General features: G+C 51.9%; 4 protein-coding genes across 6 annotated transcripts; 2 read left to right on the plus strand and 2 right to left on the minus strand.

Moving 5' to 3' along the window:
• The first annotated feature begins 4,388 nt into the window (after window positions 1–4,388).
• Window positions 4,389–9,214, plus strand: GM2A (GM2 ganglioside activator). Its single transcript, XM_030957634.1, has 4 exons — window positions 4,389–4,683; window positions 6,464–6,616; window positions 7,452–7,634; window positions 7,748–9,214. The coding sequence occupies exons 1-4, from the start codon at window positions 4,567–4,569 to the stop codon at window positions 7,901–7,903; spliced, it is 609 nt and encodes a 202-aa protein (XP_030813494.1). The 5' UTR covers window positions 4,389–4,566; the 3' UTR covers window positions 7,904–9,214.
• Window positions 9,215–10,148: 934 nt separating this feature from the next.
• LOC115908839 (proton-coupled amino acid transporter 1-like) lies at window positions 10,149–30,926 on the plus strand. Of its 2 annotated transcripts, none has more exons than XM_030957698.1 (11): window positions 10,149–10,210; window positions 13,526–13,673; window positions 14,365–14,455; window positions 15,052–15,140; window positions 15,371–15,466; window positions 16,177–16,261; window positions 18,316–18,534; window positions 18,774–18,872; window positions 20,285–20,451; window positions 25,361–25,530; window positions 28,228–30,926. In XM_030957698.1, exons 2-11 carry the CDS (start codon window positions 13,531–13,533, stop codon window positions 28,494–28,496), a joined length of 1,428 nt encoding a protein of 475 aa, XP_030813558.1. In that variant the 5' UTR covers window positions 10,149–10,210; window positions 13,526–13,530; the 3' UTR covers window positions 28,497–30,926. The 2 variants fall into 2 exon arrangements, with proteins under 2 accessions (XP_030813558.1, XP_030813559.1); XM_030957699.1 differs by having other exon boundaries at window positions 10,168–10,268.
• Window positions 30,927–32,438: 1,512 nt separating this feature from the next.
• On the minus strand, window positions 32,439–89,517 carry FAT2 (FAT atypical cadherin 2). 2 transcript variants are annotated; one of them, XM_030957424.1, is made up of 24 exons: window positions 89,068–89,517; window positions 74,369–77,654; window positions 73,648–73,962; window positions 67,164–67,225; window positions 66,027–66,338; window positions 65,147–65,357; window positions 62,273–62,412; window positions 60,307–60,582; window positions 59,662–59,872; window positions 54,640–58,692; window positions 52,109–52,305; window positions 51,328–51,481; window positions 50,434–50,667; window positions 49,251–49,640; window positions 48,249–48,463; window positions 47,509–47,646; window positions 46,532–46,675; window positions 46,095–46,292; window positions 44,184–44,991; window positions 43,297–43,442; window positions 39,793–40,234; window positions 37,234–37,387; window positions 35,004–35,596; window positions 33,417–33,949 (listed from the first exon to the last, which is right to left on the minus strand). In XM_030957424.1, exons 2-24 carry the CDS (start codon window positions 77,631–77,633, stop codon window positions 33,417–33,419), a joined length of 13,191 nt encoding a protein of 4,396 aa, XP_030813284.1. In that variant the 5' UTR covers window positions 77,634–77,654; window positions 89,068–89,517. The 2 variants fall into 2 exon arrangements, with proteins under 2 accessions (XP_030813285.1, XP_030813284.1); XM_030957425.1 differs by lacking the exon at window positions 89,068–89,517 and having other exon boundaries at window positions 32,439–33,949; window positions 74,369–77,633.
• Window positions 89,518–119,617: 30,100 nt separating this feature from the next.
• Window positions 119,618–129,629, minus strand: SPARC (secreted protein acidic and cysteine rich). Its single transcript, XM_030957344.1, has 10 exons — window positions 129,494–129,629; window positions 123,688–123,755; window positions 123,461–123,511; window positions 123,228–123,312; window positions 122,689–122,810; window positions 122,363–122,483; window positions 122,054–122,187; window positions 121,775–121,923; window positions 121,069–121,217; window positions 119,618–120,882 (listed from the first exon to the last, which is right to left on the minus strand). The coding sequence occupies exons 2-10, from the start codon at window positions 123,742–123,744 to the stop codon at window positions 120,854–120,856; spliced, it is 897 nt and encodes a 298-aa protein (XP_030813204.1). The 5' UTR covers window positions 123,745–123,755; window positions 129,494–129,629; the 3' UTR covers window positions 119,618–120,853.
• Between the last annotated feature and the right edge of the window lie 8,190 nt (window positions 129,630–137,819).

Raw genomic sequence — 137,819 nt, forward strand, 5'->3', positions numbered from 1 at the left:
CGAACCCCTGCATTGGGGGTGTCCTCCTCTGGGCAAGGAGAAAGGGGAACAGGAGCCCTGCACCAGGGCTAGGGTGGGAGCAGGACCAGCTGCTCAGGGGCTTCCTCTGCTGAACCCACCCCAGCCCCCTTAGGAGTCGGGATGAGAGTGAGAAAGCAGAATCCATCTGGCTTTTGCCCTTACCCCCATCAAGTTTCAGCTTGTGTGGGGCTACTTGTGGAAAAGTGGTGGGTTTGGGGTGTTACTCCTGGCAGGAGCTCTGCTCTGAGGGTCGTTGTGCTGCCTGGAGGGGGCTTTTGGTGTGATCCATATTGCCTGAGGGACTGCATCCTGTCAATTCTTCTCTTGAGCATCCCAAACACCCCAAATGCTGGGCCTGGAGCCAGGGTGTCCTTTTCCAGGAGGAAATCCTACACTTTAGAAATGGGTCCTGAACACATAGGGAAAAATACAAGAATTTGAAAGTGTCCCATCTAAAAAATAATGTGACGAAAGGTAGGTTTTTCCAAATGTTTTGATTTTGATTATATTTTTTAAATGTTTTTTTTTTTAATTATATTTTTATACATTCCTGAATGACCACACATTTTGACCTGAAAACGCGTTGGTGCTAACCAGGACTACTGAAATTGGAGTGTTTGAACCTGGTCACGAGGCCGTGCCTGTATGGAAACATTGCAAGTTTTTTGTCAACAAGTTTCTATTCTGACATTTTCCAAATATCCCCTGGGAGAAGTCCAAGCAGCCTGTGGCTCTGGGGATGCCAACACCTTGGCATTTCGCCTGGGCGGCGAGGGAGTGGAGGTGCCTGGTCGTCCTGTCACGTTCGACTTGGAGGTGTTTTTCTTGCCCTGGTAACCCTGGCACGGGGGAAATTGTGAAACATCACTTGGATGGGAGGGTGAGGAAGGCAAGGGGCAGGCCCATGCTGCCCCACGTCTCCAGGGGACTGGTGGGACCAGTTGCCTGCGTCCTCTTGGGTGGGTGCTGCCAAACCTGAGTGAAATTTTGTGAGTCACAGAAGCTTCTGGCATCTGCTCCCACTGCTCAGAAACCACCGAGAGCGTCTCAGTTCTTATCTCTCCCAGCACTTCAGAGTGGGGCAAGTCTCCTTCCCTGCATGAGAGTACTTATTTGGGCTGAGTAGATCGTTTGTGGGATAAAAGCGCAAGGTGCTGGTCTCCACCTCTCCAGGGTTAATTAAAAATCCCGGTCCAGACTTCAGAGACTGAAGGCCTACAGAGGCAAGCACAAAGCACATGCCGATTTCCAGGCTGAATTTGCATCACTGGGTGGCTGCAAAGAGAAGCAACTGTGTGGGCAGCTGATGAGAAGCCTGTCCAGCTGCCATCACGTCTTGCTGGTGCACAAAGGTCCAGTAGTTTGCACATGTGCTTGTGGAAATTTCAGCTTTTAACTGTGGGGTGCCGAGGGGGTGCTTGGGGATGCCCCTGTGCCACAAAGTGGGGCTCCTGGTAGGATTTCTCTTGACAGTGGTGGAAAAAACCAGTTTAGTCACATCAGGCTAAGGTATCGAGCCAGCGGGACAGAGCTGGGGCTTGGGGATGGGCCTGTGGAGCAAGGCCAGCTCCAGCACCCCCATCCCCATCCTCTGCTGCAGGCTCTGCTGTGACAGCCCTGTGCTTCTAGAGATTGCTGCTTTTTGGCTGCCCAGACCATGTTACATCTTTCCTTCAGCCTGTGAGCCACTTGTGAGGCTTCCTGCCAAAAGCTCTGGCTGTGCTACCCCAAACCTCTCTTATTCTAGCTTGATTTTAGCAATTCCTCAATTTATCCGGTCTTTCCTGTGGAAACTGCCTGGGATATGTGCCTGCCAGACTGGTCTTTCACCTCAGCCCTGCTTTGTCCTCCTCTGCCCCAATACACTGAACACTCGCTCCCTTTTCAGGGCAGCACTTTAACAGCCAGAAACTGCTCTGTTCAGCTGCTTTTGAGCAAAGCAGGGGCTTTCCATGGCATCGTAGGGGTAACCAGAGCACCCCAGGGATCTGGGGAGCACAAGGGCTTGGAGGCTGCACTAGGTAGCCTGAAGAAAAAGGGGACTGTGGGAGTGAGGGAATTTCTAGCCATGCAAAGACAGGAAAGCAGAGGTGGTGTGGTGCCCCCACCTGAGGCAGCTTCAGCTCATTCTGAAGTTTGCTCTAATGTCTTTTTTTGGTGTTATCTTGATCTCGTCCCGGGAATGACAGCAGCTGGAGACATCTCCAGGGCTTTGTCTAGAAAAGTGAGACGAGGAGGCTTTATCACATGCTTGGCTGAATTGCCGTAAATGGGATAACAGCTGGAAAGTCGAGTTAATTTGTACCAATGGTCACTTAAAGTGTTTGCCAAAGCTTTTGGATAAGAAAAGCATTTGTGCAAACTGCTTAAGTGTCTCTTGTGGCTCTCTCTCTGGTTCTAGCTGGTAAGGACTGGGCACAACAGGATAGGTACAAGGCAGTGTCAGTGCCAGCCTGGCATGGTCTGTTTGCAGAGTGGTTCTGTGAGTGCAGATGGGGTCAATTTTTTTTTTTTTCTTGTTTGTACATCTTATTTTCAGAAACCTAGTCTGGAAAAATAAAAAAAAGAGAGGTGGAGGATATTTTGCTGGAAGGTTTTTGGGTGATGAGCTGGCATGTGGTGATGCCTGATGGGTCTTGGTAGAGCTGCAGCCCAAGCAGTGGACAGAGAGTGGTCGTGTTACACCCTGCTCATCAATTCCCATCTGTTGGCTTTTGTAAATGAGAGGTAATGAAATTCTGGCTGCTTTTCTTCAATGCAAATCTGAGGTGTTTAGCCAGGTCTGCTGAGTGACTTGCACTCAATTTTGCATGGGTGAGATAGCTGAAAAAACTGTTTGAATTGGAGAAGTTCTCACATGTGTTGGAGCCCCAAAAAAGTCACAGGCTCTTTTAGTGGGGATTTAGGTCACACATGATTCTGCCTTGAGGTAGTGAAACGATTTCAAGTCATTCCTGTCCCTGCCTGTGCTTTTCCAAGCAAAAAGATGTGGGTTAACCTGTTCTCGCAGTCCTTTATTCTCTTTTTTTCCCCATGGCAAAATGAAGTGGAAAAGGATGGGAATAGGGAAGTGAAACCTTCACTCACAATGGCTGTGAGAAGCAGAAAAGCATGCGATACCAGGGGCTCGAGGTGAGGGGCTCTGCTCCCCTCCCAGCCCCAAACACAATGGTCCTTCTGTGCCCGTGCCTCTCCCCATGCATCCCTATCCTTATCCCTGTCCTCCGGCTGCTCCAGGGCCTCAAAGTGAAAGCTAATCCCAGGGGATAACTTTCCGCTCCGTTCCCGGCTGGGAGGTGCGGGCTATTTATTCCTCACCCTTGAGCCTCGGCAGTGGATCAGCGGCGCAGTTGTCGCTGCCGGCTCGGGGTGGGCAGCAGCACCCACCGCGTCCCCTGCCTGCTCCCACGCCCTGCCTGCACGCTGCCGCCCGGCCTCGCTGCTAAATAAGGACGAAAGGCTAAAAATAGAGCTGAGACGGGGGTTTGGACAAGCCAGGCAACCCTTCCCAGGGCTGGGAGCAATATGGGGAGGCCAAGCAGTGTCCGTGTGCGAGGGAGAGCAGAGCTGAATGTGGGGAAGGGTCTCATAAGTGGCTCCTGACTGTGCTGCGGCGGGGGGCAAGGTGTGAGACCGGCCACACTTGTGTCCTGTGTGCTCAGCTGGCTCAGTCCCCTCTGCAGGATAACAGCATCTGTACACCAAAATATATGGGAAAATCCATTCTACTGTGCCACTTGTGATGGAGGGGTATCCATGTGAGCATTCCAGCATGATGACGGTGCCTGGGGCAGCTCTATCTGGAAAATGATCCGCAAACAGGGGGTAGGAATGGAAGAGGGGATGATAAAGCCAGCATTTTACATAGATGGGTGGTAGGGGTACTGTGGCAAACTGCCCAGTCAGGGGCTACTCGATGCCAGCGTCTCCTCCCCCCTGCTCATACACATCGGGCTCGAGGGTCTCAAATATCTGAAATATCTCAAATATCTCTGCTCTTCAGCTGCCGCCTGCCCTGTGCCGAGCGCGGGGGGAGCGTGGGGGTCCCGGGTACTGACCAGAGGGTACCGACCCTCGCACAGCCGAATGCGATGTGCGGGGAGCCGCAGCCCTGGGTGGAGGGTGGATGGTGGGGAGATGGTCGTGCTTCCCCATCGCAGCGGGGTGATGTGTGTGCCCCGGGGTGATGGGTGCAGCTCCCGCCCCCCGCTCCAGTGCCGGCTCTGGGAGCTTGGGAAAGCGGCGCTTCCCGTCCCAGCATCCCTGCGAGTCCAGTCCTGCGCTTGGCAGCGAAACCGTGGAAGGGAGGGGAAAAAAAAAAAGCAAGCAAAAGGGGAAGGGAAAATGTGAGCGTCCTCGGGGGAGGGAGTGGCATCGGGCGGTGGGCCGGGCTCCGAGAGAGGGCTCGTCCCCTCTGCTCGGGGCTTCATAGACCGGCCGCTGCCAGCCCGGTTCCGCCGAGGTGCCTGCCCTCCTCTCGCCTCCCCTCCGCTCGGAGCAGCTCCCCGGACGCATCCCGGCCCGTTCCCGGCGCATTCCCGGAGGATGCTGTGCGCGGGGCTGGCGCTGGCGCTGTGCGCGCTGCAGCTCGTCCCGGCCGCGCTGGCCGGGCCGCAGCCGCCGCTGCTGGTGGAGCGCAGCGGGGCCCGGCGGCTCGGCAAGGTGAGCAGGGACCCCGCAGACCCCGGGCTGCCGAGAGGGGCCTCGGCGGGGCGGAGAGGGGGAAGACTCCGTCATCCCGCTGGGATTGCAGGAGACCAGGAGCTTTTCCCATCCAGTCAGGGTGGAAGATCGCTGGTGGGTGCGTGTTTGTGGCTGGGCAGGGGAGTGGGGTCCATGGACCCCCGGAGCCCCGCAGCTGGGAGCAGTGCTGGAGGTTGGGGGCAGCTCGGAGCAGGAGGGATCCAGTGTTTACAAACACTTCCCAACGCTGAAACCCAGCGGCCTCGTCATTCGGCTGATCGTATCCCGGCTCTCATTTTGCTGCTCCATGAGTCTTTCCAGCCCAGCTTCTTCTTCCTTTTTCCCACGGATTTCTGGGTCTGGCTCATTAACACGCGCTGATTAAGACACAGCCAGCTACCACGTGTAACTCTCACGCGGTGTGAAGGGAAATATCGCAATTTATTTTCCAGGATTCCTGCGCTTGCCCGAGGGAAGGGGGAACCAGTTGGAAAGGCTGCAGGGGGCTCGGCAGGCAGCATTCTGCAGCCACACGCTGATGCTCAGCTCGCTGGAACCTCTTTGCCTGCAGACTCTCGGGCTGGGGGCTCCCAGCTCTTGCTCAGTGTCGGGGTGCAGCCTACCCTTGTCCCGGCTTGTCCTGAGCCCTGTGGCCTACCCTGGGCTGCTCCCGGCGGACGAGCGGGATGTGGGATGGGCTGCTCGGCTGCGTGGGCTGCACTCTGCCCGCTGGGGCTGCCGTGTGGCACCAGGCAATACAGCCTCCACCGGTTCTGTGGCTGCGAGCAGGCAGGGAGAGCCCCGCGTCATGCCGTGGGGACACGGGATGCTCCGGCCAAACCTGCTCGGGGAGGGAGCTGGGGCTGGTCTCTTCCATTTGCCTCTGGCAGGCTCAGAAGTGGCTGTTGCAGACAAGTGCTGCTAGCCCTCCACCTTTGAATCGAAGTGTCTTTACTGGCGGTTGCTGGAGAAATTGGTGGGACTTGTAGGGAACAGGGGAGATGTCCCAGCATGACTCTTAACTCAGACCAGACACATAAGTGATGTCCCTCATTCGGGTGACATCTCCTTACCTGTGGATTTTCATTATCCCATAGGGCAGTGCTGCTTCCCTGGCTCATTTGTACTCTGGATCAGGATTTGTACTCATTTGTAGCTCAGGACTAGGCCCCTGGGGCGTATCAGGCAGAGGATGAGCCCAGACACTCATCTGGTCCCCCAGTGTGATTCCTGCTCCTATGTGGAACTAGGTGGCTGGAGCTGGTGGATGAGGGCTCACAAAGCAGGGCTGGTCCTGGATGAGGTGGGAGGCTCTGCTAACCCCACAGCCCCTCCAAGGTTCACCCCACACCCCTGCCCAGCATCCCACTGGACACTGCAGACACCACCTGGTCCCAGCTTGCTCTGACCTGTCCTCACACACCTTGCTTGGTGCTGTTGGCATGAAGGATGCATCTTGCCTTGGTCACACGTCAAGTGTTTGGAGGCAGAGCTGAGGCAAGTTTGGAAATTGCAGCCTGGTAATCCTCTCTGGTGTAAAGTACATGCAGAGGCACACGGACAGAGGGTTCTGCAATGTCCTCAGTCTCAGAGAGCTGGGAGTTCAAGAACTGGCATTTGAAAGGGCTGAAGGTCATTTTCTGACTCTTTGTGACCAGGTGTTTGGCAGGGGTCAGAGGTGCAGCTCTGGATAAACCTCCTGCAAACACAAGGCTGGGGCTGTCCTGCCTCTAACTCCTCCTGTCCGTCGGTGCTGCAGGTTGGTGGCTTTGCCTGGGAGAACTGTGGTGACAAGACGGACCCCGTGGTGCTGCAGAGCCTCTCTGTGGCACCCGACCCCATCAGCATCCCGGGGAGCCTGCGTGTCAGCGCGGCTGTCAAGAGTGGCAAGACCATGGACTCCCCTCTGAAGGCAAGTGCCAGATGTCCCTCTGTGGTGAGGGAGGGCAGAGCTTCCCCAAACCACTGGCAGCTGGGAAATGAGTACAGGAATGAGCAGCCCTTGGGGAGTGAGGTGCAGAGAGGTGCAGGGCTGAGCACACTGAGCTCTGTAAGCCAGAATAGGGCAGTGGGCATGGAGAGACCTGTGGTGGGAGCAGACAGTTCAGTAGGAGCCTCCCAACCTTGTTCCTAGGGCAGAAAGCACCCGAGTCGTTTCATGTCCTGGGGATCTATTGGCTCCAGGAGGGAAGTGAAACCCAAGTGCTGTGGGTGCTTCTGGATGTCACTGCAGCACTTGTTTTTCAGCAACCAACCCAGCTGCTCCCTCCAAGGACATGTCACAGCACTGCTCTGGGAGCCTTGGGCCATGCCAGCTCCCCTGCAACACTTTTTGGGAAGTTTTTTGGAATGAGACAGAACATGTCTCTTGTCCAGTGTGCATGGGCTGTCTTGAGCAATGCTATGGTGTCTGTTAGGGCCTGGAGCTGTGGGGTGAGTGCTGGGGGAGAGAGGAGCCAGGGCTGCAGGATGGGAGCACCCTGGGAGTTTTGGGACAGACAGAGGAGAGGGGAAGCAGGTGGGGATGTGAGGTGTTGGGTGGTGTTAGCTTAAGAGGTCAAACTGAGGTTGGAGGAACAGAAGCTGCAGGTTGAGAGGAACTGAAAGCCAGGAAGGGGAGGCAGGAGGGGGTTTGGCGACCTCATGGACATCCCAAAGATGGCATGATCAGGAGCTGAGGGAGTTGGCTGGTGAGGAGCTGTGGGTGCCCCTGCTGGTTGTGCTGGTGCTGAACACCTTCCCTCCAGGCAGCGCTGGTGGTAGAGAAGGCACTGGGTGACCTCTGGATCCAGCTGCCCTGCATCGACCAGCTGGGCAGCTGCACCTACAACGACGTCTGCAGCATTCTGGATGAGCTCATCCCACCTGGCACGCCCTGCCCGGAGCCCCTGCTGACCTACGGCATCCCCTGCCACTGCCCCTTCAAAGCGGTACGGCCGCGCCCCGCGGTGACACTGGCACTGCCACTGGGTGTCACTGTGCCCTCTGGTGCTGGGCTGGCCTTTTGGCTGACCTCTTGCCTGTCTGTCCCTTCTCTCCACAGGGCTCCTACTCCCTGCCAGCTAGCGATTTTGATGTGCCTGATGTGGAGCTCCCTTCCTGGATGACCAACGGCAACTACCGCGTGCGGGTGGTGGTCAGCAATGGCGGGGAGGAGCTCAGCTGTGTCAAACTGGCCTTCTCCCTGCACTCCCACTGAGGGGTGGGACACCGGCCCTCATATCCCCTCCAGCTTGGTCCCCTGTCCCATCCCAACCTGTGCCAACCCATCTCTGTAAGGTCCATCCCTCCTGCTGTCAGGAGGAGGCACCTCCTGTCCCCCCCAGCGCCTCCTCCCCTGCTACACCCAGAGAGGCCCCTTTGGCTGTTCTGCTGTCCCCAAACCCATCACCAGGGTTCTCCTGCCTGGACAGGGTGGCCTTGGAGCCTAACTCCAGCATGACCTGGGGTTATTTTTTATCCAGTTCTTTTTTTTTTTTCTTATTCCTATCAGGGCTATTTTAGAAAAAAACATTCCAGAGAAAAGCAGTATTTCTTGGAGCAGTCTGTGGGGATGAGGGAGTGTTTGGGAGTGCTGGGGCAGGCTAGAGGGATGCAGCACTAGTTGCAGAGGGTGTCCCTGCTTCCCACCATCTCTGGCCAGAGCATGGGGCTGTTTTGCAGAAGTGTCCCCACCCCACACAGCAGCTTTGAACCTGCTGTTGCTGCATCCCTGTGCTGCATGGGGAACCAGCTTGGTGGCACGAGGCACCTGTGAAGGCACCTCCCCATGCTCCTCCTGTGGCAAAACAGGAACACCTGAGGATGGAAACCACCCGAGCCCCACATGGACATTCCCACTTAGGGGGAACCAAGAGGCTGGTGACACTCCCAGAAGAGGTTGCTGGTTGATGGCTGTGCTCGCTCCAGAGGGGGACACAAGGCTGTGATGAGCTGCTGGGGCACAGCCTGGATGAGGACCAGTCCCACTCATCTCATTTTTCCTCTGGGAATGAGCCAAGGCAGGTTGCTGCACTGGGACTATCCTTCCCCTGTGCTGGCAGAGGCACCCAAACACAGCAGCATCCTGAACATGGGATAACTGGGAGATGACCATGAAGACCACCAGCCTAGATCCTATTTGGGGGTGTCCTGGCTGTGGCTGGGGACTGTCATGTGGGCAGGCAGAGTCCTTCTTACTGCAGCTTTGGGCAGGGTGTGAGCCTGTCATCACTCCCCTGTGCCAGGTGCCACCAGCCACCCACATCCCTTGCTGTCCCTGCCCGCTTGTGTTTTGTAGCCCCTCGATAGGGCTGGTCTTCTACAAGCACTTTATACGCCTTAACTGCTGCGGGTGTTCCTCCACCACGCTGATGTGCTCCGACTGCCTTTCTGTGCCCTCCACTCTCTTTCACCCTCTGGCTCTGCCTGGAGAAGCACTAACCCTCTGCCCCTGCTCCCCTTCAGTGCCACGGCAGCAACCTCCTTTTGGGCAGGTTCTGCAGGTTCTTAATAAATCTTTTTACCAGGACGTGGAGCTGGTGCCTCTTGTTGCTGGGGGTGACCTGGAGGTGACATTTATTTCACTGGGAGTAGTGTGGATGTGGGTGTGAGCTGGGGGAAGTGGAGGTGGTGTGATGGGGGCAGCGGTGGAGGATGCTGTGGCCAGTGGAGCTGAGCAGCCCCGGGGCCAGTTTCTGTGTGAGGAGCAGGGATCTGCAAAGGCTGCTTTGTGATGTGGGGACACTGGGACACAGCCGTGGCCCAGGGAGTCACGGCCCATGCTGGGGGGCTTTGAGGGTGTCGCTCATCTGGGTGACCTTCTATAACCCTGACACCTGCATGGGTCTGCAGGCCTTGCCCCAAGGCAAGGGGATCACAGAGGCACAGAATCAATGAGCTTGAGGAAGATCTCTGTTATCACTTCCTCACTCTGTGAGTCCAACCTGTCACTGAGCACCACCATGTCCCCTTCACCATGGTGCTGAGTGCCATGTCCAGTCTTTCCTTAAACACCTGCAGGGGTGGTGACTCCACCATCTCCTGGGCATTCTCATCACTCTCTCTGTGAAGAAAGCCTTCCTAGCGTCCAACCTAAACATTCCCTGGCACAGCTCAGCACCTTGTCCTCTTGTCATGGCGCTGGTTGCCTGGGAGCAGAGCCCGACACCACACGGCTTCACCCTCCCTTCAGGGAGTTGTAGAGCGTGATAAATCCATCCCCGAGCCTCCTCCAGGCCGAACAAGCTCAGTTCCCTCACGGTACGGTGCTCCAGACCGCTGCCCAGCTCTGTTCCCGTCCCCGGCCGCCCCTCGGGGCTCGGCCCTCCCGCCTTTCCCCACAGCGGCCTCGGGGCCCGCCCGCCGCCAGGGGGCGCCATCGCGCCGCGCCCGGCCCCGCCCGGCCCCGCCCCTCGCCCTCAGCGCTGCCCGCGCGCACGCGCCGCGCTCAGCTGAGCCGCGGTCACGTGACGGCGCGGCCGAGCGAGCGGGCCCGGCAGGGCCGGGCGGTGCGGGCGGCGGAGAGGTGCGGAACCGGGACAGGGACAGGCACCGGCACCGGGACAGGCACCGGGGGGCTGCGGGTGGGTGCGTGGGGGGCTGTCAGCCGCCTGTCAGCCCGCCGTGTGCCCGGAGAGCCGGGGTCGCGGTGGATGCGCGGGGTGCCGGCAGTGCCGCCGTCCCGCGTGGGTGCTCGGGGCAGCCGAGGCGCGCTGAGGGACTCGGGGCTCGTTGGCAGCCCCTGTGCAGGGGCGGGTGCTCAGGACCTGGGGGTGCTGGCAGCTGACATGGGTGCTGGGGGTCCTGGCAGCTGACATGGGTGCTGGGTGTGCTGGAGGCTGACATGGGTGTGCTGGGGGTCCCTAGGTGTGCTGGAGGGTGACATGGGTGTGCTGGAGGGTGACATGGGTGTGCTGGGCGTGCTGGCGATGCCCTGCAGGAAAGCTGGCACCCCATGGGGTTCCTCCGGGCGTGCCGTGCAGTGTAGGGGGCACAGCCCCCGATGTGAGGTGCTGGGAAGGGTGTGGGATGCTCTGTGGCACTGGGAGGGTGCAGGGAGCCCCACACTCTGCAGGCTTCAGCGGTGGAGGGGCAAGGGGAGCTGGGCAGCACAGCCTGGCTGGGGTGGGAGCTCTGGGGACTGGTGAGTTTGTGCCCAGCAGCCTTTCTAGGCACTGGGCCATGCTGTGAAACGTTGGAAAGGTGAATCTGGGGGTTTTCTGGAACTGTGAGAGCACTGGGTAGCACAGGGACAAGAGGACTGATGCTGTCAGGCTGGCATGGACGTGGTAGCCTGGGGAAGGGGCTTGTTGGCTCTTCTTTGTGTCATGCTCTCCTTTGTGTCAGGAGGTGGGTTACTACAAGTAGTGCTTTGGAAATGAAGGGTTCAACACGCGTAGTGGGAAGCAGCAGTGAGTTTTCCTGTGAAGCTCACTTTTCTGGAAGATTTCCTGATCTACACACAGCCCCAGCTCTGCTGGGGACAGCTGTCATGGTCAGCAGCAAGTAACAGCTTGCTTTTGACTTCTGGCATGGGGCTGTTGCTGTAAGGGACAAATTGCTGTCACTACCCCCCCCCAGCTTTCCTAATAGGATGAAATTGCTTCTGTGTGTGGGTGGCAAAAAAAGCACATGAGAGTGGCTGAGGAGTTGGGTTTGAAGTGGGAACCGAATGTTCCTGCCTTTGCTGTTTCCAATGACAAGGAAATGGTGTAGTGGGGTTTTGCTTTGGTTTTAAATGTTTTTCTTGTGGATGAGACAAGTTTTGCAGCTTTTCCTTGTTGGTTGCGGGAGAGCAGAGTGCTCGCTCCCTGCTGCTACGCAACCTTTAATCCAGACACACGGCAGGCAGGTCACGATGAATGCATTTCCCTGCCTCTTCAAAGCAGAAGGCAGACGGGCCTGCTTGAAAGGGAAAAAATAATCCACAGGGAGCAATCAGGCAGAGTGATGTCAGCACGTTGTGTTTATCTCAAAGTCACTGCTCTTGGGTACTTTGGATGCTGTGCGGGCCATCCCTGGGAAGGGTACCATGCCTGACCCAGTCCTGCACCCCCTCTGCCCACTCTCCTTGCCCTCTGCCAGCCCATGGTGTTTGGCAGAGCTTCCCAGGTTTCTCTGCTGCCCCTTGGGCCTGTCACTGATGACAAACAGCTTCTAACGCTTTCCTTGTGTAAACTCCTGCTGCCGCTCTTCCCGGTCCCTGCCCCGCCGGATCCCTGCCTGCGGCAGAGCCGGTTCAGGGCACCATTACGTGTCCCAGCTGTGAGGGAGGAGGCTGGGCAGGAGTGATGCATGTGCTGCCTTTGGCTCTGGAGTGCCTCCCAGCCAGCCAGCCAGCCAGTCTCACTGCTGCTCCAGAGCCTGGTACTCCATGGGACACACTGCTGCTTCCTGCTGCTGGTGCTGCAGGAAATACAGCACTGCCGTTGTGGCCTGGATAACTGCTCCAGAGCAGCTGGGATCTGGAGCATCCAGACCTGAGGGAAAACCCTTGCTCCCTGCTGCTCTTCTGATCACCAGGCTGGACCCTCCCAGTGGTTGCAGCCCTTGGCTTGTTTTCCATGTAGCAGCCAGGTTTGCAGAGCAGTGCTCTGGGGAATGCCTGGTGCTCTGTGGGTGAAGCAGCCCCCAGGTGGCCCAGGCTGGGCATTCCTGGCACAGCCAGATGTGTTGGTCTGTGCTGAGGTTGCATCTGGCAGGCGCTTGCATGACTTGGTGGGCTCATGAAGAGCTCTGGCAGGAAACAAGACAGTTTTTTGCAGTAGTAACATTTCTCTGCTGCTTCCTCTTGCTCCCAGTTCTTTACCAGTGCTGGGGAGTGGGATGGGGGAGCACCAGGACTGCTGGGGCAGGTGTGAAGCCTGAGGCATGACGGCCCAGAGGAGCCGTGGGGCAGGGACTGGATCACCAGTCTGTGGTGCAAGAGCCTTACACATAATTTCCCTGCCTCTGGTGCTCCTTCCCAGTGGGTGTTCGGGATACTGGGTGTGGCATGTGTGGGAATTGAACCAGCTGATTGTTTTCCAGACAAAGGCATGAGGTGTGTGTCCTTGGTGAGGCTTGTGCTGGTGCTTCTGGCTTGCTGGACACTGTTGGAGTTTCTGTTGGAGCAAGAGCTCCAGGCTGTGCAGGTGCCTCATGCTGGGAAGTCCCTTTTCCCCATAGGCACCTCCTTGGCTGTGAAACCTTTGGGGCAGGTGTTTTGCTGTCAGCACATGATCTGTGCTCCTCACTAATAGGAGTATAATAAATTTTTGTAAAAAAATCTCCTTAATAAAAATTCTTCAATAAGGAAAAAAAAAGGAAAGAAAAAAAAGAGAAGTTAGGAAACTTTCCCTTCCCTGGCAAGAGCAAGCTGTTCTCTTGCAGCACACTGTGTGCGAGTAAAAAGCAGTTACACTTTCCTGGCCCGTCCACTTGACAGCTCTAGTCCCAAGTGCCAGAGCAGGGGACACCGTGCCAGCATGTCCCCTCCTACCTCACTGCCTGTGGTGTCACACTCACCACCCTTAGAGCAGGGGTACACAGCTCCCGTGCCTGACATGAATTGGGTCACATCCAGGCTCTGCCTGCAGGATCCTGACCCCATTCTGTCTGGGTGTGCCCAAACCATGGGCATGAGCCTGCAGGAAGAGCCAGTGGGAATGTGCCGTGCACCTTTGACCTTAGGACATGCCAACTCTGTGATTGCTGGGGCGGGAGCATGTGGCTGTATAAAAGCCCTGGAGGAGACCTTGCTCTGGCAGTGCGAGCCGGTCTCTCTGCACAATGGCTGACCCCAAGAAGCCTGAGGATGGGGCTGTTGAGCTGGGCACCCCTAATGCCACTGCCCCCACAGGGACCATGTCCACGCGGCGCCTCCGCAGCGAGGACTACAATGACTACAGTTCCACAGATGTCACACCCGAGGGGAGCCCTCCCGATGGCATGAATGGCTTTGCCCACCCCGAGTCCTACCAGCGCTTCGGGGAGACCAACGGGACAACGTGAGTGATGCTTCCCTCCTTCCTGGGCTGGCCTGGCACTGGGGAGGGGGAGGAGGTCATGCTGGCTCCCTGCTGACTTTGCTAGAGGATGGTGGAACTGTGGTTTTATGGGGAGTTCTCATGAGGGTGATGAGGACAGAGCTGTGGTCCTGCATCTGTGGGGTGCTGGCACCAAGCGGCAGCTGCCCCAGTGTAGCTCTTAGCTCTCTGGTGAAGCTGGGCTTGCTGGCAGTGGGCAGTGATTGATGCTTTTCCCAATATTTTCCCATTCCACTTTCATTCAGTGAGGAACTCTGGCAAGCAAACAGCATGCCCAGATTCAGAGCCAGCCGTGTTCTGGGGGCTTCCTTGTGCCAGGTGTGCAGAGGATGCTGTCTTTGCCTGACAGAGACTGATCCCTTCACCTCAGAGACTTCCTTATTCAGGTCCATGGTGCTGGGCTGTGCTTATGCTGGGTTTTGCCATGAAGTTGGTTTTGCAAATGCCCATCCGAAATCTGTTTGTTCAGTCTTTGCTTTCACACCTAGCTGAGTCCCAGCTGGTTGAACTGGGTTCAGAGGACAGGATCATGACCTCCATGTGCACTCCCTGCAGCAGTTCAGAGCTGCTGTAGACCTTTAACAGGATAAGCTGTATATGGTCTGGGTGTGGGCACCTGCTGACAGTGATCTCTGCATCTGCTCTCCCTCAGGTGGTACCAGACCCTGATCCATCTGCTGAAGGGGAATATTGGGACGGGGCTGCTGGGGCTGCCTCTGGCTGTGAAGAATGCTGGCATCCTGGTAAGGCAGCTCAGCCCTCTGTGCTGGAGCTTGTGGGGCAGAGTGACCGTGAGGCACTGGGCAGCTCACTTAGCCAGTGTTGGGGGTGTTGGGGCTTGAGTCCATGCCCAGACACCTCTCATTGTTTGGTGACTTGCACATGTTTGCACCTGAAGCTCTGTGGCTTTGTTTCACTGCTGAGACTGTTCCTGCTGCTCCTGCATTGTCGCTGCCTGGTGTGGGGGAGTTTAATGTGTGAGCTGGGCCTGTGGTTTCCTCTGCTGGGGTCAGGCAGGACACTGTGTCCAGGTCATGACCTCTTCATCACCTGCAAAGTAGAGATATGCAAAATAGTTTGGAAAACAATCCTAGAAGTGCTTTGCTACACCCAAACAGCCCCAACTTGCTTATTTTGCGTCATTCCTGCCAAGCTTGTGGCTCTGTCAGGTTACTTGGTCCTGGAGGGCTGGTTCCTGGGAGCTGCACCAGAGCTCTGGTTCAGCCTCCAGCGGTGTTTGCACTCACCCAGCCCATGGAGTTTTGTCTGGAAGCAGAAGGCGCAGTGCAGCTCTGCCTCTGGCCATCAGAGTGCAGCCTTCCCCCTCTCTTCCCTGCAGCTGGGTCCTCTGAGCCTGCTGGTGATGGGAGTCGTGGCTGTGCACTGCATGGGCATCCTGGTGAAATGTGCCCATCACTTCTGCAACAGGTAAGGAGCAAGTCCCCTTCTCAGCCCTGCAACTCCTACAGTTCTTCCCTCTTGCCCAAAAAGCCCTGGGGTTTTTCTGAAGACCCTCAGCAGCAAGTTGCCCATGCCAAATCCTCAGTTGGGAACTTCTCTTCTTTTTCACTGGAGCTGTTTTCCTTTTAACGTCACTATTTGCCTTGGGAACTAGCAGACAGGGCTGATGTGATGATCCTTCTCCCTTCTCTGGACAGGTTCCAGAAGCAGTTCCTGGACTATGGAGGTGCTGTGATGTACGGGCTGGAGGCAACTCCCAGTGCCTGCCTGAGGACACATGCCATCTGGGGAAGGTACTGTTCCCCTGCCCCAGGCAGGGACTCATCTTTGAGCCTAGCATGTGCTGCAGCTGGGACAGAAGAGCCTCTGGTCACTGAGCTGTGTCAGCAGATAAGCACAAGTGCCATAAAATGCTGTTTGGCTCACCTGCCCTGAGTGCTCAGTGTCCCCCAGAGGGTAATGCTGAGGTCTTTGATCCAGTACTGTCCCCAGCCAGATGTGACTTACACTAAATGTGTGGGATAACTAAGTCTCCACAGCATAACAAAGGGGTGAGTAGGGTCTTGCAGATGCTGGCCCATCTTGCTAGACATAGAACGTGTCCAGTGGCTGCTCCCTGCCCTGTGGGTGTCCCACATTGCATCACACAGATCATTGCCCATCAGGGGGTGGGAGCATCCCATGTGTCCAGGGAATGTTGCTTCCAGCTCTGACAATTCAGCAGCAGACTGGATATGCTGAATCCAAAAAGGAGACTTTTCTCCTGAGGCTGGTCCTGACCTTATGAAAGGGATGGGAGGGGGAGACTGGAGAGCCTGAGATCTGTGAGGTTGGGTGGAGAGAAGTTCCTCTCTCCTGATCACAGAGAAGTGAGCTGGGTGTGCTCTGACCTGTACACCCCACCCTTGGGGAGACCAGCATAGCTGTGATCTGCAAGTGCAACCCAAGTGGGCTCTTATTTCCTTAAGATCTGGCTGACAAATGCTCTTCTTTTGCTTTCCAGGCGTATAGTGGGACTTTTCCTGATCATCACTCAGCTGGGTTTCTGCTGTGTGTACTTTGTCTTTCTGGCGGACAATCTGAAACAGGTACACCTCCTTCATGAGCTGGGGGGAGGTGAGAGGGTGTGAGGGTGCTTGGGTTTTTCTTAGCTCCTGTGCCCTGTTTTCCTCCAAAGGTCTGGTTTCTGTAGGATATGTTGCTCTGAAAAGTCCACTCCTCTGCCTAGATACTTTGGAGGATTGGTTTTCCTGTTCAAACAGAGCAGGTTTTCCTGAGAATCTCTGTGGTTTTGCAGAGGTGCTGGAGGTGTCTGTGTGAGGAAAAGTGAGGCCATCCTTAGTGAGGGAACAACAGGAAAGGGATGAAAGCAGAGGAACTGTGTATTTTCTATCCTGTCCCACTCAGTCAATTAGTTTATTGGTGTCGATGGTAACGTGTAAGTCCCAGGACCTGCTGTGAACCTCTCTTCTCCCTTCCTTGGATCTGTTTGCATTCCAGTTTCTTTCCTCATCCTGTGGCTCTGAAGCTTAATTACATCTTTAGAGAAAGAGTTTCTTCCTGCCAGGCCTCAGGAGGAAATAAACAGAAACCCTGAGCCACTTGGCTGGCTCCTGTTCTGTAAGAAACTGGGGATAATGAGTCCCCATTCCCAGCCTCCACCAGCTCAGTGCCTTGCAGGCACTGCTCAGCTTTTTTCCCCATGTGCTCCTGCTGTGCTCTTGCAGCAATGCTCTGGTCACTGCCACCATGGCTGTGCCCTTTGTCAGCTCTTCAGTGGTGGCCATCAGCTTCAGAGGGGAGCAAGGGGGGGTCCCTCCTGTGTGAGACTCTTCTTCTGCTCTTGGAGCAGCAATGAGGAGATTCCCATTGTTGGGTGGCAGGAAGAATAAACAGGTCAACACTGGTGATCCACCAGCCCTGAGAGCAGGAGGGACCAGGGTGTGTGCAGGGGCCTGGCTGCTGCTGGCCCCCACCCCTGGGAGCAACCCCCTGCCCCACTTCAAGGTGGGCTTCTTTCTCCTCAGCCCCTCACAGCAAAGACTGAAGGCTGTCTCAAGCCTCAGGGGAAATTTTCAAAAACCTGCAAATCCACACTAGTGTTTTAGGCCACAGGTGGGAAACCCCTTGGCTTTGGTTTTGGAATTTTTTTGGGTGGGGAGAGGGGAGTGTTACTTGTTTCTTTTTGTGGTGAGGAATAGCGTGTTAGACAGAGAGTCATGGTGCAGGTGGTACCTTGGGCGAGGTGCCACTCTGTTGGGCAGGGCTTTGGTTTGGAAAATGGCTTTGGAGCAAGCCATGAAGAGGCAGGGCAGGCTGGGGCTTGAGCAGCACTGTCCCATGGGTGCATGGCCCTGCACTGCCCTCTCCCACAGAGGATGCTGGTTTACACAGAGTTCTTCAGCCTCTCCTCTGGGGCAGGACTTGCTTTGGAGCAGGTTAAATCAGTTTGCAGACTGCTCTTTGCTGCAGTGACTGGACAGGACCTGGTACCTGAACCTGCTTGGTCATGGTTGTTTTGGTGATTCAGGGAGCCCATGCTCTTGGGAGGGATGGCTCAGCCACCCAGTTCCTGGGCCTGAGCTGCCTCTAGAAGTGAGCACATGGCCTGGAGTGCCTTTGGAATGAAAGACCCCAAGGAAAGAATGGTTTGTCATGAGAAAGTGAACTTGGGGACCAGCAGTAGTTTCCAGATGTCCTTGCATGTGAATGGGGCACTGGGGAACTAAAGGACTGTGTGACTTAGATAACAACTTGGTGAAGCAAGAGGGAAAGGATACCTTTGGGTATAGCACTTAGTGCCTCTTTCTTCTCAACTGACCTCGTGGGCAGTGCAAAGATGCAGCCTGTGCTTTCTGCCCTCTGTGTACCCGGCTGCTGAGTCCCACTCAGTGTATCTGGGCTTGGGCAGGATTTGCTGTCCTGGCTCAGGTGCCATAGCCAGTCCCACCTCTGCCCCCTGCAAGATAACAGGGATTTGCTTCAGAACTATCTGAAAACATGTGTTGGTTTGATTTAAATCAGCTAGCTGAGCTTGAAGTGACCTCTTGGGGTACTGTGACCCACCTGGGATGGGCTGCTAAGATCTGTGGCTTTTAAACCTGTGTGATGGAGTTCACCAGGGCTTCCTGTGCTTCCCCAGGTTGTGTCTGCTGCAAATGGGACCACCAATGACTGCAGCCCAAACAGGACAGTGGTGATGACCCCCACCATGGACTCCCGCCTGTACATGCTTTCCATCCTGCCTTTCGTGGTGCTGCTCACGTTCATCCAGAACCTCAAGGTCCTGTCCATCTTCTCCATGCTGGCCAATGTAGCCATGCTTGTCAGCCTTGTAGTGATCTACCAGTACATCGTCAGGGTACGTGTGTATGGCTCCCCTCTCTCATTCCTGTGCTCTCCCATGTTTTGGCAGGTGGAGAGAGCTTGGCAATGGGGTATTTGGATGCTGGGGGGTAGTGCTTGTTCCTGTGGGCATGATGGTTCCCTCTGCTCTGCAGGGCTTTCCCTGCAGCGTGGGGCTGTGACAGGGAGTGATGGGAACAGGCCAGGTCTTCCCCGTCCTCCCTGTGTCTGAACTCTGCATGGGCTTTTTTCCAGGATATTCCTGATCCCAGAAACCTGCCTCTAGCAGCAGCCTGGAAGACCTACCCTCTGTTCTTTGGCACTGCAATCTTTGCTTTTGAAGGCATTGGCGTGGTAAGTCTGGGCATATGGCTGTGGGGCTGCTGCACAAGAGGCTCAGCCCTGCTTGGACTTGCTGCAGCACCTGCTCTGCTTTGCAGCTGCAATTGCAGCTGAACTTTTCTGACATTAGCCCAAATTCTGGATGATGCTGTTAGCTTTAGCTCCAGGCTATCTCCTGGGTCAAACTCTGGTGCTTCCATCTGAGGCTGGAGGAGCACATGCTCCAAACCTCAAGAGGTTGGTTGCTGTTTAAAGCTGGCTTTATCTGGCAGCAGATTGGGAATCACACCAGCCTCTGCCTTGGGCTGTGCTGGCTGACCTGCAGATGAGGAATTGTCCTGAGTCTTGTAACCAGGCTGGATCCTAAAGTTGCCTAAATGGGAGGCCAAAAAGTGTGGCATGAAAAGATGTGATCCTTTCCTTCCCACCCTGCTGTGGGGGCACAGAGGTCTCCCTTTAGCAGCTACATGGCCCCAGCCTGCCCATGCAAATGGGCCTCTCATGCAAGATGCTGTAAATAGACCAACTGTGTCTGTGAAAAAAGCTGGGTGGGTGGGTGGAGAGCTTAATTACTCCCTAAGATGTTGTGAGTTATTTCCGGGAGCTCCCTTCAAAGGAGGAAAAAATGTTTTCATCTCTTAATATAAGCTGGCTGTGTAAACACAGGGCTGGAGAGGGCCAAATCCGTTACAGGGGGAGTGCTCACTGAATGCTATGCCCTGGGCAGAGGGTTCTTGCCAGCACTGAGGCACAAATGCTCTCTTCCTCGCATGACTTGGAGGTGAAGAAGCAAATAAAAGTTTTTCTTGTCCTGCCTCCTCACCAGATCTGCCATTGTCTCTCTTCTTGAAATCAACACCACCCAAGGACAGCTATAAAATTGTTTGCTGAAGGCCTATATTTAGTGTCAGTAGTATAGAGGTGGGAGAATTACCTCTCCTTGCTATTTTTATTGTTCTGCCCTTGTTGTAATCTGTCCAGATAAACTTGCTAGCAGAGGAGAGTGTGTCTTGGTCTTTCCAGAATTTACTGGGGAAAATACAATGGTGTAAAATAGTGGGCATGGCTGTGCTGTTTTGGGGTGCAGAGCATAATGCACCCAAGATGTGGGATGGTTGGCATTGCCCCAAGACCCAGCACTGGGCACAGCTCCTGCCAAGGGCAGGGGGCAGGTCCCATCTTTAAGACAAGGATGTGGGTGATCTGTTGGAGACTTGTTATGCTCCAATGGGAGCACAGAAATCAGATCTCCAGTACAGTTTTTTTTTCAGCTGGGTTCTCCAGGCTCCATGTGGGACTATCCCATCCTGGCATGGTGGGCTGTGCTTGACCATGGGGCTGCCCCTCCTTCTTTTTGGGGCTGAGGGGGTATAGAGGAACGGGCAACCTGCTGCTCTGTCATCTTCCTCCTCCTCTTCTCCCAGGTGCTGCCTCTGGAGAACAAGATGAAGAAGCCCCGTCAGTTCCCAGTGATCCTGTACGTGGGGATGAGCATTGTCACCATCTTGTACATCAGCCTGGGGGTCCTGGGCTACCTGCGCTTTGGGACAGACATTCAGGCCAGCATAACACTCAACCTGCCCAACTGCTGGTGAGTCCCTGTGGGCAGTGGAGGGACTGGGGGGTGTGGAATGAGGGGCCCAGATAGGCACGTGGGAGAGGGGGACCTCACTAATCTGGGTGAGCTTGAGGAAGCTTGAGGAACTGTGCCATAGGCAAACTTCACAGAGTTTGACAAGGATTGTCAGATGCATGTGGTGGAAGAGGCTTGTTGCTGTAGTGTCTGATTCTGGTTTTGGAGCTCAGGCTGCTTCATCAGGGTCCCTGAAGGTCCCTGCCTGGGTAGGTGCAGCTCTTGTTTTTTTCTTGGAGCCTTGTGGCATTTTTTTGGGGCTCAGCAGTGCACTGGCTAGCAGATGTTGAACACAACCCCCATGCAGCCAGAACATCACTGAATTGTGCAAAACTTCTCTTCCTCAAATGTAGCACGTGATAAACCAACCCAAAGCTGGGAGCTCCCAGAGGGAGTGAGATGGAACATCTTCATACGTGGGTTGTGTTCCTTGTTTGCAGCCCTGCAGCTGGAACTCCCACTTCTGGGCTCCACATTGTGCCTGGATGTGGCTTATCTTGAGCCAATGCTTTGCCTATGAGCTCTGGTGCCATGAGGATACCCCTTCCTTTGCTGGGGGGTGAGCTCTGCTGCAGCGTCCCAAACCTGTCTGTCCTCTGGGATCTGGTGAAGCCTCTTGAGATGCTCCAGTTTCTGTCTGGAGCCCTGTGGCCTGACCCCATGCCTGCCTGCCTGGAGAGGTTGTTTCTCCTCTTGCCAGGCTGGTGGCTGCTGCAGCAGCTGCCCAAGCTGTGTGCTGCTCTGTCCCTGAGGATAGGTGGCTGCTCAGTGTCATAGCTCCGTATTCTCCTACAGGAGAAATTCAAGCAGTCCTCTTTGATGGTCTCTGTTGGCTTGAAATCCTGCAAGAAGCCAGAGTGAGACCTGGAGCTGGGGGTGCCTGTCCTCCACTTCAGCCCATCCTCTCTGCTCCTAGTAGCACCCAGCACCTTGCAGTGGGACTCACTGTCTCAGTGTTGGAGTAAATTTGGGCAGGACTCAAGTTTTGAGTCACTGGTGCTCCCACATGCTGTCCTGGTAGAGCTGCACAGCTGGGGCTCTGGAGACAGCAAAGATTTGCCAAAAATAGAGCCTGGTTTTGCTTTAATTACTGCTGTGTGGGTTTCTTTTCAGTTTGAGTGCATGGATGTTCATTCATGCTGGGTCTGTGTAGTGACTGCACTGCTGGATGTTGGTGTTGGTGTGGTAGGAGATCCTGCTCCTGCCAAGAGCCTTGTCCTGTTCCTTGCAGGCATTGGGAGCTCTGCCAGGTCCCTGCTCTCAGCGAGGAGGGATGGGGCTGGTGGAAGGATGTGCCTGTGTTGCAGGGCGGTCTGAATCCCACCATGCCAAGCACAGGAGGTGTGAATCCCTTCTGCTCAGTAAACTGAAGTACAGTGTGGAGGGGATGAGATGCTGCTATTCCTCCTGAAGGTGGAAAGCAGGTCATTTCCAGGTTTGGGCTCTGCATGCCACAGCCTGCAATGACATCTACTGACCTGAATGCTGTAAAGAGGCTTCTGCAAGGAATCTCAGCTCTGTGTGCCCTGAGGAATGGCATTCCCTTAGAACAGGTCCTTAGAATGGGATTACTTTGACCTGCTAGGCTGCAGTGAGAAAAGTGCAAATCCATGTCTCTAGGAGTACCCACGCTTTCTGCCTTTTCTTAAACCACTTTGCTCAAAGTGAAGTATTCTAAAGTTACTTTTCTAAAAGTAGCCATAGGGTTTTTGGTTAGTGAGAAGAGAAAAGCCCTTTGGAAGCAGTGTCTGGGGAAGCCTGGGCACGTGACAGCCAGCTGCAGGGAAGGTGTGCTGTGGTCCTTGTCACTTGGCACGCAGCACACCTTGATGTTTGTGCATGCTGCCTCTTGGCAGTGGATGTTGGACCTGGAAATGGGTTCTCTCAAGTAAGGGCTGTGACAGTTGAGATAAAGTCTTCACTTCCACTCCTGTAGATTAAGCCACAGGTGTTGGGTGAAGACTTGCTCTTGAAATGAAAGTCTTGCCCATTCTGCCTCGCCCATGGGTTTTCGTGCTGACAGTAAAAGGCTGGGCTGTAGGAGCTGGTCATAAGGGCTGTGTGTGAGAAGTCACGGGGTTTGCCTGCAGCCTGGGAGAGAAGGCAAGGATTGTGGTGGACGTTCTGCAGCCTTCCTTAGCTGTAGCCGTTGCCTGGAGGTCTCTGGAGCAGATTTGGTGGGTATTGCAGGAATCGTTGAGTTGCAGGGTGACTAAGGACTTTTCCAGTCTCGTTTCTCTGAAACCACAGCTTCCTCAAATGAGGAGTGTGTCAGTTCCCAGTGCCCAGGTCAAACCACAGTGTCCAAAATACGGTGCTGCTATGCAGAAATCCCTCCTTGCCTCCTAGGAAGGGTTGCCTCACTGCACTATGTGAAGGGTGAAGAAATGCTGAAATGAGGGGGAAGCTGTTGGGTTGCCGTGGCCAGTTGAAGGTAATAACAGAGCTTATGGTCCCAGGAGAGTATTTCACTTCTTGCAGCCTTTTGGGATGGCCTGGCATGGCAATCTAGTTGAAGCAGACATTGCTGTGGTTGGCAGAGTGCCTCTCCAAGGCCCTGCATGGGCCTTTGTTTTCTGTGGATCAAGGGTAATGCTTGAATTCTTCCTCTTGGTATTTAAAATGCCCTTTGATCTCATTGTCATGGTCCATGACCTGTGCAGGACAGGTACACAGCCTTCTTCTGTACTTTTTTTAATAACAACTATTAATCTTGGATTGCCCTGGAGCGCTTTATGGCTTTTATAGAATCCCTTTCTTGGGAGTGCAGTGATAAGATATGCCAGCCATGGGTCGGTGGCTCAAGGCTCCTGTGCACATGTATGGCTGCACGGGTGCACTCTGGACTCTGGAGATAACTTTGTGTTCAGCTTGCCTCTGGAACCTCAGGGTAATTCAGGCTGTAGAGGACACCGTGGGATCCCTGGGTCCTCTCACCAGCTGAAGTGTTGAGTATCAGTAAGGACAGTGATTCCCTACCGATCCAGGCCCTTAACCATCCTTTGAAGATGCAGCTCTGTCTAATTGCACCTGGTTCTTCTGCTGTGCAACTCCAAGAAGAGTCTGTTACTCTCTTCTCCATGCCCTCCTATTAGGCAGCTGAAGACATTAATAATAGCCCCTTTTAACCTTCTTGTCATGCTGAACAAGCCCAGGGCTTGCAGCCTCTTTTTGGACATCATGCTCCAGCCCCAGCCATTTTAGTAGCCTGCACTCAACTTGCTCTGCAGAGTAAGTCAGTGTCCTGTGCTGGAGTATCAGGGCTGGACACAATACTCAAGATGCACAAGCCTCAAACAAGAAAATAATCTCTTGGTCCCTGTCCTTCACCTCCTGGCTGTGCTTTTGCTAGCACAGCCTGCTTTGTGATTGACCTTCATCACTGCAGGGTCCTGCTACTGGCTTGTGTTCAGTCTGCTGCCCACCAAGACCCCCAAGTCCTGTTCTCCTGGCCCCAGCCCTTCACATGTGTGGGAATTTGTGTTTGCAAATTTGTGTTTGTGTTTGAGCTTTGCTTGTGACATTATGTTATTGCTCCAAGCTGTGTCAGCCATTTCCTCCAATTTGATCTTGTTTGGAATTTGATGAGAATGTGCTCTGGGTCACTGAAAGCTCATCCAGGTCACTGATGAGGATATTTCCATAATTACCCCTTGGCAAATCCCTGCTGGCTGTTTACTGTCCAGTCTATGCCTGGAAACAGATACCAGGAGGACTTAACACATATTCTTCTGGGGATTGAGGTGTGGCTGATTAGCCTGTACCTTCCCTCATCCTTCTTGAAGGTGGATATTATTCCTTTCCCAAGGCAATAGGTCCTCTCCCTGAGCACCCTGCTCTTTTGAAGATGATAAGGTGGCTTCAGGCTCCTTTTGGCTGCAACCCTGAATACATCTGGACTGGTCCCATAGACTTGTGTAACATTCCATTCACTTAGGTGATCCCTAACTCTGTCTGTGGGAAATGTTTGACTCTGCCAGACTCTGCCACTAGTGTTCAAAGCTGTCTTGCATGGGAATACTTGGATTTCTCTGATTTAATGCTGTTGTAGAAGGTGGTGCTGAGACCCAGGGCGCAGGCCCAAAGAAGGTAGAGGGAAGGCAGGAGCCAGATACATTCCTCAGCTTGGATCTACCCCCTATTTACCCAAGTGGTATGGCCAGGACCCATGTTTCCTGCTTGGTTAATGGGTCTTGAGTTGGGGAAGGGTTAGGACCATATGTGAGGTAACCAGATGTTACTTCTCTTTTGGAGAGGCTTTTCCTGCTGCTGGGAAGCTGAAGATAGAGATGGGGCTGGGAGGTGCCTTTTGATCACTTGTGATGGGCTCTCTCCTGCAGCCACACTGTATCACTGCAGGATCTGGGACACCCTGTGATTTGACTTGGGGTGAGCCCAAGGTGCTGTTTGCAACCTGTCTGCATTCTGCCTTCCTTCTGCTCAGCCCAAACTGCTCTTTTAACTCTCTTCCCCCAAACGTACCATGCAGCATTCCAAAAATAGCTGCTATTTTTTGTTTGGTGGAGGAGGCTGAGCTGCCTGTTCACATCACTTTGCTTTTGGAACATTGTGATATTCACTCTGCATGGAAGCCCAGACTTATCCCAGCAGTGCTATCCTTTTCCCCCTCCTCAGAAGCCAAGCAGCAGCTGGAATGTGTAATCATGGCTGCAGCTGATACATCTTTGCTGTCTCTTGCTCAGTGAAGTCCTTGTGAATTAAATGCATCACCCCTAATTTTCTAAGGGTGTTCAGGAGTTGAGACCCCTAGCTCACAAAAATCCTTGCAGAACATTCCTTTTCTGCTGTTGATGTTGCAGGGGCTGGAGCAAGAGCCAAAGTCTCACTGTGTCCTTGTTCTTTGCAGGCTGTACCAAGCTGTCAAGCTGCTCTTCTCCTTTGGGATTTTCTTCACCTACGCCGTGCAGTTCTACGTGCCTGCCGAGATCATCATCCCTCCCCTCGTGGCCCGGGTGTCGGAGCGCTGGGGCTGGCTGGTCAACCTGCTCCTCAGGTTTGCCCTGGTCTGTGTGACCTGTGAGTACAAACCTCCTTGTGTGACCTTCCCTGTGACGCTGTGGCACCTCCTTCCCACTGAGCCTTCACCCCTGGCCCCAGCACCTTTAGCCCTCACAGCTGGTAGTCCCTGGGCCTGGCTAATACAAACCAGTGGCCTCCAAGGAGCAGCAGCAGTGGTCCTTTGCCCCCTCTGTATGGGACCAGCCTTCTCAGTGGAGGAGTAGGAAACTGCATTGTTTAGAAGTGGCAGATCCCAATGGAGCCTCAGGGCTGGGGATGGCAGTTTTGCAGGACGTTGAGTCCCACCTGGGTTTGCATGGAACACCCAGCACAGGGTTCAGTGCCAGGGCAGCCCAGCCTAGAGGCTGTTTCTGTAGGCAGTGTGCAGCCAGGCTCCTTTTGCCTGTGTGATGGGGACATGGCTGCAAAGAAGTCACTGACTGTGAGGGATGGGCTGTTCTTGTGCCCACACACTCATTGCAGTGCAGAGCACAGCAGGACACAGCACACCATAACCAGAGCTCTGGTGTGCTGCTCCACAAGGAGCCCCACAAGGTCCCTTCCTTTCATGATGTGTGGTGCCTGTAGTGAGGTTTTGCTGGAACAGGCTCCTGGCTCAAGCCTAGTGGACCTTTGGGAAGGGTGTGGAGTGAATCAGGTGGTATCTGATTTTGGCTGGCTTTGATTCCTGAAGACCAAAAGCTTGCTGTTGTCAGCACAGCTGAGATGCTTGACTGAGCTCCCCGGTGTCCCCTGCTGAAATGGAGCTTTGCTCCATGGCTTGATGCTGCTGATGCAGCAGAGCTGAGCATCAGGGACCTGGCCCTGTGTCCCAGCTGGCTTTGGTTTGGGTTTGAGAGGAGTGGAGTGCTAACTCAGGGGTGGTGGAGCTGGCTGAGAGCAGGGTGCTGCTGTTTCTGGCTCTCACTAATGAAAGGCCAGAAGTGCTGCATTAACAGAGGCGGGGAAGGCCTGTCTCTGTGCTGAGTTCCTGAAGTTCCTGAGTTCCTGATGTCCTCACAGGGTATAGGAATGAAATCCTGCCATGCTGGGTGATATGCTCTGGCCACCCTCATGCTGTGGGTGAACTTGGAAGTTGCTTGTGGGGTTGGAGCCTCTCCTGGAGGGTGTTGGGCTGTGCCAAGCCATGGAAGTGAAGGCTTGGAGAGTTGGGATGGCTTTAGGCATCAGCAATACCCTCCTATTTGGGGGTAGGGAGGCAGCAGAGGTGTTGGTGGAAGGATGCAAGGTTCCTTTGTACCTCCTCCCCTCGCCCTTCCATGTAAGGGATCTCTGTGGCTCCTGCTGAGGATAAAAGCCATTAGGGGGTTTGCATGAATATTCATTGGAGGATTGTGTGGCTGCACAACAAGCCCCCACCAGGGCTTTGGCTCCTAAAGAGAGGATGCAATCTGGTGTATGGGTCTCTTTCAAGCTTAAACTTCAAAACCAGCATGCTTAAAACCTCTTTGAATTAATACCTGCAGAAATCAGACCGTTTCCCCGGAGGCTGAGGACTGCAGCTGGTGCTTCAAATCTGCTTGTTTTAGAGGGGAGTTAATAATTTTGTTTACTTTTGAGTCCAAAGAGCAGTGTGGGGTGGGCTGAGTATGCTGTTGGAGGGGAGCTGCTCTGCTGTCCTCAGAGGCTGCTGGGGCAGGGATGCTGCTTGCAGTAGTCACCTGGCAGAGCACTCCTTTGGCTCTGTTCAGGGCTGAGCACCAGAATAAACTAGCTCAGGACCTTTGTTGCTGTTTCCCTTGGTGAAGGGATGGTTTATCTCTAGGCTTATCCAGATAAACAGCAGTGTTGCAGTGGTGGCACAGTCAGTCTCCCAAACTTTCCTTCTTCTGCAGTTCCATGGATGATCTTTGGCTCAGGGAAGCTCTAACAGCCTCTCTTGCCCGTAGCTGATTGTCAGGGAGAGAACAAATCCCTCCAGTAAGGAGCCCTGAGATGTCCTTTCTCCTCAGGGCCTGCTCCACCTAGGCCCTTCTAGGTGTCTCCTGTTTCTAAGCAGAAAAACTTTCAAAGCAATAAACCAATTTATTTCTCTTGGTCACTGGTTAAGCACTGAACTCTGCTTTGCTTGCAGGGGGTTCTCTTGTGTCGTGACATCCCTCTGTCCCCTCCTGGTGCCATGCAGGAGGAGGAGCAGGAATATCCCAAAGCTGAAGCTCACATTGCTAAACTCAAGCTGTCAGGAGTCTCCCAGGGGGATTTTCCTTGGCTGCAGTTTTCACCTAACAAATGTTCTCCCCCAGGGCTGTGCCGTGGGCGTGCTGCTGCTGGAGCAGCTCTAAACACACGCAAACCACACGGATTGATTTGGGGTGGGGGGAGATGCCTTTTTCTTCCCTTCTCCTGCTTTTATGGGGTTTCTGAGGCTTTATGGCTCCCCAGGTGCGGGGAGCAGGAGTGCTGGCTCGCACAGGGGGGTCGGGAATGCTGGCAGCCAGCAGCACCCATCCTGCTCAGCCCTGCAGCTCGCTCTGGTGGCGCCCAGGGCGACAAAAAGCCTTGTTAATTTAACAGCTTAATTGCTTCTTGGGGAGGACTTACCAGAAAAATATGCAGCCTTGTCTTCTGTCAGGGAGAAGGGCAGAGGTGACACTCAGCCAGTGGCATGCCTGGGTGGGGTTTTGCTAGCTTTGACACGGGGAGGAGCCTCTCTGGGAGGTGGCAGCACTGATGTCGTGTTCGTTCTGTCTGCAGGCGTGCTGGCCATCCTCATCCCGCGCCTGGACCTTGTCATCTCCCTGGTGGGCTCCATCAGCAGCAGCGCCCTGGCTCTCATCTTCCCCCCGCTGCTGGAGATTGCCACCTACTACTCGGAGGGCATGCACCCCCTTGTCATTGCCAAGGACATCGCCATCAGCCTCTTTGGCTTCGTGGGCTTCGTGGTGGGCACCTATGAGGCGCTGGTGGAGCTGGTGGCACCCACGGCCACCGTGGTGAATGCCACCACTGTCCTGGTGCAGTGACCATCCCCTCACCCTGCTGGCCCCTCTGGGTGCTGAGGTGGGGGTTCATGGACACTGGGCACTGCTCTCCTGGGAACGGCCTCCCCTCTCCTCTTGGGAATCGTGGTGGGTTTGGTCTGTGAGGAGACGGGGCTGCCCAGCACCATGGCCCAGCTGCAGCAGGATCCTGCCCTGGGCTCTGTCTGGGATCTCTGGGTGGGATCCAGGCTGGGGCAGTGCCTTCCCTGGGGGCTCTTAGGGCAGGTGGTAGAGCAAAACAGTTCCTCTGTAAATAGGCACTTTGAGAGGTGAGGAATCCCAGGGATGTAGATTTTATTTTATTATTTTTTAAAATCCCAACCTTTCCATATTTCCCCTGTCCCTTCAGTCAGGGCTGGGGAACAGGGACTACTCTTTTTTTGTGCCAGTTTGATTTTCTTTTTTTTTTTCCCTGAGCACTTTATTTTTACAGCAACAGACAAACCTCAGCTCAGGTTAGAGAGCGTGGAGCTCCCTCCTCACCTCAGCCTTGTGGGGAGGGTGGGCAGAGCCTGAGGTGCAGAGCATGCTGGGGCCCACAGCTCTCTCAGTGGGATCCCCATCTGTGGGCACTGGCTCCTGCAGTGCTTCAGCTCTGCTTCCAGCTGCCTTGAGCAGGAAGTCTGAGCAGGCCCTGGAGCTGGCCACTGGGAGGGTTTGCTCACTCTTGGTCCATGCTTTCAGTAGTGACACTTCTTTATCCCCATCCAGCGCACAACCCAGTGCTTGGCTTTCAGAAGCTTTACAGAACTGAGGTGTGTGGGGAGCAAACAGGCTCTGCCATAATGAGGGGCTGAGCAGGTCCCCTTTGGGTGGGATGGGGTTTCCCCAGGGGTCACCACATGCTACCCACACACCACAAGGATACATCACCTTGTTTACAGTGCCTGAGCTGGCCCTGGCACGCTCCGCCTGCCTCTGCAGGCTGATTCTGAATGTCAAATCGCACACAAAAACTCCACAATATTTCTGGTTTTAACCCTTCCTCTCCTGGTTGCACTCCCTCTGCATCCTCTGCTTCTGCCCAGCTCCTCTCCTCCTGTAGGATGCAGCTCCCTGGCACCTCTCCCTGTGCTCCTGTTGCTTCTTTTGTCGTGGCTGGTGCATGCCTGGTGGGGATGGTCCTGTGGCACTGCTGCTTTCCTTTCTCTGAGAGCCCAGCTTCCTCCCTAGAGAGTTTCGTCTCCTTTCTACTGGATTTCTACTTTTTTAAGACAAGGGAGCAAATGCATCCTCCACAGGACAGGTTGAACGCCTGCCTGCTAACACAGCATCTCCCAAATGCCAGCTCTCTCTGGAGAGCCTTCATCCCTCATCCCACTGCAGCCATGTCTCCCTGGCGGTGGGCAGAGGCTGCTGGTGGTGGGAAAGGAGGCCGAGTACAGGAGGGCTGTGTTCCCATCTTTGCTGGAGGGTGAGGTTTGCAGTTATTTTCGGTGTTTGGCCGGGTTCTGTGAGGGAAGGCTGTGTGGAGCAGTGTCCCTGCAGCCTGCCTCTCCCTGGGTGCTGCTTGTGTCTGCACTGTGCCCCTTTGCTGGCAGCTCTGGGTGCCACATGCCACTATGTGCACCCATGGCCGGGTGTGGGGTGGGTCTGTGCCACGTCTCTGCCCCTTCCCAGCCCCTCTTCTGCTCCCTGCATATCCCTCATCTTGTCCAAGGCTGTGCTGGGGAAGGTTTTGGCTTGGTCAGGAGCAGAGCAAAGCTTTAACTCAAATCCTCCCTCTGGAGGACACCATGGGGATAGAGAGGGAGCACCCAGGGCTGGGAAGGGGCTCCAGGGCATGACACAAGCGGGACAAGTGCAATATTCATGTCCATCTCTGTGTACTGAACCCAGCGTGGCTCTTGGGGTTGGGTTTGAGTCAGGATTGTCAAGCAGAGGAGGGAGTGCTGTGAGGAGCAGGGGATGTGTGACGCTTCCCCTTGCCCTGTTAGTAGTACACTCAGAGAAGGCTGGCCACATTTTAGGGACAGCTGTGTGCCAAGGCATGTCCCCAGCCTGGCACTGGGCATCCAAACTCACTTTGCAAGCAGCAGTGAAGACCTCATTCCCAAAGGGGCTGGGATATCACAGAAGCATTAAATGGGTTTTGCAGCTCTTCCCTTTTATTAGGGTGAGCAGGGGTGTTTGAAGATGGGGCAGCTTGTGCTGGTGACACTTGTGGTGTGAGTGGCTCTGCTGAGCCAGGGGTCAATGATGGACAGGAAAACTTGACACTTGTGTATTGTAGGCTGCTCAGTAACCAAGAAACTTGTCTGTGTAAATATAGCAATGGTCACGTCCATGTCTCGTGCCTATGGATATTGTCAGTGTACAGCACAGGTGCCTGCCCAGCGGGAGAGCTGGTGCTGCACCTGAATCATGTATCTTACTTTAATCAATAAATATGATCTATTTTTTATGTGTAAAGGCTTTGCAGGTGTGAAGTGTGGGTTTTTCTTCCAAAAGAAGTGAGCAGGAGATGTGGAGCCCAGCAGACACTCAGGATCCCATCCTATGCTGCTCCCACCCCCACACAGCACTCACAATTTCCCCTCCCAGTAAGTGTTTCAAATAAAAGTGCTCCAGCTTTGCTGCTTGGAAAATTTAATTTTTCTTTTGACCTCATTTGTGCAAGTAGGTTGTGGGCAGAGCTTCTGGGCTTGTAGGGCTGAGCTTTTCTCTGCCTCACCAAAGCTGGGCCTTGGTTTTTCATCTCCATATTTATGCCAAAAGTGGGCCTGCAGCTGAAAAAAAGAGCTTGGCATGTGAAAAAAGATGGGGGATGCTGAGCTGCTGCAGATCCGCCCTAGAGATCAAAGGAGCAAAAGTCAGCCCACACTGGGAGACTGCCAGCACTGCTGCAGCTCAGCTTATCCTCACTGCTGAATAATTCATGGCATTGCAGTGTGTCATTACAGGGCTGTTGGGAAATCAGTGCTATAAAAAGTTCATCTTTAGAAATCTAGCAGATTTTTTTCCTTAACCTAGGAGGCTTTTGCAGGCTGATGGGGACTGTGGATCTGAGGTCACCTGAATGACAGGGCAGGAGGGATGGCTGAGCACAGGCACTCCTGGTGCTTCAGGGTATTTCTGACTCTGGAGAATCACCGTGGTGGGATCCACAGCCATCCTTTCTTAGGGTTGAGCATTGCAGGACTGTCCCCATCCCATAAAATGGCTTTACTGAGGCTGCTCCTTCCCAGGTGTTACTGAGAGGAGCTTCATCTCAAGCTGCCTTTGCCCTTCCCTGTGTTGTGATCACTGGCCAAAGCAACCCTGTGGAGTTAAGAAATCTAAAGGAAAATATCACTGTTATTTGTGCTGCTTCTGCTGCTGGAAAGAACAATTTGTGTTTTCCCTATGGGTAAAAGTGGTGCCTGTTGCTGAGACACCTCAAAATTAAATGTCCTCAAAGTACAGAAATGCATTATTTTAGGATCAGAGCAATTTACCAAACAGAATAAAACCAACTAGATAAAAGAGGTCTAATCTAGGCAGGGACTGCTTTCTGCTGAGCAGAGCTGGTGAAAAAGTTTTATGGAAGGTGCATGAGAGCTTTGAGAGGTAAAACAAGTGGTGTTTGTTTGAGATGAAAATCAAAGGCTTCAATTTGGGTCCTTTCAAGCCCTTTACTCCTGAGCTAAGAGATACATGAGGCTCATGGTTTCCCAAAGCAAGACAGGGTATTGTGGGTCTGTCTGCCTCATCCCTCTGGCACTTACAAGATCCTCAAAAATGTGTTTAACTTGCTGTCTTGGTACTTTTCTGAAAGCTTTTCGTGCCCAAACTAAGCTGTTGTTCTCTTGGCTGAAGCTAGGCAAGGATGTCCTATTTATTTACAAGAGAATCCCTGAGATACTGAATAAAATCATAATAGTAAAAAAATCCAAACTCTTTTAATACTTTCCAAAAATTCAACAACAAAAAAAGTTACATCAAACAACCAACCAAAGCAAACCTCTCACGAAGGAACGATACATGTCCAAGCACAAGGACAAACAGGCAAACCCATGCTCAGCAGCCTCAGTGCCCCTCTCTGGTCAGAGATTCCAGGCAGTGCTGGCCAGTCTTTCTGGGATACAGCACGGGGTGTGCAGCTGCATCAGTGCAGGACTGTGACAGCCACGGGGACAAGGCTGTGCACACAATCCTCGGGGCAGGGTTCCCCTTACTCGTGTGCACACAGCCCAACTGGGCAGCCTGCTTTGAGTCTGTGGGTGGTTCCTGCGGTAACAAACCTCGTTGCTTGGTTTTTCTACACAAATTTACTTTTTTTCTTTTTTTTTTTTCCCCTTGGACTTCTGTTAGCCAGTCAGGGATGTGCTGGTGGGACCAGCTGCATTCCCACTTCTCTCTCCCAGTGTCAGGGAGCAGACATGAAGAGGGTTTGCACCAGCTGATCTATTCCACGAACAAACTGTTGGCTTGATGCAAGCCCTTGGAGCCAGAGCTGGGAGCAGGGAGCCTCTGTACCCCACAAGGGGCACTGCCAGGCTGTGCATTGCCAATCCTTCCACACCTTTCTCCTCCATGACTGCTGCCATACCTGCAGTGCTTGCCCTCCTCCTCCTCATCCTCCCCGTGGCCAGGAAGCCTGGCGTGGGAGGAGGTAGCATGCTGTGGTCCTGCATGGTGCTGGAGGCAGTCCCCTCGGTGAGGAGGCAGGTTAGTCACTGGCATCCCAGGAGCATCCCCCATGTCCCAGCAGTGCCTGGAGCATTTCCCCTCCATGTGCAGCACGAGCACCGTGGAGGGCAGCGAGGGGAAAGATCCAGCCAAAATTACAACCCAGCCATGCAGGGGGGGACGCTGCAAGCTGAGAGGGACACACACAAGCCTCCCTTCAGCAGCGTGTGCCAGCCCCCTGCCCTCTGTTCTGCATGGAAACTTCTCTCCTCATGCCAGGAGCAAGCCCTGCTAGAACATCACCTCCTCGCAGCTCCCATAGTCACTCTCCACCATGTCAGAGCCCTCATAGTTGGGGGGTGCCAGGGGCTGGGCTCGGATGCTGGGCTGGTGGCCCAGCTCGCAGTCGGCGTAGGAGGGCTGGGCCACGCTCAGGCGCATGCTGACCCTCTTGTAGCCCGGCTCGGGCTGGAACGGGACCCCCTCGCCCTGCACCAGCTGCGCTGGGTAGTAGCTGATGGCCGTGTACTCGTTCTGGCACTGGGATGCTCCCACGTCCACGGGGCCCAGCGGCAGGAAGTCCTCCAGGTTCTGGTTGCTGTAGCGGGGTGGGATGGGGGCTCTCTTGTTGCTCTGGTCCAGCGGGAAGGGGAAGCCCCCGTAGAGAGTGACCGGCTCCGCGTCTGCCGGGGGAAGGGGCGGCGGCGGGAGAGGAGGGTGAGAGGAGGAGGCAGGGGGCCCTTGGATGATCTCGTAGTGGGAATACTCCTGGACATCTGATGACAAGTACCGGGGCGGCCAGTAGGTGGTTTCTGCTGGGTAGACTGGAACAAAAGAAAGTCGTGTTAGATGCAGCTCTAGCAGTTGGTGCCTCTCTCTTGCCCTCCTGCCAATTCCCTCTGTAGGCTCTGAGCCTGTAGGAGATGTGGCAGACTAGGGAAGAGAGGTGTAGCTGCTAACTTGGGAATCGAGATCATCCCTGGCTCTGCTGAGGCAGTGTCTGCACCAGCCTACAGATATCCACTACTCCAGCACCCAAAAGATACACTTCATCATTATGTTTGGATGCAAGAAACTCATGTAATGAAGGGACTGGGGCAGTGATGCCCTGGATCTCTCCCTTTCCCTGCAGTTACTCTTGTGAGGAACTCCTGCATGAGGTAACCTTGCTGTCCAGAGCCATTCAAGGTGTTTCCCTGAGAATGTCATCCCTCTGCCCAGAAGCACTGATGCAAATGTCTTCACTAAAACTCCTACTGACTTTTAGGATCTTAATTTTTTTTCCCAGTTTTTCTCTTTTACAGGCTTTTTTGACCCAGGATCACAGCTTGCTGTGCATTAATGGCTTCCCTGCTGATTGTGTACAAAACCAAGCAGGTTAAAGCAGAAAACTGGGATGTAGTGGTGAACCAGGAGCAAAGAGCCAATGAAGGCCTTATAGCAGGGTTGGGGCAGAATTTGCCCCTACTTTGTGGGGGGATAGAATGTAAGAAAATAAAGATAGTGCAGAAGGTAATCTCACCCCTGAGGAGTTGCAGCTGTACTGATTAACAAAGATTAGGAACAGGCCTGCCCTTAACAGGCCACAGCTGTGTCCAATAAGGATGAGTGCTATAAAGGGGGGTTAGCTGGTTAAGAAGGAAGCTAGACTTTGTTAGCTGTGCTGTGAAGAAGAAGGAGTCACTGAAGAAGAAGGAACCAGTGAGGAGCTGCCCATAAGAAATCACCAAGAAGATATGGAACTTTTGAGCTGAGATGACAACACTACTTTGCTTTGCTTTAGCCAACACCATTTTTCCTCCATGTTTGCAAACCTTAGATCCACTTCCCAAGGGAAAGAGGGATATGTAAGAACAAGAAGAGGCTGTGGCTACTGACCCATCTCCTCCCTGGCCCAGGTGCACTTGATGAAGGACTCGTTGTCGGAGTTGGACGGGGGTGCAGCGGGGGGCAGGTTGGGGGCCACGCTGCACACGATGGTGCCGCGGTGCTTGGGGGCGTTGGCTGAGTTGAAGGTGATGAACTCGGGGGTGCCGGTGCCTTTGCGCTGCTCGGGCGCGGCCCGGTCCAGGTTGTTGTGCGCCGCGTCGCCCAGGATGTTGAGCTCGATGGGGGGCACGGGCTGGGTGCCCACGCCCACGCTCTTGGAGAACTCGCTCTTGGAGAGCAGGTCGGGGTCCTCGCGGGCCACCGGCTTGTGCTCCTTGGCGCGGTGGTGGCAGCGCTTGCGCACCAGCACGAAGACCACGGCCAGGATGGCCGCCCCCAGCACGCCTGCCGCGATCTCCGCGATCTCCTCGGGGCCCAGCGCCCAGTGCGTGGGCACGATGGCGGGTGTGATGATGGGCTGGGTGCAGTAGTCCCCCTGGTAATCCGATGGGCAGATGCAGTACATGGAGCCCTGACTGCTCACGCAGCGCCCGGCGTTGCGGCACGGGTTGTCTGGGCATTCCTCTGCCACCTTCTCACACCTGTGCGGAGAAAGGGATGGAGATAAACTAGTCAGTCTGGGATGCACCAGAACCACCTGATCCTGGTCAGGCTCTGGCTTACACCACCCATGGATGCTCTGTCCTGGTCTGCTCTCCCTCCCTTGCTGGATTCTTGCTACCCGCTTATCCTGGCAGAGGATCCTCGAGTATAAAATGATGCTGTTCAAGACACCATGTTTTACAGGGTTGTCCTATTCTCAGTTGTACACCCAAATTAAAATGGGGGCTTTCCGCCTCAGAGGAGTGTTCGGCTAACACCACATAGAGAGATGTTCCCATCCTGTTAGATTAGGAAGCCCAGGGTCAGTGTGAGGTCTGTTAACCTCTTATGAAGCCTCCTGTGTCCTCCAAGCTCTGTGGAGCCTCTGGATGGTCTGTGGATGTCTGCAGGTTGCAGCAAACATTTGGGAAAAGACTACCCCGCAAGGTGGTGAATGGACATCCTTGCAGGACAGGCTTTTTGACATTTTATGGAGCATCTGCAGAACTGAGATGGAATTTCTGATTCTCTGTCCTGGTCCAACCCACACACAACCTAAATGTTTGCCAACAGTATAGGAGACCTTTCCTTCCAACAGCAACGACCTCCCCATGCTGGGGGAAATATACAGTGCTTTAATGGCTTTTCTTGCCTTTTTTTGTTCCCATTACTGAACAAGCTCTGTGAGATTTGCACTGCTCCTGTTGTAGTCAGTGGTTTAGGATGTGTGAGCTGGTGTGTGTGACATGCACCCACAGGCTCTGGCTGATGTCAGGTATTACACTGCCACCTAATGCTCAGCTACAGGCTTTTATTCCATGAGCTGAACAGATCACTTCTGCCTTTGCCTTGGCCCACAGGACTAAATGGGCAAGGCAGAAGGATGAACTGGGTGTGATACTGTTTGAGCCTGCATGGGAATCTCTGACCAGGCTGGGTTGGAGGCAAGGTGGGGATCTTAGAGGGGCTGCTGGGCTGGGGTGGTAATGCCCACTGTCTTGAGCTGGGATTTGAATTGGATGAATCACAGCTGTGAGCTGGGACAGAGATTTCTTTTGCACGAACCCCACAGAGTTGGTCCCAGACAGGAAAAACCCTTTAGCACCCTGCAGGGTGGGTGCTCAGGCTACTGGAGCAGGGGGCACCTCCCAGCTCTGCCAGGCAGGTTCCCCCAGCCTCAGGGCACCCTCCTGCCACCCAGGGCAGTGCCTGCCTGTGCCCTGCTGCCAGGCCCCCCATCACAGCTGAGCTCCCCCCACCACAGCCAAGGTGCTCCCATTGCTGCTGGACTCAGCTCCTGCCACAGGGAGCAGCAGTGTGTGCCAGCAGCACTGTGTCCCATCACAGAGAGCCTTTGCACTGCCCCACAGCACCTGCAGGCACCAAAACATCTGCAAGCAGAGACGTTTCTGTTTTCCCTCCTGCTCAGAGGGGCAGTGGCCACACGATGGCAGAGTTATTTGTGTCCTGCTCTGCTCAGCTCTGCCTCCAGCACCTCCTGGCTGCAATGCTCAGGTGCCTGCATTTGCAATTAATCCCAGAGCGTGTGGATCTGGTGGGCTCCAGAAAGGCGCAATGCTCATGTTCTCAGCCCATCATGGGATGTCACCTGCCCCAAAGCCCCCCCAGGCCTTACCTTTCGCCCAGGTACCAGTCAGGGCAGTGGCAGGAGTAGCCAGTGGCCGAGAGGGTGCAGGTTCCCCCATGCAGGCAGGGCTTGGACTCGCAGGGACTGTCCCCAAGCTCACAGTGCTCACCAGAGAACAGCCCGGGGCAGATGCAGGTGTAACCTGGAGAGGGTGAGAGTGAACATATCCGTGTGGAAAAATGGGCAAGAACAGGGAGGAGCAGAGCCTGGTGCTGATGGCCCCCACAGGGGGCTTGCACAGCTACCCAGGCACAGGAATTTGCTGCTGCAGCAGGTGCTTTGGGACACCCAGACCATCCCTGGAGGGCTGGTGGGTTCATTGCAGGACCTGATGTGGTTGCTGAAGTCTGGGTGACCATTCTCGAACAACACAGTGGCACTAGGGAGCTATTTGAGCAACAAGTCAAGCCTGTCCTCTCCTGACACAGATCAGAGATGCAGTCAGGGCATAGCTTTATTGCATGGTGAAGCTGAGGGACAAATCTGGGATAAAGGAAGGGGAACTTGGCTGGCTGATTCACAGTTTCTGACTGTTGAGTGCAATCCCCTGTAATTTGTTGTTCTCAGAAATCTTTGGTCCTGCGAGTTCTGGTGGTATGAAGTGCCTGTCTCAACATGCCGAGTTTCTCCTGCTTGCAGGAGATGTCTGCTCACAGGCAGAGAGAAACCCAGCACAGCCAGGGACTCAGAGGGGCTCCTTCTGTTTGTGCTTTTGGCTGCTGTTTAGCATAGCCCTGAACCATGGGAACGTCCCTGGCTGTGCTGGGCTCCTGCTCGTCACCTGGCTGGTGCTGCTGCGAGGGAAATTCAGAGTTTGCACCTTCCAGCACACTTGAAAACTCTTTGCTACTCATCCACAAGCTGAACAACCCTGCTTTAGAGCACAGGGCAAACAACCTGGGCCTGTTCCCACATGTGTATCAGTGGCTGTACCAGAAGGACATGCTGACACTGGTGCAGCAGGTGCTGGACATTGCCCACAGGGCTGTGCGTGCCCAAACACATGTCCTGGATGTGGGGCTCACTTGTGTTTGTGGTGCTGGCGTGGCCTGGGCGCTCTCCCCACAGCTGTGTTCTCACATAGCCACGTGGTTCCCCAGGCTTGCTCCCACAGGCAAGTCCCTGCCTGTGCTGTAATCCCACACTGAGATCCCTGGGCACAGCTCTGCAGAACTCACTGGGATCCCTGGGCACAGCTCTGCAGGACTCACTGGGATCCCTGGGCACAGCTCTGCAGGAGCTAGCGCTGCCTGCCCAGGTCCCCAGGACTGAGCCCATGGCACTCAGGGAACCAAGATAACCTCACAAATAAACATTCCCTTGGGCAATCCCTTCCCACAGGCTTCTTCCTGGCCAGCTGGGCCATTTGCAGGAGAAATTGTTCATCCTGGAAGGAAACTATGGGAAAGGTGCTGGATGATCCCTCCCACTGTATTCTCTCTGCAATGAAAGCAGGGGATGCCTTGACTTAGAGCAGAGATGTGTTTTCCCCTCATGAGCTTTGAGCTCCTTCCAGCCCAGCCAGAGAGGTTTTCTGTGCAGAGGGTCTGAAGGCTGGGGTGTGAGTGCCAGCCAGACTAACTGTTCTGTACATTTACACCTGGTGTCAAACAAGTTCACCTGAACCAGGCAGCTGCTGAGTCGACAGGGCTGGGAATCTTGTTCCCAGAGGCAGCGGGCAGGGCAGGGGAAGGTGGTGCCTCCTCTGTCCTCACTTGCTCGCCGGGCAGGGTGTGCTTTGGCAAGGGCCCAGAGAGCTGCAGGAGCAGCTTCTGCCCCACACAGCAGCGTGGGAAGCACCCCACTGCCCCTCAGAGGGGTCGAGGCACAGGCAGTACCCATCTCATAGAGGGTGTTATGGGGTGCAGCCCTGCTGTGCTGGCAGCTACAACCAGTTGTAGGGCAGTGACACATGGGTGGACATCACTGGGAGCAGCTCCTCTGCTCACAGCCCCTGTCCCTGTGACACAGCTCACTGCAAGGAGCCCCTGATGGCAGGAACGGGGCAGCAGGGACACTGCTTGCTATCCAACCTCTTTTGGGTGTGTGCACCCCACATTAGCCTGGGACTCTTGGATTTGAGCTTACAGTTTTCCCATATCCCTTTGCATAGCCCTGGGGAGTTGCTCACTGCAGTGGGAAGAGTCCAAGATCTTGGCTTGTTTCTGCCCAGATACCATCACCACATGATCCCATCTTGCCCGATTCCAGCCTTGTTAACAGCTCCTTAAGCAAAAAGGATGCAGAGGGGGTGGGTGGAATCTCTACACGCATTTGAGTTTTTGGCAACACTCTGCTCTCCTATGTCATGCACGCTCCTCAGAAACACCTTCCTGCCCTCTGGGCCAATGGTCCACTGGTGAGAGCCAGGATGATGATCTCACACCCTGCAGCTGCTGCTGCACTGAGTCACCTGAGGTGCCCTGGGATGGAGGATCTCTGCTTCCCCTCTGGAATAGCCCCTCCACAGGGATAATAAAGCTGTTGCATCTTTCCCCCCCTCACCACTTACTGCTCTCCACAGCTCTGAGTGGGATGTTCACGTACCTCCTCCATGAGTTTCGGAGCACATCCCGTTGTTGAGGCAAGGGTTGCTGCTGCAGGCACCGCTGGGGGAGCAGCACTGCCTTATCCCCACCTGCTCCAAGACTTCCTTCGACTGCCCTTTCCCTGGAAGGAGAACCACTTCTCTGCCGTTGATTGCAACCACGTCCAGGCAGCCCCTGAACCCCTGTGTGACCCTCTGGGACTGCAGCGACTTTGGGAGGCCCCCAAAGACCAGGTCTCGCCTGCCCTGGGGGACACCACAGGTCCCTGGCAGCTGGAGGGAGGCGTTGCCCAGGCCATCGATGAGCAGGCGGATGGAAGAGTTCTTCACCTCCAGGAACACCGAGTGCCACTCACCGTCGCTCACAAACCGTGAGGAGGAGAGGTTCCCAGAGGAGCTCCCCTGGCAGCTGTAGCCAAGGTGAGGCACTCCATTAACCATCTGTAAAACACAGAATTACAGGTAGCTGTGACATGGGTGGCTGGGGTCTCATTTGTCCTGCTGCTTGCTCCCCTCTCTCCTGGCATTCACACTGACAGTTGGGATTACTCCCAATTTTCTGATTCCAAGAAGTACCAAATGCAACCCCTTTCACCTTTTTTAACCTATGCCCGGATCAATTAAGGGACCGCAACTCCTTTATTTTGCAGAACACCCTCGCCTCTCTGTCACAATTTCACCCGTGGTTCTTCCTGGCAGCCTTTGACCAGCATGCAAGGAGGGAAGCCCATCTTTCCATGTCACAGAGCCATTGGATCATACAGCTGCAGCTGCTTGCCCTTTCTCCCACCTTCCTGACCCTGATCAGAGCCCTGGCATTCAGACTATCCATAAGTGCACCACCAGTCACAGATGGACTCTTGTTCTGGGCCACGTGGCTTTTGTTCTGCTCTCACTGTCTCATTGGTGGTGGGGAAGGTGCTGGAGCAGTTGCCCCTTTGGCAGGGGTGAGGGTGGTGAAAGAATCTTATTGAGGAAAAGCACTGGCAGCTTTCTCAGGAGGAAAAAGCAGGACTTGGGAGGCAGAGAAAGGAATTCCTGTTGTACCCATGCTGGAAAACCAGGCCAAAGTTACTGATATGTGCTGCAATCCAATCCTTGATCTCCACCAGACTGGAGAGAGACAAGGTACTGAGCTGCTAAAAGTGAACCACACCAACGTCCTCTGCATTAAACTGGGACATCAGAAATTCCTATTTCTGGCCCAAGATTAATCTTTAAAAGTCATGTAGGACAGAGAAAGGAAAAGTCAGCTGTGTTGTTTCAGGGTGAAGACAGGGTTAAACCCCTTTTTCACCTTTATCTCCCCAGTGCTTTGTTGATAAAACCTCTCTCTCACAGAAGCCAAGAACCTGTGGAAAAGGAGGAAAGAGATGGAATGAAGTGCTGGTGGGAAACCTGCAGAGCTGCTATGTAACATCAAGCAACTGATCCCAGGCAGGAGAGATGTCCCTGGGGGACATTAGAGAGAGCGAGGAGGGTTTGATTGTTGGAAGAGGTTAGAAGAGCAGCAATGATTATGGGCTACCCTGACTCTAGAGAAACCCACACAGAATATGAAGGGGATACTCTGGAGCAGAGCAGGACAACAGCTAACTCTTAGAGAAGCCCATGGTATAAATAAATACCAGTGGGAGGAGAGAGCAACTGCTGAAGGAAGAAAGAAGAAGAAGCAGCTGGCACATGGCATGGAAGGGCCTCAGGGCAACACGTGTGTAAATCCCTTTGCACAATTGGCAAGCACACCAGAGAACTTTGTCACTTCACTTCATCTGCAGGAACATGATTTCTCTTCAGATGGGTCTGTAGATTTGGCTTATCAATTTCTGGGGCTGGGAGACAGTTGAGAACTCGATTCCCTGGAGCAAGAACTGACACACTGCCAAGCCTTTCCCAGCTTGCCTGGTCTGCCATCCTCTTCCTGTAACCTATTTCTGAACATCAGGAGAGCTTAGAGACTGGAAAAGTGGTGATAGGCATGCTCCTGGGAGAGCTCATGCTCTTCATCAAATCTACAAACCACCACTTATGGTCCTTTCAAGGCTTTGGCTCATACCTGGAGTACTTCAGTCTACAAAGTTTAAAATCTTGAGGAATTCCTTCAATTTTATCAGGCCAGGTGGTTTAGAAACCTTTTTATCCCCAAGATTTGCTAATAAAGTGAGTCAGGAAAGAAATTATTCACAGGCACTTTTATGGAGGAGGCTTTATGAATGTTTCCTATTGAAAAGATTGTGGAGACAAGCTTGGGCACAGGAGATCATGGGCTCACTGAACTCCACCAATAATGAGCCTTGACTCCCTGTGGTGGCCCTGATCAGTGGAGTTTTTTGCCATCTTGTACTTCCTAAGCACCATCTAAAGTGCTGAATTCCTTCTGATTAACTCTTTGGTGACTCTCCTTCCCAGAGGTGAGGTAGAAATCATGAGACCCTTAATGAGAAGTTTTTCACACTGGCCCTTTACAGTTCAGCCTAAAGTCACTCTCAGAGATGGGTGCAGGACACATGGATGATACTTCTCTGCTCTTGCTCTTCAGGAGTGATGGCTGTGGCAGCAGGAGCTTGAAATATGTGCAAAAGGCATGTGCGTGGGGGTTGGCTGCTGTGCAGCTCCCTGTCTGAGTGGGTCTTTTGTAACTGTGGAAAGATGGAACAGCAGGAAGATAGGGTTGTGAAACCATGAGAAGGGATGGGGAAATCCAAGAACAGGATGAACACTTCCAGGTAGGTTATAGTGTGTAGATCTCAACGTGATCAGTCTCAAGGACAAATCTCTGTAAGCTGGTAAGCATGTCCTGTGATCTTAGTCTCCAGTTAGTCTGAATTTAGTTGATGAGGAATATATAAAACAGCTTTTCTTTAGTCATCTTCTGCTTTCCTTCTGTTGCCAAAGTGGAAGAGGGAGATGATCTTTGAATGCTTTGGTAAGTTCAGTGTTCAGCTGATGGGAGGAGAGCCATCAGAATAAAATATTCCTGTCTCTGCAGGTGTCTAAAATAGTGAAACCATCTGAAGAAAGTGGTTGAAAAGAGAGGGGTGTGTGTGTGAAGAATAAAATTTTGGATTCTGTCTTTTCTGTCCATTATTGTAAAGGACTTTTAATTTGAGGTATGGAAGAAAGTTTGCCCTTTGCTAAAGTAGAAACAAACTGGTTTGTGGACAATTCCACCTGATAAATTCTTTGTCCTGAGAGGTGAGATGCAAGAGAGGAATGAAGAAACAAGAAAGAAGGTGATGTAGACCTGCTATGGGTGTCTGATGACTTCACCAGAAGTCACACCAGAGACCAACACAAGCACTTACATGTATAGAGGACAATTTCCCCTTGTGGTTGCAGCAATTGCCAAACTGTGCTTGGCTCTCATTTGGTCTTCCCAAGTCTTGTCTTTCACAAATTACTAAGGGTACATATTTTCGCATATTCTTTCTGTGATTCCCTTCCCTGAGAGAGTGAGGATTTTGTAGCTGTGGAGAGCAGTCCCCCTGCAGTGCCATACCCACCTCCAGAGTGGCGTGGTCGCTCCCGTTGGCGTGGAACACGACTGCGTGATGCTGGTGGGTCTTGAGGCGAAAGTGCATGTGCCAGGAGCCAGCCTGGGAGTGCTGGTACCAAATGTAGCTGTGGCCCCCAAACCTCACAGCTGTTCCTGAAAGGAGAGTGAAAGAAAGGTCTCATCTCTGTGGCACTTTGAGGCTATGCACTGTACCAAGTCTTGCCTCTTTGGCTAGCTTGATGCCACAACTGTCCAGGAGCAGTCCCATCCCCAGCAACCCATGGATCCCTGCACTGCATCTCCCACAGCCCCACGAGGAAATCCCAGTATTTCTTCTATGTACTCAACTGTGAAGCAACTCTGAAATATCAGCCTGTATATTTCTGTCCTTCAAGGTGCCCCCAGCGTGGTCTACAACACCCTTGAATTTCTCCGTCCTTAGTAAGTTTTTATATTATTCTGTGGTATCCCCTTACATTCCTGCCCTAGTGTCACTGATCCCTGCTCCCTCCAATTATTTATTGAAGTATCCTAGAGCCAGTATAACAAATATACTTTATTTTGTTTTCCTCAAATTTATCAGTTACTCTGTGCTTTGCCAGGCCCAGGATCAACACATGAGATCACAGATAAGAAATTCTGATCACTGACCTTCATTTCCTGCTAAGTATCAGTGACTTTTACCAATCAGAGAGACAGATGTTGCTGTTATTAAATGCTACAGGAGATCAATTTTTAAAAAGAGACTATGTGAAACTTTCAGACTTTAAAGTCTTTGAAGTTGTGGGCAGAACTGTTGGTCACTGGGCAACCTAATTCCAGGGAAAATCCAGGTGCTCTACAATGTACTGAAGGAAAACACAACATGCCCAGGTTTATAGAAGGATTGCTCACCATTGCACGAGCAGATCTGCTCCAGGCTGTGCCGTGGGGTGAGGACGCTGAGCCGGGCCGTGCTGTACGTGGACATCATGCCTGGGTCCAGCTGGATGGTCTCCTTGCAGACACGGTGGGCACAGTCTGACCCGTGACAGGGCACGTGGATCGCTTTCTTCATCCGGAGCCCCACGAGCTGGTCCATCTCCCCAGCTGACCCAGTGAGCTTGCTGGCCAGCACGCGCGGCTCGTACAAGGAGCCGTGTGGCTCTCCGACAGCCAGGAGCAGATCCACTCCATCTGAGGCAGCTGCAGGCTGCAGGCTGGCCATGTGGATGTTCTGGCGCCGTGTGACAAGGATGTTGCCCAGAAATCTCTGCAGGTTGCGCCAGTGGTCCCCCACAAACTCCTCGGGGGAGAGGTGTCGGAAGTGCAGCACCACGGCCTTGTCCAGGGCCTCCTGAGTGAAGCACCACACGTGGACGCTGACGCTCGTGGTGGCTGTGAACGTTCCGTCACTCACCGTCACGTTCAGAAGGTAGTGCCCGTGGGGGAGCTTGTCCCCAGCAATGATCTTCCCATCCGCAGCCCCGACTGAGAAGAGCCCCTCCTTGGGCACCTGTGCCACCAGAGTGTACACCAGCGTGTCGTGGGGGTCCCGGTCCGTGGCGTGGATCTTGCCCAGAACGCCGCCTCGGAAGGCCTCCTCGTTGGTGGTGATGAATATTTCCAGGGGAAGGGCTGAGGGGGCATATTGGCTCTGCTCAGTCACTTGGATGTTTATAAATGCAGATGAGGAGAGGGGAGGGATGCCGCTGTCGGAGACCTGGCAAGGAGAAGAGAAGGATCTGTTACAGCACTGTCACCTCACCTAACCGGTGAGCTCTTGCAAAGGAGAGTGCCTTTCAGGGAGCAGAAGCTCTCAGGCAGCAGGTTGGGAATGAAGAAGGAATGGGAAAACTTGGCAGCCGTGTTGGAGCTCTGCCTGGAGAAGGCCCTAGGGAAAGAGCAGCTTCCCTTCCTTAGGGAAGGATGGAGCAGACTGATAAGGCCTTGGAGACTGACTGAGGCCTTCTGCTAGTGATGGGGTCACACTCACTTCCCTGTGCATTCAGCAGAGCTGAGGCACCTCTGAGTGGCTCTGAATATTCCTTCGGGTTAATAATTTTTTGTGATGTTGCCAGTCATTGTGGTGCCACGCGTAACTGAGTGTACAGAGATGTAAAGCAGTTACGCACATCAACACATTCGCTCACCTTCCAGGCTCTTTAAGCCCCTGTCCCACCTCTGACAATGTCTGTCTAGCATTGAGTCAAGGAACCTCAAACAGAAAAATGCGAATAATCAGATTATGGGATAAATTTCTCCCAAATGCTAAGCAGTTAGAGGTTGAGGTTTGTAATATAATAGTACCCAGCTTTTGCAACAATTGCCATTACTGAAGAAGTATGTACTTCACATGCTATTATCCTTTTGTTTGTAATGGACTATCCCTACTGATAATGTTGAAAAATAATGAATTCATTCTGCAACAATAGAAATCCTTTTTGAAGAGGAACTGAAACCACTTCTTAAATGACAAGGATAATTAGAGAAAGCTTGTAGGACCAGATCCAGGTCTCACTTTAAATTGGAATTCACTAGAATGATTATGGGGAAAGCATCTGTCTAAGGAAACTGCTGACAGAGTATTGTTCATGATCATATTATCTGATTTTATCAACACAGAAGCTGGCCCCCTGCTTCTTGTGGGCAGACTGTGTGGAGAAATGAGCTCTGCAGCTGGCTCCAAGCTGCAAAATTTGTGCCTGGATTGGATTTCTTCAAAGGCAGAGATGTTTTCATTCAGCTGGGCCATGCTAATCGCATTTTATTGCTACTTAAGCTGGCTGGGGAATTCAGACACCAGGACAGTAACACAGGCTCTACCTGGACTTGCAATAGGTACTGTTCTTTCACTCTTCTGTTCAGGACAGACGATGTCACCAGCAGACCATTTTGGGTGACTTCAAAGGCTTTTCCATCATTGCCCTGGGTGATCTGGAACGAGTATGGTGGTCCATTTTCTGGAGAGTCTCTGTCACTCATAATCAGCTCCAGGACACTTGTCCCCACGGGAGCATTCTCCTGAAATGGGGAAAGACTCTGTTGGAGGAAGGCAAGCAAAGAGAAATGGCCCAGGGGTACCTACATTTCCCCAGGAGCTGCTGGATCAGGAACAGGAAAACAAATCCCACCCTGCCCTAGAACACACAGAGCACAAAGCAGCAACAGGATTCATCACTGTCTGTCCACTTTACTCCAACAGCAGCCTAGGAATGAGTGCAATGAGAGGGACTGGGAGAACAAACTGTCTCCTGGCTTACCTGCACCACCACACTGTAGTTGAGCTGGAAGAAGCGAGGAGGGTTGTCATTGACATCAGACACATGGACGTGCACAGGGACATCACTGAACTGAGCAGGGTGGCCGTTGTCCGTGGCTCGAACTGTCAGTGAGTAACTGGGGATCTGGAGGATTTGTAGAGCAGGATTACTTGGGGAAATGGCAGAATGGTGGCTTTTTCACATCACAGTTTTATTCTGATGCAGTTTGTTGAAATGCCTGAGGTCATGCACCATGGCCACAACAGCTTTGCCTTTGGCTAAGGCTCTCCATCCATAAATCTCACTCAAAGCTCATTGCTAAACTAAATCAGCCTCACAACAGTTGGAGAAAAGAGAAACTTGGCAAAGATGGATGGAACTAAGCTGGGCAAACACCTGTCAATAATGGTTTAAGAATCATACAATCACACAATAAGCTGAGCTGGAAGGGACCAATCAGGATCTTCTCCTGTTCCTATGCAGGACATTCCAAGAATTCCATCATGTGCCTCAGAGTGTTATCCAAAGGCTTCTCAACTCTGGCAGGCTGAGACAATCTGCTGCTGTTTTATGAGTAAGAGATTGTCCAAGTCACATTTCTCGTCCCCACATCTGTTTTCTCTAATGCAGAGAAGCAGAACCCAACCATGTTGGTTTCCACAAACAACATCCCCAATACTGAGACCAAAACTCAGAGCTGTGGAAGGTGTCCTTGCCTATGGAAGGGGTTGGAACTAGCTGATCCTCAAAGTCTCTTCCAATCCAAACCATTCTATGATTCTATACTGCCTTTCCTACAGCCCAGCCTCCTACTGCAGTATCCGTGAGTCTAGAAAACAAATTATTGCCTTGTCTTCTACCTACAATATTATGAGCAAATAATTCAGAAAACAGCAGGTAGCTGAGTAAGCTGTTCTCTCTCAGTCTTTTGGGGCACATCTGTTTCAGCCTTCTTATTCTCATTTTCCTGAACTCACCTCCTCCCTGTCCAAATGCTTGGCAATGCTGATCTGCCCATTTTTGGGTTGAATGGCAAAGTGTCCCAGTGGGTTCCCTTCCACGATGGAATATGTGATCTGATTGTTCATGGACCCATCCAAGTCATCAGCTGACACCTGTTTGGAGAAAAAAAAACCAAACACTAGGACCTTTGGGCCAAAAAGGACATGCCATGGAGAAATGGGACCACTTTGTCATTTAAGGGTATTGGTTTGAGCTTGCCTCAAATGAGGAGGGGAAAGGAAGGTGGTTCAAATAACTGTCATCCAATAGATTTTTCAAGACAACAGTTTCCTCAGCTTTCTCCTCGTCCCTTTCCTGACTTTACCACCCCTGTGATGGTAACAGGCTGGACAGGGAACTCCACATCACCTTGGACTCTGCTATTCTGCCCAGGGGAGCCTCTGGCTTCCCCAGTTCACAAGGGCATTGTCCCTTTTCAGGCATTTTTGCTTTCTTGGGATGTTCTCTCAAAGCTCCTAAGCCCACTCTTAATTTTCACTTAAAGGTGTTTTATAAGGCAAAGTGTTCTCCATGCCTGTGGAGTTTCAGGAATTCTGCCAATCATCCTTTTTAAAAGTCTTTAATCTTAGATGCTGAACGTCACAAGCCCACTGAGGTCACTGTGTCCAAGGAAAAGAAAAGTGCACAAGAGGAGTGAATATTGCATAGCACAAATAAAACCGAGGTAAAGACAGCTGGCGTGGTTCAGTCATACCGTGAGGATGACCTCTCCAATGGCAGCATCCTCCCGAATGTCAGTGAAGTAGGGATCTTGGATGAACTCTGGTGCATGGTCATTAATGTCAGTTATGTTAATCACCACCATGGTCACATCACTGAGAGAGGCTGAGCCCTTCCTCGTGCCCTCAATGGACAGGTAATACTCGTGACTTGCTTCAAAGTCCAGGCTCCCATTGATGTATAAGGCACCTACGTTGAGAGATGGGGAGGAAAGGACAGAAAATCCTTCAAATGAATGGCACATGAGATTTCTTGGAATACTGCAGATATGCCAAGGCAACTGCTGAACGGCCAGCTGAAACAATAGCTGACCTAAATTTGACCCCCTTGATGTGGAAGAATTACAAAGAGCCTTGTGACCAGAGAGGCTGAGGAGCCACTGATGAGGATGTTACAGCCAAGGGCAGAAGGTCATTGCTGACACAGCCAAGGGCTCATTTCAGGGAGTTAGCACTGGCCTTCTGATAACAGCTCTTATCACATCTCTGTGCAAACAGAATAGGGCTTTATTTGGCTGGTAATCATGGCTCAGCACCTGCCCATGGTTAGGGTGCTATTATCCATGTTCATTGAGTGCTACTCAATAAAGCTGCCTGTTACCCTGGGCAGCAGGTTCCTCGTGGAAACTTGATGGAAAGAGTTTTTAAATGAAAACACTTCCTCCTGAATTTTGAAGTGGGAAAATTTTCTTATCCTGTTCTCCATGCATCCCTGATTGACATGGGCCTGCCTCAGGTCTCGGACATGTAGGAGGAATCTTTTCATTAATTTCAGTAAGATTTGGATCACTCCTTAAGTGTCTTGGATAGCAAAATTTGAAGTAGAAAAGAAGATTGTATTCCCTACCCCTGTGATGTGTAAAGACAGGGGTAAGCAGAAGCGGGAGCCAAATGGGGAAGAACCAGAGAAGATGCACACAAAGACATCCTTTGATGTTGGATCATCCTGGACCTGCTCGGGCACAAGATCATTTTACCTGTGTTTGAGTTGAGCTGAAATTTCCCGTGGTCATTGCCGTTCACAATTTCATACTTGATCTCTGTGTTTTCTGCATTGTCCCTCGTCAGGACTGACAAGTTGAGGACCTCTGTACCAACAGCCACATCTTCTTTCACCATGGCCACGTACTCAGGGGCCAGGAAAACAGGCAGGTACTCATTGAGATCCACAACAGAGACAGTGACAGTGCCGAGGGAAGAGAGGGGCTGCGGGCTGCCCCGGTCGGTGGCACAGACTGTCAGCTCAAAGGCTGAGTGCTGCGAGTCCTTCAGGGGCTTTTCCAGCCGGATCACCCCCGTGGTTTCCTCAATTGAAAAGTGTCCATTGGCAGAGTCAGAGAGAGAATAGACCACCTCAGCGTTGAGACCTGGAAGGGAAACAGACACGCTGCAGTAATTCATGGGTAGGGATGCTGTTGGGTTTATTCATTTATAATGCATTAGGATTATATGAACAGAATGATCTTCAATTCCCAGGGAAAATGGAGGCTGTATGAACATCATACCAACATCGAGTGTGCCCCTGCCCATCTTCAGGTTCAGTCCTCTAGCCAGCCCTCACCATTATCCACCAGTGTCAGCTGTCTGCATTTACTAGTGCTCCTCATTTTTAACTACCTTGTTTTCCAAGGTAATTTCTCTTCATATCTGCTTCCAAAGAAGATAAATATGATCTTTCTTTTGTAAATTCAGCCTCTGCTGGAGAGGTTTATTTAAAGTTCCTTTCTTAGGAGCCTTACCTATACTTCTGAGAATCTCTGTGTCTTCAGGAGGACCTCTCCATCCATATTACCTACCCCACCCATATCTAAAGCTCCTTTTTTCCTTTATTACACTCATTCTCAGTCCCCACCTTTGAACAAGTTTCTGTCCAGTTTGGATCCCTGCGTCACAGTTTATGCTGTGTATCACAGCCACAGTCACTGAGCACATTCTCAAAGAAGGTCTGCATGTTTCTACAGATACTGTGCTCCCAACAGGGTCACAAAAATGCTGATGCCAGCCCAATAGTCACAAACATGTCAGCAATGAGATCCAGGCACATCTTCGCCAAGATTCAATCATCTAAGCCCATTGCTGTAGCACTTCCCTAGGTTTCAAAGGCTTCTATTCAGAATGAAAGATGAACTCTACCAACACATAAATCCCATTCTGACTCACCTTCATCAAGGTCCCTGGCAGCAACCACAGCGATGGGTGTCTTGGTGGTGGTGTTATCAAAGACGGCCACGGCGCAGTGGCTGGGGAAGAACCTTGGGGCGTTGTCATTGGTGTCCTCAATGATCAGGGTCACATCAGCCTGGCACGAACGGCCCCCGCCGTCAGTGGCTTTGGCTATGAGGTGGTACATGGGCTTCTGCTCACGGTCCAGGGGTGCAGATGTGGTCAGCTCCCCTGTGGGAAAGAACAGGAGGTGGTCGTGTCTCCAGCAATCACAGCCGCAGACTACAAGACCTCAGAAGGTTCAGCTGTTTTCCTGGATGAACCGTGGGAGACAATAATTGAGCTAATAGTGGTGATGTGTCCATGCCACATTGCTCAGGGCTGTCCTCGGCTCATTGCCAGCCAGGGCCCTGGCAAGGCTTTGCATGGGCAGTCCTGCAAGTTCAGCTGAACTTCATCCAAGGGATGCCATCATGGGATAAAACTGTTCAGAAATAAATTGTACTTCTAAACTCCACTGCACTGAGCTTTCTGCAATGTAACAAACCCAAGTGATCTCTAGAACAATCATCGAGTCTGGGTAAATACACTGATCAAGACACTGTAAGAGGCGTTTTGGGATTTAGAACTTGTGTCTTTGGCTCAAGCCAAATACTTGCTGCTCTTTCCTCCCTGAGACCTGGCTGCTAGCAATGGTATCTGCTCTTCATCTTAACAGAACAGAGAGACCAAACAGGATGATGCCCTCTCCTCTATGCTGAGGCCATTCCTTCCTAGCTGGAATAAACAGCTCCTTGTGTTGGGTAAGAGGAGGTCAGTGTTGAGCCATGCTGGGAGCTTGCATTTCTCGGGGGAGGGTGAGGAAGAGGATGAAAGCAGCCCTGCTCTCACCTGTATGTGGGCCCAGCCGGAACTCCTCGGCGCCGGGGCCGTGCAGGCTGTAGGTGATCTGGGCATTGCTGCCCACATCGGGGTCACTCGCTGATATCTTCAAAATTAAAAGACCCGGCCCAGCATCTTCAGAGATTCTCCCAGTGTAGAGTATCTGGCCAGGACAGAAGAAATCATTGGCATATGAGCTCTCTCCAAAATACCTCCACCCCATATGGAAGGAGAACAGACCCACAGAAGCTTCACAGAGGATAAACTCTGTGTTTTATAGGGGAACACAATGTGCCTCCCATTCTTGGCTGCTGGGGTGTGGACTGGGACAAGTGAGCTCATTTCACACCAGCCTTTGAATCTCCTTTGGGAAGTAACCACCTCTGTTCGTTCTCACCACGGGTGACGTCCACACCAGCGATCAGCTCTCTACAGCAGCAAACCTCCTGATGGGAATCTCCCAGCTTAGCAGGATATAAAACTCAGTAATTTACATGCCCCTTCCCAGGAGGCTTCCTGGCATTGTTTATCTCCAAAAATTACTCTTCATAATGCTTAGGCTCTAACTTGCTTCTGGCAAACATGCTTGGAGGCTAGATTTAATATTCTTGCTTGACATGCTGCTTAATTAAAATTGTTAAGCATAACCAAAGCAACAGGATCGTGTGAGAAGAATTATGACAAGCCAAATCCTTTAACATGCTCTGCCTGTTCTTTCTTCTTTTCTATTGTGTTCTTTCCCTCCCAGGATCTCCCTTTATGCCCTGATGTCCCAGAACAGATGTCTTACCTGGCCACACTCAGGGCTGTTGTCATTGATATCCAGTACAAAAATTTCCACTTCGGTGGTAGCCTGAAATTTCCCATCAGAGGCCATAACCTTGAGGAGATATTTCTCTGTATCTTCTCTGTCCAGAGGCTTCTTGGAAGAAATTGTCCATTCGCCCTCAATTTGATCAACTGTGAACTGTCCCAGTACATCTCCTTCTAGAAGGGGGCAGGAAGAAAATAAAAAAGGCATTTACTAAGGGCTGGAAATCAGAAGGGATAAGGAAACAGAATATGGGTGTGTCCACTGACGGCTCCTTAGGAGACCTGAAGGACCTGGACGGTCCTAGAGGTCTTTTCCAACCCAAATGACTCCATGACTCTGCCTCATAGTGGTGATGCAGAGAGGGCACTGGTGGCACATCCAGCAGGTGAGGAGCTTTTGGTCAACCTCACTGCACGGCTGGGAAATACCCTGCACAATTTAGCTATTCCCTGTCTGCACATTACAGTGGGAGAAGGAAACAAATGATTGCAGAAAAGTCAGTAATGTTCTGCAGATGTGCATATTCATTGCCTCAAAACCACATTGTCTCACCTTCCCAGAGCCTGTCAGTCTTTTTTGTGCATGTTCCTAAAAGGATTTGAGAGTTGTCAACACCCTGCAGACATGGTTTGGATCTTACTGTTATGGTACCATGTACAGCTGTACTTCCTCTAACCTGTAGAGGTATTTAACATATAGCTTTGTTTTCTGGAACTACTTTTTGTTTCTCTAAGAGCCAAATTATGAGAGACAGGTAAATCCAGACTAGGCAGGCTCTCTGGTCCACCAGATCCATGCTGCTCCTACTGTTGTTACACATGTTGGATTTTAAACAGGCTGGATGCTGCCACAGGAGAATCCCTCTCTCCTGGGAAGGAGCTGGAGCTCTCTGCTGACCCAGGAGGAAGGCAACAGGCAATGGGGGTCAGTGAAGAGAGCTGGCTGTGGAATCTGCTCGTGTTGGACTCTCAAGGGTCTCACACAGTGGGGTAAATTAAATTCACTCCCTTTCTGCTTTCATTTGTGCAGCAGTGACGAGGCTGTGGAGGCACAATGACACCTGTACTAGCTCTTCTTCTGATGCTGCGAAACACCAGCCCATGCCCAGATTTAGTTTCTGTGTGTTTGAAATCAATGTGGAGAGGGGAAAGCTGGGCTCTGTGTTCATCTAATCCTCTCTTTTGCTGCATTTCCGTGTTTATTTGTAAAGTTTGATCTGTGTTTGTATGTGGAGAGCAGAAGGTGTTCACCCCTAACATAAGTGTGCATCCTCTCAGGTTTAAAGTACTTGGAAGTTACTACTACCTTTAAGATGGCAGAAATGTGAATACATAATGGATTATATCTTTCCTCTCAAAGGCTTGCAAATACCTAGGCATGCCATAAACCAAATGAAAGCACCAGCATTCCTCCTCTGTTTCAGATGGTTACAATAATAGATAACAGGCTGCAGCATGATCTGGCCTAATGTTTTGACCCTGAAGGGTCCTCGTTTGAGCCTGAACAAACATTTTAATTTGAAGGATCTGCCCCAGGTCTTAGAAAGACCCTTTAGGGTCAAAAAATACCATAAAAGCAAGCTTCTACTTGTGCAGATGCGGAACAAACATTCCAGTGTAACTTTTTAGTTATTTTACAGCAGTGGTTAATTTTAGTTGGCACATGCGATGTTTCAGGGATGCAAGAATAATTTTTAGTATTTCTTGTTAGCCAAAACCTTTACTAAGATTGACGAGATAGTCTTAAATATTCTCCAGCACAGAGTGACTATCTGCAGCCTTGTTATTAAGCCAACCTCTAAATGGTTTTGTAGGAAACACACTTAATACCAAGAAGTTATATATAGTTATTAAAAAACACAAGCAGGCTACAGGTATATGTGTGATGTGTAAACTGACTGCAGTGCTGGCAGGAGAAAAAGCTGGGTCAAAGAACTTAAAACAGAGATCACAGTATCTGTGTGAGAAAAATCTTCCTTCCTGCTGTACTGCCTCTCCTGTCCTTCCAATAGGTATTACAATTACACTGTCTTAAATATTCCTCTGTTAAGAAAGTGTAAATAAATATTTCTACAGTACAGCGTAATTGCTTACATGTATCTTATTTATCTATTTATTTCTAGAGAAATGGGACGATTCAGTAGTGAGACAGTTATTCTAATGATCATTCGTATTTTAATGATCAACCCACTGCAGTTACATATAATTACTTATATGTATCTTATTTATTTATTCCCAGAGAAATAGGACAATTCAGTGGTGAGACAGTTATTTTAATCATCATTCATATTTTAATGATCAACCCACTGCAGTTACTAAAGAGTTTTGTATTCCCCAGATTCGAGTCCAGCTCACAACAGAGCTCAGCCTTCATCTCCTGCTTCTGACAGGACCGTCAGCGTAACACTATTTCTGTACTGACAACCTGTAAGACAAGGTCTCAAACCCTCACTCTGAGATGACACTCTCCCCTTGCCCACTGGAGATTCACAGTCTGGCCCAACTCACCGGTGATGTAGCAGGTGACGCGGCGGTTCTGCTCGGAGATGTCGGCGTCGACGGTGCTCAGGGTGACAACGACCTGCCCCGGCTCCGCGTTCTCAATGACAGAACCCCTGTAGAACTCTGAGGTGAACTGCGGGGCGTTGTCGTTTTCATCAGACACCGTGACCTCCACCAGGGTTTGGGAAGAGAGCTGCACCTTCCTGCCATGGTCAGTGGCCACCACGTAGAAGCGGTAGGTCTCCTGCTCCTCGCAGTCCAGCTCCTTCAGGGTGGTGATCCACCCGCTCTCGCTGTCGATGGTGAACAGCCCGCGGAGGCTGCCAGACTCTGCTTCCAGACTGTAGGTCACCTGCCCATCACTTCCCATGTCCTGGTCATTAGCTGTCACTTGAATGACTGTGGTTCCTGAAGGCATGTTCTCCATGACAAATGCTCTGTAGGGATCTGCCTCAAAAACAGGTCTGTTGTCATTCACGTCCTGCACTTGGATATTCACAGAGACCAGAGAGACCAGCTCAGTCTCCAGATGTGAGCAGTGAGCCATGACATCAACCTGGTACCACTTGGTGGTCTCATGATCCATAGGTTTTTTGATTCTCAAAGCCCCTGTCTTTTCATCCAGTGTGAACACCTCGTCCTTGTTACTTTCTGTAGTGGTTCCCTTCACCAGGCTGTAGATAATGGGATCCTCTGCAAAAGCTTTGACTGACCCTATTTCTGACCCCTCTGGAAGATCCTCAGATGCAGAGAATGTATAAAGGGGCTCAGAAAACCTTGGCAATGTCACCTCCCTGGGGACAATCTGGAGATTCACTGGAACAAGGGAGTTCCAGTGAGGGGGCCTGCCATCTTCAGCTTTCACCTTGAAGTTAAAGGCTCTGTTTTCTAAACCAATAAGACTCTCCTTGACCTTAACAACCCCAGTGGCAGCATTGATCTCCACAAGGTCTTCTGCCACATCTTCCACAGAGTCAACAGAGTAAATGACATCTGCATTTGCACCTTCATCAGCATCGTAAGCCAGTACCTGGATGACAGGGGAGCCTTTGCTGACATTGGACTGGATGGACAGGGTGTATTCAGAGGCTTTGAACAGAGGTGGGTTGTCATTCTCATCTGTAAGGATTATTTTGACAGTGCAGAAGGCCACCTTCCCACCCCCATCCTTGGCCATGACTTTAATGGCAATGACTCTCTCTGTGGAATTTTCCCTGTCCAGTTTTTGCAGTGTGGCAATACAGCCTTTATTGTCTATGGAGAACTTCTCATGGGCAAGTTTATTTATGATGGTGTAGTCTATGGTGCCATATGGGCCACCATCTGGGTCAATAGCCAGCAGCTCAATCACTTTGGTTCCTATCTCAGCATTTTCTGCCAGCTCTGCCTCGTACACATTCTGCTGGAAAGAGGGGCTGTATTTGTTGGCATTTGTGGTGTTGATATACACAGGCACAGTGCTCTTGAAAACTCCATCTGAAGCAGAAACTCTGAGACTGTAATATGGCTCCAAGTCCTTTTTGCAGCGGTTGAACATGGATATTATCCCAGAAGTGCTATTGATGGCAAAATGCCTGTTGTCATTACCTGAGAGGATCACGTACTCCAGCCGGGTCGTGTCTCCACTGTCGGGGTCCAGGGCCTGGACTTTGATCACAATGTGCCCACATGTAGCCATTTCACTGACCTTGGCTTCATACTGAAGCTGGCTGAACTCAGGGGGATTGTCATTGATGTCTGTCACATCTACGATTACCAGAGCATCGCTACTGAGTGGAGGCACCCCGTAATCCACAGCTCTGACTTTCATGCGGAATTGTTGATTTGTTTCATAATCAAGCGCTTGAGCTGTTGTTATTTGCCCTGTGCTGGCATCAATATTAAAGAACTTGGCAGCATCTGAACCATCATCCATGATCTGATAGGAGACCACTTTGTTTCTGCCCGAATCCTTATCAGAGGCAAAGAGCTGAACAACAGGGGTCTGTGGTGGCAAACTCTCCGAGACAGACGCTGTGTAAATGATCTGAGAAAATATGGGAGGGTTGTCATTAATGTCCTCCACCTCCACCTCTACTCTGGCTTCTGAGAAGGATCCAAGTGCTGTGTCTGTGGCTCTAACAGTGAATGTGTGTTTCGTCTCTAGCTCGTAGTCCAGCTGCCCTGTGACAGTGAGGACACCAGTTTTGAAGTCGGTGTTGAAGAGTTTCAGGGAATCTTCTTCCACAATGTTGTAGATGAGGCGCAAGCCTTCGGGGCTGCGGGCCTGGATGTGGAGGATAGATGTGTATGGGGGGACGTTTTCTGGCACCTTCACTCGGTAGTACAAACTCTGGAACAGAGGGTTGGATCTGTTCCTCACACTGATCACAACCTCCTCTTCAGCATGCAGGGGAGGCTCTCCTTTGTCCTTAGCAACGACCCGGAGGTTGTATTTATTTAATGCTTGATAGTCAAGAGGCCTCTTAAGGGAGATGTCTCCAAGGTAAGGGTCAATCCAAAAGTATTTGTATTCCTCTGCAAATGAGTAGGTAACAGCTCCATTATCCCCTATATCTTTGTCTGTTGCTGACACCTGAAAAAGGACATCCCCTGGCTCTGTGCCATCCTGCACCGAGGCATAGTATGGCACATTCTCAAACTGTGGGGGGTTGTCATTGACATCCTCTACATAAACTCTGACTGTGGCTTGGGACACTCTTGGTGGTTTCCTGTTGTCCTTCACTTCCACAGCTACCTCGTGCATGTCTTGCATTTCGCGGTCAAATTTCACACCCTTGGTCTGAAGAACTCCAGAGGCTTGGATCATTTTGAACCTTTCCTTTTCATTCAAAAGTGAGTAGGAAAGGGGTTCATTTAGCTGATACCCTTTGACTCCAAGAATGGTTAGAGTCTTCTCATCTGTGGAGTTCTCCATCACAGTTGCTGTATATACATCTTGCTCAAATTTCAAGCTGGTACCTTGTGCCCGAGTTAAATTTAGCTTAACCAGAGCAGTGCTCTTATACAAGCCATCACCAGCTCTGACTGTGAGCTCTTGGTAGCTTCTCAGGCCAGTTGTGTTAAGAATGGAGATGAGACCTGTTAGTGGATGGATATGGAAAGCATTGTCAAGGTTCCCTTCCACGATGCTGTAGGTCACCTCCGAGTCTGCATCTTTCGCTTGCACTGACAAAAGCTCCATCCCTGGGTGGGCAGGGAGCAAGACAGAAATGTCATAGGTGTCTTTGAGAAAGACTGGAGGTGAATCATTGACATCTTTAACATGGATTGTGACCTTGGCAGGCTTGGATGCAAACAAGCTGGGATTTCCACTGTCGTGCACATGTACACTGAAGTGGAAAACTGGGGTGAGCTCATAGTCTATATCAGCACGACTGGTCAGTGTCCCTGTGCTGGGATCCACGGTGAAATATTTCAGTGCCTCTGGTTCCAAAATCTCATAGGTCAGCAAAGCATTGGAGTCTTGATCAGCATCTGTTGCATAGGTGACGAGGGGAGCATTGCTTTCATCCAGAACCATGCTTTGGGATGGGGCATTCTCCATGATCCAGCCAATGAAGGAAGGCTTAACGAAGACAGGCACGTTGTCATTCTCATCTATGACATAGATGAGCACCACTGCGTCCATAAATGCTCCAGCCATGTTGGTACCGCGGACTTTCAACTGGTAAAAAGATACCTGCTCAAAATCTAAGTTCTTCTGAGTGGAAATAAGGCCTGACTGATAGTTCATGGAGAACACTCCATCTCCATTTCCATCTTTTATTTCATAGCTGACTGGTGACAAGCTTGTGGCTGAAACCTGGATCAGAGGAGAGCCAATGGCAGCAGATTCGCTGATCTCTGTGATGTATTCAGCCTCTGGAAATTTTGGAGGGGTTCGGTCCGAGGGTCTAATGTGGACATGTACTGTAGCAGAATCTTTAAGCTGAGGAAACCCCTGATCTTCTGCCTTTACAATGAGAGTAAATCGGTCCTGCCTGGATGGGTCCAGTTTCTGGGCAACTGTAACAATTCCAGAATATGGGTCGATGCTAAAGAAGCCTCCCCCATTACCTGCAAGGAGAGAAGTTACAGAGTGAAGAATGCAGACACTTTACTGGTCTTTGTTTTCTGCAATTCTTTTTTATAGATTCTCCTGATTGCAGACCTGATTAACATCTGTTTCTTCTACCGAGAGAAATTAATTCATTTCTAAATAATTTTAATTGTAAGAACAACAAACCCATTGAGATCTGTGAGCTAACATTTGAATCAATCAAAATGTAAATTGGAGATAAACACCCTTCTAATTTAAGCATATTTAGTGGTGGCAGAGCATGTGCTTGAAGCTTTTGCCTCGTGTGCAGAACATGGTAGCACACACAGTACTAGTTCCTTCAAGCCCTGTCATGCTTGTAATTACCAATACTTCAGGAGCAATTAAATTCCTCAGTCCTTGATCTAAATTGCAGTGAGAAAGATGGAGCAAAGGATGGCTTGTCTCCTGCAAAGAGTTTTTACAGGCTAAATAGGCCGTGTGGCACAGACATAAATACTTAAATTTTAACCTTTATAGTGAATGGTAAAATATTTGCCCATTGAGCATGAATGACTCAAAACCACCACCAGTCAATGCTGAGAGGGTTCTCACCATTCCTTGAGGATGTGTTTCTTGGTAGAAATAGTGGAATGATGATGACTCCTGTGGGAATTGGGAGTACTTCTGCCTAACAACTTTATAGTTCCCATGGAAAAAGAGAAGCAGATTTTAGGCTGTTCTAACTCGTCCAGTCACTATTTTTCTTTGACCAGTGACTCAACATTAAGCTGTCTTCTTAAGAAAAGATGCTAATAATCCATAATATGGACATTACCTACTCACTCTGGATTTTTTCTGGGTAGGAAGAAAATCACATTTTAGAACTGTGCAGCCATTTGATGTTCCTTGCAACAGCTAGAGAAAGCTGGTCAAGTGGCCACCAGTTAGAGCATGATAATGCAGTTATGATCACAACCTAAACCATCTTGTGGCATGGCTCTCACCTGCCTGAAGGGAGTAGTGGATTTCAGCATTAGCTCCCTGGTCCTGATCAAGGGCTCTGACTTGTATGACCTCTGTGCCCACCACAGCAGAGTCCAGCACTTCTGCTTCGTAATGGATGCTGCTGAACTGGGGAGGGTGAAGGTTGCAGCTGTCCACGTGCACGATGACTCGGGCAAAGTTCCGCTTGATGGGGACCTCCTGGTCTCGTACCTGAATGGCAGAGAGAGAGCAGGAACAGTCACACCCAGGGACAAGCCAGTCTTGCCTGCACCATCTTCCAAGTAACTCATCAGCACTCTGTATACAGAGATGGGTGTTTTGCAATGGTACCAACCCTAGCTGGGAATGAGCCTGGAAGTTTCAGAACCAAAGCTCAGCCTTGAATTTGAAAGCAAACATTAACAATTACACACTGTGTTTTCTTTTGTAAGAATCCAGTGGCGCTCCAAAGAAGGTGGTTAGAGGAATGCAGGGTGTTAACTACATTTAGCCATATAGTAAAGGTTAACACCCTGCTTTCCTCTTCCCTATTGTTCCACACAAGTCCTACCTCAAAGACTAAAACCACTTTTAATTTCTCCAGTGACCCATATATCCTGGCCAAACCGGTGGACTCAGCTTGGTTGGGCTTGGTTAGGACTCACCATCACTGTGAGGGTGTGCTGAGGCATGGGCTGGGAACTGAAGCCTTCTGCTGTTGTGAGGGCTCCATTGCCTGGATCCAGCTGGAAAAGTCTTGTGCTTTTGGGGTCCACACTGCCATGGATGGTGTAGATGAGCCCCTTTCCTTTGTCCTTGTCTGTTGCACTGACTCGAAGGATTTCTCTCCCTGAGGGGGTATCTTCAGGAATCCTCAGCTCATAGTGGCTCTGAAGAAACTGGGGACGGTGCTGGTTGATGTCAATCACGTGGATAAATGCCTGTGGGGGAGACAGCACAGTGAGGGCAGCAACTGGACATGCAGCCATGTAAAATCTCAGCTTCCAATCCTTCTTGGGTGTTGACACACTCTGAGTGCCATAACCATCACAGTTTTCCAGCTCTTGGAGCTTTGCCATCCGTGATGACCGGGAGCCCCTTTGTCCTTCATCCCAAGGAAAACCTGTTGTGCTTTCCCCTTTTGTGTTTTTCAGTTTGCTTCCTTTCCTTGTTCAAAATCTCTCCGGTCTGGCAAGGCATTCAGAGTGAACGTGCCTGCACTTGGCACGTGGGGAAACAGTCACAACCTGCCATGGAAAGCAGCAGCAGCTCAGCCGTGGTGCCAGCTTTGCTGCTGGCTGGTGCCTACACAGCAACCCCCATAATTTACTCAACAGAAAGCTGACAGAAGGGGATGTGTGGTTAAAGAAGGGAGGGTCTGGCCTATCTCAAGAGCAGCAAGTGTGTGGAGGAGCAAAATTTCTGTTCTACCCTTTTTAGCCAAGTTTTCCTCTCTGCATTTAACAGCACATGCCGGGAATCCTGAATCCTGCTGGGGAAGTCACTGCGTTCTCCTGTGTGGTCTCCTACCCTGGCTGTCCTGACCCTCCTACTGATGTGCCTCCTGCATCTTAGGAAGCCTCAACCAAGTGTAATAATTGGCTTCCTTTAGGAAACCTGAGCATGCCATGGGGGTTTTACACGAGCAGGTTTCTTGACATCTGCTAGCGGCCTTGAGTGCCAAAATAAACGTAGGGATGAGATGCAAGGTGGCATGGAATGCACATTAGGCAAGGTGGGGCTTTGTTTGTTTATTTGGAACAATACTTGAAGATGGCTGAGACATGTGGCCATCCGTTAGCATCACGTTTCACAGGAATGGTGGAGTTCCTCACTCATCATCCCCCACACTGAATTTCCCATGATCAGCATTACTGACAGGTGACTCACATCCTAGGTCTTCCTGTGCATTGAGGGCTGGATTTTTGGCTGCTTCTTATGCATGGAGAAAATGACTAGTGAAAGATCATGCCTTGAACACCCCTCCTCAGGGTAGTAAGGATGGGCAAAATCTCATCATTTTAGCTGGGGCTCAGGGACATGCCTTAGAGTGAAGTGCCTCCTTTTACCAGCACTTACTTTATATGTGGCAACTCGAGCACACAGCATTTCTGCAGCTGCCTCACTCACTCCCTGGGCCTGACCTCACCTCTTGCAGATGGATTTGTGCTGGCTGTACGTGGGCTAGCATATCCCAGGAACACCCCTGACACGGGAACACAGACCCAAGCCTGACCTAACCGTGTACACATTTCCCTTGTCCCAGATTGCTGTAACTCAGCCTGAGCAGATGAGACCAAGTTGGGGTCTGAGTGTGTGAACTGCCACCCCAGCTTGGCTGGTGGTGTGGATATGTCCCTGTGTGCTGCCTGGGATCAACAGGAAAGATCCAAGCTTTCCTAGACCAGCTGTGTTTCCAACAACATAAAAACAATCTCAGCTTGGTATAAGATCTGTGTACTGCAGGATCCTCCATTACACTGTCACTCCATTACACTGTAACGGAGGATCACAGTGTGAGGACATTCCTGTGCCTGGCACCTGATCCAGAGCTCAGCAGACCCAGAGGAAAGGTTCCCTTTGGCATATGCTCCCTCTCAACATGGTCTCCACTAAAGAAAAAAACATTACCTGGGTTTTGATCGTACTGGACCCATCAGTGACTTCTACTGTGAGGTTATAGCTTGACTTCTTCCTTGCATCCAGGGGTCTTGCAATGACCATGCTGCCTGTGCTCTTTTCAATGTCAAAATCCATGTCATCATCACCACCTGGGACACGGGGGAGACAGGGAAACAAGAGAGCAGTTACAGTCAGCTAGACTGGGGATAGTGCCACAGGTAAGGGTTATTCCAAATCTGGAAACTCAAAACAACATGTGATTGATAGATGGATAGATAGATGGATAGATAGATGGATAGATAGATAGATAGATAGATAGATAGATAGATAGATAGATAGATAGATAGATAGATAGATAGATAGATAGATAGATAGATAGATAGATAGATAGATTAGATAGATAGATAGATGGATAGATAGATAGATGGATAGATAGATAGATAGATAGATAGATAGATAGATAAGGATAGAAATAGATAGATAGATAGAATAGGGAGATATAGTAGATAGATAGTAGTAGATAGATGATAGATAGATAGATAGATAGATAGATAGATAGATAGATGATAATGATAGATAGATAGATAGATAGATAGATAGATAGATAGATAGATAGATAGATAGATAGATAGATAGATAGATAGATAGATAGATAGATAGATAGATAGATAGATAGATAAAGAGATAGATAATAATAAATGATAAAAATATTTATAATATTATTATAAATATAATAATGATGGATGGACACAGGAGATGGAGAGGACAAGGCAAAACTGGACAAAGGGATAGTCACAGATGGTGACAAAGGAGTGTGAAAAGCAAGATGAGGGGAATGAGGGAAAAAGGGGGAAAAAAAAAAAAAAAATGAGGAGGAAAAAAAAAAAAAAAAAGGGCGCACTTATGCATGTGATGTCCTGGCTAGATTTGCAACAGGCCCATTTGAGCATTGATTTATTTGCACAAGGTTTCCAGCCATGCACCATCGCTGGCTTAGCATGGACCAGGGACCTGCTGGGTAGAACAGGGCTCTTGCTGGCTTCTGATTCAAAGTCACACTGTGAGCATATCAGCAATGGTCCTCATCACCACGGCTGGGAGCCTGTGAGCTCCCTGAATTCCCAACACTCCAACAGTTGGGGAGGCAGACGGTGCTTCCAGGGTGAGCAGAGCCTGTTGCCTCCAACCCAGATGGCTGAGAATGGCCAGGAACAGCAGGCCTGAGCAGCTCAGCAGCAGAAGGCTGTCCCTCACCCTACTGCTGCTCAGCCCTGGCATGGCAGCTCCTTTCTCATGCCTCACTTGCTAGGGCCTGTTGGGCCCCTCTTGCACATTAAATCCTGCAAAGCTGCTCTGAGAAATGGAGAAGCTGAAACAGTTTCCTGTAATTTATCTCAGGTCTCAACTTCTTCCTTCCTGGCTACTGGATGCTCTGGATTCTGCTTTATTCTATTACCAGCTGGTAAAATCTTTGCTGGATGTAAAATTACATCTCTTTCCTTGCTGGAGGAATGCAGTGCTCACCAGCCATCTGGAACACTGCTCTCCTGCTGGGAAGGAGACACAAAGAAGCAGAGACAGAGGGAGAGAGACCCATGGATGTCTTTCCCTGAGAAAAGACAGAAGAGCTCCCTGTGCACAGTGCCCAATGAAAAGAAGAAGCCCAGAAAAGGAAAGAGATGAAAAGCAATGTTGCTTTGTCAGAGTTTTTGCTGACTACATCAATCCCAGTGACAGAGTGATTGTGGTCTGGGGAAGGTGAAACTTTGAATGAGGTGCTGAAGGTTTCTCTGCATCCCCCCCTTGGATGCCAGCTACCATGAGGCTTTCCTTCCCTTGCAGGGAAAATAAAATCCTGTCCTTTTCCACCAGGACAGAAACCAAGAGAGCCTTCAGCATCACTTGGAGCTCTAGGAACTGGGAAAGATGAGGTCAAGCTATGCTCCAGCACTCAGCAGGGAAATGATGGGATAATATTCAGAGGAATACACCGTTAATTCTGCAGACCCAAGCAGACACTACTAATGCCAGATAAACCTTGCACTGATATTGTCTTGCTCCTTGTAGGGTTGTATCTTTTGTTGGTTAATTGTATTTATACACCATTATCCTTGCCCTAACACAGTAAGGGGAAAAACTATTCACTTGCCCAATTAAGGCTTTGTCTGACAAGGGCAGGCCCTGCAGGCAGTACCAGGGAAAGGCTGTGCAAGGTAGACTGGGGCACCACTTCAAAACATCAAATTACATGAGCACAATTGGCCCTTGTTGGTAGGACCAGTTCTGCACATGCTGCCTGGAGAGTCCCCTGGGGTGACAGCCCACGTCCCCTCTGAATCCTGTGTCTTGAAGGAGGCCCTAGAGTTTCACATTCCATGTCTAAATCACCCCTGGGATGTGGTGAGGAGGAAGGGAGAGTCCCACAAGTTAGGGCAGACCAGGTCTTTGAGGAATGCTTCCTTCTCCATTCCCTGCTCAAGACTCAACATGGAGAGAGATACAGGGGGTATCTGTAACACTCAGCCACACACCTGGATCCTCATAGGCAGTTTTAACAAAACCACCAGTGTCACTTGATTCCCAGGAGGAGCTGGCACTGGCATGCCCTGCCTTTCGTGCGACATCGGAGAACGCCTCAAACACAGGCAAGTTCCAGACTGCCATTAAAGAAATGTGTTGGGTAATTGCACTTGGCACCAGAGGCCTTGGATGGGCAGCTTTGTCTAATGGCTGTTTAAACCTCCTGGTGCCTGTGAGAAAGCTTTCCCCTTAGCTCACATACACCTAAAGCAAACAATTCCATTAGCTCAGGCATGCGAGTGCTGAAAGCCAAGGGAGCCAGAGCAAACGCTCATGGACACTGCTCTGATTTCTGTGCCTCACCTGTGATATTAAACCACACTTGGCTGGGGCCCATCTCGATGCTGATCACTCCCACCATGTGGTTCACAGGATCTGTCTCCATCACGGCGAAGTTGAAGTGGGGCTCATCAAAAGCCAGGGGTTCTGAGGAAGGGCCGGGCCGGGCGACCCAGCTGATGTGAAGCCTCACGTGGGAGGAGAGCGGGGGGCTGCCACCATCTGTGGCCTTGACCTGCAGAGGAAGGCAGGTGCACCCAGGGAGAAAGCTGAGTTAGCTCGTGGGAGTTCCATGGAAAGCTCCTTCTCCCACCCACTGTGAGTCTCAGCTCCCAGTGTGCCCAAAATCCCACTAAACAGATCCTGAGGCAGTGGTCCATGCTCGGGCTGCTTCCAAGGCAGAGCCATGCAACCCAAATTCCTCTTTACCATCAAGTAAATCTGCCAAGCTCTATCCACAGCAGAGACCTGGACCACAAGCCTTGTTTGCAAGGACCCATAGATTGTGGGAAGGCTTTGAACCCACATCCAAGCTCCATGGCCTGATGCAGCCATGGGATGTCATGCTCTAGAATGCCATATAGAGGCATGATGGAACACAAAGACTGCTCAGGTTTGGGTCCACATCCATATGGGATCATGGATCAATTCCTCTCTGAAGGCAGGTTGGACAGTTAACTTTAAATTTACTGTCCATTTTTAATAGCTTCCTACCTTCTGCATTCCTACCATTCCCTCCCGCTTTCCATCTTAACACATTTGCCTTATTCAAGTTCTCCTCCTCTCCACTGCTGCATTCTCTCCATCTCTTTCCTTTTATCCTTTCTCTTTCTGAACCCCTTTCTCTCTTTCCCTCTCCGCCTGTCTCTCCCCATCAGCTCTTTGTGTTTCCCTCTCCTCTCACCGTGAGTATGTTGTATTCAGAGGCAGGAAAAGCTTTCCTGGAGAAGACTGTGCCGGTTGTGGGGTTGATGGTGAAGATGCCCTCCTCCTCCTCCTCGATGGTGTAGGTGATCTGGCTGTTCTGGCCCTGGTCACGGTCGGAGGCGATCAGCCTGTACACCGGCAGCGGCGTCTCCGAGGCCTCTCTCTCTGGGAGCTGCACCATGAACAGCTTGTGGGGGAAGCTGGGAGGGCTGTCGTTGGCATCCAGGACTTGGATCACGACTCTGCTGGTGGACTTCAGGGCTGGCTCTCCGTTGTCAGAGACAGCCACCTGTCAGCAAGCAAAGGGAGGAGGTGACAGGGCTCTTAGGTGACCTGGAGTGTGACCAGCCAGCCTCCAGCCTGGTGGGCAAGGACTCAGCTAGGGGGTTTTGTGTGGGTCTGCATTTGTATCTCAACATTCCAAAGGCACTGCTCCTCTCTGCAGGGCAAAGCCTGGTGGCTGCAGCTGGCAGTGTCCATGCACAGGGGACGAGTTTGCAGGGCTCCTGCCTCCAGCTGCTCTGGGCAGTGGGTCAGGCTGGTCTTTAGAGATCACACACAGATTAGAGATCTGAAAACATCTGTACTGCCATGGCTTGGCCAGGTACCAGCCATCCTCACCCTGCCCTGCCTGTGCATGCTCCCAGCATGTTGCATTGCAGACAGAAATGATAGACCCTGATAGGCTCAAAAACCTCCAGATCCCTCTGATGGGAATACTCGTAGCTGTGAGCAGCTGGAGATGGGGGCTGGTGAGCAAAGCTACACAGCAATATCTGATACAATGAGATAAATGAGGGTGGATTTCTCTGGCTTGTTCTTTCCCCCATAATGTATAAACCATCCTGCTAGAGGACAGTTCCAGTCCCCTTCCTGCATTCCCACAGCTTCCAGAACAGAACTTTTGCTCCAGTCCTCAGCAAGAAAATAATAAACCCTGCAGTACTGCTGCAGCTGTCTCTTGGGTTAACATACACCATTTAATTAAGTTTCCCAGCAGTTGGGAGCTGATGGGATGAGATTCTTTCTCTGTGCTCCAACTTGCAAGGAAAACCCTTTGAGGACTTAATACACTTGTAGGTAAATAAAGCTAATTACAATCATCATTACCCACCTCTAGGATATGTTCAGCCTTGTATTCTCGATCCAGCTGCCGTGAAGTCGTGGAAATCAGACCTGCCAAGAAAGAAACCCTTTGAGCTCCAAGACTCAGCATGCAAGAAAAGCCAGGGCTGATCAGATCCTTGAATGCCCAAGATCAGCCTGCCCACCTGTCCTGTTTCAGGCTCCCTTTGTGATCAGAGGAGAAAGGCAGATACCCCCAGAGGGTAACCCATCCCCTCCCAGCCTGAATCCCTCTGTGGAGGTGTTGCTGCTGCTCTCTGATCACAGAGACCACGGAGGAGGGGGAACACCCACCAGATGCCTGCACCAGTTGAGGGTTGGCAAGGCATTAGGTGAGAAAAGCTGCAGGACCACGAAAACAAAACTTTTCTTATGCCTCTAAGTAAGAAACATTCTGCATGTGCTGGCACAAGTCTGGCCTCTTAACAAGTCTCTTAACAAGTCTCTACTCCTGTTTTTCCTCTGCTGAACATTGCTCTCTGTAATTTACAGTGTTTTGACAAAAGTTTGTCTTCTGTCTTGGGAAATACCCTCTACTCAACTGCTAGAACAAATGCATTCAGGCTAAAAATAAGGTACACAGTCGAAAATAATGTTGGTATATTACTTAAGCCTTGCTGAGACACACGGTGAGTCCTCCAACAACTGCAAGATTTGAGGGATTTCTGAAAAATACACAGTAGTTTAACCACAGGGAATAGGTTGGATGCAGGAGGGAAGAACTGTGGCTATAATAAACTACAGCTGAAACAAAAACATCATAATTGCCCCTCTTTGGCCTGTCAATAACTAAGCTGAGTAGATGCAAGAGTGGAAAGGATGGAGTTGAAGCTTCTATTTCCATGTCTGGTTTCATAACAGTCCTTGCTCAGTGCCTTGACTTTTCACTTTTGGAGAAAAGCAGCTCCAGATCATTTTACAACTGCTGTACCAATGATGGAAATGGTATATGTAACATTTCACCTCCTGAAAGTCATCAAGGCTGACACATGTGAGTTTTCTGTCCATTCCCAGTTATCAAGGTCTCTCTCTTCCCTGTGAAGCTCTGCTTCTTCACACCAACAAAAGGCAGGGTGAATTTCCCTGAGCACAGCAAGCACTGACACAGGTTCATGCTACCCTGGGAAATGCTTCCCATGGGATGCCATGTCTGTGTGAACACATGCACCCTGAAAGATTTGAAACACATGTGCCCTGAAAGATTTGTATATCCCAGCTGCATGAACCCATCTCAACTCTCATTTCTGGGGCAAAACCAGACAGCTTTAATTAACAGTCTTGTCTTCAGGTGTACCATAGCTTTTGTGTATGTCTGTATGAGCATGACAGCAGGAGAAAACTTCAGATGGCTGCAGGAAACACAAGGCAGCTGAAGGAGGAGGGAGCAGCTGCTTGGAACACTCTTGTTCACCGTTTCCACTTGTTCTCTGGGGTTATTCACATTTGGCACCAGCCATGGTGCTAAACATTTATTTGATGCCTTTACAATCATAAACCAACACTCCTTAATGCGTTATGACAAGATGGGTTGAAAAATTCTGTTTGCTTGTCTGTCATAGTGGGTTTTTTCCTCTCCCTAATCATCCTTTTAACATTTCAGCAGGTGAAGAGGACTCAGCAGAGAGCCCGCTGGCTGAGGAGCTTTTAAAACTTTCCCAGGTTACTGAGAGCCTGTGTGGCTCCATTAGCAGGAAAACTCATGGAAATGCTCTTCTAATGGGGGCCTGGAGAAGGAATTGCAGCAGCAGCTCTCTGAGATCTCTGATGTTCCTGTCCTCACTACCAATACGTTGGCTATTGAGCCCAGAACTGCAGCTGCTTCAGGGAGTCCTTCAAAATTTTGGCCCAAAAAGCCCACAGGACACACAGATATTGAAAACAGACACCCATGTGCACACTGGGGATGCTTCTGGTTTATCAGATTCCAAAATCCAGTTGCAGCAGACTAACACCTAGCTTGTACTGGATTACTGCATGCCAGCCAATGGAAGGGAACTTGACCACTCTAAAGTAACTACCTGGATTTGCTTGGCCACACCCTGAAATTCTTCCATGATTCAACGAAAAAAATGAAAGAAAGCAGGATCATAGCTCAGCTTTCTAGTGCTGGAGAAGGACTGTAGTGAAGGCAGATGAACTGGAATTTAATGACACTTGAATGTCTGTATCACTGAAGATGCTCATTCTCCTGGGGAGTAAGAGCTGACTCTGCTCTCTATCACATAACCTGTGCTGTGTCCCAGCTGGGAGTCTCACCAGACGGAATTTTTTTGCTTCATCCTCACATCTGCTGAGCCACAAGGCAAAGGGTTGGCTTCTCCTCCTGACCCCAGGCAAACTCTGTCCCTTACTCTGTGCCCAACCGCGGCTCCTTGTTCCCCCTCTGGAGCCAGTTACCACTCTGCCCTGGGATCTGAAAGGCCTTGTGGTTAATTAATTAGGGTTAATCACCCTAATTCCCGTTTGGAGCTGCGGTGCTGAGATGCACAAACTGACAGCAGTGTTCACACGGGTACAGAGCACCTGCAGCTGGGGAGATGGACCCTGCACACAGCTCCTGAGAGAGGCCAGCTGGAGTTAATGCACATTTCCATTTGGTGCTGCTTGGTTATACACCCTGTGAGGCCAGAGGGCTAAAATGCAAGTGGAAGCTGTTATTAAAGGGGAGCTGCCATCAGCTTTAGTGGCCTGGGGACACAGTTCCTTGGTTCTTTCTGCTGTCCCCTACAAGGCCTGGGAAGCGCATGCTTAGTTTTAATGAGTGTTTTGTGTGTGCATGTGCATGTGTGTGAGTTATCAGTGCCCTGCCCTACTGGAAAACCCCATCCAGCCTGTCCCATGGGACTTGTGATGGAGTTGAGTGGGTGTCCTGTATTTGTGTTCTTGCATGAGGCCCTCATGGTTTCTGCTGAATCCTACAGAGACTGAGCAACACTGTCAAAGGTCCTAATTGCACCTGGCCAATTAGCCAAGCTCTGCATCCAGGTGAAGGCCCAGGAACAATGCCTTCTGCTGCCTGCATGCAGGCAGGCATAGGCTGTGCTCCAGCAGCCTGTCCACACACAGCAGTGAGAGAGGATTGTCTGCCTCTCTCCTGCTTGCTGCCTGCAAAGGGCAGAGAGGAAGGCTGGTCATGTTGGAACAAGAGCACCAAAATTACCAGGGCACTGTTGTCAGGGAACAAAAATAATAATAACTTCTGCTGGCAAGAACAGGGCTGGGGTGGAGGTTGCTGGCCCCCTGCCCTTGCTGCAGGGGGGAAAATCTAAGATAGTTAAAATAGCCAGAATCAGGTTTGCAGGCACTGAGGCTTTCACAAGAGCTTGAGAAGGGAAGAGGTTGTCCTCCTAAAACCCTCTTTCTCTTGTCTTACTCCTGTTTCCATTTAACCTTTTTATCCTTCTCTTCCTACCACTCCACCTCTTGCTCTGACCCCACTGTGCACTCCATGCTCATCTGTGTGTTATGTGGATTTTGGGGAGCAGCCATGCAACCATCCCTTGAGCCTAAAGAGCAAGATGTCCTTCCCTGTAGAGAAATCTTTCCTTGCAGGGAACCAGAGGCATCCTGGGGAAGCCAATGGACACTGTCACAGCAGAAGGAACACCAGAAAAACAAGCACTAGATAAGAGCTGGAGACGAATAACCCAAACTAAGAGGACTCTCCAAACAGCCTTTCAGCAGGATGAATGGCTTTGTCCTGACTCCTCCTGCCACAGCCTCCCAGTTCCTCCTGGCCCTGTCTGCACTCAAACTTCCTTCACATCAAATCCTGAACAAAACAGCCTGAAAACTTTTCCAGCCCAAGAACACCCCAATCCCTGCTATCTGCCCATCTCTCCATGTATCTCTCTACCCCTGTCTCCCACAAACGCTGCTCCACACCAGCTGCCAGGCTAGGCTGGAGAGATTCCATCGCCCATGGCACAGAGCTTTCATCTCAGCGCACAGTTTTGTTCCCTCTTCTCATCAGCCTTTCATGTATTTTCCTCCTTTTTCTCCACCCTCTTTAGAGAACTGAAAGCTTGGAGAACTTACAGCCTTTCTGTGGTGTTTGGGAATGCTGGAGAAGCCAGGACAGCTACCATGGCTGTTCCTGGCTCCCCTGCAAGGCCAGGAGAAGTCAAGGGGCCCTGCTGGTTATGTCTCCACAATCCAGCCCATGTCAAGGCACTGAATCAAACACACAACCAGGGACCAAACTAGGTTACTTGCAATAGTGTGTCACTCTGCCCTAAATGGTTATCCAGAGCTATTCTGCAGGGTTATTCTGGGTGTAGATATACCTGCTGCAGCAGTACATCAGGTCCTTAATTCCTCTTAAGACACAGGATGAGAACGAGCTTCCTCCTCCTCCTCCTCCTCTCCCTTTGCCTAGAGGCCACTACCAGAAATGTCCTACCTAGGAGAAACCCAGAGTGACCTCTGGCCCTCTTGTGTCCTGGCTTATTTCAGTGCCAGTGTGACTTATCTGTCTGTCCTTTGATGACAATGACCATGTGAGATAGGTAAAAAGGAGATGTCTTGATCACAGTCTTCAGCCCTACAGTGGGATAACCCTTTTTTTTTTTTAATATAATCCTGCACTAATGGGGATGACAGCAGTTCATCTTCCAGCACTGCACTACCAAGCTGAGACCAAGGATTATTATTTTATTCTACTTAATGGAGCAACTAGCCTGCAGAATGAAAATACTGCTGGGTTTCCAAAAGGCTGCCTAGGGCCCTGAACGTTAGACAAGCTGTGATATTCCTCCTGGCAGCAGCAGCAAATAACTTCTCTTTAGATACTGTAAACATGAGGGTATAACTGCTCCGTTTATGCCAATGTTCACAGGTAATTATAGGTTCTTTTGGGTGACATGCAAGTAAAATAATGGATAACTGAATCCTCATCAGGCTTGGAAGCAGGACCTTAAACAACCTCCAAGCTCAGGGTTTAAAGAAGAGACTTCCAGCAACTGTCCAAGAGATAAGATCAGCCTATGAGTTTCTTTCAGAACTGACAAACTTATCACTCTTCTCATGCAAATCACCTGAGCATAGGGAGAGATGGAGAAGAGATGACTCATACCTGAGAGAGCTTTTTTTGTCTAAGATAGGATTAATGGGATGGCTCAGAGGTGAGGTGTCTCATTAGCAAACATTTCGATTTTGCCAGAGTCACCCATTTTGCTATGGAACAGCCTTGGATCGTGACTTTGCACTCAAATGGGGCTGAAAGCTTTGCCTGCAGCATAAAGGCTGAATTTCCTGCAGGGTGCACAGCTGCTCAGCTGAAGAGGGGAGCCAGCTCGGTGTCCTGACAGCCATCCTGCTCCACATCCCATCAAAAAGGCAGTGGTTTTATGCCACAGGGCTTCTGAAGGAACATTTCTGCAGAACCCTGCATTGTGCAAGCTGTCCTGGGGCTGGGTTGTGCATGGCTGTTTGGATTATGTGGGAAAGTTGGAGGCAGAGCAATGTCCTGACCAGGCTAAAAAGCTTCTGGCAGCACAGACAGCTCCAGCTGTGGGCAGCAGTGGTCACAGTTAGCTGACATCTCCAGGTGCATTTACACAGTGCCATGTAAACACACCCTGTGAGGCTCTTGTAACAAAAAGATTTTAGTATTTCATAATAATAATAATTTCTTTCTTCCATTCTCCTCCTAGGCAGCTGTAGAGCACTGCCAGAGAGCCATCACACCACTGGTAACACGTAGCTGAGAGCAGCTCTAGCCGTTTCCAATCCACCCAGCTCCTCATCTGAGAGCAAGCTTCCACCCCGCTGCAGTAGCTGAACTGCTTTTATCATCTCCAGGAGATCAAAGTCATGCAATTAATCCTCTCCCATACTCAGGCTCTGTGCCCTCCCTTCCCTCTTCTCCCAGGAGTTGATGGCATGAAGGGCTCGGCACAGCTTTCCCTGCCAGACTGGCCCAATGTCAGCTCTGCTGGGAGAGTTTAAGGAAGCTGTTTACACAAAACATCAGCGGGTTTTTGATGGCTCTGGAAGATCTGGTAAATAATCCTCAGATGAAAGATATAGTCTAGGAAGATGGCAGAAGAGGCTTACTACACTTACTACATTAATGGTGCTGGAGAATGGGTGGAGCCTTTGAGTGCAGTGGAATTCATTTTTGTTAATCCTGCCTGGGTCTGTGTCGGGAACAGTCACCTCCAGAAGGGTGTTGTTCCCTGGCTCAGGCTGTGCGACAGTTGTTTATAAGGGGGAAGATTAAAAGCAACTGTTTAGGGCTTTGAAAGCAGCACATTTGTGTCATTCTAAGAGCCATATGGAAGCAAATCACAGCCCTCAGGTTGAGGGTTTCAATCCTCAGACTCCCCACAGAGTGAATTTGGAGACTGGGACTTTTGCTGCAGCAGAAAAGTGTGAAAAAGGCAGCTTTGTGGGCTGTTTATATTGAATATGTAACATCCTCTGGGCACTTGGAAGCCTCAAAAACAGATGCTGAGCTGGGTCAGTCTTACCTGTAATGAGGTTAATGGTGAAGAGTCCTTGAGGATTTCCAGTTAGGATGTGAAAAGTCAGTTTCCCCTCTGAGCTGGAGTCTGGATCGAAGGCATCAAGCTGAAGGACTGATGTGTTTGGTGGGGAATTCTCCATCACAGAGGCATAGAAGACAGGCCTGGACATCTGAGGTGGGTTGTCATTGGTATCAGTGACTTCAATATAAATTTCAGTCACAGAAGACAGAGGAATTGTTCCCAGGTCAAGGGCCAGCACAGTCAGCCAGTAGTGAGATGTTCCCTCTCGGTCGAGCGATCCAATGGTCCGTATGGTGCCTAGGAGGAGGACAGGGAGTGTTTGTGAGGGATTTAAGGAACTCAGACTGCTTAGTCCTTGATGACAGAGCAGTCTCAAGTCTGCTTCCTGCTCTTTGCTGCTCACAAAAACTCTCACAACCCACCTTGTGTGGCTGTGAGATTGTGTGAGGGGCTTGCTGCTGCTGAGGTCAATTTTTGGTACCCAGGTGATAGGGAAGACCTCTTTTGGGGGAGGACAGACATTGATCTGCTGTTATTTTAAAGAGAAAAACACCTGCTTGTTCCTACCCAGATCCAGGCATAAATTAGTAAATCCCTGCACAATCAAGAAAGGCTTGAATGCAAGAACATTGTAAAGAGCCAGGCCAAACACAGCACGTAATTTAAGCCTTCAAGGGACACTATTAAATGAAGAAGTCCTTACCTGTGTCCTTTTCAATGTGGAAGACAGACAGGCCAGTGCCTTCTCGGAGGAAATACTGAACCTCTCCATCTTTGCCCCTGTCGATGTCCTTGGCTGTGACCATCATCACTGACGTGCCCTTTGGGCTGTTCTCCTGCACCCAGCCTTTGAAGACAAAGGAGGCAAAGCGTGGTGGGTTCAAGTTCTCGTTGACATCAATGACGTTCACTTCCAGGTGGCAGAGGGAAGAGCGAGAGAAGGGCTTCCCACTGTCACTGACCTGCACGGTGAGATTGTAAGAGTCCCTCTTCTCATAGTCCAGCTCCTTGTCCAAACGGAGCGCCCCGGTCAGCTTATCCACATGAAATATCATCTCCTCATTGTTGACGAGGCTGTACCTCACCTCCCCCCCAGAGCCAGCATCAGGGTCAAAGGCTTCCATAAACAGGAGAACGGTCCCCAAGGGCAGGTCTTCGGGGACCTTCACACTGTTGAAGGCTGGAAGGCACTGAGGGGTGTTGTCATTTACATCCTCCAGAGTCACAACGAGGTCTGTGACAGAGAACAGCTGGAAGCCTGTTTTGGGCTGGTCCCTAGCTTCTATTTTCAGCACATAGCAAGGCCACAATTCTCTATCTAGAGCACCTGTAACTGTCACTTCTCCAGTGACACTGTTAATGGCAAACTTGTCTGTGGGGGTTAGGAGGGAGTATTTTACTCTCCCATTGTCATCAGTATCAGCATCTTCTGCTTTCAGTTGAGCTATTGTTGTCCCTGCTGCTACATGTTCTGGTATTGCCACCCAATAGGCACCTTGAGTGAATTTAGGAGTATTATCATTGGTATCCAACACATTCACAGCCAATAGTTTCCAAGATGATTTTTGTGGTGTGCCAAGGTCATACACAGTAATGTTGAGAATGTAGAAGCTGGTTTGCTCATGATCTAAAGGAGAAAGGACTTGAAGGAGACCCAGTTCCAGGTCAATTGTAAAGCAGCTGTCATCGTTTCCATCTGAGATCACATAAACCAATTTTCCATTAAAACCAGTGTCAGGATCAATGGCTGAAAGGTCAGCAATAGTTGAGTTGATGGGAACAGTCTCTATGATATCAATGGATCGTGGAAAGCTGTCATCAAACTTAGGAGCATTATGGTTTATAAGGTGCAAGTTCAGAGATGTTTCATCATCCTGCCCATGGCCTTGAGACTGAGACTCGATGGAGTGTATGATGGTTTCTGTCAGTTGCTTCAAGACTCCTGTTTCCTCACACTGCATTTGGACAGGGAGGCCTTGGCTGACCACAGTGATGTTTACAGATGTTGGCAAAGCGTAGTTCTCGCCGTCTGTTGCAGTTATTTTCAAAGAGTAGAAAAGTGGCTGTTCAGAAGGAAGATCTCGCAGAGATATTCTAAGGGATATTACTCCAGAGATGGGATTCAGTTCAAAATGCTGTAAGTCGTTGCCAGACTTGATTTCATATTTGATATGCTGCAGCTCATCGCTGTCGATGGCAGAGACCGTGGCCACAGGGCTCCCAACTGGAAAGTCCCGTGGGATGGTGCCACTGCAGCTTGCCTTCTCAAACACAGGAGCGTTGTCATTGACATTGCTCAGTGTGAGGGAGACGTGCACCTCAGCCTCGCGGCGGAAGGGTGAGCCCCAGTCTGACGCCCACACCCGCAGGTGGTACCATCTCTGCATCAGCTCGTAGTCCATCGACTTGGAGGTGGAAATGACACCAGAATAGGGGTCAATGACAAAGGGAACTGATTTCTGGTTGGCTATGCTGTAGGTGACAAAGCCATTGTCTCCTTTATCTTCATCTGTAGCCCTTACTGTTAAGACACTGGTGCCAGGAGGGACATTTTCATCAAAGGCCCCATGGTAGGAAGACTGAGTAAAACTTGGAGCGTGATTGTTGCAGTCGGTAATGTCAACAATAACAGCGGTGGACGTGTGACTGTTACTGCTTGTAACCTCAAGCTCAAAACTAGACTGCTCATGGAAGTCCATTGTTCTGACTGTAGTTATCAGCCCAGTGTGAGGATTGATCTTAAAGCTTGTGCTGTCAGGAGTAGGTCTCAAAATGTATTTAAGATTTGGGACAACTGGTGTGATCTTCACCATAACAACTTGGCTTCCAGCTGGGGAAAATTCACTGAGCTGGACCCGGTACACTTCTTTCTCAAACCTGGCAGAAACATACTTGGAGGGAGGTATGTGGACAACTCTGACAGGAGAGAACAATGGTGGCTTGCTCTTGTCCTTGGCTTGCACACTGAGGTTGAAACCAAATGGGTAAAGTAACCAGTTTATCTCTTTGTTTGACACAATCATGAACTCAGTGCTCCCAAAGTAGGATCTGATGGCTCTGAAATGTCTTCCCGGATCTCCATCCACAAACTCGACTGAATCAATCCCTGCATCTGAGTCACCACTTTCTACAGAGAGAGTTGCATAGATAAAGTCTTCATCTGAGTCAGGTGATGTCACCTTCACCGAGGAGATAGAGGGGGCTTTCCTGGCAGATGGCTCCACCTGGATGGTGAGACTAGCCAAGTTCCCAAAGCCATTCCCCTCCGTGATCTTTCTCATTCTGTCCACAGCCAAAACCTGCAGGTTATGCCTGCCTCGATGGGTGCTGTTCAGCCTGCCTGTGACCATAACTGCCCCCGTGGTGGGGTGCACAGCGAATAGGCTGGACTTGGTGTTGAGGGCATAGTAGAACTCAGCATTCTGGCCAGCATCAGCATCAGTGGCACTGAGCGTGCTGACCACTGTTTTCAGAGGAGTGTCTTCTCTGATGGACACTTTGTAGGAAGGGGGTGAAAAGAGAGGTTTCAAGTCATTTCTGTCCAGAATATGGATCAAGACTTTGGCCCAGGCTTCGTAGGCAAAGGTGCTCTCTGTGGCCTTGATTATTAACATGTAACTGTCTTTGACCTCACGGTTTAAAAGTGCTGTGTTGCTGCTCCTGGTTCTTATTCTCAAGAAGCAGAAATCCCCGATCACGTGCTCCTCTGTTTTAAACAGACCAGTGTTGTCCCCAGAAGCTATTCTGTACCTGATGTCCCACTCAGGGTCTCTCTTGTAAATGCCCATCTTGACGTAGCTCTCCACGTAGGTCTTGGGGGCTGAATTCTCATAGATGGTGGCATTGTAGAAGAAGTGGGTGAAGTGCAGAGGGGAAGTGTTGCCCTTCTCACAGCTGGCCTTGTGGACCACACAATGCAGCAGGAAAACAGCAACACTCAGGAAGTGACTCCTGATGGAGACTTCCATGGTGCGGTGTCTCCTTAAGCCCTGCAGGTGTCAAAGGAAGAACATTGGTAGTTCTCATTAAGGTCAATGGGTTACAGATAAAAGTGTGCAAGGGCTCAGCCTCACCTCCCTGCTCTGTCTACCCTGACCTTTATTGGTACAATTGCTAGCTCAGCTCTTCTTCGCTCTGTCCCAGTGACAGATCTGTCCTCCCACATCCCCAGGCTGGGTCAGATTTCTTCACTTTCTCTGCTTCAGTTTCTGCCTTTATAGAGGGGGGAAAATGTGCTAAGTCATGCAAAATGCTCTGATCAGGCTGACTTGCTATTCTGTGAACAATCTTGCCCTCCTTTCATTCTGCTTTCTCCTAAGTCAAACAGCATATCTACACTCTCCACCCATAATCCAAACTTCCTCTTGTTTTGTTTCTCCAGCCTCCCTTCTCCATCTTAACCTCTCTCTCCACTGAAGTTTCTGAAAATTATCTTTGATTTATGTGCCCCTCTGTGGTTTTCTTCCCTTTTCTCTCCCTGTGCTACAGGATGTGTTGTCCCTCCCCAGCAATGATGGGGAAGACATGCCATGTTGTAAAAATTCCTTCTGAATGTGCAGCTCCACGATGTGGCCTTTCCAACAGCTTTCTCTCACTTTTCTAGTCAAGCTCTGTCTCAATTACCTCAAAATTCTTCTAATTCACAGGCCTGACCCTCTGCCTCCTCTGAGCTGACTGAAGGAGCAGATTTCCAGCTAGACACTTTGCCCATGTCACCCTCAGCCCTTGAGCAATCTCTCTGGCCGTTGCCTTCTCATGGCAAAGCCCGAGGGTCAGGATTCCTGTGGAGGATCTGCTGTCCATAACCACCTTCCATCAGCTCCCTTCCCCAACAGCTCCCGAGCAGCTGTGGCTCCATGGTTTATCTCTGTGAACAAGGTGTATCAAAGGAGGAACTGGGGAGCACACATGTGATTAACAGGGATGTAACTTTATTAGGGAGCTTTGCAGAGCTTGTTAAAGGATCAAGGCCTGTTCTTTTCAAAAGCTAAGTGCATGCTGCTGTGTGTGCAGTTAGGGGTTGAAACCAGGGATAAGCTAAATATAGGTGCATATATTTCCCCTAGATATCCTAGGAGATCTTTATCTAGAACTGTTTCTTCCTGTTTTAAATTTAAATTATATATCAAGTACCTGCCAGTCATTTGGCACATTCCTAATTTAAACAGGGAAGACTTGTTTTTCCAGACACTTTTTCAAGACTCATCTCTTTAAGAACCAGAACTAGTTCAATTTGTATCTCAAGTTGAATGTTAGGAACAAATTGTTAGATCTCAGCTAACAGTATGTGTCATATTCTCTCAGAGAGGTATCTAATTACAGATAAATACAAAGCTGTAAATTTAATATTTGCTTCAAATAATTTTCTCCTTGGTAAATAGAAGCCAACAATCCAAAAAATATCTCTGTGGTCATTCCTTTTTGAAACAAATTGTCTGAAGCTGAAGTCAAACTAGCAGAAGTTGGAGAGAAATCAACACAATTAAGTTTTGACAGAATTCAGACTCATTTTTTCATGCCATCATTTCACTTCTAGGAAACACAACATAATCCCAAACGTACTTCAAATCAAAGAAAAACTTGGGGGGCAGAGATGGGTGACCCAGAAAGGCATTGTGGCTCCTTCTGAGAAGTCGAAAACCATGTTCTTAAAAGCTCTGCTTGCTGCTTGTTACTTAACAGCCCTTCAGAGCTGTGCAGCATGTAGGGACCTGCCTAGAGCTACTCCCTTGCAGCATTTTCAACTGCTGAACCTGGAGAGGAGACGCTGGCAGGCTGCGCACGCGTGGCTGCGAGCGCTGGGGCCAGGATCCACAGGGCCCAGCGCGCAGCAAGGCAGCAGAATCAACCAGCAACCAAAGCAGAGCTGCTCCACCAACAGCAGACTTAATGAATCCGATGGCTTTGTATCTGGGCTAATTGACTTTTTAATTGAATTGTACTCGAACGGCAATGTGAACTCATCTCTCATAAGACATCAGAGAAGCCACAGAGCAGAGACGTTATGAACTCCACAACCACAAGAAAAGCTGGATCCAGAGCACATGCCTTCCTGGGCACCAGCAATTCAATATGGGAGGATAACCTTCAGCAAGGAGTGGGTTTTCTGGCATTTAACAAGATGCAAGCTTTCGTCTGAATCTCTCTTGGAATGTACTTAACCTCCCTCTTCCCTGTGTTATTTCCTGACATCTAAGAAGGGCTTCACTTAACATTGCTGCTTTTCCCCTCTGTATTAGCAGGGTTTTACTCCTCTGTCCAGATAATTATTTTTCAAAACCTGTTGTGACCTCAGTATTTCTTAGAGCTTTGCTCTCAATTACAAGCTGGACTGAAAGCAATCAATGGCTTCAGCAGTTATTATGAGGGATGGAGAGTGACTACACATCTGGGGCATGAGGCAGAAGCCTCATTTCCTCTGGAAATGAGCTGAAACTTTGAAAGACACAGTCAAAACTTGGGGAGAATTGTCTAGGAGGCATCACCATCAAGTTTTCAAGAATTTCTCTTTGTGTCAGGACCATGCTCAGTTGAGCAGTATCCACACAGTTTGTGTCCCCTGACAGCAACTTCCCACCCTGGGCCTGGAAATCATCCCCTATGACCTGCAGCTGCAGTTTCTCCCTTAGTAGGCTGCACTGGGAAGCAATCATGTCTGAGGGTCTTGTTTCTCTTTCCCCAGCACTGTTTTAGTGCAATTTGAAGTGTAATAGATCCCCCAGGAGATGTCTGTGCTGTCCCTGATCTGTCCTCTGCTTCTGGAATCATTTATGCCACAGTCATAATGCAAAATTATCCAGAAGCGAGACTGGGGCATTTCCAAGGGCCCTGGGGAAACTTAACAGAAAAATGGCGGAGAGTGCTCTGAAGAGAGGGGAAATCTGGTGAATTGGCTCAGCTCCAGGGACAATCCTGTTGGGACTGACCCTGGAAGATGACAGCAATGAACCAGAAGAAATGAGGGGGGTTTCTATGACTTTTGTTCCATGGGTTGAAACCTGTACATAGCATGAAACCAACAAAAAAAATCAATTTACCAGCCCTTATTCCCAAATGCAGGTGGCTACCAGGGAGGAGCAGCACTGCCAAGCTCAGGAGTCCTTGCCACGGATTTCAAAGATCTCCAGATGGAAACTGGGTGAAATCAAACAGATTTTTCATGCAGATGAAGAGAACCATTCCTCCTGTCCTTGTACTGTCAGTAATTAGCGCACGACCCACGGGACCTGTGGCAAGGGCCATACACACCTCAGGGCTGCCAGATCAGCTGCAAGCATTTAACACCTGAACACCCTCACTTGCCTCTGGTCTCTGCACCTCATGGGACCATTTATTTCTACTCCTGAGTGCTCTAATTCTCTTTGGTGGCCCGCTGGAGCTGCTGCACTGGGGAGGCAGCAGCGCTGGAGGAAGCCCTCGGTGGGATGGAGTGAGGAAGGCAGGGCACGCTCCCGACTGAGGGAAATACCAGGGCATCATTATGTGGTGATTCAGCCTCCTTTCCTAATCACCAGGCGAGGATCAGAGAGCCTCGGGGGGCTTCCCCCTCAGCCCTGTGGATGCAAACTCCCCACAAAGGCAGTAAACAGCCGGGGTATCTCTAATCAGAGCCTGAGCGCGCGGCTAAATTTAACATCCAAATTGTGAACCTCTGTCAAAGACATGCCCAAATCTGTTGGGCTTGAAACGAGGGAACAAACACAGCGCTGAGATTCAAAGTGTGTGCGTGGGGAGACCCTGGAGATGGGTGATTTGGGGGGATTGGTGCAGGGAAAGGCTGTTCTGGCCAGCTGGGGTGTGTGGCTGCGGCAGGGCCAGGGGGTCTCTGGGGGCCTTCCCAGGGGTCTCCTGCAAGGTGTGGGCTGCTCTGCTTGTTGGCCATATCGCAGAAAAGTGCTGCAGCCTGCCAGGAAGCAGGTGTGGCCCCAGCCCCACCTTTTGATTCCCTTCAAGGGGAGCATTTGAAAGCAATAAAAACCCAAAACACAAAACAAAGCGAGTGCTGAGCGCACCCAGAGCAGCATTCCCCTCATGAGCTGTGGTGGGGCCTTGGCACAAGGTTTTGAGATCAGAGGCTTAAAGAAAAATCATCATTTTCATTGGAAAATGACAATTCTTCCTTACTACTCTTTTACCAGCATGTATCCCAAGTTTTCCTTCTTCCTCTGATTTTCTTCCCTCACCTCCCTCCATTTTCTCTCCCTTTTTCCTTCAATACAAGAAACAGCCTCTTCCCCATGATAAGGACCAAGCAAAATCACCCCCAAACACATCAGCTTCTTTGTCAGAGGCTGCAAGGACAGGGAAAGACAGGAGATGGGACTGGCTGTTCAAGTAATTAGTTTAACGATGCATTTCAATGGCCATTGTGAGACAGAGAGCAAAGGGAGCAATCCTGTAAGATGGTGCGTACAAGGTTTTGGGAAGCTAATAAGAGATGGGGCACTGTTCTCCTGGCTTGGTGGAGCAGAAGGGGTCCAGCTACAGATGGGCAATGTCCTTACAGCTGCTCCCAAACAGGACCGACCAGAAAGCAATCCCTGGGAATTCAGTGTGGCAAAGTCACAGAGTTAAATGGACACTGCGTTGGCCGTGTCTGTGAAATGTTTTGCTTCCCAAAGCTGAAATATCCTGTGATCACCCTGCAGGGAGGTTCTGCTGCTTGGTTAATGTTTGCCCTCTCCTCTGCCACAGTGATTTTGGTGGGAATTGGATCCTTTTCCATTTGGGGAGCTCCCTGATGGCTGCTCACAGTCACCCCGCGGGGTTTGAATTCTCTGTGGAGATGGGTATCTTTCAAACTGTTTTCCTGGACTTTGCAAAAAAAACCAAACAAAACCATCCCATCCTCGGAGATCCTGCTCCTGCCTTTGGTTGTGCAGTCTCTGCTTGGTCATGCAGTGCACAGGAGAAACACGTCCTGGAGGTACTACACAAAGCCAGAAAACTAATGAACAGAGCCCCTGAAGTTACGATGTTTCCTTCTCCACTGTATCTCGGGGTTTTCCAGCGCCTGTGGATGGTTTTGTAGGGCTGATGCTTGCAGAACTGCCTGCACCAGCCTGCTTGGGGGCTGTGCTGGTGTGGGTGCAGCGTTTTGCTGGACTTGCAGATTCCATGCAGGCACAGTTGGGCTGCTCCTTCCCCATCTCGACTCTCCAATCTCTGAATGGCTTGGACAGAGTTCTGGAAACTGTTTCCAGGTTGCTGGGCAGCCTGGAGCAACGTGGCTGGTCATGTAGAACCCGGAGCACGTGCCCTTCACCTCCAAGGACTGTCCTTGCTCCCAGTGTCCCACAAAATGCTGCCAGGGCAGTGCCAGGCCTGTGCCACAGCCATTCCATGGCTGAGCTCTGTTCCTGGGGGAAAGGGGCTGTGCACTGATGGGGTGGGCTCTGCTGAGAGCTTCTCAGCTGCAGAGCCATGGAAAGCCATGGGTTAATGAGTCTCATGCTGGCATGCAGAGCAGGGACTCTCTCCTTGGCCTGCCCAGCATGGGAGGAGGTCACACACATGTCCCTGAGCACTACAGATGTTCCTTCCATCATCTGCCAGCTGAACCAGGCAGGTGCTTTAACCCAGGGGGTCTGGGTAGCCCAAGGAGCTTGGGCTGGCAGCCTCCATGGGGTTTTGGTGAGCAGAGACTCCCTTGAAGGAGTTTGGGGGAAGCCTGTGAGACACTGAGTGCTGCGGGGCACTCTGGGCCCCAGGCTGGGAGGGGATCTGGCAGAGATAACATTTTTCTCTGTACTGCTGCAGGGCTTGGTGAAAATGCTTCATATTCTGAGGCAGCCCTGCCTTCCCCAAACCTGGTCTGCTGTGACCAGGGGACTGTGGGGGTCCTGCCAGGACCACCCTTCAGGGCTGACAGCGGGAACGGGAGGGATGCTGTCCCTTGTGGTGCAAGACATGGATGAGCAGAGCCAGAGAGATGGCAGGATGGCCTTCCACATGGGAAGGGCAGCTGGGAAGCATTTAGTTACTCTGATGTCCAACTCCTCCTTCCCCCAGGCTCCACAGGTGGGATGCTCAGAGCCAGACTGACTCTAGAGGCACCTTGGCTCCATGACATCTCACTGTAGATTCCTCCAGCCAGCCACTCACCCCGTTCCTCCTGGGACATCTCACCCATTCCCCCATCCTTGGGGCTCTGGCTGTGCCCTGATGCTGCTCCTGCTGCCCTGCTGTGACCCTTCACTGGAGCAAGCAGATGCTGTGTGTCTTTGCCCCCAGCCATCCTCTGTCCCACAGCATCACCAGGTATGTGAAGCCAAAGGACACCCTTCCACCTGCAATGTGCATTTCTGCCTGCTCTGTTTGGAGCCCAGGGAGAGCTGGATTTCGCACTGCTGCCAACACCTAGGCCTGGCCCAGAGATGTCACCTAGCTGAGGTGTCACTGTTGTAAGCTCACCTGTTAGGCACAGGACAACCTGAACATGCCTGAACTCTGCAGAGTTGTGAGGCTCAATGATCTCTCTCTGTCTTGGCATTGTAGCATCATTCTAGAGCAAGAGTTAATTGAGTTAATAGCTCCAGAGCTGTGGAACCCTCAGTGAGGTCTGGGGGTTGAGGGAACCTTGCAGTGCCAGCTGCCTTGCTGCTGGCTCCTGTCCCAGGGCAAGTGTGACAGGAGGGAAGTGAAGAAGGGCTGTGCAAGGGGAACCATCCTTATACATCATTCCTGATCCCTTTCCTCTGCTCTCCCCAGCTATGGGAGCAAGGTGGTAAATCCTGCTTATGATCCAAAAGCTGCCACTGCACAGATAACCAGCAGAGGTGTTGAGGGGTGGACAAGGACAGCAGCTGTGACAGCCAGGAGACGGGGAGAGACAGCACATCCCACTGTGGCTGTCACGGGAATGGGGCACCTGCTGGCTGGGACAAGAAACAGCCCTGGGGGCTGGAGAAGGGGCAGCCAGTGCTGGTAGGAAGGAGTTTTGGTGGGAGCTGCTCACCAGGCAGGGTGTGAGGGGCCCTGGGGTTGGGCACCACAGTGCAGCAGCCCAAGCATGCTGGCACAAGAGCATACCAGGATCTCACATGAGTGTGCCCCAGCTCTGCTGCTGCTGGCACTGTGCACCACTCACCCTGTGATTCAGCTGCCATGGAGGCTTTTAGCACCAAGGACCTCATACCTCAGTCTCTGCAAACTATCTGTGAGAGCCCACAAGGGGTCCTGGGCTCTTCTCTGATTGCTTTCTCCTGCCAAAACTCATACTGAGCCTTTCACATTTTCCTCATGCTTGGGATGCAAGTTATCTTACCCTGATAATCACTCCCCTGTCTGCAGACTGCTGAGGGATTTGGGTGTGTGGGACCACATTGTCAATCCTGCTACCCTTCAGATCCACTGGCCAGCTCCAGCCAAATTTAACCAGATAGGCAAAGACTTGAAAGGAGTTAACTTTGCACAATCTTGTGAAAAGCAGCAGGACAGAGGCGAGAAATCCAAATTAGGACTCCCAGCTGGAAGAAAAAGCTCTAATGTGAGCCCAACCCAATTATTAGACATCAGAGAATCCACACAAGAGGGAATGCCGCAGGCAACCCGGCTTCATGAATTCTGCTGCTCACAAACCAGCTGTTTACTGAGGTGCTGCAAAGCTGGGAGAGCTGAGGTCCCCACGCACAACTCCTGCCTGACCCACGGACACCAACAGGGCTCAGCTCACCCCAGCCTGGGGAGAGCAGCAGCTCTGCCCAGTGTCAAGGGGCTCTGACCCCGCGAGTCCTCACTGCCACCCTAACTCAGCCTGGGTGCTGGTAACGAGGCCGCTGCCCTCATCACCTCCAGTGCCCTTTCTGTGATTCCCCGTGGGGAACACACGTGTTATCCTAAAATCTCTAAGATTCCTTGGGAAGGAGCCCAGGAGCATCTTGTGGTGAAAGCTGCGTGAGGGACCTCGTGCCCCGCCGGGTGCAGGTGAGGAGGGACAGCTCAGCCTCCGTCTGCCCGGCACACAGCCCTGCCCACCGCGCTCCTCCCTCACCTTGTCCTCCTACCCGGCAATTCTCGTTCACCCTGCAGACCTGTCCCCGCACTGATCCCATGTTCTCCTTGCCCTGCCCAGATCCCCGCCGGTCCTTCCCTCCTGCTGCCCGCAGGTGAGCTCGGGGCGCAGCTCTGCTCTGCCTGCAGCCCCTCTCTCTCCGTGTCCATCTGTCCGCCTCCAGCTGCTCCTTCCTGCCCCTTTCCTGCCTTTGGAGGCAGCGTAAGGACACAGAGGACAAAAAATGAATGAGACAATCAGGGCATCAAGGATGGCTGGCCAGCATGCCAACAGCCGTGCCACAAAAATTCCCTGCAGCAGGTATTTATTGAATGCAAGGGTTACCTGCGAGCTGATGGAAACCCTTCAGCTCCCAGAGCTGCCCGCAGCCGCCCACCTCCTGTGCCGTGTCCAAAGCGCTGCACAAGCTGCTGCAAGGCCAGCCCGTGCCCTGGGGAGCTCGGTGTTTCACCGAGAAAAAAGATTAACCCCAGGACGGACGCGTTTGCCCAGGCTGGCCTCACTGCCACAGTGTGTCCTTGTCAGCTCTCCCAGCACAGGTCACTCCCTCCTGCTCCATCCTCTCTGCTTTAAGCGTATTTCTGAGATCTCCTGCCATTGCAGCACCTCTGTGGGGCCAGCAAGGGTGCATGGGCACTGCGTGGAGCACCTGTGACAAGCAGGCTGGGCACAGAGTGTCCCTGTCAACCCGGGCCATATGGAGTGGCTATTCGTGGCACAACCCGCGTCTCCCGGGCTGCCTGAGTCACAGCTTCTGTCCAACGTGCAACCCAGCCACTCAAAAATAGCCACACAATGGAAGAACATCCAAATAGCCCTGCCTGGCTACCTCTCTGTTCTCTCTCCCAAAATGGCCAGTTTTGATTGCTTAGTGGAGGAGCATAAAAAAGAAGGCACAGGTAACCTGCTCCTTCTCCCACTTTTCAGCATCAGTGCAAGTACCTGTCTGATCTTGGGCTATTGCATTTAAAAACCTTCACTGGAGCCATCCATCCCAAATGGATCAAAACCTTGTTTGAAGCCAAACACAACTTTTGGTGTCTGCAATATCCTGCGGCAATTTGTTCCAGAGTTAATTATGCCATCCATACAGACAAGGAAAGTGTTTCCTTTGGTTTGTTTCAATCCTGCTCCTTGTCCATTTCTGAGGTACAAACCTTTCTAGCAGCCCTTGCAGCCTGCCCCTCCCTGGAGCTCCTTCTTCCAAGAATTAAAGAAAGTTTCTTTGCTAATAAAGAATTACCTGCCTCATTGCCAAAGAAAAAGTGTGGTTAGAGGGAAAAAATGCTTGCTCAGCAGATCAGCTTGTTAATAGACAATGCAGCATCCATGTTGCCAACCCAGTTTAAAAAATTTAAAAGGGCACAGGGGAATTTAATCCTCTTATGTTTGTCCATGCTACATGAGGAAGCCCGGTGCTAACAGCTCGAGGTGCAGCTGCACTTTCATGCTCGACACGTGGCACAAAACAAAGCGAGGTGCAGGGAGCAGGGAATGCCATTGCTGCAGCATGCAGGGAGCTGGAACCATCCTGCAGCACTTGCCTTGGAGCAGTTGGCAGGAGAGCAGGATGCAAAATGCACTCGTTCCCAACAGATGTTTGATTCCAGGTGTCATGGTGCCTCCTTTGAACTCTCCCTCCGTACATGAGCCATCCTTGTTTGTTTGCAGGGTTGGGAGCTGCACTGGTTTGGGAACATTAGGGTTTGAAATGCATTCATGGTGCAAGGGAAAGGCTCAGGAGAGGAGTGGATCCTGCTGCGCTCTCCCCTCCACAGGCAGGGCAGCTGGGCTCATTTTGGGAATGTCCCAGAGCACGCTGAGCCTACAGGCAGGCTGGGAGAGGCAGAGACTGAACCCCTGGCTGGGTTAGAGACCTCTCCCTGCCCAGAGCCTCAGGAGCCCCTGAGCACACAGGTGGATGTCCCTGAACCATTCCCGATAAGGTGAGGCGTGCTGCACATCAGGAGATGATAAAAGCACACAATGCCAAGCCCGGAGACTTTGCTGTCCCGAATCCCGAGACAGCCCAGCCCCCCTCAGGAGCCCAGTACAGACTGTTTGCTTTCCATCCCAAAGCTCCTATAACCTGCCAGGTCTCTCTAGCCGACAGCCTGGAGAGCCATGGCAGCTCCCTACACATCCCCTGCCTGCTCTTTGCCCCTCTGAGTGCTGGAATAGGGGGAACAGAGCAATCCATGTGCCCCTGCCGGGATCCAGGGCACCCTGGGCCAGCAGGAGCCCTCTGACCACAGCCCTGCCTGCCCAGCAGAGCCTGCCCAGCTCGTACCACCACACAGCCTGAATTTCCACACCACCTGGGAGCCCTCAGCAGCCACAAAGGCAAAGGAGCAGGAGCTTTCTTTGAGGGTTTCCTCTGAAGCAACCCCAGTCGCGTGACCACTGATCTTTGCCCCTCTGGAGTGCTGTGCTCCACCGAGTCCAACTTCAATTTCCCGGGAGGCTGATTAGCTGATAACTGCAATTTGGAAGGGTTGGCTCCAAGTGCCCAGGCCTCCCTGCCTGTATTTCCACCTCTTTTATCAGGGCTGCACATGTACATAGGAAATAATTCCTGCATGCCCTGAAGTGGGACTGGGCTTGCTCTGTCTGGGATTTCACCCCGTCACAAGGCACTGGCAGTGAAGGAAGGTGCAGACACACAAAGGGTGGCTCTGGCTTCAGCTCCCTGGCTCTGCTGCCCGTCATAGGGCAGGTGAGGAGCTCTTAGCTGGGTGTACAGGGAAGCTGGGCAGGGGGAAACCAGCGCTGTGACTGCACTCGGGGATCCCCAAAGCACAGCCCAGTTCGAGGTGACAGTGGAAGTGGCTTAGTGGGCACACGGGGACAGAGGTTGGAGCTGTACCACCTCACCCTGGTTAGCAGGGTTGTACGTGGCCAAGAGCTGAGCCTACAGCCCGACGCCATCGCTACTCCTGCCACAGCTCATCCATTTACTCCAGCACAAACTTGCTCCCTGCAGAAATCCTGCCCCGTTCAGACACCTGGATTGCTTCTCTGCTCACTCCCTCCACACCTGCCTTGCTCTGCAGCGTCGCTTTTGCCTTTGATACCTGGAGCCCACCTGCTTGCACTGGCTGCAGCCTGCTGAAGCTTCCCAGCTAAGCCAGATGCAAACACGAATGAAACTTTTTCTGCCTCCTTCCATGAGCCCCGTGCTAGGGCTGCCAGAAGTGAGGAAGAGATGAAGAGCTCTGCATCCCAAAGCTCTCCCTGTAGGTGAAGGCTGCTCCCAGCAAAAGTTACTCACATGCAAAAGCAGTTTCTCGATTAAATCTCTGCATCCTCCATGCCTTCCTCCATCCATGCTGCACAGACTGCTCCCTGAGTCATTCCCACTCCCCACACCGGCCAGCAGCGTGCCTTACCTGTTGCAACAGGAGAGGGACCTCTCCTGAAGTTCACTGCTGTCTCTGCGCTCCCTGCGCTGCAAATCCTCTCCGGCAGCAGCAGCAGCAGCACCTCGCTGCCCGCCGGGGCTCCATGGTGCCTGCAGATCAGAGCAGAGGGCTCCGAGAAATCCCTGCAGGAAGGGGTTTTGCCGGCTGGAGCTCCGGCGGCACCGGCCGGGAGCAGCGAGGGTGAAAGTTGCGAGGGGTGGAACTGGCTCGCAGGAGCGCCAGCCCTTCCGTGACGGGCTGCGGGAGGAGGAGGAGGAGGAGGAAGGGCATCGCCCGCTCCCTCCGTGAAGTTGTGAGTGTGTGTGCCTGTATCAGAACTGGGCAAGGACCCAAGCCTTAGAGCCAAATAATTGCAGCGCTTTTTACTGTTAGATTAACCAGCGCTGCCCTGAAATCCAGGGCTTCAACTGCAGGGGGGTGGTGGTGGTGGGCTGGCGGGATATGTCGGGTAAACCCCTCCCAACACACCTGAAAAACTCAAAGATTGTTTTTAGCTATCTGCCAGGTGGGTGTTGTGAGGAGGGATGGGTAGAAGGGGGTGGGGGAAACCTGAATCTGCCCTCGGAGCAGCTGCGTGCGAGAGGCACTTTGAAGGTTGTTGTTGTTGTTTGCGTTGGGGGAGCCCCCAGAAACCTCGGCTGGTGCCAGCGAGCCCCGGGGGGCTCCGTGCTGCACAGCAGAGAGCGGATGAAAAGGGGGTCCTATCCTGAAAAGGCGGGAGGCAGCGAGGAGAGATGGATGGCAGCGTGGGGAGACCCGACAACGTGCAGGAGCTTTGGGGGATTTCTCTTTGTGCAAGTAGAGCATCCTGGCTCTGGGGGAGTTGTTCAGGGCTGGAGCAAGGTGGAACGACACGGACCCTTCTGTAAGGGTCCTTCGGTCCTCTTTGTGCCCTTCTGCCTCCCCTCTTCCTTTTCCACCCCAAACCCCAGTAAATATTAACGTTCCCCCTTTAGACTGAAGTGAGGTTTGAACAGGGTAGTTCTCAATATGGGAAATGAATGTTCAGCTTAAGTGAAGTTTCCTTCCCCTCTGGTGTGTTCTTGCAGATGAAATTACCAGAAAGCCTTCTGTATGATTTTAGGGAAAAATAATATGGAAATTGGACAATTTTGACTTCAAACTGTCCACATAGGTGCCTGACTGCCTCTTCATGAGGCTACACACAGCAATGGCACAGGAATGGGTGGAGGAGAGAGACAGGGTCTATTAACATCCCATTTGCGGAGGAGTGGTTGGTGCAAACCTGCACCTTACTGTTCACCAGCAAGCCTCCCAAGACAGGAGGTTATTGATCCTCTGGCCACATGTGCAGCCTTGACTGGAACTTGTCTCAAACTAGACACTGCAAATTTAAATCACACGACACCAATCCCTTGGAAAATCCGTGTGATTTCATGGTGCAAGTCGAAAAAGATGTGAAGAAGTTGACCCATGATGTATTGGGACTGTTTGGAGTTGTTGGTGGAGAGGAGTGAGAGCAACATGGTAAATTCATCAGAAAATGGGGTTTTGATGGAATCAAAATTGGTCAGGAATTTAGATTAAATCTAGGGAGTTTGTAGCAGGAATGAGAGGGGAAATGTGCATGGCATGGTGACACTGAACAATCTCCCATGGGACACTGCTGGGTTGGGAAATCTCTGTAGCTTTTGTGCTTCAAGTGTTCTTGTTGGGTGCTCTGCTCACAGCATTTAACTCCACTTGGAAAGTGACATTGGTTTCCAGCTCACTATGGCCTTTCAGAAACAGTTTGAACTGAATGGGAAGAAGGGAAAAACTTGGATTTACATGTGCAGCTTGTCCATTTCTCCGGGTGTTTTGTTCAGATAATTTATAGGGGAACTTGTAGTGAAGTTTTGGGGATTATGAAAGTGACAGTAGAAATAATAGTACCTTGAAATTGCAAATTAGCTCCTTTTCAATGACATCTCACAAGAGAAGGCCAGATCAGCCAGTGGTGGCACTGGGAGGTGCATTTGGGAGGAAGGAAAGGAAAAGTTCCTTCACACAAGCTGCATGTCTCGTGTCTCACAGCTGGGGAAGGCAAGAAAATCAGGTATTGGTGGCTGGATTTCAGCAGGGCTGACGCAGGGCTCAGAACAATACCTGTATTATATTTAGACACACCAAGGTGCAAGTGAGCAAACCTCTGGCTTCGGGGCATCAGCTGATTGCTGCAAGAACCAGCATTTCCCTGAGTTTGGAGCCTTTCACCACTGGACAGGTGCCTTGCTCCTTCTGGAGCAGTGGGGACTTGGTCTCATGCTGTGGAGCAAGATGTGCACCCTCAACTAGCAAGGCCAGCAGTGCTGATCTCAGCAATGCCACCCATGAGCCAGCTCTCCCTGTCTGCACCGTCTCCTTGCTCTCCCAGGTGGTGACAGGGGCCCTCTTTCATCCCTTTTCTTTGCTCTGCTGATGAAATGCTCTTTGGGGAGGCTGGTGCTCACAGAAGAGCTGTGTATCAGTCAGGCCCTGCAGAAAAATTGGGTGTGAGCTGGTTATTACCTGATCCCCTTACAAAAATGTACAATATCCAGTGACTGCAAAAGCCACTGACAGCTCCACCTTGTTGCCAGCAGGTTGGTGGCACTGGGTGTTCCTTCCCACAGAGGTGGCAGAGCATGGTGCTGTTCTTGTTGGCTGCAGGGGACTGAGCTCTCAGAAAAAAAACGTTGCTCCTTGGCTATGGAGCAGCAGAACATGAGGGACATGACTGAAGGAGGGCTTGATTATTATCCAAAAGCCCACCTGCTTTTCCAAATGTACCAGGTGGTTTAATAACAAAATTACCTTTCCTAATTAAATCATGGCTTTGGGGTGAGCAGCAACCTAGCTACGGAACCCCTAAAATCCTCATATTATAATTAGCTAGGATATTAAGATGGCCTTCTGCCTTCCTTACAAAGACAAACATGGTCTCTTAGAGCACATTTGGATTGGTTACCATCCCAGTGATCCAGGAAGTACAAGAAGCAGAGGAGAGCTTTTCCTGAGGTCCAGCTGCTCATTCCATATCAGTGGTGAGTGAGAGCCTGGAACTGGTGAAAACTTTCTGGCTCTGCCTCCTCAGCTCTCCTGCTCAACTTGAAGTCAGGCTGGGTTGGGAAGAAAAGAGTTGTGTTTATCCCAAGGAGCAACTCCTGCTCCTGCAGAAAGGGGTGGGTTGCAGAATTATTTGTGGTTGCAAGCAGAGAGGATTGGCCCTGGCTGGGGGAGCTGTGCCAGGAGGAAAGAAAGAAGATGGAGCTGTGCATGGTGCCTGGCTTTGTCCTTCTTCACACCACTCAGAGAGTCGAACAAGCCAGCAACGCTCCATAAGCTGCTGTCAACATTTCATACCACCATGTCCTGCTGCTGAGATCTCACCCTGTCAGAAGCAATGGGGCCTTTCCAGGGTGTGGGGGATGTCAGAGCTCCATCACTTGGCTGGCAAAGGCGCTTCTTTCTCCCTAATCATGGGGTGAGATTTCATTTCCTGGTTCCACCCAAGATCTCCATGTAATAAAGCCAAGGTGTTCTGCTGTGGGTTACCTGCATGCAGAGTTTTCCAGAGAAGCAGCATGTTCAGGCTGGGGCAGGGGAATCACCACAGGCCTCTTGGACCAGCAAGAAGCATTTACAGGGGCCTCCCTGCCATGGCTGGACTCACTGCCCTGCCTGTCCCCTGAAGACCTGCCTGCAGGCCTATCCTCCAGCTCATCCTCCCAAGCATGTGCCTTTCCTGGCCAACACTTGCAGCTGCAGTGTTGCCTCCATGGACACACAGGTCAGGGCAGTGCTGTTGAGACGTGGCACTGGATTTGTTTTACTCCAAACCCTTCTGCCCTCAGAAACAGCCACAATGGCATGACCCCCATCATTGATCGTCCCTCCTGAGGGTGAGGGTGAGCTGGGGGCTGGAATGCTGCAGCTGTGTTGGCGAGGGTGGGCAGCAGACTCCTGGTGCAAGCGTCCGCTCAGGGGTGTGCAGGGATCTGTGAGTTACCTCCCCCGGGGACAAACAACTCCTGCTTCCCCTTTGCAGGGAATAGAGCCTGTCTGTGTGCCTGGCCCTTGAGCCCTGCATTGCTGCCGTGCTCCGTGGGTCTGTTTGTGCGGCAGCGTGCAGGGACTTGCCAGGGAAGGGGCGATTATCTGCCTGCAACGGCGGCGGCTGCGCTTCCCCAGCCAGCAGCAGCTGCTGGGGGCAGGGAGGATCCACTCCTGGGCAGGGATCGGCTCCCTGAGCTCGGTCTGGCTGCAGCCTCCTTGACCAGGGCTGATGGAGCTGCTCCAGTGACTCAGGATGGTTCCTATAGACCTGCAAAACACCCTGCAGCTCCCAGCCAGGCAGGATCTGTGGGCAATGAGGGGGTGCTGTCTGGAGAGGGACGTTTGGGTGGTTTGGAATCTCCCAAGGGGCACAGGCTGGATCCATCTCTCCCCTTGCAGCAGAGTGGTAATCACAGCCCTTGACTCATATCTCTGTGAGCACTCCTCATTCTCACTCCGAGACTCACCCTTTGTACCCAGTACAAGTTTGAGCTGGGATTTCCTTTGAGCTCCAGGTTATCCTGGCCTGAAGTCCAGGAGGAGTCCAGTGATGAATGAGTTTGACTCAGGCCACCCATCAGACATCATTTTGGGAATAAGAGGCTGATGCACTGCAGACCACTCCCCTCCATGCAGTGTGGGATCTATTAAGACATCTTTGGCTGAACGCTGGGTTGTCCCTGCCCTTAGACGCTCAGGAGGGCATCACATGGAGCTCCTGTTCGTCCCCCACTCCACAAGTTTATTGTTGGGACAGATGAAGCATGACACATGGCTGAGAGTGAAGGGCAGGAGGTTGTTGGCAGTGTTGGAATGGAATCCAAGCCTCTTTGGGCCCTGTGTGGGATCATAAGGATGCTGTGGCACGCTCCCCACGTTGGCTTCCCACCAAGCATGATGCACATTGATTCCTACAGGGCACTGCTGACAGATCCATTGCCCCTTTAAAAGAGATGAAGTCATCTCCCTCCGAAGCCATCTGGCACCAGGACAGAGTCAGGAGCTCAGTGCAACAGAAGGCTGGGATGCCAGCCCACAGAGGGGATGTCATCGCTCTGCAGACAGATGGGACCCTGAAGGGATGGGGAGAGATGCTGCTCAGGACCCCAGGGGAAGGTTTGGTGGGCAGGTAAGGCAGTGAGGACCTGCTGGCAGAGTACCAAGGTGTGCCATGGCCCCACTGCCATCATCCCTGCAAGCAGAGCCCCACTGGGGGCTGGAGCTGCAGGTTTTCCTGGGAGGACAGGGGGCTGTGCCAGGCCCTCATGATGGGATGAGCTGGTGAGTCAGTGTGTCTCCTCCTCCCCTCCATCCCTCCGTGCATGAGCTCATCCCGAGCCGCTGGTCCTGCCCCGTGTGCCGGATGGCTGAGTTCAGGGATGGCTCATCTCAGGGATGGCTCATCTCAGGGATGGCTGATCTCATCACTGGCTGTGCCACCAGCCCTCACTCCAGAGCGCCGTGTCACCGCAGTCCCCGACAGGACACTGTGGGAAGAGGAGCCACCACGTCCCAGCAAGGCTTGGGGAAATGATCTCAAGCAAAACTGCCCACCAGGCTTGAGTGGGTGGTGGAGAAAGAGGTGAATTCCTTGCTGGCACACTCAGGGAACAGCCTCTCACTTCCAGGTCTGGCAGGAGGTTTCTCTCTCAGTATTGTTGGCCATTCCCAGGTGCCTCTTGTATCACAGACCCCTAAACCCTCCTGGTGGGACTCACTCAGGAGCTGGTTCCCTTCACAGGACTTTGCTTGGTCATGCTTTTGTGCACCAGGAATGTCCCAGGCCACCATAAGTCTTTCTGAAGTTCCAGCATTGGACCCCCTTCTCCCCACCATGCACTACAAGGTGTGGTGGCTTCTGGCCAGGGCAGGGACCTGGTCAGTGCCTTCTGCTGGCCCAGCTTTGCAGGAAGGAGCTGGGGCTGTGATGGGTGGATGAACACAGATGTGCTTTTCCACCACCCTGAATGAGAAACCGAACTTCAGCTTGGTGTTTGTGGAAGAGATTGGTGGGGGTGGCAGTGGGCAATAGAGGAGGGGACAAGGTGGGAATTGCTTGGGTCTTACCAGGAGCTGGGGATAGAGGACAGTGAGTTAAAGGGTAGAGCAAGGATGAGAAGTTAAATTACAGCTCCATAGTTCAGGAGTCTGTCCAGGGAGAATGAGCCGTTCCCAGAAGATGAGTCTCTCCCCTCACTGATGCCACACAACCAGCTTGGACTGGATGTTTAACTTTTAGTCCAGTGCACTGGATCGTATGCTGGGGATTGCACAGGCACTGGGAGATCAGGCACAGGCAGAGCAGGGTCTGCCCACACTCTTGCTTCACCCAAATGTCTCTGGTTTGCCTGGCTTGAGCAGAAACTCTTTCAAAGTGGAGGTTAATTTTGAAATAGGGAAATAATTTGTGCTTGTTCTGGTCTGGCCTGAAAAACCATGGACCACTAACTCTTTTCCCTAGGAAAGACCACTCCTCTCCTGCTTTGTCATGCTTTGGGGAAAAAATTCTGTTCTTCTCCAGCCCAAATCCTTTGTACTCTCTCCTTTGCATTGCAGTCCGTAAATTTTTATTAATCAACCCATTGCAGTCCATACATTTTTATTAATCTGTTAACCCATTGCAGTCCATAAATGTTTATTAATCTGTTAACCCATTGCAGTCTGTAGATTTTTATTAATCTGTTAACCCATTGCAGTCCGTAGATTTTTATTAATCTGTTAACCCATTGAAGTCCATAAATGTTTATTAATCTGTTAATCAGTCCCACACTTCCATGCTCCCCTCTCAGATCCTTCTCTCTCCTTCTCCTTTGCCTTGGTGTGTAGACCTGACACCCAGTCCTGCGTGGCAGAGAAACCAGGCTGGAAGTTCCTTGCTCCAAGGGCATTTTAAAGAGGCGCCGTTGTGCAAGTTCCAGTCCCAGGAGCACAATCCATGTGATGATTATCTCGATACCATCCTCCCTGAACCAGGGCAGCCTCAGCCAAAAGAGGAATTTAGAGCTAAACAGCTTTTGTTTACAGGAAGCCAAGCACGGTGTCTGGGCTTGTACCAGTGTAGCAGGAGATGTTGCTACTGTCTCAGACTGCAAAATATTGATGGATCTGTGTCCCTGAGATTTCCCAGGGGTGTTATGGGAGCAATCTCCCTAATTTTTGAAGCATCTAGTACAGAGCCCGAGGGGAAAAGTGTTGCCTTTGGCTGACTGGACAACAAAGCAAAGGTCATCATGCTGTGTTTGGCCATGATCACCTTTGCAGACTCTGCAGCACTCTGTGCCTTGGGATGGAAGAAGGTTGGGTCTCAGGTGTGCTGTATAGGGCAGTGGCCACCAACAGACATGGTACCAGCAGCCCAAACTTCCATGAATTTGTACTACTGAACAAATCCATTGTAAAAATCCCACTGATTTCTCACAGGCTAGCAAAAGAGAGGAGACAAACTTCTCTCCCAGCACTGAAGCTACTTTTCAGGGGGTATTGTTGTCTTCCTTCTGGGTTTGCAAAACCACAGTCCTACAGGAAAAAAAGCTGCTCTGCAGAAAGAGGCAAAGAGCCTCATGTCCAAGGCTTGTCCTGCTCAGGACAAGGAAACAAACAATTGAGAGAGAAAATCAAAATGTCTGACTGCTCTCCAGATGTGAGGGAGGGCTTGCCCACATCTGGCAGGGAGTGTTTCTCAATGGGTACAGCTTTCCTCAGCCCTGGGCACACGGCTGGGGGTGGCTCTGGTACCCACAAACAGGATGGTCCAGTTCCTGTGGAGGCAGATCTGTTTGGGCAGTTCAGTGAGTCAGAGAACATTTACCAGCAGCTTTTTGTGTCAAGAAATGTGTTTTGGTAAAAAAAAGGAAGAAGTTTAGAATAAAATGGGAGAAAAAAAGGATTGAAAAATGAAAGAAATGCAGGTTGCGGAGGCATTTCCCAAACAGCAAATGTTCCTAGTGCCGAGGGATACCATCCAGCCCAGTCAGGATGGTCTATGTGGGATTCACTGGTGGCCCACTGCCTGATTTCAAGTGAGCCATGTTTGGTAACACCTCATGGGGCTGCAGTAAGGCTTTCCCTATCCTTGAAGCACTTTGTCGAACCATTTGGAGAAATATCTGAGAAATTTACCTTTGGAGCTGTGCTGCTCTGATGTGTATCAGTCCCAGGCTCCTTCCCTTCATTCCTGGGATGGGGGATAATGATGTCTGTAGCGCTGACAGTCTAAAATGTGTGCTGAGGAGAGGGGTGGCAGAGCCTCAGTGGTGTTGGGCTGGGCCCATGGCATCCCCCAGATGTCTGTAATCTCCCAGTGCCTGCATCCTTCCAGGGAAACAGGGGCATCTGTTAACCTCCTCTTCACTGGTGGGAAAACTGAGGCATGCACGTGTTCAGCCATACTTGCAAATGTTTTAAGCCAAACAGGGAGTAGATGGATGAGGGGAAGCAGAGGAAAGGAGCAGGGACCTGAGGACTGGAAGATGTGGTGGGGCAAGAAGATACCAGGTGTGGAAATGCTGCCTGGGAAGGTGAGCCTGTCCAGCCTCCTTTGCAGAGCCAAACCTTCTGTTTTGTCAGCGTTGGGGAAAGCACTGCCCTCATCACCCTGCCCAGCAAACCCTTCCCCTGTGAGCTGGGCAGGAGGGCTCAGCTCAGCTGTTTGAGGTGAAGGCTGGATACACTGCTGGAGAGCAAGGTTGGTCCCCTCTGAGTTTCCCCAGAAAGGAGATTTCTCCATTTTCTGCTATGGCAGCACTCTCCACCCCTGATGCTTCTTGGCTGGGGCTTTTGCTGTGAAGCAGCTCTGAGTACCCACCCCTGCCTCCTGCCCTGATCTGTGCAGTTCAGGCATTGCCTGAGCAAGAGGAAGGGGCAACCTTTACTGGAATGAGAGGATGTCTGCCAGGAGGATAAACAGAAAAAGGCCTGGGTGAGAGATGTGGAGAATCCCTAAAGCTGAGGGGCTTTGCATTAATTATCATATTAAGCGTTCAAACTGCAAAAATACCCATCTCCATTTTCATGCGTGTTCGCTTTAAACAGAAATAAAAATCCTGCTTAATTGCTCCACTTAATTCATTAAAGGATTAAGGCAAAGACTAAAGGAAAAAAGTGAAGTATGATGATGGGCGGTTCTGGCATCCTGCTCCAAACCATCCCTGAGTGTTTTGGAAGGAGCCAGGGTGTGAACATGACTCCTCTGGCCAGCGCTCCTGCCCCGTTCCCAGCATGGTGGTGAGCCCTGGAGCTTGAGCAAACCCCACCACTGGGACCCGTGGGACTTGGGGGCACGGCCCCAGGCACTGTTCTTTGCTGGGCAGATGCAAATCCTCCCACTGAGCCCTTTGCAGGAGCTTTGCAAAGACCTCAAGGCATTCTCCATCCTCTTTGGCTGCATGTTTGACAGATGCTTCTGACCCATGGACCAAACCTCATACTGAGCCATCCCATAATCCAGGGGTTTTTTTTTTTTTTTTTGTTTTGAAGTGCTGCAGCAGGAGGCAATGTTGGCTTTTGCAAAATGTCCTGTGTGTTTGTTTGCATTGAGCTTAAAAGTAAACCTGGGAGGCTGGTTTATCTCCCAGGAATTCAATTTTAATTTGAATTCCTGAAGTTTAGAGGTCAGGTTGGTGTGGGTCTGCCTGCATCACATCAGGGCAGGGACTGTGCTGGCAGAAAAAGGATATGGGGAAAATGTGCAGGTGGGGAGTTTGCTGCCTGATAAAGGGGAGGGGAGCAGCTGGCTGGAGGTTAAGACTAAGGCTAAGATTAAGGTTAAGGTTAATGTTGAGATCAGGAGAAGAGATTGCCCATCACTTCTCAGATTGGTGTGACCACAGCCAGGCTGCAGTGCTGGCTTTGGAGCAGAAGGACAGGGGTAATCCCACCTCAGGGGGACAAGCTGTGCTGAGAACTGGAGGGAAGTGCTGCCATGGGCAGGGGCTGCAGGGGATCTCACAGGGCAAAGAGAAATAGGAACAGAGCTCTGCAGCCAGAGCGTGAGCCCAGCTCTGGGCTTCTGCCTTCTCCTGGGGAAGGAAGGCTGCTGGCTTGACAGAGGAACTGTGTTTGGGGTGTGGGTTTGCTGCTGTACAGCCCCTGCAATCAGATCCCACATCCTGAGCAGCTGAGTTTGCCCTGTGGCTCCTGGTGGCTGGGCACAGCTTTGGGGGCAGGAGGAGGCCAGGCCAGCGTGCATCTCCCTCCCAGCCCAGCTCCTGCAGGGCCTGAGGTCAGCAGCAGCACACCCGAGCCAGGGTGGGCTGGGGAACCTGTTCCCAGCAGCAAGGACTGGGCACAGGGCTGCTGGGCATAGCAGGGCTGTTGGGAGCTGGCCTGAGAGGGGAGCAGAGCATCTTCTGCTCTGGGCTGCCCTCAGATCACTGTGCAGCACCTGGAGCAGCTGGGCTTGGGCAAGGTGAGCACCCAGACAGAGCTCAGCCCCTCAGCAGGGCACCCTGGCTTTGTCTGACCAGCCTGGCTTTCACTCCCTCCTTCCTTTGCTCATCCCTCTCTGGTCTCATCCCTGACCACAGGTGGTAGCAGGTGCCTCACAAAAAATGCCAGATTGGAGCTGCAGATCTGTGTGTGTGTGTGAGGGGGAAACAGCAAATCATCCTTGAAACAATGTCCCTTTTCAGAGCCTTGGCTCCTGGCACGAATGATCTGTCCTCCGTGGGCAGCTCAGCCTGGCAGCAGCTCTGCCTAATCCTGCCCGAGTCGTGGCAAATCTGCGGATTGCTCAACTGTGGGGTGACACTAGAGGCTTCTGCAGCCCCTTGGGGAGCTTCTGGGGCTTGTGGTGGCTCTGGAGGAGCCTGGGAGGAAAGGGCAGGAGATGTGTTTATGTAGGGAGGCACATCTGTATGGACAGGCACATCTGTACGGGCAGGCACGTCTGTATGGGCAGGCAGGAGTGCTCAGAAAGTTGGGTTTATGCTCTGTTCTTAGGACAGCTCCCATGGGGAATGCTGAGGGTTGATCCAGGGTGGGGATCAGGATCCATTAAGGAATTACCCTGAATGGGGATCCATTGCTGGGTGGGGAGAGCACTGACTGCTGCTTTGTGGGTCACTCTTGGGCTGGACTCAAAGCAGAGACCCCAGTCCTGGTGTGCTGCAGCAGCTGGATGCTCTGGAATGCCCTGGACACAGCTGCTGTCACCCACAGTGAAACATAAGGGCTGTTCAAAGATTCTCAGTGACTTGATAACCCTCTTTCCCCAAGGAGAGGAAGAGGCAGCACGATTCTGCTCTCTGGAGCTGTTTGCAGTAGTGCTGCTCAGATTACTGGGGAGGGTGAGCACAGAGATTTAATTTCAGGAGTTTTCAGCACTGTGGCCTTCTTTCTGCAAGTGAATCTTGCGCTGTTTTGGATGTAACAGTCATTGTTTGAAATGCCCTCCCAGAGTTGTTCCCCTACCAACTTTTATCTGTCTCCGCCATCATAAATATCATCTCATTTTATCTTTTAGATGGGCCCTGGAATGAAGGCTGTGGGCTGTCTTGAACCCCAGACTGGGGAATTCAGATTTTATTTGCAACATGCCAGGGAATTTTGTTTTCCAGTAACAACATGTGCTGTAATTGTGAACTTCCTCTTACAACAGAGATCTAACTCCCCACTTCCCTGGAAGGGAGGCTTGAGCACTGCTGGTGTTTTCTACAGTGCCCTTGAAATTCTCAGTTTTAGCAAAGCTGGTGCAGGACAGGGAATTGTTCACCTTTTGATGCAGAAAATTTGGAGCGGGAGATGCAGGAAGGGTCATTGCAGCTGGACCTGCCCTGGAGGAAGGATTGGAGGAAGGAGAGTTCCTGCTTACCATCTCCACCTTTCCTTCCCAGCTCCTGTTTTCCTCTTCCTTTGCCTCCTGCCAGCGTGTCTGACCCCAGCCTGGCCCTGGGTCAGTCCTGCTGGCCGGGTCAGAGCCCAGCTGAGCCCCTGGCCCTGGCAGGGAGGGCAGTGCTGCCCTGTCACTGCTGCCAGCCCTCAGTCAGCATGGCAGAGGAGTTCCCTCAGCCTGCTCCTGCCAGACCCCGGGGTGATGAAGGTCGGTGTTTAAAGGCAGCGATAGGGCTGGGGAGGGATCAAAGGCATGCTGCCTGCAGCAGCTCTGGGCCATGCAGAGCGTGGGGCTGTGCTCTCCAGGTGATGCTCAGCAGTCCTCACCCCCTGGCACTGCTCAGTGCCACCCCAGTGCCAGCCCTGGCTCCAGACCTGCTGCTTCCCTGCAGGGAAAGCTCCGGGCTCTGCTGGGCACAGACATCCCTGTGCACAAACCCCTCCTGCATCGGGGCACACGGGAAGGTGGCTGTGAGCCCTGACATTTGGGGAGCTCTTTGGTCCCTCCTGGGGGTCACACAGCACCCAGTGTGCCACCTCCAGGGGCAGAGCTGCAGAAATTGCACGCACATTAAAATGCAGCTTGTGCTGCCTGGCAGGCGTGGAGCAGCCTCTGTTCCCACGGACTCATTTACCTGCTTGGAAGTGGAAAGTGTTCAGTACCTGGCGGGCTCTGCTGAGCTAATTAATTTATTTAATAACAATTCTTAGCTGCTCTCCAGGCCTAGCTGCTTTGCATCCCAAAGGGTAATGATTTTTTCCTTTTTTTTCAGAAGTTCCCAATGGGGATGTGCCTGGTTTATTTATATAGATAGGTATTACCTTTTTTTGCAGTTCTCCATTTGAACAGCGTGTCGCACAGCAGGGCTCTGGCTCTGTACCCCTGCTCTGACATGCTGGTATCATGTACATAAACACTGCCACCACTCTGGGGACACTGCTCTGGGGATGCTGTGGCCTCTGCCCCCTGGGACAAGGGGTCCCAAGCTCCATGAACCAACAAGGCTGCAGCTTGAGCTAATGAACCTGAAATCCTCCAAGGACTGCAGTCATTAGAGGGAGATGGGAGACCCCCTCTGCTGGTCTGGGTGTGGGTGGTTCATGGTGCCCTGTTTCCCTTCCTCTGCAGTCCCCAGGAGGAAATCCAGCTGGTTTGGGGGGATGCAGGAGGATGCAGCTTTCCATCATGACTTGTCAGCTCAGCATTGCTGCTCTCACCCTTCCTTGGAAGTAGGGATGGGGCTGTGCCCTGGACTAGGGACACACATTTCCTAGCAGGAATTGGGAAAGTCTTGTTACCTGACTGGGAATCTCTGCCCATTTTCCTGCTGCCCCTGGCAAGGCTGGTAGGACAGCTGACTCGAGGGAGTTTGTATCTTGTTTCAACACAACATGGAAATGCTGATCAGGGCTGCCTTGCCTTCAGGGACAGGCAAGAAAACATAGGTGTGGGAAAAAGGCTGTTACCCTGTAGGGCAGGTGCAGGGCATGCCACTGGAATTACCCACAGCAGTGCCCATGCTCTGGGTGCTGGGGACACTGGCTCACTGCTGGGGCACAGGTGCAGCTCTTGCTGTCCCAGGGACTGGGGAAGGGAGGAGAGCAGCAATGTCCATGGGTTGGTTTTCCCAGAGCCTGGCAGTGCCGCTGTCAGGGATGAGAGTGACTCCAAGGCAGAATTCAGCAAGGTGCATCCAGCCCATCCTCCTGTGACCTCCCTGTTCATGGGGCGCTTGCGTGGCTGCATCCTGTCCAGAAACACAAAGAGGAGAGCTCCCAGCGCCGTGGCTGAGTGAGGAGCTCTCCCATCGAGCTCCGGCAGGGCCGGGGTGCAGAATCCATGGCTGAGGAGCCCGTGGCTCCCGGGGTGGGCTCGCTCACCCCACCCCATTCCTGCAGGAGTTTGTTCTCTCGCTGCTCTGCAGGAGTGTGTTCTCCTCCTCGCCCTGAGACAGACCTGGGTGTTTCCGGGCCTTCCACCCCCGGGTTGTGCCCCGGCGGGCTCCTCTCCTCCCCCGTTCCCCACTCCTGCCCCAAATGGCATTTTCGCTGCCATTGGGTGAGTCACGCCGCGCTGTTGCAATGCTCACCTGGCCGCGACCCCAGCGCAGCCGTGTCCCTGCACGCCGCGCTCGCTGATTCAGCCGCGATCAGAGCGCTCGCGCCTTCTCCCTGCGCCCAGCTGTGTGTACCCAGGAAAGCATCTCTGCCTGCTGGGCAGTGAATCACGCAGGAGCGGCTCACCCAGCCCTGCCTGCTGCCGGCAGGACTGGCCGTGGGAGGAGAGGAGGAGTGTGGGCAGCCTTCCTCCTGCGCGGGGACCGGGGCTGCTTGGCGATGCAGCGCGCAGGTTTTGCGGAGGAGGAAGAATCAGGGATGGAGCGCTTGGCTGCTCGTGTGCAGCCTTGCAGGGCACTCTGGTGGCTGTCAGCCCCGGGGCAGAGTGTGACTGTGTTCACAGGGGTCCGAGGATGAGGGAAAAAACGAGGATCTGACTCCATGTTTCAAAAGGCTTGATTTATTATTTTATTATATGTATTATATTAAAACTGTACTAAAAGCATAGAAGAAAGGACTTCATCAGAAGGCTAGCTAAGAACAGAAAAGGAAGGAGTGATAAAAGCTTGTGGCTCGGACAGAAAGTCTGAGCCAGCTGACTGTGATTGCCCATTACTTAGAAACAACCACATGAGACCAATCACAGATCCACCTGTTGCATTCCACAGCAGCAGATAATCAATGTTTACATTTTGTTCCTGAGGCCTCTCAGCTTCTCAGGAGGAAAAATCCTAAGGAAAGGATTTTTCATAGAAGATGTCTGTGACAGCAGAGCAGCCCAGCCTGCCTGTGCTGGCTGCAGGGGCTGCAGATTGTCCCCAGCCCCGTGGCTCATCCTCTGCTGGTGCTTCAGGCAAGCCAGGACACGGCCACTGCAGAGGGGACATGGCCATGCCCTGAGCTGGGCTGGTTCTGCCGTTCCCACAGCCTGTGCTGCAGCTGCAGGCTGGGGATTCTCCAAGTGGGGAAGCTGCCACAGGGCCATCCTGCCTGCCCAGCTGTCGTGGCCCACAGGCAGTGGGTGACGTTTTGTGTGGATGGAGCAGACTCTCCTTGTGCTCTTTCTGTTGTGCTGTTTCATTTGCTGTGGTCTGCATTCGCTGTCTGCTGGCTCAGAGCAGTTAAGAGTTCTTAGTTTAAGAACTACTACAATAAAAACAACTTGTGGCAATGACACCAGTTTTAAAAGAAAGCTAGTTGGTGAGTCTTCCTCTTTGACCTGTCTGCTTTTGGTGCACTCTGTAGCATGATGAGCATTAGTCACTTTAGTCATAAAATCCTCTTTGCACTACCAGGTCCTGGGAGAGCGGAGTTAGGAGCTGAGGGTAAGGCTGCTTTGGGCTCCCTAAAAAGCTAATGTGGTGGTAAGCCTGGTGAGCATCTGTTTAGATGGGATTGGCAAAAATATGTCCCTAACAGGTCAGAGCAACCCTGTGGCCAGTCACTGGAAAGCCTGCTGCACTCAGAAAGGGCAGGAGCAGGTGGTGGGGACAGACACCCCACCTGGGGTTCCCCTGTGTGGAGCTGCTCTGTGCTTGGCTGTGACTCTGACCTGAGCTTTCTGGTGGCAGTATTGGCCAGGACTGTTGGGCCTTGCTGCTGGGTCCATTCAGTCTACCCAAGAGTGATCTGAGCAGCAGCAAAGCCATGTCTGATCTGGAAGCAGGTCCCTAAAGGACAGCATGGCTGCACTCACCTGTATCTCCTCATCCTGCTTGCTGCCTTCATTCTCAGGATGTGCTATGGCTTATCCCACCCATCCGTGCATCCCTTATTTGATACCAAGCAATGGGGTTGTTCCCTGCTGGTCTTGGGCAGAAGGGGACCTCACCCTGGTGGTGCCACCATCCTTCAGGTGCTGCTGGCAGACACACACACGTGCCTGGTGCTGAGGCACCCTGGGACAAGGGCTGAGAGGTGCTGTGGTAATTCACACCATCAATAACTGCAGGGGATGAATCCCAGATACACATCTCTGGGGCAGGGTGAGGGATCTGCAGCTCATCTATTCCTGGCACTGGAATCAGGAATAAAATTGCAGCCCCTGAAAGTTCAGCGATAAGCCTGACAGTGATAAGGTGTGGGGAGGGAATTTCCTGCCATCTGCTGACTATAAACATGGCTGTTAATATTATTCTGAGAGGATTTTGTTTGTGATTTGTTAGACCTGTGTGGGACAGGCCCATAGAAGGCACATGGAATAAATCAGGTGAAACCCAGAGCTGGTTCCTCACCTGCAGTGAGGGTGGTGGGAGCGTGGGGAGGCTTTCCAAGGACACACCACAGCACTGGCCAGGATGGCTCTGAGCTCTGTTAACAGGACCTGGGGTTAGAAGAGGAAGTGAGCAGGATGCTGGGAGGTGAGTGGTGAGGAACTTGGTGCTTCCCAGGCCCCAGAATGTCTGAGCTGCAGCACTGAGCAGCTCGGTGCCCCACAGCGCCGATGGAGAAGGGGGGGTGGGAGGGAGGCATGTTGCTACAGTTCTGCCATTACCACATCCAAAATTATCGTTCACATAAACAAGGCAAGCAAGAAGCAAACCTCAGGACAAACCAGAACTCGTCTGGGGGGAGCGGGAAAAGGCAGGAGCCACAGGGAGGGGAGTGGGAGGTGGGCTCCTGCTGCTGGCACTGCGGTTTAACCCCTCCCGTGCTGCTGGACCCTCTCACAGCCACCTCACCTGGGGGCTGAGTTTCCCCTGGTGCAGGTTGGAAGGGGGAGATGAGGAGGTGAAGGAGCAGGGGTACCTGGGGAGCAGCTCCTCCGTGCTGATGTAGGAACTTCTCCCTAGCCCCAGGCAAGTATCCAGCAGCAATTATCTCCGGTGGGTGCCACCCAGAGCGAAGCTCTCCTGCCTTTTATTTCCCGGCCATCTCTTGAGCTGCCAGAAGAAAGCTCTGCTGTAAAACCTGTGTTCCTCCTCTCACAATGAGGGTTGTGCCTGGCTGGCTTGTACTCAGATAAATGACAGCAACTGGGCTCTGTGCAGGGCACTGGGCAGCAAAGGGACCATCTGCCAGGCTGAGGTTTAAATCCTAGGCTGGTATGTTGGAATAAATAAATCATCTTCCCATCAGCATCCCCACCTCTCCAGACTCTGGTGCACACCTTCTCCCCGTGGTTCTGTAGGGAGATTTAGCTCCATGGAGGCCAGGGCTTCACTAAAAAGTGAATTGTGTGCCACGACTGCCCCTTGGGGCTGAGGGAGGGGATTTGACATTGAGTTTTAGAAGAAGTCATCAGGTATTAGGCGGCTTCTCTTAGGGAATACATAGGGAATTAACCTAAGGGTTCACACACCAGGCTCTGGATGTCTGTGCTTCAGGTGGCTGAGCTGACCATGGGGTCATTCTGCCTTCTGAGGGGCTCTCCCTGGTATCTGGAGAGTGTCTTACTTCAGCATTTTCTTGCTGTTAGGGTTTTGTTTGATGCCAAATGAGTAATCTGCTGGTGAACAGCTTGAACATCCTCGGTGTCAAATCAGAGGAGTAAAACGCCTGAAATATGGAATTTGAAGCACCAGGAGAGCAGGAATTGAGAAATAACCAGTTCCTTGACTGATCATGGGAAACCCAGCCTTCTGGTCTGCTGCAGCACAAGAGTTGCAGAGATGCAGGCAGGCAGATGGATGAGTGAGATCTAATAAATATTGGCCAATGCTGACATGGCTTGGTGTGTGTGTACAGAGGATGATTGTGAGCAGCCTAAATGTGATCGTTGGGCAATAGTTTGCTGTTATGCAAATCACACCAGCGTTGCACAACCAGGGAGGAGTAATTCTTCAGGTGTCCCAGTGCCTCAGCTGGGGCTCTGCTTGGCTGAGATCAGCTTGAACAGCACTGCAGCAGCACGATGAGGGGCACAATGTGCAGCTCAATGTCTTTTTCTGGGCTCAGAGGACAGATCCTGCTCCCTCTCTTTTGCTCTGTGGTCACAAAATGCACCCAGCTGGTTGAGGTGCTTCTCTCTGTGTCCATCTGACACCGCCTGCCCCTTCATTTAACGCTGTTCAAAGCTGGACAAAGGCACAGGAGCTGTGGCTCTAGCCACTCCAGACACAGCTCTGCTCTCAGATAAGCTTGGGGCCAGGTGTTTCATCCAGTTTTAAGTCTGGAGAACTTCTTGCTTGCAGCCCCAGGGCGCGAGGAGCCCAGGCTGGCTGCAGCTGGGAACACAGCCCTGGTGTCAGGGTCTCTGCTGGGGAGTGTGGCACTGTGAGGTGTTCCCGTGTGGATCTGCACTGGCTGATCCTTGGCCAGGCCCAGATTGCTGTTAATATGCTCTTAATGCTCCCTAAGCTGGTTATAGAGGAAATTCTGCTTTAGACACTACCGTGAGCTCCCTGCCACTCCTCAGCACAGCTCGTGGATTTCAGCAGCATGCAGGATTCCCAAATGAATAGGAAATTATGGGGCATAGCTTTGTTAGGTGCTTGGAGAGGATTTCCTTCTGCAAAAGCAGCATGTTGTGTTAATGGGAGAAATTATAAAGGGATTAGGAGGGAACATACCTCTGCAGCAGATGGGAAAGGGCAGAGCAGCACAGCAAAGTGCAGTGGAGCTGGACCCTGTGGGAGCTCCCTGGGCTGGGTACAGGGAAACCAGGGGCATGCAGAGCTGGAGAGGGGAGAGCCAAAGCCCCTGGCTGTGCATGGCTCTCTCAGGGCAGATCAGATCAGCCTTTGCATCTCCTGCACCTGCATCTCCTGTATCAGTGGTTGTGACTGAATCCTCAGGTTGAGGGGAAGAGCCAGCAGCTGACACTTGTTCTGACTGAGCCCCTGAATGTGGCTTCAAACCACTGAATCCAAGGGGTTTAAGGTGAACAGAAGCTCCCTGCTGGGCTGTGCTCTCCTCTGGGGAGATGCAGTTTCAGGGTGAAGCAGGTGCTGGGTGCATGCTCTGGCTGTGAGCCCTGGGAAGCAGGAGATCCATCAGCAGGAGTGCCAAGGCTGGTGTAAAGTGAGGGCAGGTCCTAGTTCACAAACAGGTGCCTTGAGCCAAAGCTTGCAGCACTCCTGGAGAGCGGGGCAGGTCGGGAGGCTCCTGTGGCAGCTGGTGTGCCTGCTGGCCAGGCTGGCTCCAAACGTGGCCCAGTGTGTCCAGCAGGGAGTGAGTGCATGGACAGGAGCCCCACAGTGCACAGCAGGGACATTTGCTTGCTGGCTGCAGAATTTGACATTCTTCTGCTCTTTGTTTTCTGGCAGAACAGGAGAGTGTGTGGACTCTCACAAGTTCTGGTGTCTCTGCTTTATCTTCTTTCTCCTCATACCTGAAATCACTCAGGATGGGGAAAAGAAAGCCTGACTGCCAGCAGCACTGCAAGGGCCCTCTATATTACCTGTGGTTTATAATTTCCCAAGTGCTTCTGTCCAAAATTACCAGAGGGCAGAACGGCTGTAGGGAATGTGGAAACAACAACAGGATGGGCACAGCTTGCTCATGTTTATACAGGAATGGACCAGCAAGGCAGTGGGAGCATGTGAGTGCCAGATGGACAAATGGACAAATCGCTGGGAACTCCCCACATGGATGTACCTGGCCAATGTCTTCTGCTGTGGTGGATTTTTGCATGTATGGGCTGTAAACAGAGGGTAAAGGCAAAGTGACCACAGGCTGTGGTATTCCACCAACCTTCCTGAGTGTGCTTTTGTTCCAACAGAGACATCTGGACCTGTGTGGAGCTCAGGAGACAGAAGACTGAAGGTGGGGGGAACTGTTCTCTGCCAGGGCCTTTGATGAGAGGCAGCTCTGAAGGCAGAGGTAATTCCAAGGGAAAGAACACAGACGTTGGGGTGTTTTTAGGATCAAGGGATTGCCTTCAAAACTGGTTGGGCATCTTAGGCTAACCTAAGGTAGGTGTTGTAAATAAAACAAGTGACCTGTAAAACACACCAGGTCTTCACATCTCTGCTTTCCCTTCTGCTGGGCAGCCAGGATGCAGAGGCTGGGGCAGCTTGGTGGGGAATGGTGCTGATCCAAGGATATGACAGCAGCAGTGGAGAAAACCATGCCAAAGTTGTGCATGTGCAGAAGTGAGTGGTTTTAGGGACATGGAATAAACACTTAACACACACATGTGTCAAAACATCTCTGTAAGGTGCACAAGCAGCTGTTGGTGCAGAATGTATTTGTGTGGAAATATGTCTGGAGGTAGTAAACAGCAGCTTGTGCTCCTCTCCATGTATGTGCACAATGCCTTTCGTGGCATAACATGAACATGACTGAAGGGGAGGCCTGGTAATCGAGATGAGAAAAGATATGGAAGCACATGAAAGGCAGAGATGATACATTCTTGTAAAGCCTTCAAAGGTGAATTCATGCACTGGTATACAAATATGCAGGGTGGGGGGAAGAGATGTACCCAAACACATCAACAGGGAATTATACCCACAGAGAGGTGAGCAGTCCCCCTCTCCTTTGGGATGTATGTTTAATCCCTTTGTGATGATAATTAAAGCCCCTGTTTGGGTGTTGCATCTTGTGATTTACTGCGGTCTTATAAATCTTTCAGCAATTTGAAATCTGCAGGGAACAAAGGTACTGCAGAGTTTGGAAAAGAAACAAAGAGAAGGAGCTGCACCACATTGAGCAGAGGGTACCCTGGGCTATCTGGAAAGAGTGGCTGATAGGCAGGGAGGGTAGGAGGTCCCACAGGACTTTCCAGCCCAGGAAACCAAAACCTGTTGCCTGTGGACCCCAATTCCTCCCACCAAAGGGAGGCACCCATCCAAAGCACCTCTCCCTCTGTCTGGCTCTTGCACTTGTGCAAGGGGATCTGGGTCTGATTTCTCTCCAAAAGGGCAGAGCCTTTGCTGATGGCTCCGTGCCCTCCTAGAGAGCTTGGGGAGGGGAGGGCTGAAGGTGGGCAGGGAAAGCCACGTGTGAGGCAGGCAGTGCTGTGGGGAGCTGTGGGTGGGGGCAGGCAGAGAGAGCTCTTGGGAGCAGACAGAAGGGGGTGCAGGTGGTTTTTGGGGAGCTGGGGAGGGAAATGGAGCCAGTGAGGGATGTGCTGGTGAGTGATAGAAACAGAGCAAAAATGCTTAGAAGAGATGTGTGAAATGGGGGGCTGTGGCAAGAGGCACTGGATGCAGAATTAAGATTATGAATTGGTAGAGTCTGGAAGGAAGAGCCAGAGGACTGGAGAGCTGTATGGAGACACAGAGGAGTGGAAAAAGGATGTCACAGTGGGATAGAGAACACAGATGAGATCTCTCTAAGAGGATTGATTTGGGCCAGGGGGGCTCTACTCCACCACAGAGCAGCCCTGCTGCAGGTCAGGGAGAGACCCTGGGGAGGGATCTCTGAGCCTCTGACCCGCTGGCAGTGGGAGCACTGCAGTGGTGTCTGTGGACATGCACAAACCACATCTCCCTGCCCTCTCTGTGACCTTGGCAGGGTGCTCCCTGTCCCTGCTGATCCAGGAGCTGAGCAGGCTGGGTCAGCAAGGCAGAGCTGAGGGTTCAGTCTGGAGTGCAGCTGTGGCTGCAGTGTGATGGATGGGGGCTCAGTGAGCATCGCAGGAGCTGGACGGCTCCTGGGTTTCAAAACCACAACCTGTAGCCCCTCTTTGGAAAACACAGCTGGAAGGCACACAGGAAAGGGCCCAGAGGCAGGAGGGGGCTCAGGTGAGAAGTGCAGGCAGTGAATGGTGCTGATCAATTGTGGCATTGCTGGCCTCCTCCCACGGGGCTGAGAAGGGACAAATTGAGGGTTTCACCAGAGCCATGGTGCCATTGATGTGCTGCTGCCTGGGCCTGCTGAGGAAATGCCAGAGCAGGGGGAAGAAGGGGTGACTGGGACAACAGCTGGAGTGCAGAACAGCCCCCAGCTCTGTGGAGGATGGCCAGGCTGCCCTGCCACCACGAGAGCAGGGAAATGGGGAAGGGACAGTGCAGGGATGGGGCTGTGGCAGGGATACAGGATCTGCCTCTGGCCCAGCAGCACCCACCACACCACATGGGCCACCCCAGCCCTATCAGACAGACTGCTTGCTTGTGCCACCCCAGCCTTATCAGACAGACTGCTTGCTTGTGCCACTCTTCTTTGGGGTTTGTTTTGCTACTCTGACACTGAACTTGTTTTCCTCTCCTTTTGGCCAGCTCGCCTGATGTCCAGTTGGCATTTGGTGGGACAGCAGTCACAGCCATGACAGCAGTCCTGACTATTCCTGCCAAGAAATCAAAGCTGAAGAATGTGGAGGTGCAGGTGATGGTGGGACTGAGGGGTGGGGAGGCATGACAGGCCATCTGCAGAGAGCATGGGGTGGTCTGTGCAGCTGACAGTGAGCACCATGACTTGCCCGGTGGAGATGGTGATTTCTGGCTTCCTTTCTAGGGTGAGATCATTCACTGGATTCCCACCAAAAAATCAGCACTCCCTCCCTCAAACAGTTCAGCCCTGCTGAGGGCATCTGTGCTGGTTATTGCTGTAGATGAGGCTCCAGGAACGCCAAGGGCTGATCCTTCAGGGAATCCAGCCTGGCCACGTGTGGGTGGATGGGGAAATGAATAAAAGGATGAAGAACTTGGTCAATCAATGCCTCCCAGTGCTGGAATCCTGCTTGTCATCATCAGAGTCAGATGAAATGAGAGGCACTGGCAATGAGCAAAACTGGAAATGGGTAGAAGTCAGTGGAGGTTTTGGGTGGTTTTTTTCAATGATCACCTGTGTGATTGTTTCTCCACTCCCAAAGCAGCACATGGCTTAATTCTGAGTTCTGCAAGGAAGAAGAATGTTGTTGCCAGGCCACTTCTGATACCATAAATAATGTACAAGAAATCCAACCATTTCTTCTTCAGCAAGGCAGGGTCACACTCAAAGTATCAGATAAGAGCTGGACCCCACAGCTAATCCCATTCCTGGGGTGCCTGCAGATGAACAAACTCAGCTGCAAAGCTGACACCCTTCAGTTTGTGCTCATGTTTTCCAACTTTGCTCCTCTGCAGGTCTCCAGGCAGAGGTCACAGGCAGGGTCCTGCTAGGAGAACGTGCTGAGATCAGTGCCTGCTCTTCCCCAGCCCCTGAGGCTGAGGGGGGAAGGAGATGGGGCCAGGAGAATGAAGGCTGATATTCCCCTGTGGGTGAGCCATGGACTTGCCAAGAGGGTGGGGAGCAGAGCCTCCTGTTTAGCTCTGGGGGAAGGTTGACTTCACTGCAGAGGGATGGGGGTGGTGCTGGGGTGGCTGCTGGCTGTGGCACGTCCCTGGTGATTTAGATCTGGAGATATGGAGGAGGAAACCCCAGCACAGAGAGGCAGAAAATCCCTTCCAGCATTTCCTGGGAAGTCTGCTGGGTTCTGGAGAAGGCAGGATGGAAAGTGGGCAGGACAAAGGGGTCCTGGGGTGCTCAGAGGAGCTCAGAGAAGCTCTCCAGCCCTGTGTGGGGACCAGTTTGGGGGCAGCTGTGGCTGGAGGAGCTGGCTTGGCAGGATGGGATGGAGAGAGGGAGAGGGAGTGCAGAGATGGAGGGTTTGGATGGATGGATGGATGGATGGATGGATGGATGGATGGATGGATGGATGGATGGATGGATGGATGGATGGCTCCCATCCAGAGGCACCCACCCACCCACCGAGAGTTGTCTCTTGGGTTAACAAGCCCCACTCCTGTTCTCTGTAGGGCTGGTGAGGTGCCCACAGAGTCAGAGCCACCTGGACTCAGCTTTACCCTCAGCTCAACTCACTGGGATGGAAGGAGCTGTGCAAGGATGAGCTGAGCCCAGGGAGAAGCAAGAGAGGGAACAGAACATGGAAGAAGAAGTAGAAGCTTGTCAGATAACCCAAGACCCCCTGTTTGTGCGTGGGTGTGCACACGTGTGTGTGAAGCACAGCTCTGCCATGTGATCTTGGTTTGGTCTGCATGGACGGGGAAGATTTTTGCTCTCACACCTGGATGGAAAGAGGAAACATTTCCAAAGAAGCAGGGATGCCAAGGCAGGTTCATTCACTCTCTTCACAGATCCTCTGGCAGCCTCACAGAAGGAACCTTTAGCAGCAGGGGCATGTCTCAACCCCATCTTGTTTCCTCTATCCCTGTGGCTGCCAGCGATTCCATCCCTCTCTGCCTCCTCCCTGGGTCCATTCAGAGCCTTCCCAGACAGGGCTGGATCAGGAAGCCTCTCCCAGCTTTGGCAGTCCAAGGCTGGCCTTTCCCCAGCAATTCAGTCATTCCTTCTCTCCCAAATGGAACGTGCCCCAACACCTTTGCCTTGAACCGAGCTGCATTCAGGAGCCTGGGTTTGCCCACACATGTTAAAGGTGCAGCTGGAGGCCAGGAGCAGGGAATCCAGCCCCAGCTCCAGCGTGGAGGAAAAGGGGAGCCCTCAGCAGAGCCCTGAGCTCGGGGCTGAGGCGGTGGGGCTGGCTGCTGGAGCAGCAAGGTGTGCCCTGACAGCCCAGCTCCGTTCCAAAGGAGCTCCTCCTCAGCTAACATTTGGCTTTTCAAGCCAGAATTGAGCGTCCTTGGGGAGAGAAACCATCCAGAGTAGGAGGGCTGGGTCTGCCAGGGGGTCATTGCCTGCGTGCCTGTGATGCTGCAGCTGTGTGGTGGTGATGGGGTCTGGGGGTGGCAGCAGGAGGGATGGGCACAGCAGGGTGGGAGTGCTGGGCTGAGCCCTGTGGAGGCTCCTTGGCTCCCAGCCCTGCTCTCCTCCCTGCAGGGCAGCACGGGCAGGGGTTTGTAGGTGTGAGCTCTAGGTGCAGCACTTTCATCCCTGCCAGCTTTTAGGCAGAGGCAGCCAAGGAGAAGAGGATGGTCTTCTCCTCCCTTTCTCTTTTGCCCTTTGCATATGGAGAGGGAAATTCATTCTCCTTCCAGTCTGCATGCCATGCCAAGATCTCCAGGGGAAATGAGTTTCCATGGCCAGGGGTTGAAGTTTGCCAGCACAGGCCCTGTGTTATGGTTAATGTACAGGGGATATGGGCATCTGCCTCTGAAGGGCAACAAACCTCTGGAGCCCTCCAGATTTCCCCTCTGATTATTACAGCGTGTTTCTTCCTGCCACAGGTAGTTCATCCCATGCCAGCTGCCAGGCAAAGGAGAAGGATGCAAACAAGACATGTTCAGTAAAATACTCCTGGATGAGCAAGCTGTAAAGGAAAAGGAAATTATTCCTGTGGAGCAGGATAAAGGCTCACCAAACAGACAGCATGTGGGCAGTGCTCAGAATAGGGAAGGGCTCTTTGAAGGGCATGAAAATCCACACCAGAGCTAAAACCTGGAGCTGGCTCTCAAGTGAAGGGGGAATCATCTGATGGAAGATAAGGTAAGGTTTTCATTAAGGACACCATGGCCAGGAGGAAACAACAGGAATCCTGCAGGATGAATGGTGCTGCTCAAGCCCAAGCAGACAGGGCATGATTGCAGGTGTGGTTAGTGCAGAAGAGCAGCAGGACTGGGTCAGACCAAAGGTCTGCCCTGACTCATCTCTGCTCGCAGTAGCAGATGCTTCAGGGAGAAGGAGCAGAGCAAACAAGTGGTGATACTTGACCCAGATATTAACCCAGCTTCCAGACTGCATCCAGTTCAGGCACTTGTGAGCTGAAGCAGCTCTTCTGGGGACATCAGTGCTAGGGGAGAAAGAGCCTCCAGTTTCCAGGAGATGCCTCATTTCACAGGAAGGAAATGCATTGCATGGCTGGGCAGCGCTGGATGCTCAGTGTAGGAGTCCTGTGGTGGTTTTACGCTGCTCCTGGCTGTGAAAAGCCCTGTGAGTGTCAGGTACAGCCCTGGCCACTAGGAATTGTCCTGCCAGGCATGGTTGTGGTGCCACAACTGCCCTGGGCAGCCGCAGACAGTCACCAACAGGCGGTGGTCAGGCTTGGCTTGGTGCATGGAGAATTTCAGCCCCAGAGCTGACGGCAGCAGAGTCTCCAAAATGCAGGCAGTGAAGGTGATCAGTGAGGTGTTTGGACAAGAAAGAACAAGAGACTTGTGCAGTCTCTCAAATCCAGATGGAGTAGCAATCAAAAGGAATATGAAATTAAGAAAAATGTAGGGAATGCACATAAAAATGTGTCCTGGGGCGAGTTGTTTCCCGAGAATCACAGATTCAGAGTTTCTTTGATTAGGAGCATAATACTGAGCCTGGCAAAAAATGGGCTCAGTTGGGAAATGGCCCTTGTTTATGTGGTAGAACATAACACAGAAAGTAATGGAAGTTCTCCATGGCAGTGCAGAAACTGGATAAAACCTGACACAAATAATTACTTACTGTGCAATTACCTCGGCACCAGAGCATCAGACCAAGCCCAGCTCCTGTTAGAATTCAGCATCACTGTGCAGTGAAGTACTTGTCTGTCTGTCTGTCTGCATCTTCTCTCTGTCCTCAGGCCACCCAGAGGAATGCCATGGCTGTGGTTTTATGCCCATCAAATCATGTTAAGACCAGGCAGTAGGTTCAAAAATTAGAGGGAATGGTACTGAGGAAGGCAGAGCGAGCTGCAAAGCACAAAACTTGGAATCATGTAAGCCATGAATCCTTCAGAGTGCAAAATGGTTTGTGCTCCAGAAGGGCTGGGGGGGCTCAGGCACCTCAGGCTGAGAGGGGATGGTGTCATTAGGTCACTTAAAGAGTCACTGACAAAGGTGTCAGCAAAAGCGAGTTTGAATGAAAGTTTGTCAGACTGCAACTTAACAGAGTTTGATGGGCAAACTCCACTCTGTCACTTCCTACCTGGATGAAGCATACAGAGGAAAAGTGACCAAAATAATCTTAAAGGGATTTGCTTGGAGACGAGAGACACAAAAGAATAAGAGTGCAAAGGGTAAGGAAGAGCCTCCCATTGGGTCATGAGGTTCAGAGTGGATCCCCTGGCCAAACTTAGCCTGAGATTTGATCAACTGCTTTGATCAAATATAATATATTATACATACTATAAATATAATAAATAAATAATAAAGATTTATTTATATATCTGTATAATACATTAATATGTATTAAATATAATAAATAATATTTATTACGAATATAATGAATAATTGTTAATTATTTATTATAATAAATAAGAAATATAAATAAACAAATAATAAATATTATAAATACATTTTATAATTAAAAATTAATTTATTATATAAAATTTATAAAATTATTTATAAAATAATATAAAATATATTAAGCATATTATAAATATAATAAATAAATAATAAATATTTATGTAACATCTATATAATAAATAAATATTTATTAAATATAATAAATAAAATTTCTTATAGATAGAATAAATATAATAAATAAATAATATTTATAATTTATTTTATACATTATGAATAAATTTTATAATTTATGAAATAAATGATAAACGTTATAAACACAAATATATTTGTATAAAGTGTTTAGCAAATGGGATGGGATGGGATGGGATGGGATGGGATGGGATGGGATGGGATGGGATGGGATGGGATGGGATGGGATGGGATGGGATGGGATGGGATGGGATGGGATGGGGTGGGATGGGATGGGATGGGATGGGATGGGATGGGATGGGATGGGATGGGATGGGATGCGATGGGATGCGATGGGATGGATGGGATGGGATGGGATGGGATGGGTGGATGGGATGCGATGGGATGCGATGGATGGGATGGGTGGGATGGGGACGTGGGATGCGCCCGTGGTAAGGGAGCAGGGCTCCGAGCCGCTGCGCTGCGATGGGCAGAGTGCTCAGCTGAGGGATGCGGGAGCGGGTCTCTCCTCTCTCCCTGTGCCCGGGCAGCCCCGGGACAATCTGCTCGCCCAGCTCCGCTCCGGCAGAGCCTCCCCGCAGCCCCGGCTCCATCCCCGGCCGCATCGCTCCCCCCGCCGGCCGCTCCGGGGATGGGACCGACCCGGGAGGAGCAGAACGGGGAGGAAGGAAGGGCGAGGACGCGCCTCTCGCAGCTTCAGGGCGCAGACAAAAGTGCGTCTGCTTCCCTCCCCTCTGCCCTCCCTCCAGGCCGGCCGCAGGAGATGCGTCCCTCGAGGGGTTTCCCCCGGCATTGTCTCCTCGCTGGAGGTTGGGCAAGATTTCGCTGAGTTCGTGCATCTTTCAAATACAAGGAATTTTAAGACCAAAGGATGCTGCCCAGGGGATATGGGCAGTTTGTGAGCTGCTCCTCAGGCTGGAGCAAGGCAGATGGATGGCGGTAATCCTGACACTGGGGGACACCCTCTGTGCCAGACCCATGATAAGATCCCCCCTCAGTAATTCTGGGGATGCTTGAACTGCTGTGGCAGAGACCTGTGTGTGAGATTCCCACTGGGAATGGTGACTCCATCAAGCCCACCACTCTGGGTACCTGAACATGGGTCAAAGCCCTCAGTTACATGGTTCAATCTTCCTTTGCAGGGCTGATTTTAGCTAATGAAACCTGAACCTGTGTGAAATACCAGCCTTCACACATGGAGCCTGAGGGAATGATGTGAAGCTGTGTCGGGGGAGGCCTAGGTTGGATATTTTCAAATAACCAGAGGGTGTTTGGCACTGGAAGAGGCTCCCAAGGGAAGTGGCCACAGTGCCTGCCTGATTTCAAGAAGTGTTTGGACAACACTCAGGCACATGTTGTAATTCTGGGGGTTGTCCTGTCACAGGAGTTGGACTCAGAGATCCTTGTGGGTCCCTTCCAACTCAGAAGTTTCTGTTATTCCATGATTCTGTGCTGTAGTATGAGTTTAATTCCACGGGTTTCCAGTGTCACTGGTAGCTAGAGCAGAAGCAGCTCCAGGTGCAGCTGCACCTCACAAACAGTGGGGCTCTGAGTCCAGGCTGCTTCCAGGTGTGTGGCTGGAGTAGTCCTGGTGATCCCAGGCTTGTCACCTTTTGCATCACCTGCATTTTGTACATTTCAGCCACAAACCTTAATGCAGTCTTTATGTCTCAGTTTGTTTCTCTTAAAAGAGTGAGAGTCAGGAAAACAGAGCACAAATATCTTCAGAAATCTTTGTCTGCCCCATCTTTCCTCTCTTGAATGCAGGGCATGGCTCAGTGGGTAACTGCACCAAAAGGAGCCATCTCTGCAGATGCACTGTAGCACTTGGGTCAGGCTGGTGCTGGTTTTGGATCCAGATCTGTCTGTTTTCTATTTAGTTTGTTGGTTTTTTTTTTCTTTTTAAGGTTTGCGAACTGTGTCCTCAGTGAGCACAAACCACAGGGAGAATTTCCACTTGGAAAGTACAGGGGAGTTTCTTTACTGCTGTGCAGGCCCGGGAAGGCTCCATTTCAGCTCCAACAGGGGAAGGGCTGTTCTGTTCCACCCTTGCTGACTGTCTGGGTCTGAAAGAGGCCAGCTTATTCCTCAAGTCCTGACATAACCCCTTGTATGGCATTTGCCCCAAGGCAGTGAAATTCCAACCACTTGATACTTCAGGCTGCGACCTCGGAAGGGTTAAGAGAACTCAAACCTCCTGAGCTCATTCTGATGCTCAGTTAAAGCCAGGCCAGCTGCACTTTGTTGTAGCTCTGGGTTGGCTCCTTTGGGCTCTGCCAGGCTGCTGGGACAGGGGTGTTGTCCCATGGGGTGGGGCATGGCCTTGGAGAGGGATCACTGCCCCTTCAGGGCCGTGATAGCCGGCTCTCCTGGGGCAGCCTGCTGGCTTTCCTGAGCTTGCTGGGGAAGGCAGGGGAGAGCAGGGCTGGAGAGCCTTCCCCTGCCCAGCAGCCAAGCTCCTGTGCTGTGTGGTGGCCCTGGCAGGAGGGCTGGGCTGGAAGGAGTAGAGGAGCTGCCTCTCACAGGGGAGCAGAGCGAGGGTTTCTGGCTGAGAGGGAGGGACAGGACAGCAGTTTGCACAGGATGGCTGATCTCCTGCAGCCCCTGCCTGTCTTCCTGTCCTCTGCCCTGCCCAAACCTTCTCTCAACAGCTCTCCGGGCCTGGAGGTGGGTCACATCCAGCTGGGTCTTGCAGGGGTCACGGGCAGTGGTGCCCTTGTCTGTGTCAAGTCTGCCAGTGTGTAGAGCTGCTCCCACCGTGGGGAGGCATTCTCTGTGCCTCCCCTGAGAGCCCCCTTTGGCTAACAGCCCTGGGAGGCAGTGTGGCCAGGGGGAAGAGGTGCTGTGCTTCACCTGCCCGCCCTGGGCTGAGCTTTCCCCCCCAAGGGGGTCACACACCTTGGCCATAGAGAGTGTCTGTGTCCTGTGGGATCTGCCCCAGCTCTGCAGCCAGGAGTGACCCTGTGCAGGATCCTGACAGCCCTGCTGGGAGCACAGCACATGCCACAGGGGCTGCCAGCAGGGACCTCACAGCTCAGCCAGAGCTCTTCAAACTTGGCTATTTTTAGCCCATGCAAATGGGGGTGTTTACTTTCCTACTCTCGTGCCTTTTTGCCTTTCCCAGGGATTTTATTGCTGATGAAAGCGAGGGCCTGAGAGCCATGTGAGTGTCTGTGCTGGCTGCTGCAGGGACCCCATCTCTGCCCACATGTTTCCCATCCAATATTCCCCAAGCCCTTTACAATGATGGGCTGGAATGGGCAGAAACACCTCAGCTTACCTTGGACCAGAACCTTTTTGGGTCTGGGAGACCTGTGGGAACAGCTTGAACCCATGCATGAGGTTGGTGTTGAGGGGAGAGTCCCTCTCAGCAGGATGGGATGAAACAGAGGAACATTGCAGGCTGGTTTATTGTCAGTGTTTCAAATCAGTATTTTTTATTAGAGAAACTTATCAGGTTGCTCACACTGTGGCAGGAATTTAATAATATAAGGCACAGGGAACATTCAGAGGTAAAAAAAAGAGTTCTCAGCCTGTGAGATTTAACCATCACTTTGCTCCTGTCAGGACCCTCTCTTATAAAGCAAAATCCAAATACCTTCTCTCCCTTCCATCCTTTGCATCCCTTAAATCCACAACAGGAAAAAAATATTACAGCCTTTCCCTCGAGCATGTGGCACACAGGCCACTTTCTGGGCAGAAATATCCCTTCCAAGTCTGACACAGCTTCCCTGGAAGAGCAGGGCTGGAACTGAGGCACAGCCAAGGCAGAGGGGTGGGAAGTGCTTCAGGGCACTGTGATTTGGGGAGAGCCAAGAGCTTTGTCTCACCTGCAGCTGAATCACAGCACCAAGGTGAGCCACACACACCCCGGGGAACAGGCAGCCACACAGAAAACACGACAGCAGCGTGGTCATTGAGTGATGGTGAAGCATGGAGCACTTTCAAACCTTTATTATTCAAGAGGATTTTACAGGATGGGAATCATTTAATCTTATTTGTTTTAAATTCTGTGCGCTTCCCTCTTTGCTTGTTCAGTTTATATTTCTTTTTCTGTGCCCAATAACTGCTAAACCCTGGGAATGGGAGGGAAAAAAAAAAAAGGAAAACAAAATCCTACCACTCTCTGTCTTTCTCACCCCTCTCCATCCTTCCTACCACGAGCTGGGTGGCCACAACGTCACCTGCAGCTGCTCTGCTTGAGAACCCAATCCTCCTACATCCTCTGGCTCTGCCTTCCCTCGCTGGCATCTGTGCCTGGGGTGGTGAATCAGCTGAGAGGGTTTTGTGTCTGAGTGTCCAGGAACGTGCTGCTAGTGAGAAGTTAAGAGAAGTCTGAGAGCGGATGGTGAGGCAGAGAGGATATTTAGCACAGGAACAATCAGCAGTAAAGACGTAGGAGAGAGAAAAGGCTGGTGAGAGCGTGTGGAAACAGCTGGGTGAGTAATCTAGTGGTGATAGATAAGGCTATGAATGAGGACTGTTATTTCTCTTAGCACCGTTACTACATATGTTTAGACCTATATTAGCACCTTGTTCCCAGGGAAAAACAAAACAAAACAAAAGCAGTTTAAAAACCAAAGGAAGTGGGAAGGTTAAAACATGACAAAGTTGGCAGCAGAGCAGGAAGGTGAGCTGAGCGTTTAGATCACAAGATCCTTGTCTATGTCCTCTGTGGAAGGAAAAGAGAGACAAAGTTAGGAGGTGGATGCTGCCAGGCTCCCACTGTTCCTGCACCCTCCCCACTCCCCCCTGCTTCCCCTCACCCAGGGCTGGCTGTGATGCATTGCTTCATGCACACTGGGGGTTCTGGGGGTGCTCTTCAGCCTCCCCCACCCCATTCCTCCCGGGTACTTACGCTCCTTGATGCCAAAGCAGCTGGCCCACTCCTCCAGGGCGATGTACTTGTCGTTGTCCAGGTCACAGGCCTCGAAGAAGCGAGTGGTGCAGTGCTCCATGGGGATCAGGGGGGCACGCAGCGGGGCCAGCTCCGTGTGGGACAGGTACCTGCCAGGGCCACCACACCCTCACGGGAGGGAAGGTGCTGGCCCCAGCTCTCTGCTTTGGCTGCTGTCCCTGTGCCCTCCCAGGGTTAGCCACTGAGTGTCACGAGGGTCAAGGGCTGGTCACAAAATAGCCACCAGCTGGGGGTCCCTGCCAGCTGCCCCCACCCCACAGGCCTGAATGTGTGATCGCTCCCATGCCCATCTGCAGCCCACAGCTAAGCCAGCAGCTGCTATCTCAGCTGCTGCAGTTATCCCAGGGCCTTTGGACTAAGATATTTTAGGGGACTGTCATAGAACAGTAAATCTGAGAAGAGAGAGACTCCACACCCAAGGGAGGTGGGAGCAGCTGGGGCTGGGGGAGGCCCCTCTTGCTGCAGAAGAGCAGTTTGCAGGAGGCAAAGGTGCCTCTACCCCAGCCTGGTTTGCCACAACCTCTGCCACCAGCCACCCACTTGTGTCACATCTCCAGCCTGCCTTGACACCTTCTGCTGCCAAATCACCCTGGTGCTCAGGCAGGAGATGGTTCTGGGGTCCTCATCCTGCTCTGCTGGCACTCACCCATCAATGGGGTGCTGGTCCAGCTGCCCGAACTGCCAGTGCACAGGGAAGATGTACATGTTGTAGTTCTTCTCAAAGTCCCGGGCCAGGAGCTCCACGGTGTGGTCACCGGCCTCCAGGCGCTTCTCGTTCTCGTGGATCTTCTTCACCTGCCATGGCAGAGGTGGGGAGGCCTTGTCAGCAGGGAAATGGGGACCAAGGCCCAATCCCACAGGTCATTCTGGATGTGCTGGCCTCCGCTGTGGGGGTGAGCTCCCAGACCCTTGCCCTGTGCCCCACCTTGAGCTTCTGCTTCTCGGTCAGCAGGTTGTTGTCCTCGTCGCGCTCGTACAGCGTGATCAGCACGTTCTTGAGCCAGTCCCGCATGCGCAGGGGGAACTCGGTCAGCTCCGTGTCCAGGCAGGCAGGGATGACTGCAAGCCACACACAGGGCTCAGTTCAGCATCTGCACATGCAGCTCCACGCCCTGGACACACAGCCCTGGTGCCCTCCCACCTCAGCCCTGAGCTTGCCAGGACCTTTGCTCTGTGAACGTGGGGGCTGTGCCCAGTTAGGGGTGCCTGTGTCTGAGGGAGTGGCTCCACTTACATTTGCAAGGCCCAATGTAGTCCAGGTGCAGCTTGTGTCCCTTCTTGGTTCCCTCCAAGGTGCACTTGGTGGCAAAGAAATGGCAGGAGGAGTCGTAGGTCTTGTTGTCAGTGCCACAGACCTGCGCAGGAAGGGGAGATGCTGTGTGAGAGGCAGGCAGAGCCTCCAGATGAGAAGTTTAGCTTGTTCCTGGGGTAGGCAAGGGCTCCTTCTTCACCACCAGATGGGGACCAGCCGCCCTGACTCTGTGTCCACGTGTCACCACCTCTGGCAAAGCCCGTGTGGGTCCCTCCCTGCCCTGGGCACTGAGCAGATCCTGTGCTCACCTTCTCGAAGACGCCGGCGGTGGCGGGGCAGCTGGAGGGGTCCTGGCACACACACATGGGTGAGTTGTTGTCATCCACCTCACACACCTTGCCATGCTTGCAGTGGTGGTTCTGGCAGGGGTCTGGAGCAGGAGGGGAGCAAAGTCAGAGCCAGCCACATCCTCACCTCCCACCAGATGCTCAGGGCACCTCAGCGCAGAGGGAAGACTGAGACTTCACCAGGGACAGCTCCCCACATCTGTTCTCACACTGGGAAGATGGGAAGGGTTCCAGAAGTCCATGGTAGCCCTGGGGCTAATCCTGGACTCCTTTCTGTAGCCAAATCAGTGGCTTTTCTGTTGCAAAGATGGGCTTGCAGAGAGCTCAGGGCTGGAAGAGGCCATGCGCCTCTTGCTTTGAATGTGCATCCAGGCTGGCATTGTCCTTGTGCTACAGCCCTTCCCAAAGGAGCCCCTCACTGTTTGGGGTGGCTAAAGCTCCCCCACGCAGGGAGGGGACAGTGTCCCTGCCAGCTGGAGGGCAGGGGAAGAGTGACTTACTCTCTGCAACAATCTCCTCTACATCCTCCGTGGGTTCCTCGAACTCTCCCACCTCCACCTGGACAGGATTAGCCCCCACAGGCTCCTGCAAAAGAGTTTGGTGTTTCTGCTGTGGGTGCACAGATCCTCGTGGGCAGAGCAGCCCCCCATGGCTCCCCAGAGCTTTGGAGATGCTCTTTGCAGAGCAGTGGCTGCTGAGGGGATGGGTGAGGAGGAGGGACAGAACCACCTACCTCTGTGGTGGGATCCTCGATGACCTCTGTCTCATCGGGCAGAGCCTCCTGCTGCAGAGGAGAATGCACATGAGTGGGGGCCCAAGGTGGGGGGACCCACTGGAACAGGCAGTAGGACCACCCTCAAATTGTCCCTCATTCCTCAGTACTTTATTGTTTATAAAAGCAAATCGCCTTGGCTGCTCCAGAGGGACAACCCCAACAGCTCTGCTGTCTCCCGCACTTACCGGCGCTGCCAGGGCTTTGCCTGCCAGGCAGAGAAGGAAAAAAATCCAGGCCCTCATCTTCAGCAGACCTTGAATAAAGCAGAGGAAAAGGAGGGATGAGGAAGGAGGACACTGTGTGCTGCTGGGCTCCAGGCTGAGCAGACACTTGGAGGAAGGCGTTCTCTCCATTTCCTGCCTCGTCTGTTAGGTGTTACAGACCCACATGCTGGCTTTTCAAGCCAAAACCTTGGGCCAAATCATGTTTCCAAGATAAATTAGTTTGATTTTGCAAAATGAGACAGTGGGGTTTAGATGTCTGTTGCTCTCCTGGATGCCTTTAGGAAAATCACAGTCAAAATGGCTCTTTTCTTCTCTGGAGGTTTTTTTTTTCACCAATCCCCCCACATTTTTCATGTTAATAATCCTCTGATATGAGTGCCAGGTACAAAGAATGAAACTCTATCATCTTAGTTGCCAATCAGAACAAATATGGAAGTGGATGAAGGAAAGATATAACAGAGAGACAATGAGACAGAGCACTTGAGAATTAAATCCTTTAGAAAACCCCTTCCCCCATGGACACAGACATCCCTAGGGGTATCGGGGACCAGTCCCTCATCCCCAGCACCCCAAAATGTTGGTGTGTCTATTGTTTATCCCTTTCCTGCTCAGACCTGAGGGTGCCCAGACTGGGTTAGAGGGATCCAAGGCACTTTGGGGTTGTGTCCTGCTGTGAGCTCCAGAAGGACGAGCCCTTTGCACCCCCTCAGTCCGGGCTGCTGCAGAGCCCCTGCAGGAGAGGGGGTAGCTGCTGTGTGAGCCAGGAGAGCACAGCTGGTGACATCCCCGTGTCCTTGTCCCCCTCAGTTCCTGTTTGGCAGGGCTGAGCGCTCTGTGTGCGGGCAGAGGGAGCTCAGCTGCCCGCTTGGTATGCGGCTGGCATCGCTGCTGGAACATCCTCTGTCCCCTCCATCCTGCCAGCCAGGGGACCTGTCCCCCTGCCAAGCCTCCCCTTCCGCCTGCCCTCCTCCCCTCCACCTGCACACAGCCCGCCTGGGGCCAGCCACAGAGCTGTTCATGATTATTGCTGGGACAGAAAGCGTTGGGTGAGGTTTCTCCTTCTCCCCCAGGGTATCCAATGTCACTGCAGCCTTTTCCTGCTTGCTCACAGCAGCTCTCTGGGTACAAAGCCACCCCAAAGCTGTGCTGCCAGGGCACCAACCCGGCTGGGCTCTGCTTCCTGATTTAGAGAGGTTTGGCCACTCAGGGAAAATCCTCTTTCCAGGCTCAGGACCTCACCCAGCCTCTAGTGGGGTGTCTGTGCAAAACAGGGGTCAGGGAATGGAGGGCAGCTTTTTTGGGATGTGTCTGTGTAAAACAGGGGTCAGGGAATGGAGAGCAGCTTTTTTGGGGTGTCAGAGGTCTGGGAGGGGGTGGTGGGGATGGCTGCTGTGGTGGCATGAAGGAGAGGGGTGATGAGCTCTTTGGGGCTGTGGGCAGGAGTAATGAGCTCTTTGGCTCTGTTGAGGCTACAGCTGAGCAGCTCCCTCCTCTCCTGCTTGGTGTGAGCTGTCCCTTCCCCTTGTCTTGATTTGTTCTGGAGGTTTCTGTGAGCTCTGCCAGCATTTGCCAGCAGAGATCATTGGTTCTTTCTTCCTGCAAGGGTTGTTTGGGGAGTGAGGTGGAAAAGTACAGGTGATTCTGGCCATCTCCTCCTTGCTGATATCCCCTGGCTAGCAAAGGCTCCTCCTGGGCTTGTTTGCTTTGGAAGGTGCTCTGAGGTTCAGTGATGCTCCCTGGGCAGTGCCCAGCCTGGAGGAGAGGGTAGTGCATGCACATGTGGAAGGTGGCACTAAGAAGAACCCAACCCCATGCCAAGGCTGTCTTAGATCATTTTCCCAAGCTTTAAAAAAGCCTTGAATTTCTAAGTCTGGGCATGCAGTAAGTGGGGTCAGGGAATTAGGTGTTTGCTAGGAGCCAGCAGACAGCTGGAGCTGCCAGTGTTGTGTTTGGAGGAGGAAGGAGCATGAAAAAGTCTGAGCAAACAAGCTCTGCAGAACTGTCTAGTGCCTTAGATGGTAAAACAAATTTATAATAAAATAACAACTTTTTGAAGGCAAAGCTGTGCAGAGAGGACATTACAGAGTCTGTGAGCCCCTGGCTGGGTTGCAAATGGTCGTTCCTGAATGCCTGGTGGCCAAAAGTCCTGAAATAACAGCTCAGGAGACTTGCACACAGGGTTGCTCCATCAGTACATCAGCATAACATGGTCCATGGTGCAAGTCTCCCTCCTTGTGGAGCAACCATGGTCCTGCTATCCAAGAGGATGCTCTTTGGAGCTGGCAGCTGGGCCACACCATGAGCTCAGCATCCATCCCCCAGCTGAGGGACCTGGGAGGATCCCTGAGGGGCTCTGCACTGGGAATGCCTGGTGCTGCTTTGTGAGCCCCATGGAGGGCAGAGGGCAGCAAGGGGGGTGCAGCCAGGGGGTCATTTTGGACAGAAGAAAACAGGGAAAAAGATTTTAGCAAGCAGGGACTTAGGCCCTTCTGCATCCTAAAGACATCAACAGACACCAGAACTTTGCAGGATGCTGGAAACCAGCACAGAAAAGGCTGCTGATAATATAGAATAAGAGAAGCTCCATGGTCACCACCCTCTCCTCAGCCTGCCCTCCTGAATGCTGTGGATTGAGCAGACAACCATGGGCTGTGCAGATTTTTTAATACCTGATCCCACTTGCATCCTACATGGGGACTTCAGCTCCCAGTCACTCTTTAAACAGAGTTTGGGGGCTCCCCCAAACCCCTCTCAATGGCTCACGTCTCCAGCATGGCCCTCAGCACCAGCTGCTCATTGCATTTCACAGCCATACCCCAGAGAAGAAAACCATGGGGTGTAGAGAGGGCAGAGCCTGACCCTCAGCACCTCCATAAACCTCAAGCCAGCAGCTCAGGGAACTCTTTACCACGCTGCCCCCAAGCTTGTGGCACCATCATCAGCTCCTCCTGGCAGGGAATGTACCCCACAGTGATGCACAGAGAGTCTGTGCCACTGGGTCTTTCCTGGGGACCCCAAGCTGGGGGTTTGTGGGGTGGGGAGGACACTGATGGGGCGGGTGCAGCCTCCAGGAGAGGCTCCATGGATGGTGGAGTTGGTCCATGTGGCGCTGGCCCTGGCCAGGGTTGCGTAAGCCCTTTGGGATGCCACGTTAGCGTGGGGAGGAGTCTCTCCCTGGGCAGCTCCTCCTCAGCCCAGCTGCCACCCCTGCTACCCCGGGCCAGGGGCTCTGCTGCCTCCTCCCACTGCAGCCACGGAGGCAGGGATGGGCAATGGGGGGCACAGCCCTGCCGTGCCTCAGCTCCTGCCTGCGCCCCAGCCCGCCAGCAGGGTCTCCTGCACCACCCTCCCTCTGCTCACTGCTCCTCCAAGGCTCTGCAGGATCTGACATTCCCCCACCTCACACTGAGTGTAAAGGCAAAGCTGGTCCAGAAAAGGATTCTCCCAAACCCGACTGGAGTCACAGTGTTGAAGGTGCAGGTGGGTGATCAAGTGTGACCCCCAGAGAGACACAACACCAGGGCTGGGTCCCCAGTGCCTGCCCTGCCCTCCCTGTGCAGGCAAGACCCTCTGAGCTTTACCCAGCAGCCACTCCCAGGCTGAAATTCCATTTGAAGCAGGAGATGTTTGTGTGCGTTCCCATGAAGCTGAACAGGTCCCTGCACGTTCGGTGCCGGCTCACCCAGATGTGCTGCAGCTGCCCTGGGTGCCTGGGGAGCAGGGCAGGGGACTGGGCAGAAGCCAGCCTGGCTCCTGCCACCTGCACAGACCCCTCTGACACACTGCAGGCTCAGAGAGCCATGCAGGGTTTAGGTGGAAGTGAAATTCCCTTTAGCTCACACACACACTTTGAGTAAAACACACTGGGGGAAAAAAATCCCCCTACCCCATGTGCCTGTGTAGAGTCACTAAAGACATGGCTACAGCACAGCACTGTGTGAGCCCATTCCCTGTGCTGGGAGCTCTGTGTGAGCTCAGAAATGCTCAGATCTTACAGGGCTTGTTGATACAACAGCAAGAGCCCAGCCCCATCACAGCTCTGTGCTGGAGCTGCCATAGCTTCTCCAGGTTACAGACTGAATCCATAATGGAAAGCAATTAAATTAGTACCAAGCAAAGAGCCTGGATGTGCCGTGGGCTGCAGGCAGCCGCTCATGGATGAGCCCAGTGCAGACAGGCGAGACAGAATTTTGCTGCCCTGCCTGAGCTTTTTCTTTTGTGTGGGCTGGACCTAAGGCAGTGTCCAAAGCAGCCTGGACACTTTGTGCCAGGTGCTGGAGGTCCCTCCGGCCCCGGGGGTGCCACCAGCTGATCCCACAGAGCTCCACAAAGGAGGCAGAGAATAAACTGTCCGATAAGTATTCTGTAAAAAATGCAAACCATCTCCAAAGCATTCCCTGGACCTGCCCTGCCACAAGCGCTCCAGCGATAACAGCCCTGACATCCCTCGGACCAGAGGACCCAAAGGTTTCCATGGGAGCCGACATTCCTCTGGGGCTGCGTCATGGAAGAGCAGAGTGTTGTGGAAGGAAGGGCTTGAAAAAAAGTTCGAAAAGTTTATTTCTGCTCTTCCCCCTCCCAACGCCGCCCGCACCCCTGCTCCTGCCTATGTGGCAAACAATGGCTTGGCTTCTGCTGCTGCGCCCGACGCCACAGCTTTTCTTTTCCACTTAAAACTCGCCTGGTCGACCCTAAAAAACGGCTGTAATTAACTTTGGTCCTTTCGGAGGGATGCTGAGTTTTTGGGCTGTTTCAGGTTGGTCCCCTCTGAGGAGTCCTGGTGACATTGCCGGCAACCCCGGTTTCACTCCAACTTGGAACTTCTGCCGTTCGGTTTGGGTGGGGATTCAGCCCCCAGCTGGTTAAATGTCCCTTTTTTTGGCTGGATGCTTTCTCGGAGAAGGGACACAAAGAGCAGAGTGAGACTGTCACGTCAGCGGGCCGGGAAGGACAGCGGCTGCCTTTAAAGGAAACGAGCCCTCGTCTGTTCTGTGCGGACCTAAAACTGTGCCTGATGGAACCCAAGTTCTTAAAACTGAAAAAAAAAACCACCCCGAAAGAGCTTTGCTCCTCCTCTCCTGCAATCTCCGTCTCCCTAACAGTCGATCAGCCAGAGTTTGGCAAGCCAGGGCAGCAGACCTGAGAGGCTTTCAGAGTTTGCTTGGAACAAAAAGCCGAGTGTCTTTTTTTTTTTTTTTTTTCAAAGGAGAAATAAGACCGGCTGCACTGAAAAAAATAAACCCGCTGACATGAAGCCAGCAGCTCTTTTGTTCTTCCTCTGGATACTCTGGTGAGTGAAACATCACCCGCCAACAACACACCTCAGGCTGGGAGAAGTAGGGACTGTTCATAACTACATCTGATTTTCTCTGCAGGTTGGTTTGATGTGCCCAGACCTTGGTGTCATGGATGTCACTAAAGAACTACCCACCAGCTGAAAACACAGAGGGGAAAAAGGGAGGAGGGAGAAGAATGAGGGCAAATCAAACCTTTACAGTCAGATGCCACCAAAGCATTAAAGCCAAAGTAAGAGACAGTTTAGAAAGGCAAATGCTGCGAAGAGGAGAAGGGGTGAAGTCAGGAGGGGTCTCTAAATGCATCGCTTGGGGTGGAGAGCCTCCAGCTCCCTATCCCGAGTGATGCACTGCCAGCGCTGGATGGGGACAGTGCAGGGACAGCGGGGCCAGGGACCCCACGAGTGGGGCTGTGGGATCCCCGTGTCGGGAGGAAAAGCACAGCAAAGGCAATCGCGGAGCTCGGGCCATACCTCGCAGTCCCGGTAGCACGGCTGAGGGAACTTCAGGCGCTTGGACAGGCTGGAGGAATCTGCAAGTTTTAGAAGGAGGCAGGAGGAAGGCAAAGGGTGGGCTGGGTTTCCCTCTGCCTCTCCCCCTCCTCCTCCTCTCTAGCTTTCCAAATCGGTCTCTTCCTCTCCTCCGCTTCCCAGTGGGCAGTCCCTGAGCCCGGCTCCAAAGGATCGACCAGAGAAATCAAGCTGAAAATCAAAGGGTCCCTGTCAGGGACAGAGCAGTCCCCAGCAGCCCTCCCAGCAGTCACTGTCACAGCAGCTGCCTGCGCTGAGTTTTCAGTTCTCTGTCTCTCTCGGACTGACAGCACACAGGGATGGGGAAATGCCATCTCTCTGCCTGGTTTTGCACGTCCTAACACCTCGGCTTGCTGCAATTATAATGTTAAATGCTGTCATTTCTCAGTCCCTGAGCTGGTGTTTCCCGTCCTCAGGGGATGCAGAGAAAAACAGAGTTTTGCTTCTCCATCCTGTCTCCTAACATTGCTCCTATCTGTGACTGCCTTGTGGAGAGGGAGAGGAAAGAATGACCCAGAGAATGTGAAGGGTAGATAATTTCATATCTGAAATGCTGTAAGTAGGCAGAGAAATGCTGGGCTGGTAGATGTGACTCCCAGCACAGTGATCTCTCTGTTGTGGTTATCATCCAGCAGATCTGGACTGATTGAACAAACCCCACAGCCAGAATTGCCACTCAGCTGAATTCAGTGGTCTCTTCAGAAATCACTCACTATTTACAGATCATAACTCAGCTAGAGCAGCTGCCCAGCCAGAGGCAGCCGAGCAGCAAAGCTGTTTGGAGTTGAGTTTTCCCATCTGTTCCTCTCTTTGCCCAGGGTGAAAACCCAGCTCCTCTCCCCTTGCTTCTCTCCATGGCTGAGAGGATCTGAGGTGCATCTGCTCCCCCAGCACCAGCATGACCTTGGCACTGCACTGCAAAGGAGAACCAGTAGCCAAAAATTGCTACAGTTTGGGCGTCCCCAAAGAATGTCTCTGTGCCATGTCCTGAGCCCTGTGGACAATCCAGCTCTTTGCAGCTTGTGATCCCCCTGGGACTGGTCTCCAGGACAATGGAAAGTTGATGTCTCGTGTAGCCAGCAGGACTGAGGACATCTGGGCACCAGCAGTGAGATTGTGGATGCTGGGTGAAGGACACTGAGATCATAGCAAAATTCAACATCGTGTTTTGTCTTGGCTGCCTGTGGTTTGGGTTCATTCTTGATTACGTGCTATCTTTTAGAGGGCTGAGACATGGACCTGGGTGCTTAACTCTTCTCACTGATGTTGCTGAGGATTTAGAGGTCAGCACAGGACCTGCCGGGCTGTGCTGGCTCCTTGCTCTGTAGGATGCCTTTGTGTTGTGGCTCTGTATCAGCTCACTCCTCCCCCAGCCTCGCAGCACTTCTGCTGCATGTGAGGGATCAGTGTTGGGCTAAACATCCCATGGCCAACAGGGAAAAAAAAACTATAAACAGAACAGAAAGGGAAGGCAGAGGGGAAAGAATGGAGGAGGGGTTAATGAAAACCCATCATCACTTCCCAGTGAACAGGAATCTCTGTGATCAGGCGGCTCAGGAGGCTGGTGGCAAAGAACAAGAGAAGAAAATCTTCTTCAACCATTTCTTTACTTGGCTGCACACTTCCCAAAAGCCATCCTGGGGTGCTGATATGTGGACGTTGATACCACTCACAGAGACATTCAGAAATATTCCATGTGACCCTCCCAGGTCCCTGTGGAGGCTGGATTTGTGATGGTGTCTAAGACTCCGTGGCTCCTTCTAATGCAATCAACTGGAGCACCTTGTCCTCACACCATGAGTGTCCATGGCTCCCAGGTGTCACTTGTAGGTCCAGTTTGGCTCCAAGACATCACATATCCCCTAAGCCAAAGTTTTATTTGCTTGAGTCATAACCCAAGGAGCTGGACACAGCTGTTGAATGCTCTCTGCAGTGGATTAGTCACGGCTCGCATTGGAATTGTACCGCTGCTGGTTCTTCTCCTAAGGAAAAAAAAATTAAAAAAACGACATCTGGAAAAAATTTTAGAGAGGAAAAAAAAAAAGAAGAGAAAAGAAACCACAGCTTTTCTAACTGACAACGTGGCAATTGCTCTGCACTGCAGCCTGAAGTTAAGCCCTCTGCTAAGGGCTTCAACAAATGATAGTGCCACGGAGATAATTATAGCAGGGGTTTCTTTATGGATGTGGTGGCTTAGGCCCTGGGTCTGAGTGAGAGCAAAAAGCAGTGGTGCACTCACATCTGGAAAATGTGGAAATGACCCCCAAGCTCATCCAGCGAGCCCAGGGGGGGTGGGAGTGAGGGGTGCTCATGGTGCACAGGGTGGGGACAGCCAGGTGCTGTGCCTTGGGAAGGACACAGTGCCAGGCATCAGCAGTGGGATGGAGGGGGATCACAAAGAGCCTGGAGCAACAGCCTGGCTCTTTAAACTCAGCAGCTTTAAAGAGCTCCAGAAATGACTGAGAGCTTGCAAAGGAAGTCCTGGAAAGTCCTTTCCCCTCTTGTAAGGCTTAGTGGGGTCAGCAAAGAGGAGATTTTGCTGTCAGGCTGCCAGGAGGAAACCTGGACCTCACACATATTTAGAAAGCTGTCTTATTCCATCTGGGGCACTGGATGGGCAGGAGATTGCCCAAGGGGCCTCCTCAGCCCCAGGAACACTGGCAGGGCTGCAGCAGGTCCAGCTCAGGCTCCTGACCTGTCCCAGTGAAATTTGGGCACAGCAGATGAACCCCAGGGCTCCTGGTGCTCGCTCCCAGCTCAAGTGACTGCACAAACTCTGATGGAAACAGCAAACAGGGCAAGACCCTTTGGGGCTTGAGCTCATTTTACAGCAAAGCCAAGAGGTTGGAGGGGTGAGGTTTTGAACTCCAGCTAACCCCAGTTCAAAATCCAAATTTCTTCATCCTGCTTTGAGCCAGGCTGGGCAGATCTGGGCTGGTGCTTTCCAAGAGGGGAACATCTCTGATGTAAGAGATGGAGAAAAAGGCAAGTGAGCAGCTCTGTAGGAGTGATACAAGTGTGGATTAATAATCCTGTTGTCCCCTGCTCACAAGTCTGTCAGTGTGAGGAGCCTTTCCTTCCCTCTGCTCTAGGAGGGATTCTCTAATGAGTTTTTCTCTAGAGGATGTGTCTGCATTAATTTCTGGTGGATGCTGCTGCAAAACAATGAACCCAAAGTGCACATAAATAAACAGGATGCCCTGGAACCACTGAGGGAATGTAATTTGCTAAGTCTTCCTCCCTGGGTGTGTGGCTGAAGGCTGAGCTCCTCACAGGAGCAGGGCAGTGGGGGGGAAATCAATGGCTGCAAGGGTGGGAGCACCCAGCTCAGGAAAAGTTGAGAGTAAATGCAGAACAGAGAGGAATCTGCTGATCCCAGGAATTTCCCATCTCTCCTGCTCTCTGGGAGTGTGTCAGCTGGAGGGTTTCTGGTTTTTTCCATTTCAGAAGCAGATCAGAGGCAGAAGGGATGTGCTCTCTGGGCTTGCACTAAGCAGATGCAGGGCACTGGAAGCAGCATCTGCACAGGGCTGGAAGAACCCAAATGCCCTTGGAACATGCCTGAGAGTGGCTGTGTTTGTCCCTGTGTTTGTGGGGCAAGGAATTCTTCCCAGTGGGATGGGACTCTGTCCCTCAGCTGAGCTGTGGGGTTGATGCCTGGTTCAGATGGAGCATCCCTGGGTGGGAGCTGAGCTGTGCTGGAGCTGTGGCAGCATCCACAGTGCTTGAGGTGCCTGAGGTGCTTGGGCCACCCCTGGCTGAGCCTCCACCCTGAGAATCCACATTTTTCTCTCCATTGCTCTGCCACTTTCTGCTCCAGCTGAGCTCACTTCAGAACAAGCCCTGGCTTGAGCCAGGCTGCTGGATGCAGGAGGCTCCATAAACAGGGTGTCCCTCAGAGGAGGCAAAATGGGATTGGTTTTGACAACAGGCATTTGGGAGGATTGGGTACAGAGGGGAAAGCAAGTGTTGGTGCTGGTTGCCCACTGGGGTTACACCACCACAGCCAGTCACAGGCAGCCTTAGAAGCTGGCAAAGAAGATATTAGGGGAGAGAGTAGGAAATAGTTTTTGACAAGAGTTGGGGCAGGATATTTTGTGAGCCTGAGCCACCCCTGTCATGCAGGAGCCGTGTGAAGGGCTGTAGGGTCAGGCAGGCCGGGCTGGTAGACCAGTGCTGGGAGCCACTCTGGGATTTTGGCATCTGGTGACTGTGATTTACAGACATGGCCATTCCAGGCTAACACCAAGGGCAAGCACTGACCTCCACACCATCTCTGCTTGCTGGCTCCTTTCAAATCATCCCCTGTGCACCTTTGAACCTCTCTAAGCTCCCCTGTGCAGTGTGGATTTTACTCTGGGAAGTTCAAGTTCCTTAAAGTCTTCTTACCTTGAGCAATTCAGATATTTAAGGCCATGTATAGGCCCTTGCAAGGGCCAGTGTGTGCAGGAATCATTCTCATCATCTGTGTGAAGCTTGATGGAATTTCACTGATCAGGGAGTAAAGGAAACCCAAGAGGACACAACCCCCTCAGGTGGATGAAAATCCAGCGGACATATGTGGGCAGAAAATGCCTCTTCCATCAGTGCTTCAGTGTGTGAGTTGTGGGGATCTCAATTTAGCCCTGAAGCTTGTTTACTTCCCTTCAGAAGCCACCATCCCCTCTGGCCGGGGTTTGGCAGAGCGGGGCTGTGGCAGCAGTAGCTGGGCTGTGGGGAGGCTCGGGGCTGAGGCCACACCGTGTCTGTGGCCTTGGGGCAACGTGGGACGTGGGCAGCCCCAAAATAGCGAGGTCATGCGGGGCCCTGAGCAAACGCTGTGACTTTCCATCCTGTGCCTGGCCAGAGCAGGGTCCCTCCCTCAGGAGCTGCTGCTAAAATTAGCAGTGCTTCCCCAGCCTATGCCCTGCATATGTTATCAGCAGCTGTTTGAGGAGAGGGAGGGACCAAAATCACAGTTTAAAAAACACCCTATCAGATTTGGAGAAGTCCCCTTTAAGCTTCTATTTTATGGGAAAAACAGAGAGAAAACATCCTTCCTGAAATGTGGGAGAGAGAGAAGACTGGGCTCTCCCCTGTGTAATGCTGCTAATGAACATTAATTGTACCAGGCATCTGCAAAGACTAACCAGAAAATTTCAGAGATGAGGCACAAGCCCTGGTGATGTCACCCCCTGGTTCCTTAACTTCAGACATGCCCACAGGTACCCACTGCAATCTCTCTCCTGTGCCTGCCCACATCACCCCAGGGAGCAAGATTGCCCAGGATTTACTGCCAGGATTACTGGAGTGGATTTTTAATGGCATGAACATTCAAAATATTCTGTTGTTCACTTAGGGGGAAAAGGTGGGAACTGGGAAATTATGGAAACAGCAGCTTTGTCAATGAGTGGGGTGGTGCAGGGAATTGTCTGGGCCACTCTGGACGTACTCAGCTGCAAAACAGGAGGGAGACCACACTGTGCTTTTGGATTATTAAAGGCCACCAGATGGATCCAGGCACCAAACCTGCAGTGGGGATGTTCCTCTGTTCCTTCACTAATGCACACAGAGGCTGATGAAGCTGTGGGCAGTGAAGGCACCTGGGCAGCTGCTGAGGGAGCTTGGCTCCTGCCTGTGCCCAAGGGCTCTTTTCCTGCTCCTCTCCCCCGGGAAACTCTGGAGAGTCCCAGAACCATACAAGAGTTTGGATTGGAAGGGACCTTTAAAAATCATCCACTGCAACCCCCGAGAACAGAGGTCCTCACAGCCTGAGGTGCACCTGGCCTGACACTGATGCCATCTCTCCCAAGGCTGGGCCATTCATGCTGCAGGTTTTTCTCCTAGGTATTAGAAATAGTGAGTGCTACCAAGGGAATCTGTGCTGCTTCTGGATGGAAAGTGAAAAGGTGGATGAGAAGTGACACTTCTTTCTCTGACTCCTCCCCAAATCTCTCTGTGTTCAACCATTTCCAGTGGAATCACAAAGTTCATCCCTCTCCCTGAATTTCTGGGGGCTGTGGAAGAAATGAAGGGAGGTGTGACATCTCATCTCCTGTCCCCTCTTTTTGCACCTACCAGTGGCCACATCTGGAGCGTGGTCCCAGCCTGGTGTGCCTGGGGGGGCTCCAGCTGCTGCCCCCAGCCCTGGAGCAAGGTCTGCCCTGCAGCCCAGGGACAGCCACTGCAGCTGGGACAGGAGCACTTTCCCTCCTGCTCCCCACATGTTGTGAGGCTGAGACAGCTGGGGACAGGGGGACAATGCCAGCCTGGGGAGCAATCCCTGGCTGTCAGTTTTGTCCAGACACACAAACAAGTTTGCTGCTCTGGCAGGAATTGGCTGCTCCTCTGTTGGGGTTGCAAATCTGGAAATAACAGCTGGAGGTTTTCAGCATTATCCTGCTCTAGGGATGAATTTTAAAACCCTCTACCACTGGGTTGGGTCTATTGTTTTCCATGGCAAAGAGCAGTTCATGCCCAGCTCCCTTTGCCTCAAAGTGGCTCTTCAGCATTGATCCAGAGCACAGCTCCTGCTGTTCATTGGATCTCTGGGTAGCCCAAAGGGAAGGTTTCTTGGCCTCTTGCAAGGCCTGGGGGGCAGCTGAGCCTGTGCCATTCCACTGGCATGCTGAGACCCTCTTTGGAGGAACTGTGAGCAGTTCTCTGCCAGGGGGAAGGAAAGCAAGGGTATGGCAGGAGGGGGTTGGAGACACTTTGCTGAGTTGATTTCTGGACTTCTGGACACACCAGGACTTGTATCTTCAGCTCTTCATAGCAGAGGTGACCAGCACTAGTTGCAAAGGATGATCATTCATACCTGGGATACACATCAGTGTCTGTAGCACATGGATCCTTGGTGAGAAGCTGAGCACAGAGCCTTTAGAGCCAGAGCTGGCCTCCTGCCTTCCTGTGCTCTTGCTTTGACCATGCTTTGACACATTCTGACCTCGGGGCAAGGCAAGCTTGGAGGGCTGCTCCTGAAACTGGAAAGCTAAAAATCCCCCAGCAGTCGTAAAGCCAGCTGGGAGGACTCTGGATGTGCCACATCTCTGCTTTTTTGGCCTCTTCCCTGGCAAAGGACAGGCTGAATTAAGAAAGCAAACGGAGAGGAAACTGTGGAGAAATAAGAGCGGCTCTGTGAGTCGAGGACACTCTGGACTCAGTCCCGTCCCAGTTGCCCTGGAAATTGGATCATTCCCACCAAGCTCCCTGCTTTGCTGGCTGCTCCTGGGAGGGCACAAGCATGGAGCACTGGACAGATGCAGGGGAAGGAAAAAACACAGGGAAATAGAGATGCAAATGCTGGTGTCAGAGTTTTTTCCACCAAAGGGAGACCCTGTGTCCCATGCCTTCGTGGACATAATAAAATAATAATAAAATAATAATAATAACCAGCTGACAAAGGCAAGGGAAGAGCCAAAGGATCTTAGGGTCTATTTGTAGAGCAGCACAGCACAAGCCTGCACTGTGGCTTTGTCCACAGACGCTGGGACAGCCCCAGGGACACCCGAGCTGCTCTCCAGGCACCCCCACCCTGCGCCCTGGAGACAGCCCCGTGTCCCAGGCAGACTGATGATGCAATTGATGGGATCACCCTGACAATAGCTGTGTGGGATGGGGCTTTTTGAGGCTGTGCACAACAGATTAAGCTGGAGGCCCCTGTTGTCATTGCCAGGCATTGTGCACCCTGCTGACATTGGCTTCTGCGGGCCAAGCTCTGCCCACAGCCCAGCAGGAGCTTCAGAGGTGGGGGGGAAATTGCTCCATCTGAGATGGAACAGGAGGGTACTTGCACACAGTGGATTCCTGCTCCATTCAGGCATCTCCTTTCATTTACAGGGGGATGAGTTGTGTTTGTTGTTTTAGCATTTCCTCACCCATCTGTTGAAAATAAGGTGAGCAGATCGCAGATAGGCTGAGAGAGATGGTCCTGCCCTGGGAATTTCATGCCAGCTGGGAATTGTGGAAAAGTCTGAAATGCTGCAAGATCTCTGTTCTGGCTGCATCTTGCCCCAGTGACAGCAACCCACTAGTGTGGAGAGGTGAAGAGGAAACTGAAGCCAGCTCTGCAGCACCCAGCAGTGCTTTGGGACGTGCTCAGGAGCAGACATGATGGGCAGAGGGACAATAGCAGGAAGGGCCAGGCTAAGGCTCCCATCTATGCAGACCAGTTTCCCTCATCCCTTCAGGGGACCTGGACAGGCCCTTGTAGCAGAAGAGTCAGAGGGCAGATCCGCTCCCCCCAGAGCAGCCAGGGTCCTCACATTGTGTCCTGTGCATCCCACAGCCC

This window comes from Camarhynchus parvulus, chromosome 13 (genome assembly GCF_901933205.1).
Source record: "Camarhynchus parvulus chromosome 13, STF_HiC, whole genome shotgun sequence".
Lineage (NCBI taxonomy): Eukaryota > Metazoa > Chordata > Aves > Passeriformes > Thraupidae > Camarhynchus > Camarhynchus parvulus.

Excerpts from the sequence above, each read along its gene's own strand:
- GM2A (XM_030957634.1), top strand. The coding sequence starts at position 4,567 with ATGCTGTGCGCGGGGCTGGCGCTGGCGCTGTGCGCGCTGCAGCTCGTC. Across the intron at positions 4,684-6,463 it reads GGGCCCGGCGGCTCGGCAAG|GTTGGTGGCTTTGCCTGGGA; the intron begins GTGAGCAGGGAC and ends TCGGTGCTGCAG. Across the intron at positions 7,635-7,747 it reads GCCACTGCCCCTTCAAAGCG|GGCTCCTACTCCCTGCCAGC; the intron begins GTACGGCCGCGC and ends TTCTCTCCACAG.
- LOC115908839 (XM_030957698.1), top strand. The coding sequence starts at position 13,531 with ATGTCCACGCGGCGCCTCCGCAGCGAGGACTACAATGACTACAGTTCC. Across the intron at positions 13,674-14,364 it reads GGGGAGACCAACGGGACAAC|GTGGTACCAGACCCTGATCC; the intron begins GTGAGTGATGCT and ends GCTCTCCCTCAG. Across the intron at positions 14,456-15,051 it reads TGAAGAATGCTGGCATCCTG|CTGGGTCCTCTGAGCCTGCT; the intron begins GTAAGGCAGCTC and ends TCTTCCCTGCAG.
- FAT2 (XM_030957425.1), bottom strand. The coding sequence starts at position 77,633 with ATGGAAGTCTCCATCAGGAGTCACTTCCTGAGTGTTGCTGTTTTCCTG. Across the intron at positions 67,226-73,647 it reads CACCATTAACCTCATTACAG|GTCTGATTTCCACGACTTCA; the intron begins GTAAGACTGACC and ends CTTTCTTGGCAG. Across the intron at positions 66,339-67,163 it reads AGGCTGAACATATCCTAGAG|GTGGCTGTCTCTGACAACGG; the intron begins GTGGGTAATGAT and ends GCTTGCTGACAG.
- SPARC (XM_030957344.1), bottom strand. The coding sequence starts at position 123,744 with ATGAGGGCCTGGATTTTTTTCCTTCTCTGCCTGGCAGGCAAAGCCCTG. Across the intron at positions 123,512-123,687 it reads GCAAAGCCCTGGCAGCGCCG|CAGGAGGCTCTGCCCGATGA; the intron begins GTAAGTGCGGGA and ends TCTCCTCTGCAG. Across the intron at positions 123,313-123,460 it reads TCGAGGATCCCACCACAGAG|GAGCCTGTGGGGGCTAATCC; the intron begins GTAGGTGGTTCT and ends ACTCTTTTGCAG.